Source organism: Abrus precatorius, unplaced genomic scaffold, assembly GCF_003935025.1.
Source record: "Abrus precatorius isolate BTA unplaced genomic scaffold, Abrus_2018 Scaffold4, whole genome shotgun sequence".
Taxonomy (NCBI): domain Eukaryota; kingdom Viridiplantae; phylum Streptophyta; class Magnoliopsida; order Fabales; family Fabaceae; genus Abrus; species Abrus precatorius.
Genome location: NW_020874384.1, coordinates 8341158 through 8459393, shown reverse-complemented (window position 1 = coordinate 8459393; position 118236 = coordinate 8341158). Strand labels below are relative to the sequence as shown.

General features: G+C 32.0%; 11 protein-coding genes and 2 pseudogenes across 14 annotated transcripts; 5 read left to right on the top strand and 8 right to left on the bottom strand.

Moving 5' to 3' along the window:
* Positions 1–15502: 15502 nt before the first annotated feature.
* LOC113865281 (serine/threonine-protein kinase-like protein At3g51990) lies at positions 15503–17546 on the bottom strand. The gene has a single exon (XM_027499728.1). It carries the CDS (start codon positions 17403–17405, stop codon positions 15918–15920), a length of 1488 nt encoding a protein of 495 aa, XP_027355529.1. The 5' UTR covers positions 17406–17546; the 3' UTR covers positions 15503–15917.
* A 5117-nt stretch (positions 17547–22663) lies between these two features.
* Positions 22664–23863, top strand: LOC113866075 (acyl-CoA--sterol O-acyltransferase 1). The gene has a single exon (XM_027500964.1). The coding sequence runs from the start codon at positions 22664–22666 to the stop codon at positions 23861–23863; it is 1200 nt and encodes a 399-aa protein (XP_027356765.1).
* A 1099-nt stretch (positions 23864–24962) lies between these two features.
* LOC113865917 (structure-specific endonuclease subunit slx1) lies at positions 24963–27681 on the bottom strand. Its single transcript, XM_027500725.1, has 3 exons — positions 27472–27681; positions 27040–27146; positions 24963–25322 (listed from the first exon to the last, which is right to left on the bottom strand). The coding sequence occupies exons 1-3, from the start codon at positions 27672–27674 to the stop codon at positions 25129–25131; spliced, it is 504 nt and encodes a 167-aa protein (XP_027356526.1). The 5' UTR covers positions 27675–27681; the 3' UTR covers positions 24963–25128.
* A 2015-nt stretch (positions 27682–29696) lies between these two features.
* On the bottom strand, positions 29697–33240 carry LOC113866074 (annotated as a pseudogene).
* A 9773-nt stretch (positions 33241–43013) lies between these two features.
* LOC113864432 (pheophytinase, chloroplastic) lies at positions 43014–46383 on the bottom strand. 3 transcript variants are annotated; one of them, XM_027498120.1, is made up of 6 exons: positions 46221–46383; positions 45118–45838; positions 44543–44769; positions 44053–44244; positions 43795–43951; positions 43014–43580 (listed from the first exon to the last, which is right to left on the bottom strand). In XM_027498120.1, exons 2-6 carry the CDS (start codon positions 45820–45822, stop codon positions 43332–43334), a joined length of 1530 nt encoding a protein of 509 aa, XP_027353921.1. In that variant the 5' UTR covers positions 45823–45838; positions 46221–46383; the 3' UTR covers positions 43014–43331. The 3 variants fall into 3 exon arrangements, with proteins under 3 accessions (XP_027353921.1, XP_027353922.1, XP_027353923.1); XM_027498121.1 differs by having other exon boundaries at positions 43084–43580; positions 45930–46275; XM_027498122.1 differs by lacking the exon at positions 43014–43580 and having other exon boundaries at positions 43789–43951; positions 46221–46362.
* Positions 46384–49580: 3197 nt separating this feature from the next.
* On the bottom strand, positions 49581–51679 carry LOC113865563 (metacaspase-5-like). Of its 2 annotated transcripts, XM_027500220.1 has the most exons (3): positions 51164–51679; positions 50342–50497; positions 49581–50218 (listed from the first exon to the last, which is right to left on the bottom strand). In XM_027500220.1, the coding sequence occupies exons 1-3, from the start codon at positions 51507–51509 to the stop codon at positions 49581–49583; spliced, it is 1140 nt and encodes a 379-aa protein (XP_027356021.1). In that variant the 5' UTR covers positions 51510–51679. The 2 variants fall into 2 exon arrangements, with proteins under 2 accessions (XP_027356021.1, XP_027356020.1); XM_027500219.1 differs by having other exon boundaries at positions 49581–50497.
* A 7390-nt stretch (positions 51680–59069) lies between these two features.
* On the top strand, positions 59070–61126 carry LOC113865419 (equilibrative nucleotide transporter 1-like). Its single transcript, XM_027499944.1, has 2 exons — positions 59070–59730; positions 60233–61126. Exons 1-2 carry the CDS (start codon positions 59220–59222, stop codon positions 60958–60960), a joined length of 1239 nt encoding a protein of 412 aa, XP_027355745.1. The 5' UTR covers positions 59070–59219; the 3' UTR covers positions 60961–61126.
* A 981-nt stretch (positions 61127–62107) lies between these two features.
* On the top strand, positions 62108–63332 carry LOC113866073 (putative disease resistance RPP13-like protein 1). Its single transcript, XM_027500963.1, has 3 exons — positions 62108–62555; positions 62680–62762; positions 63000–63332. Exons 1-3 carry the CDS (start codon positions 62108–62110, stop codon positions 63330–63332), a joined length of 864 nt encoding a protein of 287 aa, XP_027356764.1.
* Positions 63333–63439: 107 nt separating this feature from the next.
* On the top strand, positions 63440–64681 carry LOC113866072 (putative disease resistance RPP13-like protein 1). The gene has a single exon (XM_027500962.1). It carries the CDS (start codon positions 63440–63442, stop codon positions 64679–64681), a length of 1242 nt encoding a protein of 413 aa, XP_027356763.1.
* Positions 64682–65410: 729 nt separating this feature from the next.
* Positions 65411–66742, bottom strand: LOC113866071 (putative disease resistance protein At3g14460). The gene has a single exon (XM_027500961.1). The coding sequence runs from the start codon at positions 66740–66742 to the stop codon at positions 65411–65413; it is 1332 nt and encodes a 443-aa protein (XP_027356762.1).
* Positions 66743–90306: 23564 nt separating this feature from the next.
* Positions 90307–97024, top strand: LOC113866070 (annotated as a pseudogene).
* Positions 97025–99057: 2033 nt separating this feature from the next.
* Positions 99058–105444, bottom strand: LOC113866351 (putative disease resistance RPP13-like protein 1). The gene is made up of 9 exons (XM_027501230.1): positions 103492–105444; positions 103286–103400; positions 102690–102784; positions 101685–101841; positions 101273–101501; positions 100790–101155; positions 100591–100662; positions 100016–100113; positions 99058–99372 (listed from the first exon to the last, which is right to left on the bottom strand). Exon 1 carries the CDS (start codon positions 105399–105401, stop codon positions 104379–104381), a length of 1023 nt encoding a protein of 340 aa, XP_027357031.1. The 5' UTR covers positions 105402–105444; the 3' UTR covers positions 99058–99372; positions 100016–100113; positions 100591–100662; positions 100790–101155; positions 101273–101501; positions 101685–101841; positions 102690–102784; positions 103286–103400; positions 103492–104378.
* On the bottom strand, positions 105413–106709 carry LOC113866069 (putative disease resistance RPP13-like protein 1). The gene is made up of 2 exons (XM_027500959.1): positions 105554–106709; positions 105413–105441 (listed from the first exon to the last, which is right to left on the bottom strand). The coding sequence occupies exons 1-2, from the start codon at positions 106707–106709 to the stop codon at positions 105413–105415; spliced, it is 1185 nt and encodes a 394-aa protein (XP_027356760.1).
* Positions 106710–118236: the final 11527 nt, after the last annotated feature.

Here is a 118236-nt window from a genome sequence, read left to right as displayed (position 1 = left end):
ATAAGAGATGAAAATGCAATTCTTTCTATCAATTGGAATTTGACAACAAAGTTATCTTCTAACCAAAACTCAGGTTGATTAAAAAATTACACTGTTATGATATTTAAATTTTAATGATCTCATGTTTAAATTTGTATTAATTTCAATATTTTTTTAGGTTGTTTGGATTACAAGAAAAGAAAACCTCTTAACATCTTATTGAACGATGTTCAAATTATAAAGATCATAACTATCACTGCTTGATACAATTTATTCGAAAGAGTTATATTTTTAATTATTACAATTAATAAAGGTTTAACATTTCAAGATTGTTCTCTTATAAGTGATTCTACAATCAGTGACGCAAATCATTATTATTACATAATCAAACATCATGTTCTAATGATATTATTCTTTAATTGCTTTTATAATAGTAAAGAAGAATGATATTTAATATTTTAATAAACTCATTTATATGTTATTATACTAGATGAACAATGGTGTATGTCTAACGATAACATATTGGAAGGTAATCTTTCAACGCTACAAACAAATGTAATAGTTAATTTTATGATATGTAAAATTTGATGAATTATAATTTATGCATGGTCTAAATATAGGATCAAGTGGATTAGAAATTATAAATCCATCTTCATCAATACATACAAAGAAACACTCAATTGGAAATTAAAAAACAATTAATTTGGTAGCTAGAAGTAGTCCAAAAAGTTATTACTAGACACCTATAACCTTTAAAAAAGTTGAGATCACCTCAAAAAGTTATTGATAAACACACGTTTTCGAGTAAAATTAATGTAACCTTAGTTCCAACATGTCGATTAATTGGGAAAAGATGGAAAAACTTCAAAGACATAAATTCTGTCTAAGGAATTATCTCTCGACACATCTCTATGGAAAGTTAAAAATAGTCACTTTTTGTATCAACAAGGAGGTGACATATCGAGGAGTTTTTGAAGGTTCATAGTCTGAGATGGAAAAATATTCAAAAGTAGTAAAAAAAAATGAAGTCTTTAATAAATATTGCTATAAAATTGTCAAAAAATGGAGGTTGATAGGAAAGTTGTTTCAAGTTCAAAGAAAAGGCAGAGTTCAAAAGGTGAAGACACATGTCAAAATGCTGCAAAACTTGAAAGTAGCCACCATACCTAACCAATAGTTGTTAATAGCAGATCAGCAATTAACGACGATTATCACTAGTTGAAGACTGATGACACAGGAATTACAATCATAAGCGTTAGTAGTTGTACAAAAAGCACGATCATGAGTGATAGTGGTTATAGAAAAAACACATGCATGAGGCAGTTAAGAAGACGTGTCCACGAAAGAAGGAGAATGATTGAGTTGCATTTGTCTATAAATAGTATTAAACTTTACAGTCTTGGGGATGACTTTTTGCACTATACACTAATACCTAAATTTTTACTGTAAACATGGATGCAATGAGGTTCAATATGTGTAAAGGAAATCAAGTTTAGTAGGTTCATTATTTTCATTAAAAATTTGCCAATAAATTTTATATATTTTTAAAATATCTTTTGAAAGATTAAAATGTTAGTTTGTAGTGATCTTAGCTGTTGATTCTTCTGAATTATCAAGAGATATTTGTCAACCTATATTTGATCTCCATGTAGAGGCTGGAAAAAAAAAGTAGTAAATGAATATTATTTGTACTTCAATCAAATTTTAGCTATTGCAAGTAAAGTAATTTTTTCACAATATTATAATTGCAAATATTTTATATGTTGTAGATTCTACAAACACCTACTCTTCATGTAAAGCAGTGATATGGTATATGATGAACATTATGACAAATCTAAAACACCATTTGTCGCAACCGGGACAGCGATAACAAGGAGTCGCCATCAAAGTTTATTAAAGAAAATATTAGAAAAACTTTTAATTAAAAAAAAAAAATCTTCGAAACCAGATTTAGGCTCGGGAGTCGTTTACGTGTAAGGAATGTATTAGCACCTTACAACGTCCATTGGTTAAAACGGTTACCTTCTAATTAATTGTGCAAAATTTTACTTTAACTTTAAAAAACATTTATTTCACTCTAAAAGAAACTAATTAATATTTTTTTTACTATTTTTAAATTTGTTATTATTATTATTTTTAGATTTATTTCTAATTTTTACAAATTTTTTAAGAAATTTTAATTTCATTTTTTTAAAAATAAGGAAACACAATAAAAAATATTTGAATTAAAGGAATGAGTTATTTGTAAAAATATTATTCTTTTTTGTCATTTTTTGTATTAAAGAAATATTATAGTAAAACAAAAACTTATCTTAATACTTTATTTTTTATTTCCAATTTTTAAAATAAAATAAAAATTTCCTTTTTTAATTTTTATAAAAAAAATGTGCTAGACATTAATCTTAGTTTAAAATAATTTTAAAAATATTTTGAACCTAAAAAAACATTTAAAAAAAATTGGACTTGACAGGTCAGGTTCTCGCTCCTACGTATTCTCCGTGTGTAACGTAGGAATCAAAGCTACCACGTAGTTCTTTTTTAAAAATTGTATTTTGGATAAGTTTCAAAGATTTTTTGTCTTTTTTGTTTTTTTGAAAAACTTGATTTTTCTTTATTATTATTTTTTAAGTAAATCCACTCCTGCACGGGATTCAAGTTAGCACACCGCTACTCAATAAACCCTTACGATCCAAGCAACCTTGAAGGTGGATCCTCCACTATTAAAATTATTTGGCCGTTGTGTGGATTCAAAAGACTCCCTTTTTTTTAATAATAAAAAATTGATGTACCTTTTAATATGAGATTTTTACACGCAAAAAGAAACAAATGAGAGACATATAGAACAAATAAAAAAATATAAGAGCAAACAAAAATGATGAGGAAATAACTCTTATTCGATTTAGGAATTAAGTTTTTTTGTTTTAAGGTTAGAATATGCAAAGAAATTAGGATTTTTAGAATTTATGAAAAGAAAGAATTTTTAAGATTTAGAAAAATTAAATTTTTATAATTTCAAAATTGTTAGCGTTGAAAAAAAATGGTTTGTGTTAGACCTTGCAAAAAAATTGAATGATTTTAGGTTAGAAAAACAAATATTCTTTTTAGAGTTTGCAAAAAAAAAAAATTAGTTAGAAAAAAAATAGTTTATTTTTAGGGTTTGCAAAATGGTAATACTTAGATTTAGTGAAAAAATTAATTTTTATGGATTTAGATTTTTTATTTTTTAGGGTTTAACTGAGTGAGAAGTAATTTAGGATTAGAAATATTATTAGAATTTATAAAAAAATTTAAAAAATAAAATATTATTAAATTTTCTCTTTTTATTTATTTATTACACTTGCAAAAAAGGTTAAATCATGAAGAAGAAGAGAAGAACGTATAAAAAAAATAAACAAAGAAAGAGAATCCTTAATAAATATAGGAAGGATGAGAAATGAATAAAGAAGGAGAATTTTTATTAGATAAAAAGCGGAAAATTTTTTATTAGACAAAGGGAGGATGAAAAACAAACCAAAGAATAAAATGAAAAACACTTACTTGATGAAAGTTTTTTTTTTTCCTCTCATGGTTGGATCTTTCCTTCTTCGATTTGTTATCTGTAAACGATCTCGAGACGTGTTTTAGGATTTTTGACTCTGCTAGATAGTTTTCTCTGATCTCTTGTCATTCTTTTACTCTTTGTTTCCTAGGGTCTCTCTAGAATTCTCTCTCAAAGAGGTCTCATAAAAATAAAAGGTGTCCACCTCCAAAGTCCTCTCCTCTGAAGACCTAACCTTCCTATTTATAGGCATTTTCTAAAACCCTAGATCGTAATAAAGGCTCCCTTATTTTCTGATGACCAGTAATCAATTTTTTTTCTTTTTTATCCATTTTCCTAAAAATTTACTAACTACTTTTTTATCCATTTCAAAATTAAAAATTTGAATTTAAATTTTAAATTAGTTTTCTATCTATTTTCTTAACCTCTTAAAAAAAGAAATGATTGTATTTAATTTTTTGTTTTAAAATTTATTTGTGACAGGGACCCAAATAAAATTAGGTATTCACACCATTAAAGCCAATATTTTCATATTGTTGTATGAAAAGAAAAGTTCAATTACCAATGTTGTCAAAACCTCCCCTTTTGCTTTTTATATCATTCAATTATCAAAGTTTATATGTTCAAATGATATAAACTTTGAAAAGTTGGGCAGGGATAATAAGATTCCTTATTATTTACAAAATAAAAGTTGAAGAAAAATAATATATTTCATACAAAATATTTAAAATGAAGTTAAATAGGATGATTTTTACTAAAGGAAAGTAGTTTGGAAAAGTTGATGCAGGAAATTTATCACTTTATCAATATTTTACCTTTGTTTTATTGAAGTCAATACATCTTGAATTTTGATTGATAACAAAACTTAAATATATTATTTTAATAGGTATGTATATTGTAGAATTTCAAAAAAGAGGACTTTCACATGTGCATAACAAAAAGATATTACACAAAATATTCTCCTAAAAATTTCAGAATGCTACTTTTATTGATGAAGATGGTTATATTATTCCTTACAATCGAATTCTTTTAATGAATTGAGATGGATAATAGAAATATCGTTCCTTACAATCCAGTTCTTTTGGTGAAGTATCAAGCCCATATTAACATGGAGTATTTTAACAAGTCAAATTAAGTATCTATTCAAATGTGAACAAAGGTTCAGATAGAGTTACCTTGGAAGTATCAAAAAATTTGAAAAGGATAGAAATTCCTCTTTTGTTGATGAAATCAAACAATTTTATGATTATAGATATCTTTCTTCATGTGAAACTGTGTGGAGGATCTTAGGATTTGATATTCATGAAAGATAGCTTGTAGTTCAAAGATTAAATTTTCATTTACCAAATCATTAAACTAATTTTTGTAGAGATGATGAAAGAATAGATGGTGTTATTAACAAGAATAAAGACTAAGACACCATGTTCATAGCTTGGATGAAAGCAAATAAGGTGTACACAGAGGCTAAAGAGTTGACTTATGCATAATTTCCTAATAAGTTTGTTTTTAATAGGGAGAATTGTAAATGACAGCCAAGAAAGTAAAGTTTCTCAATTGGTAGAATTCATTATATCCCTCTAGGGACAGACTAGCTTTACTATTTAGGTTTGTTGTAAATAGAGCAACAACGTGGTTGTTATGATTATGAGTGCAAAAAAACTGTTAATGAAGTTATATTTAACAATTTTCAAGAAGCATGTAACTTATTAGGACTTCTATAAGATGACAAAGAATTTGTTAATAGAATAAAGGAAGCAAATGAGCTTTGTTCAGAATATTAACTATGAAAATTATTTGTGACGTTACTAATGTCCAAACCAGATTATGTGTGGGAGAAAATATGGATGATACTATCTTATGATATTCTTCATCAAGGAAGGAAGAAATATAGAAATACATGTATTACCTTTATTTAATTTTAGAGTACATGGTCATTGTTTGTATACATTTTGTTTTATTAAAGTTATTTATGCATAATGACTAAAATATTTAGTTTAAATGATGTGTGAATTTTTCTTATTTTGATTGATTTTACTTTAAATGATCAAGACTTGAAAAATCTTTATTTGGTTGAGGTTGAAAAACTTCTTCAAAGTAATGAAAGATCTCTGAAAGACTACACTTGTATGCCAATAGTAGAAGATTTAATTTTTAGTTTGGTTGAAAATAAGTTCATAGCAGATGAGCTTAATTACAATGCAACTAAACTAACTGAACAACATTAAAGACTTCTAGATTCTTTAACATTAGAGCAAAAAGTTGTTTACCATGAAATGATGAGCTCGATATTAAATCAATATGGTGGTTTTTTCTTCTTATATAGATATGGAAGAACAAGAAAAACATACATTTGGAATACTCTATAAGTAGCTCTTTGATCTAGATAACTTATTCTTCTCAATGTGGTTTCAAGTGGTATTGATTCTTTACTTCTTCTTGAAAGAAAGACAACTCATTTGAGATTCTCAATTCCATTACTAATTGATAATACCTCCATCGGTAACATCAAGTAAGGAAGTTTGAAAGTTGATCTATTAATCAACAAAAGTCTTATCATATGGGATGAAGCTCCCATACTTAATAAATTTTGTTCATTAAGAGATTTAATGAGAGTGAAAAATTTAAACAATATGAATGAACCTCTAAGTGGAAAAGTTATTGTATTGGAAGGAGGTTTCAAAAAAATACTTCCAATTATTCCAAAAGGTAATAGTAAATGTAACACCTAAAATTTAATTTTTAATTAAATAATAATTTCTTAAATTCGAATAACCGAATTTTCATAAGATATTTTGAAATAAGAGAAGGGTTACAAATTTATATAAAATAACTGCTATAGGACTAGTTCAATTACAACTTTCAAAATAAAATCTAAGTCCTATAGAAGTCCATCCACCCCTTTACTGAGTCCAGTGCTAATCGTCTTGATTACCTGAAAAATGAATGTAAGGGTGAGTACTCTATCCTACTCAATACACAACAATCATAGAATCTCACCTTGCCTATACTTCATGCAAAGTACACATAAACAGCATTTTATTTCAATTTGTTACTGATGAACTCATGGCACCAAACAATCATATATATATATATATATATATATATATATATATATATATATATATATATATATATATATATGAAATTAACAAACAATGGTCCCGTACACTCACTGCATGCCAGCCACGTTCACAGTGACACTGTGATAACAGATTTTACTATGGATGGTTACCGGTTACCCCTGTCTCACGGGTCCCATGTGGGCAGTCATGAGTCGCTCAGCAAAGGTAGTGGTCAGAGGTCTAGTCAGGAAGAGAGTATGTGGCCCGTGGTGCACCCGTTCCATAGTCGGTGTCACCACCACTCTCTCCTCCCCAAGATATTTCTACCGTCCTCATTTTCCACACCCCAGTGTATCCTTGAACCATTCACAGCGTATTATAACGGTGACAACATGCCACATTCACATACATTTCATTCACACACGCAATATTCATACTTACACATGACATACAGCCTATATTTAACTCATGTTACACGACATGCAGCCCACATTTTATCCACAACATACGGCACATATTAATTCACCAATCAATGGCATTCCATCACACACAATCACCCCCACAGGGCCTAACTATTCCAACATACATCACATTGCACATCAATTTCATCGGACACATAATTCCTATCCTCTATCTCGGTCATATAGCAATATTCAACAAAATAACAACAAATCACAACAATGAGATAGGGTAGAGTTCCCTTCTTACCTTAGATTGAAGACCCACACTAGGATTCGACCTAAGAAATGCTCCCCACACATATTTCGACCTAACCACGTGGAAGAACTCCATGAAAACCCAAGGAAACCACAAAAACAGAGAAAGGGGGTTGAAAAATGGAAACCCTATTTATTAAAACTCACCTCTAAACGTTCCCAACATAGATTAAACCTTCAAATCAAGCTTCCGAACGACTTTGGAGACAATTTAATCGGTGGAAAAGGGTTTTGCGTCGAGAGAATCGAAGGAATTTTGAGAAATGAATTCTCAAACCCTAAACCCCTTTTTAAAACCCCTTTGGTCGCGACACTCTCGCTATAGCGAGATATTCTCGCTGCAGCGACGCGCCCTCTTGCTACAGCTAAAAACTCAGAGAAAACTGCACTCTGGTTTTTGTAGAATCTCGCTACAGCGAGACTGCTCACAGAAATGCATCCCAAACTGTTGCTCTGTCTCTACAGCGAGAAGGTGACAAATGCATGTCTTTCACCCAGGGTCCTCTCGCTACAGCGAGACATCTCTCCCTGCAGCGAGAATGCCCTGCACTAGAACTTAGCCTATTTTCCTTCAGTCTAATTCCAGCCACAAATTCATATCATAATAGGGTCATATACATATATTTACATCACTATCAAGTAAATCAAAACATATATGAATATATATATATATATATATATAATTTATTAACATTACAAAATTGGAGCGTTACAGTAAAGATGTTCTTTTTGTTGAAGCACTATCCTAACATATCTCGTTGCTTCTACTGTACTTTCTGCAACTGTGAAATCTTCTTACTTATGGGCTAATTACAAAGTGCTCAAGTGGACCAAAAAAAAAAAGAGATTGTCGACATCATTAGACACTTCTATTATAATTGAAACTAAGTTTGTTTTGCATATTGGATTCTCCAAATAGGGGATGGAGAAATTGGAGTTAACAATGATGAAGTTCGTACACTTGAAATTCCAAAAGAGTTTCTCATTTAAGAAAAAAAATTATAGTTTTATGCATTTTGTGGACTTTGCATATCCAAGTTTAGTCGATAATTATGTTAATTCTAAATTCTTTGAATAGAGAGCAAAGAATACCTAAGTTTTGATTTAACTTGCTCATCTGATGAAAATGCCAAATCAGAAGATGACTAGTTTACTATTGAATTTTTTGAATGAAGCTAAGTGTTCATGAATTCTAAACCACAAATTAATTTTGAAGACATGTGTTTCAGTCGTGCTTTTGAGGAATATTGATCAAGAAAATGGATTATGCAATGAAACTAAACTAATTGTTAATTAATTGGGAAGAAATATAATTGTAAACATTGATGATAAAGTACTCATCTCAAGAATGAATTTAGTTTCTTTAGATTCTTGATTACTTTTTATGTTTTAAAGAAGACAATTTTCCTGTACTCTTTGTTTTGTAATGACTATTAATAAGAATAAAGGACAAACACTTTTTAATGTCAGTCTTGTCTTTACCAAGACCAATGTTCTTTTATGGTCAATTATATGTTGTTATTTTAAGTGTGAGAAAGAAAGATAAATTGAATATATTGATTTTAGATTAAGATAAGAATTCAACCCAATTTATATCAAATGCAGTATTCAAACAAAATTTTAACAAGATAAAACAAGATCTTTATATATTACTTAATATTATTTAGATTTTATTTACTAATTTTTTTATATATTTTGTTGTTATAATATGTGAAAATGATTGCTATTTTAAGATATTTTTTATAGAAGAATTAACGAGATTTTATTCATTAAACAGTCATATATTAAAATTATCTATGTGTTATTCAAATAATCTTTATTGAAATAGTAAGAAATAATGTCTATATTTATTTTATTAAATTATTTTTTCACATAAAAATTAAGAAAACAAAAAAATTTACCTTTATAATCAAAATAATTTTTATACTGACTAATGGCCAATTAAAAGAATAATATTTAATGAGAATTCATTTACTATAATTACATCTAATATCAAATTGATCTAATTTATATTATTATAAAATAATATTATATTTGAATAAGATCAAAATGTACTTTATTTGAATGCTAAGAAATAGTTGATATATTTATATTATTAAATTATTTTTTATTAGAGAGTAAGAAAATAACTACTTTTATATTATTAATAATAAATATAAATTTATATCATATAATCATCAATTTTATATAGTAAATTTGTTATATATTTATGTAAAAAAGTATCTACTATATAAATATATATATATATATATATATATTAAATAAAAATTATTGATAAAATATTTATTATCGTATTATATATCAAATTTATCTAATTTATAATATTAAAAAATTATAATTTATTTAAAAATAGTTGTTATATTTATATTATTAACATAAGTTTTTTTTATTTTGTGACAAAATAATGTTTATTTTAATATTATAATAATTTTATGATAAAGTAAAATTAATGTGATTTTCTTTCAATGTAATATAATTTAAAATAATTTATTAATTTAAAAATAGGTTGAATTTATTTTATATTTTTGTATAAATAATATTTTAAAATTTAATGTTATAAATTATTGAATGCAGCGCATAAGAACAATATATATATATATATATATATATATATATATATATATATATAATACATTAAATTCTTATGCTTAACCAAAATTATTTGTGTTAAGTAATTTGAGATTGAAGTCTCTTAACTTGTACAGTCTTTTATTGATTGATAACCCACCAACTTGGGACTTAATATCTTAATAATTTCCCTCAAGTCTAATAAACTTTAAGCTAATTGAGACATGTATTATATATATATTATTTTTTATTTTTTATTTTTTATTTTGTTAGCTGTTTGTTGAGTCTTTATCCAAGAAAAGAAGGAAAGTGTAAAAGACACATTTTTTTCCAAAATAGTTTAAGCAATTTTAAATTGAAGTCCTTGAATCATACAGTCTTTTATTTTTTCTAGGCTACCAACGTGAGACTTAACAATATTTTTTTTTCTACATTTTATTCTAATACAGGTTGGGCTCACTTTTTCTAAAATAAGCAACCATGATTTAAATAAGAAACAGTTCCTTGCAGTTGGACTCTACTTCATATCACTAATGTGGTGATTTTGTTATAATACATCGATTAATTGTGAAAACTAAATTAATTAAGCAACTCTAACAAGAATGTCTCTAAAAGGAAATTGAGAAATGAAAAGAAAATAAAAAAGTGTAAGATGGGTGAAAATTAAAATATGAAAAATGATATTAATTAGTAATAATTAAATTCTACTCTTACGCTCAAATTTTGACAAATTCTCCTCTCTTAAAGTTCGATTTCTACTACTACTCTAAAAAATACGGTAACATCTTTGTTCTTTTCTCCTTAATTGTTGTTTCTAATTTATCTCTGATTTTATTTTCTTGATGACCACTACCTCCCTAACATTCAGTGACGTCAAATATTTTGATTTTATATATATATTTTCGAATTATGCAAAGAAATAATGGGAGGACTTGATCATACAAAGCCATGCATTTGCGACAATCTTAAAAAATTATATGGACCTTTTTAAGAAAGCTAGGTTTCTGTTCATTTTAATTTTTGCTCTTTTTCTTCCATGAGATTTGTCCAACTAATCAGACATTATCGCAAATCTCTAGACTGCTACAACGATTTTCATTGGATGATCCAATAAAAGTGGTTCAATTCACCTAAAGATGTCATTTAGGTACAGACACAAAAGAACTGACTCTTGATGGAATTGTTGGAACCTTTTGACATTTTTCTTGGCCTTTGCACAACCAAGCTTCCATTCCATGATGACCCTTTTCCCTTCCGGGGAAAATATTGTGATTTATTAACTCTAAGAGTAAAGTTTTCAAAAAGGCATAAAGAAAAGGTATAAAACAAGCTCAATAATAGGCCCCTACTCTACCAAACATAAAATTCCCACATTATCTTGCCTAATTGCTGCATGTACATAATTTTAGAAATACATTTCATCAAATATAACAAGGGATCTTGAGTCAACTATATATAACACAATCACATGAAGCTATAGCTTGTAAGAAATTCAAAAGAGAGATATATGCTGCATGTAAGCTTGTGAGCTGTAAAGCCTTGATCTAAGGAAAGGAATATAGATTTTCTTACCTGCTGCAAGCAGTTAAACAGTAAAAGACACTCACATTCTTCTAGTTTCTTGGATTATGGAATAACACTTTAGACAGCCTCTTCCTATTTGTCTTCACAGTGGATACCATTGTCTGAACTAAAAACGATTTTGGCTGTAACATTGGCTCTGACCAACCAAAGATAACTTGGCGTCTGTGTAGTCATTTTCTTGGGCAACGGAAATTCAATTCTGAAATATAAAATTGTCCCTTTGGTTCTTCTGATCTTGACCACTCACACACAACAACTCAAGTATAAAAGTAAACCTCCGAATTCTGATGAGGGCAATTTTGCATCATCAAAATGGAATGCACTGTTGTATTCATTCAGATAATTTGATTACCCAAAATGATTTTTTTAACTTTAAAGGATTCTCAGCATCGATGTTAAGAAAATTTTACCAATGCAATTTTAATTTAATTGAATTTAGTTTAGCTCAATTTATTTATATATGCAAATATACAAATAATGTGAAGAAACGCTTGTTAAAATATAGATATATTTTTCTTAAAAGCATATGAAAAACATTTCACCAAAAGGTGGGTATAGTTAGTCCGATCCACTTGAATGCCATCATGAAAAGGAACACACAAGTAAAAGTATACTATAATAATAATAATAATAATAATAGCCCCATTCACTCATTATCTCATTAACCTAGAGAAAAAGAAAATACCTCCAATATTATCTCTTTGTGCTGGCATGACCAGTGACTGTTAGCCAAAAGGATAAGGATTCCAGGAGGCAAATGCATGTATATCTGGAGATTTGAGAGAAAGAGAAAAATAAATTTTCTCTCTCTTTTTTTATTTTTTTTATTTTTGTTTTAGAGTTGTTCAAGACCCAGGTTTTGTCTATCTGACAGTTAAATATTTAAAAATAGGTTTTAGTTTGTGTGACTTTGTACTTTTTAAAATTCTTTTATGAGTTCCTGTAATTAAAAATATTAATAAGTTTGTGCTGTTTTAATTTAATTGAACCTATGCATGGATCTAAAAATATATTTAATTTAAGGATTCTATTTATTTATTTATTAGAATAATATATAAGAATTTAATCTTTAAAATAAGGCGAACAATTTTTCGATAAACACTTTAAGAAGCACTTATTTAAAGATATAATTTTGATAATATAATAACTACTTCGTTGGCTATTTTTATGTTTTCCAAGTACTTATTTTCGCTTTTAAATATTTAACTCGTGAAAATAAGCTTAAAATATTTATATAAATTTCGAAAAGTACGTGTTCTAATGAACCTGTTTAGTCAGGACCAATTGCTTCATAGATTCTTAATTATCACAGTAGATAAGCCCATATAACATGATAAAATCCATTTTCTTTCCTTAATATATTTTAATAAAAGTATAATAGACATATAAATCTTTGGGGAAAAAATAAAACTAAAGCACGCTGCTTATTTTAAAAAGATAATAAAGATGCTATTGAATAAATCTTCATATCAATATTGGAAGTAATAGTTGGATATGGAGTGACTGTTAAGATTCATGATGAGAAATTGGGTTTGGCAATTGCAATGATTAATATAAACCAACAGAGAAGAACACTTAGAAAAACAAAATGGGAAATTTTGTATCTGGGTATGATTGTTAATTGGGTTACCAACTCATGCAACGTTGATTCATCTTATATATGTCACTTACATTTTAAGAACCCCAAAAGCCTACATGCCAAGAGAAGAATTTTATAATTAATGAAATATAATATTAAGAAACATTACTTAATTTGATTTGATTTCATTCCAACCACCAAGGGGCTCACATCAAACTTTGTTTTTAAAAGGATTTCAATAAACATAAATGTTAAAATAACCGAAAACCTCACTAGCTTTATCATTGAAAGAAAGTAAGATGCTTTTTTAAATACTAATTTTAAGTTTTAAAGTGAATAAGTAAAAGCACATTTTTTTTTTACTTTTTTTAGTGAATTATGTATTTTAAAATAAATAATTGGAAATGCACCATTATTTGTTCAATGAATTTATTAAAAAATACATAAACAAATAAGATATGGAAAAAACTTATATTTATAAAAAAAAATTCAAATTTCAATATTTACTTAGATAACCAGGAATAGGTGAGGTGGCCAAAATAACTAAGAGCAACATCAATTAATTATACCAATTGACATGCTCTCAAAGTTTTGAATGGACCTGATTTATTTATTTATTTATATTAGATTTTGATTAAAACAAGACTAGACCATAAAATTGAATCCCTAAAGATTCAGAAACTTATGTCATGAATCATAATATTGTAATTATCTCGTCAATTTCTACTGTAAATGACACATACATTGCATTAGAAAGAGAAAAGAAGACCCACTTTCAGCATAAAAAGAAAAAAAAGAAAGAAAAAATTTTCAATTATTTATTTTTGGTAATTTACACGAGTTTTTGACATGTCCATTTGAACCAGTTGAGATTATGTTATTTTGACAAATGAATAATAGCTTTAGTCTTCGTCAAATGTTGATGATGAAAGTTCAATTCCTACTGTTCCTAACCAGTCTTACCTAATTTCTTACACGACTATAAGTAAAATAATTTCTATTACAAAAATTGGCAACTAAATGTAAAACTTACAAAAAAGCAACCCACATCGTAACATTATTCTAAACAAGACTTTCAATCGTATGATTTCTTCCACGAAACTAGGCATAAATAATACGACAAATTGCTCATGCTCATAAATTAATGTTTCTTTTTTATATATTTTTATAATTTTTAATAAATTTTAATTGATAACTAAAAATGTGTTAAACAGTATCCCTTTTCACTTTCTATTTAATCAAAACAAATTCTACTGTGCTCTCAAAATTGAGGGAGTATTTAATGCTTTCTTATACATGAAACAATTGTGATAATTGATTTTAATAGTGAAGTTAGTAATTTAGTTGAAAAAATATATAAATATCTTTTAATATTTTTATATAATTTAGAAAAAATATTCGATGCTCCTCAAGTTTAGAAACACATTATCGAGCACTTTTAATCAATACTTAATACAATACAAACGTGAGACGTAACCAAATCACATTGTAATTGGAGACAATTCTCAAGTAAATATGAGATCAAAGAACTTGGTAATCACTTGCACAAAATTTTATTTACAGGAAATCTGAAATATTTTTTCTACCAGATTTCAAATAGTTAATTTCTGAGAAGAGAGTTGAAGTTGTGTGGCAAAAGCATAATTTTGTTGGTCTATGAAGAGTTGAACATGAAATGGGAACAGAGTAACAAACATACAAGTATTGTACTGCTTAGCATAGAAACCGGAAACTTCAACATTAAAAATATTCCCACTTTCTGATACCAAGCTGTCTCTGTTACCACCTAGGCAATTGCAATTTTGTAGTAATGCAAATTCTTCAACTAGTGATCACAACATGACGAATTGAAACTTTGCTATCGGCTTTGTGGGGCCCATTAGACACCCCCACTAATCCACTATTATGGAAATGGCACCCTTAATCTTGTCATTTTCTCTTTGTTTTATATAAAATTATCACCATATGCCAAACTAGCATATTAATCTACGCCACAATCTTCTGAAAGCAAATTTGACCCATAGTATGTGATTATTTGCTTCATTAAAATATAATGCTACTATAATGCTAATGGCTATTCAAAGTCTAAGCAATATTGGACAACTTAACAAGAAACCTCTTTCTCACTAACAGCTAAAAATGTTGGCGCATGTGTTTGGAAATACATTAAAAACTTGTAAATGTAAATATAATGCACAAGTTATAACTAGAATATAAAAATAAATGTGAATTTATACCTATTTAAACGTGAATCCAAACAAACTAGTTGGTAAGTTCTCAATTATCCTTCACTCAAACATTGATGAGATTTCGATTGCTAGAAGATTTTGGTCATACCATAGGTGGATGGAAAAGGAATCAAAGAATGATAAGATAGTAGAACATATAACAAGAAGCGTTAGTTCAAAATCTAACTTGAAATAAGCCGAGATTGACTCATCCAAAAACAAAAAGCTAGAAATAGAATTGCCAAAAAGGACCACAGCAGTGCTTGTATTCAAAAATTATTTGAGCTACATACAAGCGAGTTATTCAACTAACAAGCAATGGTAGAGTTTTTTACAATTTTTCTGCAACAGCTTAATGTATGTAAGATTACATTGTGTTCCCGGATCATACATTGGCTCTTGCATTTGTGTTTGAGGGGAAGAGACAGAGAGAGAGGGAGCAAACAAAACCTTTGGCAAAGTTTTTTGAACATCGTTAAGGGGACATCAGTAATGTGCCCTTCAATCCAAATACCTACTACTAAGTGAAGAGATCATTTCTGAAATCCACAAATAATGAACTAACAACAAATCTACACAAGTATAATTTGCAAGCAAGAAAAGCTTACAAGCCTAGGAAATAGGCAACATCACTCCAATCAAACGTTCCTGCAATCAACTAGATTAGATAACCTCAGCAACCAGAGAATTCAAGTTCAAATTCGAACCAGAAACCCCACCCTGCTTTGAAGTCTCACCTACAATCTGGCCCTCACTCAAGCCAAACACATCCTTCTCACTACCACAAGGCCTGTATAGATTTCTACCTCTGTTGAAATATCTTCCACTGCCAAACCTTGAGCTAGAAACCTGTTCAGCCGATTTAGAACTACGTTCCACACCATCAGCATCTCTTACAAATTCTGGCTCCTCAGTGGTAGCCATGAGGTCCATCAAGTTGCTACTGAACCCCAAATCAGAATACACCCTCCGAGAATATCTCATGGCAGACTTAGACAATCTTGCATCCAAAGCCTCAAAATTTCCTTCTTCCACACCTTCAAGCCTTGAACTGAATTGACCATTCCTTGCTTCAACGGGGCGCCCCACAGTCTCAACCATCATGCAAGGATTGTTAAAACCATTCCATGAATGAAGCGGCACCAACTTACACAACCCACAAAGCCAAGTAACAATCTCCTTCATAGAAGGCCTTCTCTCCCTACAAGACCTCACACACTTAGCCGCAATCACTGCCAACTGCTTCCTCACAACCGGATCCTTAGGAGGTGCGATTCTTGGATCATAAACAGCCAACAATTTCCCTTTCTTGATGAGAGGAATGGCCCAATCCACAATAGAAGGTGGTGAATATGTGATGTCAATAGCCTTCCTTCCACTTATAATCTCCAACAACAAAATCCCAAAGCTAAAAACATCAGTTTTAGTACTCAAATTATCAGGAGTGACATAACAAGGATCAAGATAACCCATAGTGCCAGCAGGCGGAGTAGACCTGAGTCTATAGTCATCCACATGACCCCTCAAAGCCAAACCAAAATCACCCAACCTTGCATTGTAGCTACGGTCAATGAGAACATTAGCAGATTTGATATCGCGGTGAATCACAGGTGGGGTTGAAGAATGAAGGGTATCAATTGCCTTAGCAGTTTGCAAAGCCAAACGAATTCTCCTACCCCAATTGGGAGGCCTTGGAGAAGAATGAAGAACATCATAAAGGGTACCATTGCTCATGAACTCCACCACCAAAAGCCTATCTTTTGAATCATTCGTGAAACCCACCAAATTCACCAACCTTGGACTCTGAATTTTTGACAGGATATCGATCTCGTTGTCAACCTCGTTAGTGATCTCTGGTGCAGAAGATGAGATGGGTCGGTGAAGAAGCGTGTGAGGCCTTGAAGGCCTCTTCACCGCCACGTGCCGTCCACCAACCACCGCTTTGTAGACATATCCATGGCTTCCCTTGCCCAGAAGCTTGCGGTCAGAGAAGCCATTGGTGGCAGCTTCAAGGTCACTGTAGTGAAACTCTTGGATCTTGATGGGTTTCTCCTTCTCTTTCTCTTTCTCTTTGCTTGGTTTGGAAGGAGACGAAGAATTGAAGGTTGAGATGGCTGATTCAGCTCTGCAAGAGAGGGAGAGATACCCCATCAATCAAATTTGTAGCTTTTGGATTATGCCAATGAATGAATCAGAGGGTGTTGAAGTTGGAGATGAACATTACAAGATAAAACTGAACATATCACAACAAAATCGGAGCAAAGATTTTGGGGAACAGAACAGATAAATAAATAAATGTCTTTGCCAGTGTTACAACTTATTACAATGTTTTCATTTTTATTATGTTGTTATGGGATTGCAAAATGTGTAACCTTTTCATCTTTTATCATTAAAATTAAAATTAAAAATAAATAAATGGCGTTTGGGGTGTGTGTAATGTATGTCTGTCTGTCTGGGGATCTTTCTCTCTCTGGAGAGTAGAGAGAGAGAGAGAGAGAGAGAGAGAGAGAGAGAGAGAGAGAGAGAGGGCCCACCGTTTGGAAGAATCTTATGGCCATTAGTCCATTCTTGAAAATTCAGTGAATGCAATTAAGATCATTTTGGTGTGTGTAATTTGAATTGCTTAATATGTGTTTGTTATGCTAATGAAATAAGAAGGTTCACGGATTGTGTTGCCTTCAATTAAATTCAGAAACCTACTTTATCTTACTTGTCATCTACTTTCCACCTTTTTACTTAGCTTTTTTCTCTCTTCTTTTCGAGGGGAAACTGGTAAATAAAACGTTACCCATACACACACATCATTGCTCACAATTTTACACAACCCGCGTATGTGTGCATTTTTTCCATAAATAGTTAATTGTTTTTAATTTATTTAGAAGATTGATTGGAAGAAATGAACCAAAAGTTTAAGTAAAAATTACCCAGAATCATAATTTAAGACTTAATACCATATTCATTTAATATTTTATCAATAATAAATGAATTAAATACTATTATTTTTCAATTCCTAATACTGTAATTTAGATAATAAACGAATTGTCAATAATAAATAATGCTGATTAAAAAATTACTCTCAACCATAACTCAAGACCTAAAATCATATTCAAACAATTTTATTATTTTGTCAAATATATTATATATACATAAAGACCAATTTACATTTTTCAAAATTGGGTTTTAAAACAGTCATCTTCATGAATCACGTCAATCTTAGTTTAAACATTATTAATTTTAATGCCAAATTTAGCAATTGAGACGTATACAAATTATTAGTATTTTCTCTGTGAAAATGAAGGTTATCATAGGTTGGTGGTTTCATTAATATATTTTTTTCTGGGTCAATTCAAAGTTTTTAATGTTAAAAGATACAAATATTTTTTTGTCCGTATTAAAGAAAATACAACTTGAAATTTAAGATTATAGGTCAGAAATATGATATGGGCCCTGAAGAGAAATTAAGCAAATGCGCCTATGTTGTGTAACATCAAACCAACCCAATTTGGTTAGTGGGCCATCGCACTTTCGCAGCCCAACTGGCAAAATGTGGACACTGCGCTTTACCATACCAAAAAGGTACCCCATAAATATTTATTTCTCAGATAAAGTTAATAACACGTTCTCTAATATATTATTTTTAATATAATTTTTATTATTAATTAAAATTTATTAAAAATTAAAAAATACAAAAAAAATATTAATTTAAAAATGAAACTCATATAATTCTTAATAAATTTTAACCAAAAATAAAAAGTGTATTAGAAAGAGTGTTACTAGTCTTATTCATTAACTTTCCTATGCTACACGGCACTACACATGGCTACTTCATCCTCTTCATGTTTCCCAATTATCATCTTTCAATCTCTTGCCAACAGATAACCAACACAAGTGTTCAAAGATATTTATTATCAATTTATCACTGCATAATATGGAAATGATTGTGTATGTGCTCCTCTGAATTAGCATTTTTTTTAGGTGGTTATAGCACTGCTGAAATATTTCCTTTTTGGTATTCTTTTAATTTGAGATTTTATAGTATTTTGGTGTTCTTCGTGGTTTGTTGACAAAGTGAATATCTAAAAATTCAATTCCTAATTATGTGTATTCTTGATATAGATAACTCAATGTTATATTATTTATACTTTTTTTAGCTGAAATGCTAGCAACCTATTTTTTTTAACATACTCGTTTAAATATATTTAAAACTATTTATTAAAACTTATTAAAAGATGTGTCTTACCAATTTTTTTATTTTTAAATTAATATTTATCTCTCATACTTTTAAAATTTAGTCAATAATTAAAGATATGTCAAAGAGTGTGCGGTTAGATTTTTTTATTTAATAAAAGTAATTGTCAGTTGTTTAATGTGTTATGAAACAGCAAAATGACCATTTTAATGTGTTTTTTTTATGTATCTAAGTGTTATTTAATTATTTAATTTTTTAAATGTTAATGTTTTATTTTAAAAAATGGGTATTATAATAAAAGTTCCAATCTTGGCAAGGTACTTTCTCGTTATTGCTTCATTAAATAAAAAAGCTTAAAAATAGTTATCGCCCAGAGTTGAAGTTACTATTTAAAGTTATGAAGATTGAATTACAGATCAAATGACTTGTTATCTCCTAATGATTGGATGGCAGAATGTTGCAGTGTTGGCAGATTTATTTTGTTTGAGTTGGTGAGATGTCAATGGGATTTTGGTCTTTCAAGACAGATATCTTTAATTGCTCAAAGAGATAACATGGAGGCAGATAATCGCCATCATGCAATTTTAGGTAGGTGTAATTAATCCCATATTATTGTAAGGTCAATTCGTTTTTTTAATTATGTAGTTTTATTGAAAAGATAAAAATTCAATTTTTATCATGCAAGATTAATTTATTAACCATAATTATAAAAATGTTTTTGTTTTCTCTTTATAGTCATACTCCATTAGTGTCATGTTGACTATTATTATATTTTTGTATAATTTAATTTCTCTCATGTTGATATTATCATGTTAAATTGAAAAAAAAAAGCACAAACCTTATTAGTTACAAGTTTCACTGGTTATAATTAATAAAAATTATGTATTTCTTTCTTAAAACATACACATTTATTTATTTAAAGTGAACATAACTACATTCAATCAAATGAAGTGGTTCAAATTCATTTTTGCGTAAATGTTAAAAGTTTGACAGGTCTATGACACTGTTGAACAAATCTGTATGCTACTTAATAATTTGGCTGATGAAAATTTGATTGTTTGATGTTGATTTGTATTGACCAATGGACCCATGGGTGATAAAAGACTTTCAACCATTTTAACATATCTGCTATTTAAGGCTTAATCTAAAACACTTGATTTTGTGTTTCAACAAGAACAGCATGTTCATATCAACGTGCAAGGCAGCACCTGATGGCCTCTCTTCTTTCTTTGTTAGTTTATTTTTGGGCTGTTGAAATCATGTTCTGGGTGTGAATGATTTGGGTCTTATTTTCCATGTGGATATTATTGGGTTAAGAGTCCAATATTTTACATTGAGACCTTAACATATTTTTTTGGTATCACCTAAAAGGGTGCAATCATTTCGTAAGAAAAAATAATGAAGTTCTGCTAATAAAAAAGATGCATTAAGCATCTAAATAAAGGTTTTTTCCCCCAAAAAAAATAAAATGTTGAATACAATTAGGAATAATAATTGAAGGGGAAACTTATAATTAATAACAATGAATTCATGTGTTTCAAAAGAAAGGAAACAAAAAAGAAGAAAGTATCTTTAAAATGCTATGGATTCTGTTTTCTTACATAGATTGTAAAATAGCTAAGTGTTATTCTGACAGGCATTAGCCTTAAAAGAAATCCTCCTACTAAATATCTGCTTAAGAGAAATATTTAGTACGAGGATTTTTGGAAAATTGGTGTCCCAGTTCGCTTCGCTTTAATTGTGATGCAGTTAATTTAAGAAGAATATTAGTAATATATTTTTTATTATTAACTTAAATTTAATTATTAAAATTAAAAAATATATAAAAAATACTCAATCTTATTTTTTTATAAAAAATAAAAGATTAAATCACGAAATCAAAGAAAATAATTAAATCAGTTATATTTTTTATAAATATAAATTTAATTTTAAAAATATCTATATTATTAAATATTATAGTTAGTAATTTATATATTTAATAAAAATAAAAAAAAAATATAAAAAATTTATTAATTAATATATTTTGAATCTGTTATTTATTTTTTATAATAAAAATAAATAAAATTTCATTTTATTTTTTACAAAAAATAAAAGTAAAAAAGTTTGACACTCATATAATTTTTAATAATAAAAAAATGTGTTATAAAGGAGTAAACTTGGGTCAAACACGTTCATGGTGAAAATCCAATGGTTTTTAGCCTTTTTCTATGGCTCAATTATTTGATGTCATTGAAGCGTAATAAATGAGACAATTAATTCCAGAAAGCTGGTTTTGGGCACCCCATGATGTCCTATTAACTCGTAGCATTTAATAGACATGTTTTTAAATATATTTTATTTGATAAATTTATTTTAAAAAAATTATTTATTTCATAAATTGATTATTACTTGTACATCATTTAAACTTGAAAAAAAAAAACTGATCAATAATAAAAATATATTAAAAACTGTTTGAGAGACAATCAAATTTCAAACTTTTATTTAAAATTACAAGAGTTCTCATTAGGAAAATACGAGTTGTTGGCACTAACAAAGGTTTTCTTCTTTTGACAGAACAGTAATAAAGATTAGAAAAGAACTTTCTTATATTCACTTAATAATTCTCCTAATAATTATTTTACTAATTCATAAAATAAGTATTAAATGAAAACATTTATTTATTATTATATTAAAAACATAAAATACTTTTAGCATTAAAGTATTGTAAAAAAAAAAAAGGATTTCAAATTTTTCATTAAAAAAATCTTAGCAGGTAAAAGTTATATCAGTTTCAAACTTTCAATCTCTGCCAGCTTAATCACGCATACCATGAGCAAGGACCTGAAAAGAAGTTATTAAAAAAAGTGTGCGTGGACGATACTTAAAATTTTTTTAGAATTATATCTAAAAAAAATACTAATAAAAAAGAATCACGTGAAGTTATAAAAAATATATATTATTATATATAATTTATTATTAAATAAAATTAAGATACCACATATTTTAATTAAAAAAAAAAATTCAAGCCATTGTATTGTTTCTTGACCAATACGGCTACACCCCTCTTTGGGCAGAGAGTGACTTTCCGTTTGTCGGAGTCCACAGACCTCGAGAAGTACTCTAAAAGTCAAGCCTGCCCATAGTTTGGGTTTTGGGGAAAGAGAATCCCATTCTCTCTAAAACCTTCACTCCTCTCTTCATCTTTACTTGATCATTGCACTCACTTCTTGGTTCAACAATTATGGAGGGTGAAATGTTCAATCTCATCAAGGTTTACCTCTTGGTTGGCATATCTTTATGCTACTGCTATTGGATCCGAAAATTTGTACCAGCGGGAATATCGAGACTTGTCTTTGTTCTTCCCATAATCTGCTTCTACTTCTTCATTCCTTTCAGCTTTTCCTCTGTCCACTTGAAAGGCACCACAGGATTCTTCTTCTCATGGCTTGCAAACTTCAAGCTCCTGCTTTTTGCTTTCGACCAAGGACCTTTGTCCTCTAAGCTATTTATCTCTCCTTCACGTTTTGTAGCTGTTGGGTGCCTTCCCATCAAGATCCAATCCAGATTGCATCCTTCAAACCCCAATCAACCTGATCAAAATGGCAAAAACCCACGTCAAGATCCATCACTTAAGTCCACAAGTTCCCGTTTTGACACCGACCCATCTTCAATAACGCCAAATACTAGTTGCCAAACCAAACAAAGAACATCTTCCGTCAACCTGAGAAAGGTTCATACCCCACTTTTTCAATATGCCGTAAAGGGTGTTCTTGTAGGAGTTTTGGTGAAAATCTACGACTACAGTGACTATATTCACCCAAAAGTGATTATGGGCATGTACTGTTTCCACATCTACTTTCTGTTGGAAATACTATTAGCCATTGTTGCAGGGGTGGCTCGAGCCACGCTGGGGTTGGAGCTGGAGCCACAGTTCAATGATCCACTACTCTCAACCTCACTGCAAGACTTCTGGGGTAGAAGGTGGAACCTCATGGTAACCAGCATCCTGCGACCAACGGTGTACGAGCCGACACTGAAAGCCGCAAGGGATGTGGTTGGTCCCACGGGGGCCGCAATAGCGGCAGTGTTGGGAACATTTGTGGTGTCGGGTTTGATGCATGAGCTGATACTGTATTACATGGGGGAGATGGAACCAACGTTCAAGATGACGTGGTTCTTTGTTCTCCATGGACTGTGCTTGGCGGTGGAGATTGCGTTGAAGAAGGCTCTCACCGCCACGTGGCGGTTGCCGAGGTTTGTGTCGGGGCCTTTGACCGCTGGATTCGTTTTGGCAACCTGCATTTGGCTGTTCCTGCCGGAGTTCATCCGGTGTGGAATTGATGTTAAGGCATTTGAGGAGTACGCTGCTTTAGGTGCTCTTCTCAAAAATCTCACTTCACCATTCTCTGCTTATTTCGTGGGAATAGTTAGGACCCTGTAATTCATCGCTCATGTCTTAGTCTTATCAATTATATGATGCCTGGTTTTTATTTTTATTTTTTAAAATTTTAACTATAAAATGATGTATGCTTCATTTCTTATTTAAAAATGAATCTATTAAAAAATAGGTTGCCAATAGTTTTTTTTTTTCCTTACTGATAGCATGTATTAGATTGCAAGGACAGAATACGTTTTTGTCTTTTTTTCCTTCTTCTTTGATAGCAAATGCACAATTTTGTCTCAGAAAAAGTAATGTGTTGATTGGCTTCTTTTTTTTTTTTTTTTTTTTTGGGGGGGGGGGGGGGATACAATTAAGTTTCTCATCCCGTCAATTTCATTTATAAAATTATTCTTCAAACGTAACGTTGACCACATTTGGAAATTGAGTATATGTTTAGATTTCTATGAAAATGATAGTATTTTAATAATAAAATTACATGTATAATCAATTATTAAAAAAAAGTTTTATGTTTGGCCATGATAAGTAAGAAACGATTTTAAAATAACTACTTTTGTTTAAATTGTTAAGGAAATCACTTTTTTATTATAAAATAAAAAAAATATAGAATTACTTTATGCAATTGATTTTATGTTTCAAACAATTAATTACTGAGGATAAAATGAGAAAATAAAAATAAGCTAAAAAATAATGCAATTAATTTTAATTATAAGTTTTAAAATTTTACCCACGGTATAAAAAAATCTTTGAAAAAAGTTTTATTATCACTGTGAATATTTTGCCTAACATACTATTTTTTTAAAATATGTTTTTGTCCTCATAGAAAGCTTTTATTTTCCCCTAAAAAATAATCCCAGTGCAAACATGCTCTAATTTTGTTATGAAATTAACAGATTTGTGGACTAAATTACTTTCGGGAGCCAATTGTATACAAATTATCATGAATCAAATGAAAACAAGTTGTTACTTTCAAAAATCAAATTATATAGTTACTCTCAAATGCAATGCCTACGAATTTTTTTTCTACCTTTGTACCAAAGCAATATGTGAATGAAAACCACTGCTCCGGCTTCAGCTAAAATATTATTTTTTTGCTGAATTAATAATGTTACGTTCCATGCTTCCTATACTCAAGGGCTGGTTTTTTGTATACCATTTCATTACTCGTGAGCTATACAGAGACCTTACTGCAATAAGCAATCAATGTCTATGGTACAATTGCTATTAAATACTATATATACCATATAGTCTAAGTTTTGTCAATTGAATTAATTACACTTACTTAATTGAAACACGTGGGAGTTGAATCACAATGGATCCAAATGCCAATTAATTTCTAAGTGAGTGCAGTCAAGTGAGCCTTTTACTCTATTCAAAGCTGCTTGTCTGTGTCGCAACAGTGGTAATGATGGATCTTCACTTTGCTTGGAGAGATTCTCATTTTGATTTTTGCGGGAAACTCTCCTTGAAAAAGCTTTCCATTTTGATTCAAATACACTAGCTAAAATGATGAAGCAAAATGAAACAAAATATACATCAACTTCAAAGTTATGAGATGTGAAACTGGCGGTTTAGCAAAAGATGGGACAATTATACATAGGAAGAATATCCTAGTCAATTCGGAAAAAGCTAGCTGGATTATAATATTCTGCAAGTATGGCTTGGGGGGTACTTCAAAATAATTTCTTCTTAGAGAGTGAGCGAGAGAGAGATTCGGGTGCTTCACTACAGTCCAAAATTCGTGCCAGTACCATGATTCAATTACAGGGAAAAGACTAGCATATTTGGTTTTATGTTAGGATGCATGTGGATCAACATTTACTTCAACATTACCAGTTATAGCTTTTATGTTGAATCCATGCTTACAGATTTTCAAACATGTCCCCACACACACATCCCAAATTACGAATCTCTCGATGATTAAAGGGGTTATCAAATAAGCCAAATCTATGGCAAAGATGGTAATAATGCTTGAAAAATGAGAAAAAAATCACATTATACTACTGTACAAATAAGAAAAATAAAACACAAAATTATCATCATATTTGTCAGCACTTTGCTACTTCAGATTAATACAGTTGGGAAAATAACGCCTTCAACTGTAAAAATTTATTATTTTATTACAGACAATACAACTTAAATTAGTTAGCTGATTCAGTTATTCTTTCCTTGGCTTCTTGTATACTTTCATGTATGTATATAGGATGCTTGGAAACTCTTGAATATCTCCTAGGGAGGGCAGTGTTTCAATTACTGTATGACTCTGGCTGAATTTGATGATGGATTTGAGGAAGTGAAAGTAGTGGCCGTGTCAGGTAAAGGAATTGGATAATGAAGTCTGGAAATGGATCAAGAGAGGAATCAGTGGGTGAGAGGGTAAGATATTTCATGACAATAACATCTCTTGATACAAAGAAGGTCCTCTTCTGCAGGTCATGCAGCTTGTAACTCTTTTAACCAATAGGTTAACCCACAAACAGCAGGGATACCCTGAGGACTGAATTTATTGTTTGAGGGGGTAGGATGAATGCGAAGATAGACAACCAAAACCCTTAAATGCTGAGTAAACCGGCTTCTTTTGATACAATAATTGATAGGGAGAGGTGGCAGTATGGGAGAAGGCACTTCATAATTGAGGTATGTTGCTGAAGTCAACCTCCCAATAAACTAACAGGAACTAGAGACTAAAACAACAAAAATCTGACCACATAAACAAGCCCTGGTGTTTTTCTCTTTTTATATATTGACAAAACTCATTACACTAAACTACTAGGTCATATTGAATAACATCATAGGTTACACCATTGTAAGAATAGGAACTCAAAAGAAATTATCAATTAGCTCCCTCCCATCTCTTTCGAGCAATCCTACTCTTATCGTACAGAGGGAGAAGCCAATTGAATTATATGTACATAGCAACTGAATAGCATTCAGGTCCTTTATATTTTCTCAACAATATAGTTAACGGTAGAGTTTACATGTGATACAAATTACAATTCTAACTACTTCAATTATTAGCAGGTAACTCGACAAATATAGCATCCAAATGAACAAACATCAAATGGGGAAATATTCTAAGGAAAAAAATTAAATAAGCTACAAGAACACAAGTAAATCAACAAGTTTCTTTCTACAATGTGTTGAGCTTATAACAACGGAAAATCAATCATGTAGTAGTGCCTTGATGTAATAAAAGAACACGAAAAGCAGACGTATACCTTCACTTCGGTCTGTAAAACCACAAATGATGCATGCACAAATCCATGGCCTTCCGGCACGTGATGCCTTTGCACCACCTTGAAGTTCACCATTATGCTGCTTCAAACTACACCAATTAAGATAAGTACAAATCAAACATCGATTTCTTTAACTTGAGAGTAAGTTGCAGACATAAGCATTGTATAATTAAAAAAGACATGGCAAATCTAACCCCATTACATTACCCCAACACTAATCACTGATTAATTCTAATTAATTACTTATAGACAGACAGATACAAAAGCACGATACGTTTCATTACTAACAGAAATGCAAAATATAAAAAGACAAAAAATTTCCTCACCCAATTGACAGAATGGCAAGGAGGTTATAAGTGAATCGAATATGGAAGTTGATAGAAACAACTCAGAACATCAAAAAGTTTAAGTTACCGGCGAGGGAAATTTGTTGTGATCCCAACGTAGGTTTTGATTGGATGGTTGGTGGAGAGGATGAGATAAACAAACCATGATTCTGATTTTGGTTTGCTGTTGAATTTTACTTCTGATTTTGTAGGAGACGACGATTTGGATAATTTAGGGTTTTGATTTGGGCGTTTGATGGAGCGAAATTGCCCAGACAGCGTTCTCATCATTTGCCGTGTACCGTTGCAGCAGTTATTCGCCGTTGGAACTTGGAAACAATTTAACAAAATTCATTTTAGTTTAAAAATAATAATGATTTATTAGGGTAAAAGTTACGCTGAAGTCTAGCGATGAGCTGCTAGAATTGAAAGTTGCAGAATCATTCGTTACCGTTAAAAATTTGTTTATATTAAAATAAATATATAATTTTATCTTTTAAATGAAATATAAGTTTAAAATTAGAATAAAAGAAAATGCATTTAATTTTTTTAAAGATAGTATAGTTTACATTTAATTCGTAGGAATTTGAAATTTTTACTAAAGAATATATGATAAAATACGTAAAATCATATATAGCCTGCTAAATTTTCAATCATTACTGTAATTTCAGGATTTTTTTTACAAAATTTTCTGCAAAATTTATAAAAAATTTGTAAAAAAACATATTTCATGCCAATTTTGCTGTAAATTTATTGTCACGAGAAAATTTTTTATAAATAATTATTTCTACAAAAAATAATATTTGTAGGTAATCTTTTACAAATTTTAGTAGGAATAAATTTATAGATTCTTTCGTGTAAAAAATAATTTGCAATAGAATCTCCTAAAAAATATACAAATAAATTTGCAGATAAATTTAAAGAAAAATTTGTAGAAAAAATCTGCATATAAAATTTTTCATAAAAAATTGAAAAAAAAAAATTCAAGAAATTTTGCAAGTATTCAAGAAAACTTGTAAATAATTTTTTTTGCAAATTTATCAACGAAAAATTTTCTAAGAAAATAAGAAAAAATTGTAAAAAAAATTATTAACTTTTTTTAGGTGTAAGGGGCGGGGTTCATTATAAAAATTTGCAATCTTGATCAAACAAATTCAAGAAAAAACTCTAAAACCATGCAAGTGCCTAGATATGAAGTAAATTGGTTTAGGCTTTCTAACAACGATAATTAATTAAGATGGATCATTTTTCTATTGGCTTGAGCATCGTTTGAAACATCAACTAGAGCAGGATGCAACCAACTAAGCCACTCTCTTATAGAAGAAATCATTGATGGAGTGTTGCAATCTACTTCATACCAGCCATTGTCACACTAAAAATACAATATATTCACCATCTTTGATGACATTAGATGGAAGGAGTTACAAATGCACAACATTGAGTTTATCCACTTACAATGAATGGAAGCAGATAGACAGCACAAAATGCACAACATTCTTGTAATTGTTACTCAACATCATATAGATTCACATTATAAAAATTTGCAATGCTTACTCTTGATCAAACAAACTCAAGAAAAAACTCTAAAACCATGCAAGTGCTTAGATATGAAGTAAATTGGTTTAGGCTTTCTAACAAAGGTAATTAATTAAGATTGATCATTTTTCTATTGGCTTAAGCATCATTTGGAACATCAATTAGAGCAGGATGGAGTGTTGCAATCTACTCCATACCAGCCATTGTCACACTAAAAATACAATATATTCACCATATTTGATGACATTAGATGGAAGGAGTTACAAATGCACAACATTGAGTTTATCCACTTACAATGAATGGAAGCAGATAGACAACATAGAATGCACAACATTCTTATAATTGTTATTCAACATCATATAGATTCACATTGTATGCTTCTTACTAAAATCACAAATTATCATAAATTAAAATAGCATCCATATAAAAGGTCTCCAAAGTTGTGAGCCTATGTCTACTTTTGTCTATATCCACACATAATATAACAAAACATAATTAAAAAAAAAACATAATCACATGTTATATTCAATGTAATCCTTAAAACTATTATGATCATTACAATCAAACATTATCATAATCACTACTGTTATCTTCACTACTATATTGGGGTGATGGCGGTGGATGAGAGCTAGATGCAGTAAATCTTAAATATTGCATTAAAGTTACTAATTGCTTTTTAGTATCACTTAACTCTTTCCTCATTTCTTTAGTTTTGCTCAATTCCTTTCTCATCTCTAGTTTCTCTTGCTCTTTCCTTTGTAGTGACTCATTTAGAGCTTAAACTTGACTTCTAATTGCATCAACATCCTCTAAATTTGTTAGTTGACTTGAAGATGCAACTAAAGTCTTGCTTAAAAATCCAAGACCAAAGATTTTTCCTTTCTTCTTTCCACCAACCAAGTCTACCCATATATCAATATCAAGTGGCATGCTTATCAATTTTTCACTACCATTGCCATTATCCCCTCCTAAAGATGAATGTTGAGAAGATAATGCAAGCTTCCTTTGTTCAAAATTTTCCTTCATTAAGTTGAAATAAAAATAAATAAGTTTAAGGTAACAACTAACTTTAGTGGTCAATAAATACATAATCAATGAGTGCAAACATTAAAGTAAAACATAAGTTAAAATAAGTTATAGTGAAATGAGACTTAGATAAGCAGATTTCGCATAAGGACCCACCCAACTATGATCCTTTCTTCTATGGGTGCGAAAATAAAAATCAATTAGTGATAGATCTATCCCCTTCTCTTTCTTCTATAATTGGTAAAAGAAAAAGTTTAGCAACTACTAATTTTATAAATAAAATTAATATAATAGTACAATAATCATACCATTATCTTCCAATGCACACGATGAGGGATTGATCCACCAATGTGAAAAGAAGCACCAGCCATGGACTCATGGTTTCTTTTATTTATCTCAGATCTTTCTTTAAAACTTGATGATTTTTGATGTGCCTTTAGTTGTGTCTAGATAGGTCCCCAATCCAACTTAGTTTATTACCTAAATCTTTTTGAATTTCTTGCATTATTTGATTCATTCTTTATGAGCTTCTTTTTTCCAAATTACGTCTTATCATATCTTTATATTGAGGTGGCCATGTAAACTTTGACTACAACAATTTAAAAAAAATGATATTTAAAATTGTCTGTATAAAACAATAATATGAACAAAAAGCCATTGAGGTGCACCATACCAAATGATTACAACATGCTTTAGTAATTGGTTGTGTGATAGCTCATATTTTGTTATCACATTTTTAGTCTTATTGCATCCTTTGCATGTCTTTTCATTCCCTTATTTCTTCCATTTAATATGTTTTTGCATTTATCTTGTTAATTAGGAATTTTCATAAATACTATACTTTTGTTCATATTTGCTATTCTGACCTTTGGTTACTAATTTGACCATAACTTTTTCTGTAGATATTCTTTTTGGCTGATTCTTTTTGCATTGAATTCCTTACTTCCGGGGCTTTAATTTGGATATTTCGATCGTGCTGTTTGGAGTCCGGAGCTATTTTCTACGAATTTTATAAGTTTAGACTTTTAGTTGACTATTGTATAGTTTTTATTTTGCTTTTATTTTGCAGTTCTTTTGTATTTAATTTCAGCCCAACTTTGGCCCACTCGGTTTTTGCTCTTTTAGGATTACTATTTATAGAGGTCAGGGGCTGATTGGGAAGGACTTTTTGATTCATTTTTTTGTTTTTCAGTTTGCAATACCTTTCCCGCTTCCAATTGAACCTCTCATTTTTTTTACCATTCTTCTTCTTTTCTTGCATTTTTCCATTCTGAATTCGTATGCCTTTGCAATTACAATTGAAAGACGTTTAAGATTCTACAAAGTCAAGATGATTTCTGCTATGTTCCCCCTTCAATTTCATTGCCAAAGTCCAGATCGCATTTGTTCAAGACGTTTTTTATGCTCCGAGTTTGTTTTCCGATCTCACATTTTTACGATTGTATAGAAGCATTGTTCGATTGAATTATGCATTGTTCTTAATCGTATAACAATCAATTGATTAATTGTTTGTTGTGCAGAAGAGATTTAAACAAATTCGGTTTTCATTCAATCTTAGTTTTGGATTTTTGTGCTCTGAATTTCGATTTTAACTTTCGGTTCCAATTCTGTGCAATGTCTTTGCTGCATTTTAATTCTCTGCAATTTCATTCTCTGTAATTTCATTTTTTGCATTTCAATTCTCTGCGATTTCATTCTCTGTAATTTTGTTTTCTGCATTTTAATTTTGCAATTCAGTTTCTGCATTTAAACCCCCAAATATACAACCTTTTATGCATAATTGAGATTAGAGCAATGTGCATTTGCATCCTTGTGAGATATGACCTAGGTTGCTCCTTGAACTGCATGTTTTTGTGAGGAATTTAGTAGTTTTTGATACCACTGCGACATGACTATCATTGTGCTAAAATAAAGATATGTGCTAAAATAAAACTAATCTCAGTTACGGATTTTCATTCAAAAACACAAACAATAAAGTAATTTAAAATAACTATAATTCATTTTTTTACACAAATATGTGTAACTAAATAACTGATTGTATATATGCAGAATGTCCAATACCAAGAGAAATGGTATTTGTCTAAACCTCAACTTTCAACTTCATCATTAGTAATGGGCCCAAGATTTAACATGCTTTAAGAGACAAACAAATTACACAAAAAGTGAACATATCTATGTTCTCACTCTTTTTCTTCGGGCAGGCGTTCAAGACCCTATCTAATCTTTTTACTATAATAGAGGTAGACAGAAAACGTATGTGATGGGTGAAATTTGCCATAATATTGGGGTAGAATAGAAGGCATCACAGAGGCAGAGAAAAATTACAGCATCACAAATTCACAATACAAGCGAAGATTTACAAGAAAATCCAATCAATACACGAAGTTCTCTACTAATCTTAGCACGCCTTCATGAATCATAAAACAATAAGCATAGTGCATACTGGTATTCATAATACTCTAAATACAAATTCTTTCAAAAGAAGTCAAAAAAAATTAACTAGCCTATCCACCAACAAGAGAAGTTGAATTACAGCTTTCCCACAAAAAGGAAATGCAGAAGTTGAAGAGAAAGATCAGGATCTATGCACGTAACACAAAAGCAAATTATTTAAAACTAATTATCTTTATTTTATCATCAATTCTGGCTCAAGGGTGAGCTGCCATCTTTAATTACCATATTTCCCTTTTGGTACATTCAAACTAGAGTGAATTTCATTGGGTACATGAACAACTTGGATATGGTGAGATACAAACATGTGAATACAAAGCTGCTAATTTACCTCCAATATTTTCTCGAGAGTTTCTAATAAAAGAAACTAATTTTTTCTATCTAATGCTTTTGTCATTCAGAAAACTACCTAACTAAAAAAGACACATTTGCATTTTACTAAGAAACGAACAAGAGAAAATCTTTCACTCAACAAATTAAGGATACTCACATTTCTTATTTTTCATCCTTTTCTCTGTTGTTCATAATCATTTAGAAAAATATAATTTATTATCTAAATGTGCTAGAATCATAATTACCCCGCAATATCTTAGTATCCTGATCATCTGATTGTGAATTCCAACCAAAACTACATCTTGGAAAATTCAAATACACAAAATACACATACATGCACAGGGAACAATATATGACCCAAACTCAATTAAAATCATGCACACTTCTATATCCATGCTTATTTTAGTAACAATAATAACCAAAATCATATCATTGTAGAAACTAAATTCAAATTTCATTCATTACAGAAATCATATGTTCCTTTATTTACCTTAAATATATCAAACCACATATCTCGTTGATTTTTAGAAAACCTCTTCCATGATGGTTGAGCTTCCTTAAACTTACTTCATATGATTGAAACAATAACTCCAGTAATCATCCTATGGTTGAGACAATCAAACCTATTACAACAATTAAAGAAACAATGAACATTTAAAATTTAAATAAAAAATTTAAATTCAAAAATTAAAAGTGGTATAAAATCACCCATCACCATATGGAAGTATCATAATCTTTCCATTATTGCCTCCACTAACATGACTAAATGAAATTTCATTAACTATTGAATACTCCTATATATGAGGGATTTGTGTAGGGATGGATTGAGGTTGAGTAGTTTGAGGTAAAGTTGATTGTGGTTGAGTTTGAGTATAGGGTGGAGGCGGAGGTGGTTCAAAATGTGTAGTTCGTGATTGACTAGTAAGAGCTTAGAGGGCATCTGATGAAATTATAGATGGTATACGAATTTGTGATGAATGAGAATTGTGAAATAAAGGTTGTACAATTTTTTTCGTTTTGACTTTTTAGTTGGCTGCATAGGTCTCTTAGAAGGTCTGGAATTTGATATCTATATATCAAGTATTATTGTAAATAAATAAGAAAATTAACAATATATTGCTCACATAAATGAGGTGAAAAAGTAATATAAATGGAATAACAAAATTTAATAGAGTTTATCAATACATGAAATGCAATTATAGTAATATCATTCAATTCAAATCAATTATTACAATCAAATACTACTCATCTCCTTCTTGATCCTTATATTGACCTTCACATTCAAAGTCCTCATCTTCATTGTCTGTTTCATGCTTCCCATCAGAATCAGTAGTATCATCTTCATCTCCATCATCAATGAAATCTCTTTCATGCATATTTGCTAAATCAACCTGTTCACATTCCACTCCATTATCTTGTAGATAATCAACTGGGTCATTTGTTACATTAGCTTGTAACTCTTGAGCTTGATAAGAAACTTTTAAACTCCCTTTATCATTGACAACTCCCTTTGGCTTTATCTTCATTACTACTAACCAATTAAACTTATTTTTTTATCGTTCAAGATAAGGTGAATAGTAAACTTGAGTTGCAGCTTTTGAAAAAATGAAAAGGTTAAATTTTTCATATTTTCTCCCCTTTCTTACTTCTACAATCCCATATTGTTTATGCATCCTTGTCCCATGGTTTGAAGGGTCAAACCAATCACAATAAAACAAAACTAACTTTTTTCTTTCTTGACTTGGTTATTCTAATTTTAAAATCTCTATTAGAACACCATAATAATATTTGACATTTCACCATGTCTAATTCCACTAACACATACTCCACTATTATAAGTTATTCTACTTTCACTCTAAGTAACAGTGTAAAATTTGTGACCATTAACAAAATAAATAGGCCATGACTTTAGTGGCCTGAAAGATTAAGAAGCATCATTTGAATAGTTTTATACAGTATAATGAAAAAGAGCATCCAACAGAAAAAAATCAAATCATAAACAAGTAAGGTTTTTTGAAATATAGAAGCATTGCAAAAAAAAACAAAGTAATGAGAAAGAAACCTAGTATTTGATGAAGCTGTGAGAAAATGGCTTGGAGAAATTTAAAAAAAATGGCTTGGAAATGTAAAAAAATGGAGAGATTTGAGAAGTTGAAACTATGAGCAGGAGGTTTATGTGAGCGAGAGAGGGTAAAACACGAAATGTGTGACCTCTTGTTCGCACTTGGATTTTTATTTTTTAGGTAAATTTTTTTTATTTTTATAAAATTTTTATAATTTAAAATTATATATAATATATTACTTTTTTTAATATTTAATAAAAAATATATTAATACTCTCTTATAATTTCAATAGTAATAAATATTAATTTTAATAAAATTCTATGAAAGTTAATATATAATTTTTTTACATAAATACTAAAATAATAAGTAAATTATGTAAAATATTAAAATTATTATTTAAATTAAAACTAATTAATAACTTTTGTCAATATAAAATATTTTTTATTTAAATTAATATAAAATTTTCTTAACCTGTTTTTGCTACTAATCTTAACCGTGCTTTTATTTTAACAAGTAACAGGTCAAGCTTAGACCCAATAATTATGCTATGGGCCTGGCCTGTTTAGAGTGAGGTCTGACCTAACCTGTTTTGATGCTTAATTTCAAGACATTTTCAACCTTTGAAGCACGACTATGAGTTCAAGAGAAATGTGAATGAACCCATAAGTTCCTTTAAGCTAATTTTCATCCCTATTTTTAATAAGAGTACAAAACAAGCTTTTTCTGGGTTCCACCAAGCACTCTCATCAACATTAAGGATGAATTTAAAATTGTAATTAGCTTCCCAACGAGCCTAGTGCTCTAGGAGGGCTTGAGATTGCTATACTTGTTCACATAAATGACTTTGGTTGGTAAAGTTCATAACATCAAGCATAATTTTATAAATTGAGATCTTTTTTCTAGCAATACAATCAATATTCCTGACTGAAATAGTATAATGTCTATATTTTCAGAATTTAAGTTCAAATACTGAAACAAGACTACTAATGAAGTTTGAATATCAAAAACAAAAATAATGTAGAGACAAAATTAATGAAACAGCGACGATGCACGAAGAATTAGCTTGAGCCCCTTAAAGCAATGATCATAGAGGAACAACTTGATATCAGAGAGAGTCAGGTTAAGAACATATATGAAGGGAGAAGAGAGTTCAGAGAAAGAAGGAAGAATTATCAAAGAGAAGATCATACCACACTTATGCCCCTATCATTTTGCCATATCATCTTAATAAGACATTCTCCCTCCTGAGTTGCGCTCCTTCTTGTTACCGCACTTTTCGGATCGGTCTCCATGTGTCCCTTCTTGCTAACTAATTTTGCCTCTTTTTCCATGTCATTATTCCTATGTGTATCCATACCAGTAGCTATATCAGCTTGATCTTGCTCACTTTTTACATTACCCTTTCTTGCAACAACAATCTTATCCTCAAGGTTAAAATTGGGATAAGATGAATGAATTTTCTCAAGATCTTCCCTGGTGGATTCATGCGGATCAATGGATTCCCAGTGAATCAAGAATTACGAAATCTCAACATTATTATGCAATAAGACTTGATAGGCTAAAGTTTACATAAGTTGAAGTATTAGGCCAAAATGAGCAGTAGTTAATGAAAATGACATGTATTGTTGCAAGGGATTACCTTGGAATTTTTTTAATAAAGAAAGATGAAACACCAGATGAATTCTTGCAGTCTGAGATAATTGTAATTTTAAGCAACAGATCCAATTCAAGTCACAACTTCAAAAGGACTAAAATATTTCATATTTAGTTTTTGATTTCTGTGTAGTGCAACCGAGTGTTGCCTATAAGGCTGGAGTTTCACCAATGCATTAGTCAACAACTTCTAACTAAAAGTCTTAGCATTTACGATCAACTTGTTGTTTCATGTAGTTATGGGCCTTGATCAAATTAATCTTGAGCTATTATAATACAACATCACATGATTTAAGAATCTCTTGCACTTATATCGGATCTTGTGAATGAACTTTATAACGAGTAATCACAGGAAGATCATGACCAAACAAAGCCTTGTAAGGGGACATCCCAATGCTGTGATGTAGGAAGAGTTGTACCAAAATTGAGCACATGGTAACATAGAGAACTAAGACTTAGGATTGTCAAACACATAGTACTATAAATACATCTTGAGCGTTTTGTTTAAGACCTAAGTCTACCCTATCTATTTAAGGATGGTATGTAGAACTCATGGTAATAGTAATTCCTTGAACTTTAAACAGATTCTGTAAGGAGCTGATGAAAAATTTGTTTTTGTGTGACAATAGATTTAAGGAATCCATGAAATTTAACTATATTATTAGTAAAAGCCTCAACTACACTCTTACTAGTGAAATAAGACTTTAAGCCCACAAAATGACAAAATTTAGTCAGTCTATCAACAACAACCATGATGTTAGTAAAACTATGAGAATAAGGCAAGTTTATGATGAAGTCCATAGCAATGTCATCCCAAACTAGTTGAGAAATAGGAAGTGGCTTCAATAAACCAGTTGGAACTTCCTGAGCAACTTTAGCCTTTTGATAGATGTTGCATTATTTAACAGTGTCTCTAATATCTTGTTGCCTATGCGACCAATAAAATTGAGAACAAATTCTTGCAATTGTTTTCATGCTGCTAGCATGGCCTCCTACCTTAGAAGAATGAAAGTTTTGCATAATCTGAGTAATAAGGTTAGGATCTTGAAGAACTATAATCATGCATTTCCTAAGTAAAAGACCATTGTGAATAGTAAAATTTGCATATCTCCCTAGATGATCAATGCATTCTTTAAAAATTTTCATCAGTTTTTCATTCTTTTGAGTCACTTGTAACAATATTCTGTAACCAAACACAAGTAGGTTCAGACCATGCAACCATCAAATTGTAAGAAAGTGCATATGCAGGGACATTTTCTTTCCTTGGCTTATACTAAATAGTGAAGTTATAACTAAGAAACTTTAGCAGCCATTTCTGTTGTTTGAGTTTACAGATTTTGCTCTAAAAGCTCCTTGAGACTATATTGATCGGTTTTAGTCATAAACTTGTGACAAAGAAGGTAATGTCTGAACTTAGCCAAAGTCTCCATTATAGCATAAAATTCTCTAATATAAGTTGGAGTGCTTTTGCATGCACAAGGATAGCTTTTTTGAGAAGCTATGGGATGTTTGCCTTGGCTCAAGATTGCTCGAATATCCGATCCAGAGACATTTGTTTCTAACACAAAAGGTTCCTAAAAGTTAGGAATATCTAACACAGGTGCAAATGTTAAAGCTTCTTTCAACTGATAGAATGCAACCATGGTTGAATCTGTTTAATTGAAGGAGTCAATTTTTAAGAGATCGGTCAATGATATTGCTATAGCTGCATAATTCTTGACAAAACGCCTATAATAACCAGTAAGACCCAAAAAATCCCGCAATTGCTTCAAATTAGCAGGTTGCGACCATTCCTTAACAACATCAAGTTTACTAAAATTCATACCTATCCTTGAACATGAGCAAGTATGGCCTAAGTAATCAATCTCCTTAACACCAAAACAACATTTATAAAATCTAGCATATAGCTGCTGCTGCTGTAGAGTTCGAAACACGACCTCTAAATAATACATGTAGTCTTTCCAAGAAGAACTATAAATTAAATGTCATCCAAAAATACTAACACAAATCTTCTTATTAGCATATCTTTAAAATATAATTCATAAGACTCTAAAAAGTGGCTAAAGCATTAGTCAATTCAAATGGCATAACAAGCTATTCGTAATATCCATGGTGGATTCAAAAGGTTGTCTTATGTCTATCCTCCGAATTTAACAAAATTTGACAATAACCTAATTGAAGATTCAACTTAGAGAAGTAATATGCACCAATCAATTCATCAATAATTTCATCCATTGTTGGAATTGAGAAGTTATCCTTAATGGTGATAACATTCAAGACCCTATAATCTGTACAAATCCTCCATAACCCATCTTTCTTCTTTACCAAAATTATTGGAGAAGAAAATTGACTTTACTGAGTTGTATAATCCTTTCTTCCAACATATCCTCAACCAACTTCTCAATCTCTTCTTTTTAACTATGAGGATAGTGATAAGGCTTAACTTCCACCGGGGAAGAGCCTTCCATTAAGGGAATTGAGTGATCATGAGTTCAAGAAGAGGGAAGGGCTATTGGAGTGCTAAAAACTAAGTTGTAAGTGTGAAGTAACAAAGCTAGTTCTAGTTCCATATCAGTACGAAGCTCTAGAAGAGGAAATTATGGAGAATTCGGATCCAACACTTGTATACTATAAACTTCTGTAATAGAATTAGTATGGACTAACCTTCGAATGTGATGTAAATGAGCTTGCACAGAAAGTTGAATCACTTCCCCTTGCAAGATTGCCATCTTGCCTTCATGCATAAATTTCAATTGTAAAGCTGCATAGTTAGCCAAATGAGGATCAATAGTCTTCAACCAGCATGCTCCTAAAATGAAATCTACGCAAGAAACATGTAAGAGGAAAACAGGTAAATTAAAAATATTGCCTTGAGTCTGGATGGATAAATTCTGAACTAGACCCTCAACAGTCATGTAATTATCATTCCCAACCATAACCTTAAACATAAGTGCTAGTTCAATGGAAAGTTTCAAAAATTTAGCTACACATAGTTGCAAGAAGTTATCGGAATTGTCCCCATCAATCAAAACTTTGATAGATAATCAATCAATATATGCTAAAAAAAAGGGGATGGGACACTGGTCCCTCCTTTTAATGCATTCAATGACAAATGATGATCTTCTATCACAGATGCATGAACCTACAACTTTGAAGTAGGGATTTCAGTTTGTTGTATCATTGTATCATCTAACTTATCTTCTTCAAATTGTAAGAACAAATATTGTCTATTTGGACACTTATGACTAAATGTAAATTTCTCATCACAAAAATAACATATCTCTTTCTCTCGCCTTATCTGCATTTTTGCTGGGTTAAATCGCTTGGCATTACTATTAATACACAATTGCGGACAAGGGGGAGTAGGTAACAATGTAGGTAAAGCTTGTTTAACTGCAGGCTTACCCTAAGCATGCATTTGGAATCGGTTAGAGGAAAACAATGGAAAATAACGTGTATTAGTAGCAGTGGAATGAGGTTTGGAATCAGGCAAATATCTAGTCTCTAACAATATAGTTAAAGCAACAACTCTTAACAACGAAGTTGGTGCCTGTGCAACTACATCTCTATGAATTTTCACATGTAAACCACTAAGAAAGCAATTCAACAGTGGTTCAAGAGGTAATTCAAATGATCTATTAGCTAAAGACATGAACTAAAGATAGTAGTCAGATACAAAATCTGGTTGCTGCAATTTAACCAAATTTGACATGGGACAATCAAATAGAGAAGGACCAAATTGAGACTTTAGAGCTCATGTTAAATAAATTCAACAAGTAATTGCAGATATGCATTGAAGCATCTAGAAACAAGGAATAATATATTGCTCAAAGTGAATTGCTGTAATATTCACTCTATGTGCATCTAGAGTGTGGTGGTAATTGAAGAACTTCTCAGCCTTAAAGATCCATTAAAGATCAAAGGATTGAACATTGAAATGATAAAAACCAATAGAGATATCTTTCACTAGTAATGTCGCATTCACCGAAGTAACAATCTAGAATGATTGATTTAAGGTCGAGCCCCCATAAGGCTGAGACTAGTTCTGCAATAAGAGATCAATAACAGCTTGTAACTGATCTATACGATTCTGCGTATAAACACAAACTTGCTCTTTATGATTATGCTAAGTTTGGTCACGCAAATCTAAAAGTTCCATCATTTGACGAAGCTTTTCACCATGACTATGCACTTCGGTCTGTAATTCCTTCAATCTAGTGTTCGTAGTTATGAAGAAGAATGAAAACACCAATGTAACAGTATAATGTTTATATATAATAATTTGAGTTTAAATATTGAAACAAGACTACTAATGAAGTCTGAATATCAATAGTGCAAAGATAGAATTAATGAAGTAATGACAATTGCAAGAAGAATTAGCTTGGGTCCTTGATCAATGATTAGAGAAGAAGAACCTGATATTAGAAAGAGTCAGGTTAAGAACAGATACGAAGGGGAGAAGAGAGTTTAGAGAAAGAGGGAAGAATTATCAGAGAAAAGATAATGAAGATCATTATGACGAAGACCAAACTCAAGAACATATGGAAGAAGTTAAGGGTTGGTTTGATAATGATGACTAGAATCATATCTTCCAAGTCGTTGGTGTGGAGACAAACTTCTCATTAAGACTTGGAAGATTTTGATTTTGTAATTATGTAAATTAAGTCCTAATGTATTTTGTATATGTTTTGTAAATATTGAACTTATAAATTTAAGTGATATCAAATGTATTACACATGTATAATTGTTCAAATTGTATTTTAATTTAACAATTTTTGTTACGATGAAAACTATTTAATTATATGTTAAAATTGAAATTATTAAAATTTTTATGAATTAAAAAATAGTGAAAATGAAAGTTTTGAAATTTTGTAAGATATTCTCTTATCACAAATAAACAGAAGATATGATTTATAATTTAATTCAAATTTATAAATCCTTAAATTATATAAAAATAATTAATTAAGAGTGTCACACTTTTTGTATCATAGAAGTTCCTCCTAAAAAAGAACTTTGTTATACTCATAATGTAGTTGCCTTTCGAGATGAGTGAGATAAGCTGAGTCACCTTCTCTAATCGCTTTTAAATCTCCTTAATTTTGGCTTCAATATCTCTCTTATTTTGGTTAATATTACCAAATGTCTCATTATTGAAAATGATAGAATCCCCTCTAACATTTTGAACTGATAAGATGAGATTTCCTCTACATTCCTTCTAGGCCTTAGAAACAAATTATAATCTTTGTGAACTATCTAGACAGCTTGAAAGTGAAAAGGTCGAGGCTCATGAACTTAGAGAAGGCCCCCACACCTTAACAAGTGAGGATTATGATTAGAGTGTAGAAGAGTAAGTGTTTTTACAAAAGCTTCTGAAAAGCTTCTTAACAAAGGTAGATTTAGACATTTTTATCTATTTTTTTTTTAAAGAATACGTTAACCATTATGATTTTTATACCAAGTGAATATGTAACCTAATGAAAGAATATTGGTTAAGTCACCCATTAAGTGTGGTATTGAATGTCATATGAATAAATTTCACTTTTTTACTTATAAGAAAATTGCACTGTGTTGAAATCTTCAATCAGCATCTATGGAGTAGAAAAATTAGCATGAACACTCCTTAAAATTATCTGTCTCTTTTCTTTTGGTAACTACAAAGCTAACACCGTCATTCTTTATTTATTATCCTTGTTTTAAGAATGATAAAATGAGGGTCAACATGAGTGATCACAAAGTTGAACTAATTATTTTTTAAATAAAAACTCATAAACCATCTGAGTATATTAGATCTTAATTACCGAGATAGGTAAATAACCACTTAAATTTGATAAATATTTATACAATAAAATTATGTAATAATTTAAACATTTTTTTACTCGTTATCTTTTTGTATAAATAAAATATATTATTATATTTCTCTTTTTTTTATCTCACTTATATTTGTAAGAAAAAAATATAAAATTTTATTATATAAAGAACATTTCCTTAAACATTATTATTATTTATTTAATTTTAAAAATAAAAGTAGGATAATACAAAAATAAAATAAAGAATAAAACATAAATATTAGTTAAAATTTACTAACATTATACTGTAAAACTTTGACATTAATAATTTTTAGTATTTTTTTTATAAAATACAAAATTGGCTAATTCAATTGTTAAATCATTTTACATTAATTTTATAATCATCATATATATTAAATTTCATATAACTTTATATATATATATATATATATATATATATCATATTCATTGATATTTACTTATATTTTATAATTATATTATCCATAAAATAATATGATAAAATATATAATATATTTTTTTATAAAATTGAACTATTTGACGAAACTCCTTAACCAAAGAGTTGAGTTATTTAATTTTGCATTATATAAAAAATTATTTCGTTACATTGTTTTCCAATTTGATATTAACTATCAATGAATTCTTCCCATTAAAAAGAAATTAAAAATACTCTACTAGTCCCTTCGTACTCTAACCTCTCTCATATTAGAATAACAATTACCCACTTCAACTTTGCTATAATACTTCTGCTACCACGCGTCCAAGAGGTTAAATTTGTGTGCATTCGTGATTTCAATCTTTCATTGTTCAACGGTAATGTAATCACATATTTTAAAAAATTTGCGGACTTCAACATATTTTAAAGGAATATTAGATCCAATACACCAGATGTTGGACTCTAAATTTTGATATGATCAAGGAAAGATAATTTGACATGCTGTACTAGTGTGTAATGGCAGAGGAGAAAGGAACCTGATTATACAATTAATGTACACGATTTCCATGATCAAACTGAATCAGAGAGGATAGTGTTTGTGTGTGTGTATATATATATATATATGAAGACAGTATAGTTCATCACGTCATGGAGATTTGGCTTCCAAATTGCTGAACTTGTAGCGAGTGTTGATGTAAGATCTTATACTGTCCCAAAGTGAGAATCTGGAGCCGAAAAATCTAACCACCACTGATTTTCTTGAGCCTTCTCTCATAAATTCCACCTCCTTTGCATTAGCTTGGTTCATACTGTCAAAGTCATCAAGCAGTGGCAATGAGATAGAACCCTGAGACTCTACATTTCTGATCCACCCACGTAGCAAGAAATTTATGACCTGCCAACAATGATATTACTTATGTTAATTATTTTTTGTTTTCAAGACAATCATGGAAAGAATTACACTTCAATCAATTCAAAGGAAGCTTTTTGACATATGTTGTATATAAAAACTGAAAGTATCCAATTCAGTGCTAGAAGCTGATTTAGCAAAGTGTGAAGAGGAAACAAAGAAGAGCACTTTCAAGGTATATTGGTGAGGAATTCTATACCTCAGGGACTTCATCATGAGGGCAGTGACCAGCAGGACTAATTTGATAATATGGAGCTTCAGGCACCTGCCTCTTAACCTGGAGTCCCCAAAGTGGCTTCACCCAGGGATCTTCTTTACCGTACATCAGGCATATTGGCACGTTGCTTTTTCGACATCTACATTGCAAAATAGCTGAAAATCCTTATCTTGGAACCATAAATATGGATAATATTAACACAAATTTAGTGCCGGTTAGAGATGCAGTAGTAATGTGTACCTAGATAATGCATCACTGAAAGATAATTCTGCCTGGGGAGCACACATGATTGAAGCAAATGCTGCTGCTGCAGCCGGATGCCTCGTGGTTTCAATTATGCGTGAAAATACACTATCCACATTTGTTGAATAATCTGCATAAACCTGATTAAGTACTTTAGCAATGCTAGCAGGATCACTAATTTTCTCCCACCTGAAGGGAAAAAAACCATTGTTTAATTCAAACACAGTTTAATACTGATAGTAGTTGCAAGAGGCATCTATCACAAATTTCCAACAGTACAATTCTAGTGAAAGAAGTTCGAAGTTTCCCATTCTCAAATAGAATAATATTTGGTCCATTAAATGGAGTTTATTATTTTAATATGAGTCACATATGAATGTGATAGTGGGTTACATTAATGAGATGAGCCGAAGCAGTTCACAATTAGAACATTGAAAACATGTGTGCCAAAAACGCATAAATGAGAGTAAAATGAAGAAATACTTACACCAACTCCGTAAGCCTCCTTATCTTAGCTGGTAGGGGAAATGTTCCTGCCCATGGAAAAAGTTTTGCTAGGCCTGGATTCTTTATAGGATTAGGAAGAAATCCCCAAAAAGGTGTTGCATTAAGCAGTGTGACACCTTTCACTAAATGAGGGTTAAGTGCCGCAAAATACAGTGCAACATATCCTCCTAGTGAGTTCCCCACCACATAGACTGGTTCACCAATGACCTGCAGAAACAAGTTTGTGTCGTCTTTACTTTCATAAAGGGTCACTATCCACAAACAAGGTAATTCCTGAGTAAAACAACACAAAAAAACCACCCTAGCCCCTCCTCAAAAAAGAAAAGAATAAAGAACCTACACCAAACCACACTAAGGCACAACTATAAATACTTCTCATAATATGAATCGTACACATTCAGTCCTAAAGTGGTAAAAGCAACATGAAATTGAAGAGAAACAAACAAATTGAGAAGGAGAAGCTTTTTGTGGTACATTTTTTCAACATGTAGCTTGACCAAATATTTAACTGAAATAAAAAAACTAGCTGGCTGCTATCAAACTCAAGTCACTTACCTCTTCTACAAAGTATCGAACTTGATCTTGCCATAAATCAATAGAGTATACAAGCTTAGTTGCCCATGGTTCCGTTTCATCTCCAAAGCCCCAAGAAGAATCATCTCCATTTGATACAACCCCTTCCCTATAGTGAGGTGCCGGGTCTTCAAAAGGCAAAGACAATCCTTGGCCCAGAAAATCCAGTGCCCATACTCTATTGTCACGGCCCAAATCTTTCAGCTGTTTCTCATAATGGAAAGAACCAACACCAAAACCAGGAAGAAAGAGAACATGTGGAGAATCCACATTCTCACACCCTCCCTTCTCATAGTGTACGTTAAATTTAGGTTTCCATTCCCAAAAACAACTACTTATTGGAGCACCAGATTCACCATTTGACCCACCTGGGATACCTGGAATCACAACGTTAGCAGCATGCTCCTCTATCCCTGAAATATTTGTTACATTTCCTTCACGGCCAATCACATACCCATCATAACTTTCACTATAGATCCTGCAATCAACTCTTTTGGAGCCTTCAAGAGCATTTAATGATCTAAAATCTCTTTGCTGCACCTTGTTCTCAAGGAAAGATTGACCAATGTTATAAAATCTCACAGACCCACGTTTTGATTGACGTGAATTCAAGCTTTTGTCAACCAATTTCCACTTCGAGTCCACTACTTGACAGCATGGTGCAGGACCATACGACAGAATTTCCATACCCAAAAACTGAATTCTGCACAAACCACCCGGCAAATGATTCAGTACACATTCTTTGCGATCATCATAAAGAAAGGAAGATAAAAGAAACAATTAAACTTGATTACTTGGAAGTCGAAATTGAATTGTTTCTTCTCCCAAACAAAGCAAGAAATGATTTTAACTGTTCTCACAAGCCTTTCAGAGATATAACCAATTTTGTGCAGCGTCGTAAAAGGAAAGTGCAAACAGACTAAACACAAAAGTAATCTTGATTTCATGCGGAACACATCAATTTATAGTTTTTTTTTTTTTTCCATACATATTTAATTGCAATGAAAAAGACTATCTCTTCCGCCATGATTAAAAAAGGTAAAGCTATAAAATAATTAATTGTATACGAAATTCTAAAACTGTACCCTTTAATTTAATAAAGGAGGTGGCATGAGAATCTGCTTCTTCCTGAAATTTCGTTCACTGCAGTGTTCTAAGGAGATTCAGATGATATTTACTGACATGTTCCCTTTACTTGCAAGGCAGTTCCTCCTTTATAAGCCAACAAAAAGAATCGTCTTTATTATTATTATTAAAAATATTTTCGTGGGTATTTCAGCGTGATATAGAGAGAAAAAAAAGAAAAAGAGAAAATTATCACACAGAGACGTGCAAGTTTCATGCAAGAGACAAATGATGTCTGACAAACACGTGTAGATCAGAAATGGGAACACTGACAACCACTAGTGTGTGTATATAAGTCGAGCTATCTCAAGAAATTTATACGAGACACGTGGTGGATTTATGTGAAATTTATCTTATTATGAAAGGAATCGTGCTTTTGGTACCAAAATAATCAATCACGATTCACAGTTCCTAGTTTATGTTAATGATCCTAAAATAAAATAAATTATTAACCAACTAAAATTTTCAATTTTGAGGTACGAAGATTTTAATTAATTAAATAATTTTTTGGGCAAATTTGGTATTTGTGTACTTATCTTTTAAATTTTATTTTGATTTATTTTAATTTTAAAAATAGTTTAATAATTTATTTTTTATTTAAAATGTTGACTTAACTATTTTGGTCTTTTTTTATTCAAAACTCTACACATTAGAGGTGGAGGTTATCACACAAAAGCAATGGTACAACTCAGGAAGGAAAACGTCGTTGTTTTTGCCGATGCAAGAGAAGTTGATGGTGGTCTCCCATAGAATTCTTGAGAGGGATGCAACGTTTGAAGTAGCAGAGGAGAAGGAAGAGTACAGTAACAATGGGAGAGGGCAAGGCAATGACGGCAGTGGAAGCAACTGCGTGGCAACGTGCATACTCAGAGGAAAGGAAGAGGAGAAAGAAGTAGAAAAAAAAAAGTTGATTTTGAAAATATTAAACAATGAAAAATACACCAAGAAGACGATCAATAGTATAATAACCAATTTTATCCCGTTCCATTATAAAATTCTAAAACAAAATTTAAAAAGTAAAATATCAAAATAAGTTTTTTTTAATTATTTCTTTTATCAAAAAATCAGAAAGAATAATATTTTTTTATAAAAAATTCATTTCTTTAATTTAAAATTAAATTTTTTTCCTAAAATTGTATTTTTATTTAAAAAATAATAAAAACTAAAGTTTTTTGTAAATTATAAAATTTATAAATAAAAATGTAAAAAAATAATAAATTAATAAATATTTCTAAAGTTTGTACAATTAATAATCGTTTTATTTAATTGACGTTGTATGATATTAATACTAAATGACTCTGAATTTAAATTTGATTTCAAAATTATTTTTAATTAAATTTTTTCAATATTTTTTTGATAAATTTTAGTGGCAACTTACTATCGTCAATTTTGTTAAAACTATTTGCAACTATTTTTCTATGCAATTGTTCGTTGCGACCTTATTGTGCTGAATTTTAAATAGAAAAAAACAAAAAAAATAATGAAATTAATGTTCTTGTAAAAAAGTTAAAATAAAATTGTATAATAAAATAAATTGAAGAACTAAACACGAATTTTACTTATTTTTTTAAAAGAAATTGCTTGTTGGTAAAAAAAAATATATCACATAATGCACGAAAAACTGTATAAGAATAATTTGGCATGAATTGGGTCAAAGTTGGGAGTTTTATTTTAACTTTAAATTTAATATTTGACCAATCATTTCTGTCCATTTCATTTCGTGCATAATTTGTTTAAATTTCTTCGATCTAAACAGCAGTTCTGTTTTGTAAATTGAAGAGCATTAACATAAATTAAAGTAGAGTTGTGGGTGGAGAGAAGATTTGGAATCACCTGTTTCTCAATTAAGTGCATCAAGTATATGATAAATAAGCTTTTAACAAGGTATGTGTGAACAACAATGGCTTGGAGGCGAAAAATGGAGATCATACTATACACCTAGTCACGCGATTCCTAAATCTTGGATTTAACATGAAAAATAACAGAGATAGAGGGATACGTAAATCATAGAATCCAAGCTGAATTGATGAAATGGAGGAGTGTTTGAGATTTAAAGGTGCTGCACAGTCTGGGAAAGAAAAATTTACCTGTCAAAAGTCCAGCTATGCTGAATGGTACTGAACGTTGAGTGGTAAAGTGTGAATAAGAGCATAAACTTAGTGTTTAACACACAAGAACCATTATGATTAGGAATAAATGTATTAAATAGAAATTAGTAGTAGTAGTACTTACTATGGAAAATGTGGTAATATCATGCCTTAGATGGTTTGGCCATATGAAAAGACTGATAGATCATATGAGTTCATTGAATGCAATATTGCCCAACAGTTTATGTGAAGGAAGACTAAAATGGATTTCTAGTGAAACCATTAAAATGGACCGATTGAAATGGCATCTTTGAAGGCATGCTTTATGACAAACACTGACATTATTTGAGCTACTAAACTTATGTAATTGTATTGTGGAACCAACCCTGTTAAATATAATTTTGAAGTAACTTTCGAAATTCTGGCAGCTGGTTTAGTAAGATTTAAGCTATTTCAAAGCATAAAATTCTAAAGCTGATCACCACCTACTTAGTTATCTAGTTTTAGAGGAAAATTTGGATTTGTTGGTGCATTTAAATTAATTGATATGCATCTGTCCTGAATTGTTGGATTTCAAAGCAAAACAGGACTTGCATTAGTGAATAATTATTTATGGAATGAACATTTTGCAGGATAATCCGTTCAAGCATCTGGTTGAAATGCATCAAAATCTCTATCATGAATTTGTTGACATCAGAGTAAATCAAAATAAATCTTAATCAAGTGAATAATTACTTATAGAATGAACATTTTGCGTAACATTGGATTGAAAGAATGCATCATGTTCATAAATTTCTTATTGATCTGATATTGCTTTTTATACCATTATTTTATAGTAAAATTGATGCAAAAGATATTTTCTTTAACAGGGTTGTGAAGTTAGCCTGCTTGGAAAGTTGTTCTTGTTCAGTACATATGAAACAATTAATAGATGGATTTTCTTTGTTTCTGGATCTTATTTATTTTTGTCAATTATGAAGAAAATAACCGAATTTTGTCTGACAAATTTACAGTTTTAGCATGGGTTCAAGAAATTGATGATTGAAACAGTAGATAGCTAGGTTGTATTACAAAACGCAGTCTGAATTTGAACTAGTTTTCATCAGATATCATAAAAGAATATTGAAATCATAATATTCTGATTGTCCAAAAGTAGTAGAGCACAAGCATACCATACACAACACAAATTACTGTCTTTCTCTGCACCAGATGAGAATATGAGAATACAATACATCAGCACACAAAATGGCCATGAACATGGTCATCACTGCAATAGAGGCCCGGTTGTTGAGTGAAACCTCCACTCTTCAGCTTCTTTCTTGCTTTCAAAACAAGCTCTTGATTTGTGATTGTACCATCCGTCTCCTGAACGATAGCTTGTATTGCATTGCTAAAAGCTCCATAAGCATTGGCAGAATTTCCTGAAGGACTTGCATCAGCAGAAGTTTGGTCAGTCTGACAACCGCTCAGCAGAATTCCACCATCTGGAAGACCGGACTTGGTTGATCCAGCATATGCCTCATATTTGCTTTCTACATTCGTCTCCATGGCAGGTTTTGTATACCCATGATCGTTTGCATCCAGCTTTTGCTTCAGAAACTCTTGGGCAAGACTACCCACCAACCCCAAGATTCCACCATGTTTTTCACTCCCACTATCCCCATGTTGGAGCTTATTCAAGATAACCTTCATGAATTTCTTTACTTTTGGGCTAGCATCTTCCCCAAAAATATCATAAAGCGAAAGTCTCAATTTCCCAACATCTATATCATCTTTCCCAGTTTTCTGCTTGAGTATATCGATGACGGTAGAAAGTGGCAATGACCTATTTTTTACATAGCCGTGTTGTTGTGAAGGTTCAATGTTTCTAGCTTCGGTTTCATCATCATTGTTGTGTCCACGACGGCGCAATGCTGAGGGGATATGAATTCCACGAGACTCGATGGCATCTTCCACAGTATGACGAAGGAAGCTTGACAATCCAAAGCCAGAGCCAGAACCAGAGCCAGAATGGTGCCCTTCTCCCTTTGTACTCTCTCCTATCTGCTCCTTAGCTCCGTCAATTAAACCACCACTGTGGCAAGAATCTGATACAATTGTGAGCTTACAGTCTCTAGGTACCCCGTCTACAAATTCCCTGAAATCATCATCTGTTACACGGACACGTACTTTATTACTTCCCACAAGAATTGTGCCAATGCAACGTTGCTAGATGTTTGCTATTATCGGTATCAAGATGTTTTACTAATAAAATGCATCTTTTAATTTCTTTTACTTCATTTTTGTTCCTATACCAAACTGATCAAGACACCACTTAGAACTACAGAGGCAATAAAAACATCAACAATTTATCAAATTCAAATGTTTTTAGTAATTGTTTCTCAGATTTTAAGTGTTCTTCACGTTCATCCTTTCCAGAGCTCTCCATCTCAAAAGATAAAAATTAAATGAACAATTCATTTAATTAAACAGAAAATGACGTATTTCTCGATAATGCAGAGGATATTTTAGAGGATAACGAAGGAAACAATCCCTATTGATTAAAAAAATGCTAAAATTTTAAAAACTTTTATAATTTATTTTACATATGCATAAATTGCCCTAATTGATGACTTTCTAAACTATCCGAAATTCCAAATTACTGCACTTTATCTTGTTCTACACTATACAATAACCAAATTCAATAAAAAGTAATTGAGGTTTTAAACTTTATAATACATTTTACACAAATATAAAATTATTTATAAAAAAACGATTAAAACTACACTAGATCTACTGAAAAAAAGGAGGAAAACAGAAAGAGCTGAGAAAGCAACCAGTGATGAGGTTCATATCGGAAGGAACAATGCATTCATCGTAGCCAGTGTCATCATCCTCTCCAGTTTCCGCAGGGAGGCGAGTACCGTGTCCACTGTAATGAACGAACAACACGTCCCCTGGTTTCGCCGATCGTATCAACCTGGTCAACGCTGACCGAATGTTCTTCCCCGTAGGCTCCGTGTGGGACTTGTCCGTGTCAATCAAAACGGTGATGTCGTTTTCCGAGAAGCCGTATCGATGGATCAGACACCTGTGCATCCTCCACACGTCGTTTATGCACCCTCTCAGCTCCGCCTTCGTTCCTGGGTAGTTGATTCCAATCAGCACTGCTTTTTTCGCCATTGAAATCTCACTCCCTTTCTCAACTACCAAAGAAAACCAGGTGCGACTTTGCCTTTCTTTCTTCCTCTAAATTCACGAAAGAGTGTTTGTTTGTGTTTTATATTAACATTTGCTCTATCTTTTTTGTTTTTACTTGCATCTGTTTCATTGTTTACACTGGTTGGTGATTGACTTGGTTGGCAACTGATTGGATGAACCTGCAAATGCATTCATGTCGTATTATAATATTTTATCGCCATTTTGCATACATTTTTTAACCTCAAAATAATAATGGGTATCAGTAATGCAGAACGTTCCAAACCACTAATATTAGTTTCCGTAAGTTGACAAAGCTTAACATCATAATGTATATAATAAATCAGTATTAAAAGTTCATAACTTAAAGTCTAATTAGACAATAATATCAATATTTATAGTATTCTACCTAACTTTTTTTTAATAATTTTATACATAAAGTGTCCAAAATAAAAACACAAATAAGTCATTGACAAAAATTATTGGCATGTGAACGTGGGTTAGTATGCAGATTCATATAATTAATAAAAGTATAAAAATATAGAAAAAATATTAAATTAACTAAAAGCACATTTATATATTATTTTAGAAAAAGATGGTCGATGCACTTACCTCCTAATTCATAAATTTCAACCCATTTAACCAATGGTTTATGAGAATTGAGCGAAAAATAAAATAAAATAAAATAAAACAAATTTATCCTAACTTACACAAATGGCGAGTTATACAATGTCAGCTCATGATTCATAAATGTAAAGCTCAGTTCGGTTTGTGTATAACATCAAGTATATATGAATCTAAAATAAATTTTAAAAGTAACAGAAAAAAAAAAGTTTAACACGACATAGTATATATATTCAATAAAATAAAATCATTACAAGATTAAAAAATTATTTTGAATAACAAAAAATTTAAGCATTTTATAACAAACTACACAAATAGTAATTATATGAATGTAATCAAAGTCGAAATATGTGATTTGTATGCATGATTTGTTAACATTGAAACTTGGACACACACGTTATTTTATATTTTTTCATAAAATGTGAGAAAAATTTTGATATCTCATTCTTGGATATCCACATTACTGAGTCGTGTATCGTTCTGTGCTGTTTGTTTAGATATTTTGGCTTCAAACACAAATGAATAATAACGTAGAGCAAAACAAACACAAGGCAAACATACTAATGAAAATAATAGTTTTTAAAACGGATAAATTTTGATTTTAATTCATAAAATATCTAATTTGACTAAATTTGATTTTTAAATTTGAAATTTTAATTTTTAAAATTAATAACCGTCAATTATGTTAATTTTTATTATTAAAAAATTTCAAAATTAAATGATAAAATGATAATTTGTTTCGATAAATTATATACAGTGATTTAAACTAAACATTCAACACGTTATTTTAAAATATATTAAAAATAAGCTATTTTCGTTTTTAATTTTTAAAATTTTAAAAATTAATTTAAATAATAATGCATATTTTAGATATTAAAATAAAAATTATTAGTTAGAAAAACGGTTAAATTCAAATTCTGGCAGTTATAAATAAAAATGAATTGTAAAAATAAAAAAAACACTTGATTGGACATTCGCATGTAAGGTCTTTTTCTTTTGGTCGTGGGCATTTGCACGTGAGTTGGATTGGTCACTCCTCTTGGGGCTGGGCCTGGCCCAGTACTTCATGACAAAAACCTACAAAAAAAAAAAGAGCAAGAAGATATTGAATTGGATTGCAGTGTTGTAGTAAAACTTCAACAATGATTCACTATCATCAATTTAGGAATGACAAATGGGAGGATATAAGTAGAGTATTATATTACTTATTTACATACCTATATTTTTAAAAAAATATTCACATCCAGTTTTATATTTGTGTGGGTATTTAATATTAATTCTCGTGCCTGTATTCTCTAGGTACCCACATATTTATATTCGTATCTATTACTTGCACTTATTTGAAAAAAATATTTATAAAAAAAATATGTTTATATAACTTTATATAAGTAGCATGATAATAAAAAATTCAATATGTAGTTACTGAAAAAAGTATAAATATAGATAGAAAATAAATATTCAAAGATTATAAGTGATAAATGTATCTTAATATAACAATTTTTAAATTAAATCTTTTAAAAATCATAAGCAAAATTAAATACTTATGTCAGCGATGACCCCTATCTTGTGTAAGATCCAATTGAATGACGATAATAGAGCAACAATGAGATAGATCTGCAAAATAGTGACCTTTTGTGTGGGATAACTTGATGACTTCTTATGGCAACATTGGCAACCAGCTTTAACGAGTAACAATTTATAGTTACTGCAATAGGTTTGAATGAAGCAGACATTGAGAATGAGAATAGAGTTAGGGTAAAAAAATTCAAGTATTAAATGACAACGAGAAGTGGACATATAATACAATTTTTTTTTTTAACTTTTGAATCTGAAATTGTAAGAAAAATAACTAATTTAATTAAAATAATATAACATAATATATATATATATATATATATATATAAATATATATTAATACTAGTATTTTTAGAGCTGTTAAAAAGCTTAATTAGCTCAGCCCTAACCCTAGCCCATGTGGGTTAGGGCCAAAAAGTCCACTGGATCATGTAACACCTTAAATTTAATTTTCAAATAATAAATTTTACAAAATGGGATAATAAAATTTTCATTTTTAAATAGACTTTTTCAACGCATAGTTTTAACAAAGTATTTCAAAATAATAAGGGTTTACAAATTTTAATCAAGTAACTGTCACAGAACTACTCTAAATACATCATATGTTCAAAATAAAATCTAAACCTTATAGCAGTATCATTCATTCCTTCACCAAGTCCGGTGCTAATCGTCTTAGTCACCTGAAAAATAATTATAAGGGTGAGTACTCTACACTATTCAACACACGCAAATATAGAGACTCACCTCACACACTTTACATAATTTATAACATATTTTACATAAGTGTAATCAATCACAAACAACACTTCCCACACATTCCATTTCAATTCACAATCGATGCACTCACTACACCAACATTTTACACATACGTGCGCTCACTGCACGTAACCACACTTATTGTGGCACTGTGATCATAGTTTCACACCATGGATTGTCACCGGTATCCCCGCCTCACAGATACAATGTGTGCAGTCATGAGTCACTCAACAAAGGTATTGGTCAGAGGTCTAGTTAGGAGGAGAGTGTATGGCCTGTGGTGCACTCAGGCTCACTGTTGGTGTCACCACCATCTTTTCTTTCCCAAGGTATTTCTACCATCTCCATCTTTCACATCTTAGTGTATCGCTGAACCATTCATAGCATATTCACAACCACACTTAACATGCCCTTTCACACACATTTCAGGCACATACAGTATTCATATTCGTACACAGCACACAAACCCACATTATTTCACACCACACAACATACAGGCCCACGTTCATTCACAACACATATGCTCATATTTCATCACACAAAGTTGAATCATATAGTTTTTATCATAATATCTTTACAACCATTCATTTCATCATATCCAATATTTCACAATATCAATAGTACTAAGTTTCACACGATCTTTTCGCCACAATTTTACTACAATCAATCAATTCTACCAAACACGCACATTCCAAACCATCCACATGACAATGCATAGCAAATTACATGGCATTCAACACAATGAGATAGGGTAGAGTCTCCCCTTACCTCGAATTGAAGACCCACACACGAAATCAATCAAGGAAGTGCTCCCCACACAAATTTCGTCTTAAATACATGGAAAAATTCCATGAGAACCAAGGGAAACCGAGAAAACAGAGAATGAGATGAGAAACCGAAACCCTAACCATTAAAACTTACCTCCAAGCATTCCTAACATAATTTCAACCTTCGACCTGGCTCTCGAATAGCTTTGGAGGCAATTTAATTGGTGAAATAAGGTTTTAGGTTGAGAGAATCAAAGAGATTTTGAAGAGAGGAATGAAAAATGAATCTCTCAAATCCTAATCCCTTCAAATACCCCTCTGGTCATAACACTCTCACTACAGCCAGACACTTTCACTGCAGCGACGCCCCTTGTTGCTACAGCAAAACTTTCAGAAGAAACTGCATCCTAGTTTCTGCAAAATCTCGCTACAACGAAACTGCATCCAGAAATGCACCCCTCACTGCCACTCTCTCGCTGCAGCGAGAAAGTGACAGTTTCACACCTTTCTCTTAGGGCCCTCTCACTATGGCGAGAACACCTTGCACCATATACTTAGCCTATTTCAAACAGTCCAGAAAAATCAATTTTAATGTACAATCAGCATCCACATCACATTTTACAAACATAAACATATTTAAACGTATATTCTCATCACCATTCAATATTCATCATTATCATATCAAACTCATCACGCACTCAAGTGCACATTCCAATATTCATTCACACACACACACACACACACATATATATATATATATATATATATATATATATAATAATTAATATTACAAAAATTTAGAGCGTTACATGTCAGGCTTAGGGTTAGGGTTAGGACTTTAAGGGCCAAAAAATTTCAATTGCAAGTTTCCAACTCAAAAAAAGTGATAAAGCAATTAATAAAAAATAAATAAAATTATTTTTATTTATATGAAAATTTATGTTAAGAAATAAAAAATTATTTTTTCAAAAAACATAATATTCAATATTATTAATATATTGTATTACATACTAATTTAATATTTACAACGAAAATTCATTTATATAAATTATGATTGTATTTTTTAAAATACATGTTAAAAATTGATAAAAATTAATATACATATTGTTTTTCAATTGTCATTGTACACATATGAATTAAAGCAAAAATGCATATAATAGAATTTTTTTTATTAAAAAGTAATATTTAATAATATTGATATATTAAATTTAATAAAAAATTGATGTATATAATATTTTTATGAGCTGGATGATTAAAGAAAGGGTGTGTGTTATAATATGATTAAAACTTTAAATTCCATTTTATTTGATGGTTAAGATATAACAGTAATTTGATTGATGAATGGTCGCATTGAAAGAAGAGCGATTTATTAGTATGTTGATATGGTAAGACATTTGTTGAGATGATATTCGCTCACACTCATCAACGTTGAATTGTAGTTGAGAGACTGAGTTCTCTCATTACTCAGACTCAACCTCAGCTATAATGGGTGCACCGAGAAACGTTAACAATACATATGTGTAACATCTACACGTTCTCACTCCACTCCACATGTGTTAGTTTCACAACTGTATGTTAGTAACTGCCTTGTCACCATGAAGAAGAAAACCTATCACTTTTAACCGCCCTCACTGGCTCCACAAATCATCCTTATTGCTTTTCCACTTTATATATATATTTCCCTCTCCTTCCAATTCTCACCCTTCTCTCGATTAGGGCTAACACATGGATAACTCTACTCTAACTCATATATTATGGACTAAATAATTTAAAGTCAAATTATTATTTTTAATTAATATAATATTTAGAACTGGATGGATTATTTTAAAGTTGGATAGGGCTGGCTCTAGGGCCTTAACCCTGTTTGACAAGTCTAATTTTTAACTCATGTACTATACGAAAGTATTTTGTTAAAAATATAAATTTTTAAAAAATTATTTAATGAATTAAATATTTATAATGTATATAAATTTTAAAAAAAAGAATTTGAATAAAAGATAAATGATCACAATAAATTTTTGAATAAAAAATATACGTGTATATAAAAAAAATTATACTTTTTTATTTGAAGAAAAAATTAACAAAATAGAATTAACAATATTTATTATATTTTATATCTTTTCAAAAACTTCTTTAAATGTAAATAAATGGTAAGAATAATATTATTTAAATTTAATAGATTATAGTTGTACTTGTAATGCACATATTGCATAAAAAAATATTATTTTAAATTGAAATATAAAAAATAAAATTTAAATATTTTAATAAATAATAAACCTACAGTAATAGTAAATGATAATAAAATTTACAAAATATTTACAATATGTTTATTATTTATCATTCACTTTATAATTTAAATATTAATATAATTTTATTAATGAAAATATTTGAGTGAAAAATATTTTATATGTGTCATATAAATATTTCTTTTAAAAAAAATTAATCTAATATGAACTATGTAATAATTAAATTGTATTAGTATAGTTAAACCATATAAAATAGTAAATTTTTTATTAAAAATATGAACCAAAATAATTTTTTTAGTTTATTTTATTATTGAATATATTTTTATATTAATCTTATATAACTTTACATAAGTAATATAATAATACAAAAATTCAATACATAATTATAAAATAAAGTTTAAGCATAAATCAAAACTTATATAAGTAGCACAATTAATATATATACACCCATACCTGCACCAATACCTATTAAAATTTGTGAATATTTACCTATACCTGTACATATACCTATATAATGGATAAATACCTTATCTACTTATTGTAGATAAATTTTAAAAATGCTTATCAAGTAATTTACTCATTGCAATCCTTAGACATAATGATTATCAAGTTTGTAGTTAAACTAATAAATCATTAGTTAAATTAGATAATAATAATAATAATAATAATAAATAATTTTTTTCTTATTATTATTGAAATTGTAGGAGTTGTTGAAATTTAATTTATAATTACAATTATATAAAATACTTAAATTGAAAATTTTGTTTTTAATGGTAGTCATACCTAGGATAAATGATAGTCATGGTTCACGATGGTTGTTTTTTAACTTCTTCGTTGTTTTCTTTTTAAACTATAAAATACCCAATTCATTATTAATGGGCGATCTACTAGTTTATTTCAAAATTTAACTAAAATTTTCTATTTTCAATGCGTTTTTCGATCAAATATACTATTTGAATTAGTTAATTTGTCAATTTTTCAATTCGCGGATTCAATCAGACGATTCAAATTGATTTAGAACACGTTTTTTTTTATGTGATTAATGCATGTCAGATTTAGATAAACAGGTAACATTAAATGCTCAAGAGAAATCATTTTAGGTATTTCGTGAAATTTTATATATACATATATATATATTATAATCGTAAAATATAAATTAAATAAAAAATATATATATTATAACTGTAAGATATAAATTAAATAAAAAATTGATTAAATTTTTTTTTAAATTTATATTAATATAAAAAATTTATATATATATATATATATATATATATATATTAAATACTAATACTATTTAGTTCTTCTCTCTAATTTTGATTACCTAAAGTTTTTATTTGTTTAAGAGGAATTTTTTTTTTGTTGGTTATTAAGTTATTAATTAATTATTTAATATAAGTTTGTCAAATAAAAACAATATCCTAATAATAATTTCACAATTACCATGTGATGGTATCGCTGACCGAATTCCAGATAGAGAAAGATATTTTCTTTCTTGGAATACAGTGTATTTGAAATGAATTTTCATTTTTAATTAATAAATAGAAGTGGGAGAGTCACATCCCAAATGTAGATAAACAAAATACAAATGCAATTACAATAAACATTGGATTTTCGTGTGGGTAACTAAGCACGTTACCATTAAGGAACAAGCATCGTGGATTCCTGGTCTTGGACAGTTGTGGATTGAGAACTCCGAACCTGAATCGGAACCGGAAGGGATAGGGATGGGTTTCACAGAATCGACCTCGCTCCTCCCTTCAGGTTCGGCCACACGAAGCAAGAATGTTCCAGAAGACAAATGGCAATTAACATACATAGTGTATTTCACCCTCGGCCTCGGTTACCTTCTCCCTTGGAACGTGTTCATCACCGCCGTTGACTATTTCTCCTACCTCTACCCCGATGCCAGCGTTGACCGCATCTTCGCCGTCGTTTACATGCTCATCGGTCTCGTCGGAATCTTCCTCATCATACTCTACAGCCACAAATCTGACGCATATGTTAGGATCAATGTTGGTCTCGCCTTGTTCGTCGTTTCTCTTCTTATCGTTCCCCTTCTCGATGCCTTCTACGTTCAGGGTCGGGTCGGGCTCTATGCCGGCTTCTACGTCACCGCTGGCGCAGTTGCCCTTTCCGGCGTAGCCGATGCGCTTGTCCAGGGCTCCATTGTTGGTTCTGTCGGCGAGTTGCCGGAGAGGTACATGCAAGCTGTCATCGCCGGCACTGCTGCTTCTGGTAGTTAGTTTGTTACTAGCAATGATTTCTTATCTTATTATAAGGTAATGAATTAATGAATAATAAAACGCACAAAATGGAGCTTGATTTTTAGATGAAACTTAATGAGCATATTTGGATTCATGTTTAAATGACTTTTATTTAAACCCTAAATGTTACTTAGTTATAGAGATGTAAGTTTGAATAAACATTACTAGTTATAGTTTCTGTGTTAAATCCTCGGTTACAGATTTTTTAATGTTTTTCCAAATGCTCGTTATGTTTGGCAGATGACCAATTAGGGCTTAGTCAATATCAACCAATTAGGCAGGGTTCATTTTGGTGTGATTTTGATATTTCATGGTTTTAGGTTTTTAGTACCCTATAATCTGAAGCACATTAATATACTGGATTTTAGGTACATATGCAAACTATTTTGTAAAAGATCATTCATGTATTTCTGTTTATTGAAGTGGGGGTAGGCTACATGGTTCTTTTTTCACTATGGATGTTTTGACTTCAGGGGTGCTTTGTTCGGTTCTGAGGATATTTACAAAAGCTGTTTACCCACAAGATGCCTCAGGCCTGCAAAAGAGTGCAAATCTTTACTTTGCTGTATCAATTGTAATTGTGTTCATATGCATGGTTTTCTACAACTTGGTGCACAGACTTCCTGTTATGAAGTACTATAATGAACTTAAGGTTCAGGCGGTTGCCGCGAATGAAGATAATGGTCCCTTGACGGGAGCTGTCTGGAGGTCAACTGTATGGAATATTGTCGGAAGAGTCAAGTGGTATGGGTTTGGCGTTGTGCTCATTTATTTTGTTACTCTGGCTATATTTCCTGGTTATGTTACTGAGGATGTGCACTCTCAAATTCTTACGGATTGGTACCCAATTATCCTAATTGCTAGTTATAATGTGTTTGATCTTGTTGGCAAGTGTCTCACTGGCGTATACCTCCTAGAGAATGCTAAAATTGCAATAGGTGGCTGCATAGCAAGATTGTTGTTTTTCCCTCTCTTCTTAGGGTGCTTGCACGGTCCCAAATTCTTCCGAACTGAGATTCCCGTGACAATACTGACTTGCCTGTTAGGGCTTACTAATGGCTACTTAACCAGTGTATTGATGATTATGATTCCGAAAACTGTAAAGTTGCAGCACGCAGAAACGGCAGGGATTGTGAGTGTATTATTCTTAGTTTTTGGTCTGGCTGCTGGGTCTATTATAGCTTGGTTTTGGGTCATCTGACCAAGCAATTTGTATTAGTTGGACCCAATACCCACGTCTTATGCTTCACTATATTAGAATTCAAAACTGTGATGGATTTTCTTAATTTGTTTACTGAATATGTGAAAGTTTGTAAGCTTATCTGTTAATAAATAATAATGTTCATCAAATAATGAGCTATTGTCGTTGAACTGTCAAGGAATAATATTCTGTTCGTCCTTTACCAAGGGATCACCGTTATAGGCAGCTGTTGGGTACCTTATTCTCTGTTCCTCCCGTGCTTTGATAAAAGATTTATTGAGAAAGTAAAGCCCGGGTAGGCATCTGTCTGGAAATTTAAGTTTATGATCCTTAGTTCTCAAGAAATATAAATACATTCCATAAATTAATTTAGCTACTTCAGATGCCACTGTCACTCACTACAAAAGGAACCTTGTAAGTTGTAATTGTAGTCGCTTTGAAGACTACCCAGACAAATTCCTGGAAATCAAATAATAAATTCGCGGGACCCAATGATATAGAGAATGAGGGAAATGTTTGCCTTTGAGGAAAAGTTTATGGCTGCTATGCTCTGAAGTGTCTCACTTTATATTTCATCTGTCCGCTACTGGTTTTTCTAGCATTTGGGATTTTGCATGAATGTAAATATAAATAATAACTTCGTTCGGGTGGAATATGATGAGATAATAAAAGGAGGACGTGCCCATAAGCTAATTACTAACTGGGCGTCCCTCGTTTCCCCAGCAGGTTCCGGTAATTTGATCTCTCCCCCCTCAATAAAAAATTATAACGTGTTTTTAGAGCAATAATTAATGCATGGTCAAAGAATGTACTTAACATTGATTTTAAGAACTCAGAAACCAAGTTCCAGGGCTCTACAACAGTTTGGCCTTTCTTTCGTTGAAATTTCAAACTTCCAACTCATGGTAAACAAATCAGGTGGGTCCACAACACCATTACCTGCTTCCTTAGTTGTAGCTGAGTGAGAAGTCAGCTGCCTCGAAGCCTAAGTCAATTTCTCTCTAGTCTAAAAACCAAAGCCTTATCGTTTTCCTTTAGAGATTATGTCTCAAGACTATCAACAAAGCAGGGCATTCTAAACACCAGACAACTATCACTACATTTCTTCCACTTCTCACGTTTTGAAAAGATCACAAATCACAGGATCATGGTTGATATGCTTGGTTCGTTTGTCTCTGCCTTCCTGCAAGTGCTGTTGGATAGGGTAGCTCATCGTGAACTTTTAGAATTCTTCCGGGGCAACCATCTTGATGAGGCACTTCTAGAGAAGTTGAAGAAGCTTTTGCTGTTTGTCGCTACAGTGCTTAGTGATGCTGAGGAAAAAGAGTTTATTAATCCATTGGTGAAGGAATGGATTGATAGGCTTAAAAATGCTGCCTATGATGCTGATGATGTATTGGATGAGATTGCCACGAAAGCCATGCAAGATAAGATCAATTCCGGGTTTCACCCCACCTTAGATCAGGTAAGAGGTTATGCTTCTCCTCTCAATCCATTTGCTGAACAAGTTAAAGCAAAAGTTGAAAGGATAGTTGAGAGGTTGAAATCTATAATAGAGTATAAAGATGTTCTTGGTCTTAAGGAAAGTGGTTTAGGTAAATCACTGACACTCTCGTTAGCATCAGCTACAACTTCTTTGGTAGAGAAACAGAGTGTATGGTAGAAATGCTGATAGGGAGAAGATTATTAATTTTCTGTTATCTGACAATTCCAATGAAGAAAGGGTGCCTGTGGTTGCTATTGTTGGGATGGGAGGGGTAGGTAAGACGACTCTTGCTCAGATTTTGTACAATGATGCGCAGGTGAGGAATCATTTTCAATCAAGAGCATGGACCTCTGTCTCGGAGACATCGGATGTGTATGAAATGACCAAAACAGTTTTTCACTCTCACTTTGTGGTATTCTAATATCAGACTTGAATGTACTCCAAATCAATCTCGAAGATAGACTGACAAGACGAAGGTTTCTACTTGTTTTGGATGGATTTTGGAATGAGAATTTTCTTGATTGGGACATCTTCCAAAAGCTCTTTCTGTCAGGAAACTGTGGAAGTAGAATTAGTCACCACACGTAGTCAAAGTGTGGCATCGGCAGTTTGTGCTGATTTAACTTATTCCCTCTCGCTTCTATCTTATGAAGATACCTGGAAGTTATTCTCAAGTCATGCATTCAAATCAGGAAACCTGGATCAGCATCCGGTGTTGGCACAAATTGGCCAAAAAATAGTAAATAAGTGCAATGGTCTCCCTCTGGCTGCAAAAACACTAGGGAGTCTCCTGCGTGGTAAAGAGGATGCAGAGGAGTGGAAAGTACATCTAATAGTAGGATATGGGAGTTACCAAGCAATAAGAGTAGCATCCTTCCTTCCTTAAGATTGAGTTACAGTCACTTACCTTCTCATTAAAAGTGATGCTTTGCTTATTGTTGCATATTTCCTAAAGGTTATGAGATAAAAAAGTGGAAATTAATCTGTTTGTGGATGGCTGAAGGTATTCTGCCACAGATAAAAACAAAGAAGCGAATGGAAGATGTAGGAAATGAATGCTTTCAAGAGTTACTATCAAGGTCATTCTTTAATCGGTCGACCTACAACAATGTATCATGTTTTATGATGCATGACCTTATCAATGATCTTGCCCAGTGTGTTGCACGCGAATTCTGTTACAGGCTAGATGATGATAATCCAAGCAAAATCACTACGAGTGTTTGCCACTTATCATATGTGCAAGGCATAAATGATGAACCTGAGAAATTTGAAATCCTCTCTGAATTCCAGCAACTGAGAACCTTCCTACCATTCAGATTCTTAGACTTTGGTTACTCCTCTTCATTTACTAGCATGGTTTCCTTTCTGTTACCTAAACTGAAATGCCTGCATGTGCTGTCTTTGTCCCATTATCCTATTACCAAGTTGCCAGATTCAGTTGGAAACTTAATGCATCTGCGGTACTTGGATCTTGCTTACACTGCAATTGAGTGTCTACCTGATTCTGCAGCACTTTGTATAACTTGGAGACACTTGTTGTCAGGTTGTCGCCATCTCTCCATGTTACCAACTAACATGTTCAACCTTGTCAACTTGCGCCATCTTGATATTAGTGGAAGCAGTTTGACAGAGATGCCAGCCAAATTTGGTAGGCTAAAATCTCTCCAAGTGCTGACTAGTTTTGTTGTTGGTAGTGATGGGGGAGTGAAAGTTAGTGAGTTGGGAGAGCTTTTGGAACTTCATGGAGCACTTTTGGTTGTGAACCTGCAGAATGTAGTAGCAAGAGAAGCATTCAAGGCAAGGTTGAGGAGTAAAAAATATCTTCACGAGCTAGAATTCAAGTGGACTACTACAACTCATAATGTACAAAGTGAAACTGATATACTCGATATGCTAGAGCCACATCAAAATGTGAAGAGACTCAAAATTCAAAATTTTGGTGGTAATAAGTTACCAAATTGGTTAGGGAGCTCTTCATTCTCAAGTATGGTGTTTCTACATCTTGCTGACTGCCCAAGTTGTGTTTCACTGCCATCACTTGGAGAACTGCCTTCCCTCAAAGAACTCTATATAGCAAAGCTGATAAGCCTACAGAAGTTGGGTCCTCGATTCTATGGGAATGTAGTAGAGCCATTCAGATTCTTGAAAATCATGAAGTTTGAGGACATGCCCAACTGGGAACAGTCACGGTGTACAAAGAAAATACTTGTCATCATGGTACATAAAGAAAAATAGACCAGTTAGGTTACCCATATTTTTAATATTAGAATTCAATTCCTTTAATAATTTATAGTGCGTATTTTGTGAATGTAAAATTTCAAGCAAGGTCTTCGATCCTTTCCCTATTTATGGCACATGTCCTATGCCTTTGTTCTACACTTCTATGTTATTTGCTAACGGCTAGGTGTGTGCATGGACAAGTAACTTATATGATAACAATAATCTATTGATTGCTCATTTGAATTTATAACAACATTAACGTTTCAGCTATACTAGTTTGAGTTTCAGTATATGTGTGTGTGACGAATTCAAGTAATCAGTCCTAGGTCTGGTAATTACTTTAAAATGATGAAATATACTTCTTTCTCCAGACAGAATAAAGATTAAACTGGTGGTAACAATGTCTTTCCATCATTTGCAACCTTGTCTCATGTTACTCAGGTAATAAAATCACATTGAAATTGATAAGTAATCTAACAAAAAGAAACATGACCAAACAAACAAAAAGGTGATCAATCATTTCCAAATTTTGAGAGCAAACTTCAGAACTGCAACTCTAAGAAATTTCTATGAAACAAAATAAATTGTTGCTCATCCTTTTCAGAATGAATTCCAAGTCTAACTATTAAATTCACCCAAAGTTGACATACATAGCAATTACTATTGTTGCAGCAGGAACATGGTATAATATATTAAAATAAGATGTATCACCAAAAAAAGAAAAATATCAGCATAGCATCTGTCCTATGTATCAATATCTGATGTCTCACAAGTTGAGACTTCTTCGCCATCGATTGTTACTTCAGGGATGCACCAATATTTGTCTTTCTTTGTTGAGAGTTTAGCCTTCAGTACAGGGCATTCATTGATGTGAAGAGAATTTAGGGAAGAAGGCAGACCCTTGAAAGTTTGGAGCTTGCTACATCTATCAATTTCAAGATTTTTCAGATTAGTTAGGTGTTGAAGCCCCTTGTAGTCCAGAATTTTTATATCTACCAAAGAACTTAAGCACAGACGTTCAAGACTACTGGGCAATAACCCTTCATCAGGAAATGACTCTAGACCAATGCATCCACCTATAATCTCAAGGTCAACTAGAGCATGAAGACTGTGTAATCTCCATTCTTTTGTGGGTGTAAGTTTATCGCATGAAACAATGGAAAGTGAATCAACACTGGAAAGCAAACTACTGTGGGCAGGGAAAAACTCAAGGTTTGGACATTTCTGTAACCTTAACTGCACACGATGAGTGAGAAAATTCATGAAGTTTGGCAATTTATGGAGACTTTGGCAATTGATAAACCAAAGTGAAGACAATTTTGGAGTTAACAGCACAGTGGAAAATGACATTAGATTGGGACACTCATGAATATGCAAAGATTCAAGTGCAGAGAGGAACACTGGAAACCTAGAAACAGAGATAGATACTAGACTGGGACAATTGTATAGATAGAGACACTTAAGCCTAGGAAACAAGTCTGCAGACAAACAGGTAAGAGAATTACAGCTCCTATCTATTGTCAACTTCTGCAGCAACGCAAAATTATGAACAGGAAATTCCACGTTTGGACAACCATGAATATGAAGAGTACTTAAAAAGTTTGAGCACCGCTCACTACATGGATATTTGAAATTATGACAATTAATTATAGTGAACTCTTGAAGAGCTGAGAATGCGTCAGGTAAATATTCTACTAGCTCAGATCCTACAAGTGTAAGACTGTACAGCTGACTTGACCATGGCAGGAGCAATGCAAGATCAGAATACTTTGACACTGTAAATTCATATTCTGGTTCTAGCAGACTAGTAAAATCTTCACTGGCTTTGGACGAAGTAAACAAAGGAGTTGGTGCAATCCCAAGCAACGATGAGATGCTCAGAATTCTCACTCTATTTGATAAGATTTCTGGCTGACCATTCATGGTTGGACTCAGCAAAGAGGGTGAGTAAATTTGAAACGGTTCAACTGGTGCTATTTGGCCAGTCCATCTAGTTCTGCACATAAACTGTCGGAAAAGTTGGATTAATCCGACCGGTTTCGAAGAATCCCTCCGCCCTGTTTCAACACTCGCCATCTCCTTTTGGTTCTAGAAATAGAAAGAAAAAGCAAAATGTTTATATGAACTATAAATTTTTAATTTTTATAAATGAAAAACAAAAGAGTGCCGAGGAGTTCTTAAGAGAAAAAAAAAAAGTAATATGTAATAAAATATTTTTATTAACTTCCTTTTTTAAAATAAAATTTTTAAAAAGTTTAATTTAATCATTACCAGCCTGCTGCCTATTACTAACCTCGTTAATCCTTAGAGAATGAAAAAACAAAAATAAAAGATGAGATTTATATATTATTCTAAGCATTTGATTTATTAAAGCACCTTCGCGCGTATAATCATGATTATAATTATATTTAAACTATTCTTCAACAGTCCACTCAACAGTTAATCTAATACACCCAGAGACACACTCACATGTATAAAAAAAATATAGGAAATTAAAAGATGAAGCTAATAAACAGAACAAGAATTACAGAAGCCAAAAATTCAATACCAACATCATATTACATATATTATTTTAAGCATTTGATCTATTAAAGCACCTTCGTGTCAGAGATGAGATTCAGGAGAGCATATAATCATAATTATAATTGTATTTAATCTTGAATGAGAGGGAGAGGGAGAAACCTTATGGTCCACAAAAAGGAGAAGATGTGAATGACACTCGAAAATGTGTGTGTGAACGGTAGTTACAGTGCCTTCCAAGATTCATACGCACACAAGAGCTTTGATTGCAGCAATATTCACAAAACCGATATGCTTGGGTTCTTCACTCTCCACCTCCCTCTGCATAAACCACCTAAGATCTCGACAAATTTAATTACAATGAAAAAACAAAAGAAGAAGAAAAGATTACTGCAAACCTCGCAACATTACTCCGAAATCATGGTCGTGTTGCAACGTTCCTTCTTCAGCTTGGCTTCCTTTCCCGTTGCAAAGTTCGACTCAAGTTGCAGAGATCTACTAGGAATTTAGATTTTGGAGAGTCAGAGACCATGAATTTATGAACTTCGTATCATTACAGAGAATTGGGTATGAGTTTGGATGAGATTTAGGAGTGTTTCCAATGTTAGTGTCAGGGCCAACAGGTATTCTCACGCCTATTCACATGACTTAAATAATTTAATTTAAATACATATAATGTAAGAATATACAAAGTAATAAATTACAATAATAGTGAAAATTTTATTTTTAATATAAAAATTATATTAACGATATATTATTATTTAAAAAAATTATAAATAAATAAAGAATTTAATTTAAATACATACAAAATAATATTATAAAAATATTTCATTAAAATAATATTTTATTTTTTAAAGTTACAAGAAGTATCACATTTAATTTCATAAAAAATTAAAATGTTTGCATGTTAATTTTTTAAATAAATTATAATCAAATAAGAATTTAATTTAAATTCATATAATATAAAAATTATATTCTCATAAAATTATAAATTATAATATTAATATATTTTTTTAATATTAAAATTATATTTATAATAAATTATTTTTTTGTTAAACATTCACATTTTATTAAAGATAAATTTAGAGCAATGGAGGTATTCTAATCAATTACAACTCTAAAGAAAATTAATAATAAATGTTAAAGGATTATTAATCTAATTTACATGTACAATCAAACTTCTAATTATATTATAATGAAACAGTTAAAGAAATATGCATATACTAAATTTCATTTACATATGAACATTGTAATAATTTACAAATTGTTAATTAAAAAGATGTAAGACTAAGAATAAATATTTTTCATAACCAAAATAAACTAAGTCCTAAAAGCAGTCTCTATCCACACCTATACACTAATTATTTCTCGGTAGATATAAAAATTAAGGATGTGATGAATATATCTATTTATAAGAAACTAGAAAGGAACATCATAATTTACATTTATCTTTACAGTCCATATATTATCATCCTCACAATCCATATTAAAGTTAAAATACACACAAAGTTGATATTTCTTAAATTCATAGTTCGGTCTACAACTAACAACATAATCTACTATTCTAATTTGTCTTTGTGGTATCGTCATCTTTGTTCTCTGAAATGTTTAGTAAAGATGAGCATCTATCTTATCATCAAACATAACAAAATTATATTATTGACATTACAACATGCTTGTAATTATAGAATAAAAGGAAACATAACAATATTTAATCATAGAAGCAATATATTAGCAATTCTTATAAAACCATTACATAGTTTATCACACTCTCTTTTCAAATATAAACTCAATGCATTGTGATCACAGACATCCGATGCCTCCAACACTTCTTAGGGTCTTACTTAACTAGGTAGATAGTCACTAATTAACTCATGCACACGGATACAATGTATATAATAACGGGTCCCTTAGCAAAGGTATAGTTAGGAGTCTAGTTAGGAAACGAGTGTGAGGCCATGTGGCGTATTCGCTCTCAGAAAGAGTGTGTACACATACGGGAATGTCACTCACCACCTTATATTTCTTCCAAATTTTTCATTGTCTCCAAACTCTATACTGTTAGTGTATCTTTGTAACTATTCACACAAAGATCCATTCAGATATTTATACTCATCCCGTAATCTTTTTCGAAAACACGTATAATATCAATATAGTACTAACACCTAAGATTATCCAAACATGCTTCAATAATCTTTCACTACAATCTAATATCATTCAATCATGTAATTACATAAAATAAAACATACAAAAGTACTCTCATGAGTATGAAATATTCACTATAGTTAAAATGACAAAATAAAGGCCTCCTTACCTCAAAGTGAAGTTTTGAAAAAAAAGTCTTTCGAAGTTTTGGTGAAAGAATCAAGCTCTTCCTAGGAATCACAAAAGAGAGCATTTTGAAAAAAAAAAAAAAGAAATAGAGAAAAATAACAAAAATGGGAGAACTAAGCTCTATGAACTTACTTGGAGTTGATCGATTGAACTTCCAAGCCCAAATTTGAAGGAAGATTGAAGTTTAAGGGACGTTTTTTGAGAACTGAAGGTGAGAGATAAGAGAAAACAGAGGAGATGTGGAAACTTGGATTGTAATCCAAGTTTTCTAGGTTGAAAACCCTTAAATATCCCTTAACTCGCGACATTATCGCTATAACAAGAGATTTTTGTTACAGTGAGAGATTTGAGCGAGCCCTTCTCTTACTGCAGCAAAAAAAAAAAAAAAGACAACATTTTCCCTTTGTTGTTTGTTATTCTAGCCATAGCGAGAGCTCCTCGCTATAGCGAGAGAATTCTGACTACAACGAGAATACTTTTGGGTCATCCTTATCCACTTCTCGTTATAGCGAGAGAGCGTCAGAGAGCCTGATTTTAAATGTAACACCTTAATTTAATTTTTTCAAATAATTAATTTTCGCAAAATTTTGGGAATAATAAAAACTTTCATTTAAACGGTTCCCAATACATGGTTCAATAAAGTATTTCAAATGAAGGAGGGTTACAAGTTTGCATCAAATAAATCCTACAGGACCAAATTAAATACATTAAATTTCAAAAATCAGTTTCCTAAGTCCTATAGCAGTTTCATCCCTCCATTCACTGAGTTCGGTGTTGATCGTCTTGGTCACCTGAAAAATAAACGTAATGGTGAGTACTTTACACTATCACACACAAATACAGAGACTCACATTGCCTACTCCAATCATTATATAATACAATTTGGATCATTATCGCAATCACACACACATCAAGTACATATCAATCATTACACGTGTACACTCACTGTACACAGAAGTAAATCACATCAATTTACTCATGCGTGCGCTCATTGCACCACCAAACAATCCATACACACGTGCGCTCACTGCATGTTAGTCATGCTCACTGTAACGTTGTGATCACAGATTCCTGATGCCCTTAACCTCAGGGACTTACTCATTTTCACACTATGGATGGTCGCCGGATAACTCCCGCCTCACGGATACAACGTGTGCAGTCACGAGCCCCTTGGCAAAGGTGTTAGTCAGAGGCCAAGTCAGGAGGAGGGTGTGTGGCCTGTGGTGCACCCACGCTCACTGTTGGGTTCACTACCACCCTCTCTTCTCCAAGGTATTTCTACCGCCCCTATCTTCTACATCTCCAGTGTATCGTTGAACCATTCATAGGTTTCCACATATTCAAACACAATCACATTCAATATCAACATGCCATTTTCACACGCATTTATTCACATTTCAATCATGGTATTCATATTCGTTTTCATCAATGGCACATCCACACATTCCAACCACAAGATAATCAATCATTTTACCACACATTGCACCCAATGTCAATCACATTGCATTCTACACCAAGTTCACATTACAAACAATCATAATCAAATCATGCCATCGTACACATCATCCAATCGCTACCAAATCATATTCCATACGAGATTTCTATCACAATGCAATGACAACCAAGTCATTCTCATTAAATATACATCTTCCTACATTCTATCTTAACCACATTACATTACTTATCAATATAAACCGATTTAAAAACACAAAGAGATAGGGTAGAGTCCCCCTGTAACACCTTAAATTTAAATTCAATTAAATAGTAATTTCCCAAATCGGATAATCAGATTTTCATAAAGATTTTGAAATAAGTGAAGGGTTACAAATTAATATCACATAACTACTACAAGATTAGTTCAATTACACAAATTTCAAAATAAAATCTAAATCCTACAGTAGTTCATCCATCCCTTCACTGAGTCCGGTGCTGATCGTCTTGATTACCTGGAAAATGAATGTAAGGGTGAGTACTCTACACTACCAAAACATACAATTAAGCATAGAGTCTCACCTCCAGTACATTTCCAATACATTAAACAAATACAGGCACAGGCAACATTATCACATCTACAAGCACAAATCATGAACCCATGCATACGCACACCAACCACCCTCACATTGACACTGTGATCACAGATTCTCACCATGAATGGTCGCCGGTTACTCCCGCCTCACGGATACCACGTGGGCAGTCACGGGTCGCTCAACAAAGGTAATGGTCAAAGGTCTAGTAAGAAAGAAAGTGTGTGGCCTGTAGTGCACCCGTTCCACAGTCGGTGTCACCACCACTCCCTCTTCCCCAAGGTATTTTTACCGTCCTCATCTCCCACACCCCCAGTATATCGCTGAACCATTCACAACACATTACAACGGCGTTGCACGCCCCAGTCACACACATTTCAATATACGGCATATAGCCCACATTTAATAGTTACGACACTAGGTCCACATTTCATTTTCACAGCACACACAGTACATAGCTCACAATTCATTCAAGACACACGGCCCTTAGCCTATTTCCATTCATATTACACGGCCCTCGGGTCCATCTTTTCACACAATGTTCATTCAATTATACGGCACGAGTATCCATACCCATTCACAACATCCAGTACATAATTCACATAATTTCCTTGCATCCAATGGCAACCAACACAAGCACATCACTCAATTTCACACAATGTGCCAGAGGTCGAACACCTCCGGACTCAACCCAATTCGTACAATTCATCAATACACATAACCTCATCTCCTATTTCTATCACATTACTATATTCGTTCAAATAAACTCATTCCTAACAAAGATAACTAAAGTAAAGTACTCTCCTTACCTAAAAAATGAAGACCCGACACAAAACGTCGATGGAATCGCTTCCCCATACGGATTTCGTCCCTAAAGCACATAGAAATTCCAAGGGAACTTAAAGAAAACCTCAGAAAATGAAAGTATGGGACGAAAACCAAAACCCTAGCCATAGAACTTACCTCCAAGAGCTCCAAACACTTCCCCAATCCTCAATCTAGCTTCCAAACGGTCTTGGATGGCTTTTAATCGGTAGGAATGGGTTTGGGTAGAGAGAATCGTGAAGGAGAGAGAGGGAAATCGTGAAAAATAACCCTCTTCTCGAACCCTAACCCTTCAAATACCCCTCTGCTCGCGACACTCTCGCTACAGCGAGATATTCTTGCTGCAGCGACATGCCTCCTCGCTACAGCGAAAAAATCAGAGAAAACTGCACTCTGATTTCTACAGAATCTCGCTACAACGAGACCCTCTTGCTACAGCGAGACATTCTTGCTATAGCAAGACTGCACCCAGAAATGCACCCCAGATTGTCGCTCTCTCACTACAGCGAGAAGGCGACAGTTCTGGTCCTTCCTCCTAGGGCCCTCTCACTACAGCGAGACTCCTCTCGCTGCAGCGAGAACTGCCCAATGTATCGCCCTGCACTCAGCCTAACCAGTCCAATTCAAACATACATCCACCCATATATATATATATATATATATATATATATATATATATATATATATACACACATACATATTCATAGCACATCTCTAAAATACACACATGAAAATACCTTTATTTTTATATAATTATCAATAATTAATATTACAAAACTCGGGGCATTACACCCCCCTTACCTCAAATCGAAGACCCTACGCAATCCAATGATAGAAAACGTCCCCCACACGCATTTTTGTCATAAACACATGGAAAACTCCATGAGAAATTGAGAAATCAAGAAGAGGGACGAAAAATCAAAAGCCTAGCTCTTAGAACTTACCTCCAAACGCCCCAAACTCAATCACAACCTTCAATCCTGCTCACAATCAGCTTTGGAGGCAGTTTAATTGGTGAAATAGGGTTAGGAGTCGAGAGAATCAGAGAGAGTTTGAAAAGAGGGGTGAGAAATGAGCTTCTCAAACCCTAAACATCTCAAATACCCCTTTTAATTGTGACACTCTCGCTAGAGTGAGATATTCTCACTGCAGCGACACTCCTTTTCGCTACAGCAAAAATCTAAGAAGAAACTGCACTCTGGTTTTAGCAGAATCTAGTTACAATGAGACTGCACTCATAATTGCACTCCTCTCTGTTGCCTTCTCGCTACAACGAGATTGCACTTATAATTGCACCCCTCTCTGTTGCCTTCTCGCTACAGCAAGAACGCAACAATTTCAAGTTCTTCGGGTAGGGCCTTCTCGTTACAGCGTGAATCTTCTCGCTACACTGAGAACACCCATATAGTTTACACTTAGCCTATATATTTAATCAATCCAACCACATCTAGTCTCTCAATACACAATCAACATCCACAATTATACATACATATATACATATTCATCTGCACATATTCACATATATACACATGCACATTTACACCATCATACTCATCAAATACCCATTCACATGGAAATTTACTATTTATGTTAATAACTCAAAAATACTATTATTATTACAAATTTTGGGGCATTACACTAGATGCTCTTTCTCACTACAGTGAGATATACTGCATCTTATACCATTTAAACTCTCCAAAATTCAAACAATTTCATACGTATAACCAACATATAATGCCATAATAATAATAATAATAATAATAATAATAATAATAAAAAGAAATAAAGATGTTACAACTCTCTCACCCTTTAAAGAATTTCATCTTTGAAATTTGCTAGTTTAGGAAAAGATGAGAGTATGCTTCCCTCATTTTATCCTCAAGCTCCTAAGTGACATCTCCTTCATGACTTGCATCTCATATCACCATTACCAATGAGATGTTTTTACCCTTAGTTGTTTGATTCGGTGATCAACAACCTTCAACAGAAACACATAATAAGAAGGGTTCTCTCAAACTTGGACTGGATCAAGGTTGATTATATGAGAGAGATTAGGAATGTATTTTTTGACCTGAGATGCATGGAAGACTAGGTGCAAGTTTGAAAGATTTGGAAGTAATGCAATTTGATAGGCTACAGAGTCAATTCTACTCAGGATTTCAAATGGTCAAATGAATTTAGGAGATAACTTTCTAGATTTCAAACTCTAACGACTCTAATTGTGACATCCTTAAATTCTTATTCCATATAGATATTAATTTATAATGAAGAAAGGAAATGTAGTGAATTTCTTTCGTATTTATAGCTTAAAAATTGAAGAAAAAGTAGAACTTATATTTCTTTTATTCAGTCCATGAAAATTCAAAGTTATTCAAATATTATAAGAAATAGTCTTTTTAAAATTTTTAATTTATAAATAGAGTAAAAAATAAAATTTACATATTTGAAAATTTACTTTATTCGTATTACATGCATATAAGTTAAAAAAATGAACAATATTACCTTTCAGCAGAGTGAATTTCTATCTAAAATTGAATGGAAATTTCAAATTAATAATAGTTAACTAACAAAATTACAATTACACTTCATTATTTACAACAAAACTTATCAAAATATTATAAATTCAGAATTAACAAAAAAATGGTTATATATTATTGTCAACTTTGACTGAAAACTAAATTAGAATTATTACAATTTTTAAAATTAATCAAAGTCCTAATAGAGTAGTCTTCCCTGTAATTCCACCAAGGATATGATCCTAGAACAGATCAACCTTTATTTATTCTTTAATTTCATTTCCTAAACTATAATTTGTAAGAATGAGTATCCTCTACCCTACTAAATCCTTTATTTTATAAATGAATCAAGTAATACATAAAACATTATTTAATATAGAATACATTTCAAAATAGTACTAGCTCATATACTAAATTAATAAACCTACAGCAGATCAAGCATCATAATAATCACATCAATACACAACATTTCACATGTAACCAAATTCAGTCATTCCATCCTTGACTTTGTACCACTTTATTCACTTCATAGATTAGCATGTCATAATAAGTATGTTACAACCATATTAATTAATGAATTACGATACATGCATTATAATTACATCTGTCGATGTATTACAATACATGTATTATAATCACATTAATCAATCTATTATGACCCGCCTAATATAAACATACATCTCACAATTCACAATCATTGGCTCCAAGATCCTTTGAGGTCTTTAGTAAGTATAGATAATTCCTAGTTATCCCTTGCACACAGGTACAATGTATACAATAAAAGGCCCCTTAGCAAAAGTATAATCAGAAGTCTAGTCAGAAAATGAGTGTGAGGCCATGTGATGCATTCACAATTAATAAATTGTGTACACATAAGTGAATGTCATTCACCATCCTACGTTTTCCCCAGATTTTTCATAAATCGTCTTCATATTCTATACTCTCAGTGTATCTCTGTAACTATCCATACACATTTTTAGTTAGTTTTTCATGACACATATTTCCGTAGTATTCCTCAAATATTCATATCCATTTCTTTTCATCACTTTTCTCATTATAGTACATTTTTCACTATTTTTCTTACTCTTCATAATAAAAATTCACCATGCTATGCTATTTATGTACAAGTAAATCATCAATCAATCATTTACCTAAATTCTCTTTCATAATTTCTCTTCACATATAATCAATTTCACCCTAATTCTTTTTTATTACCCTTTACTATAATAGATTTCATCATTCAAAAATAGTCAAGCATTCTTCATCAATCAATTTCACATCAAACAAATCAATATAATGTGTTGGAAGTCAGATACCTTCAGACTCAACCCAATCGTACATTTCAGAAATGCATTGCTGGAGATCACACTCTCTCGGTCTTTATGAAAATCGTCTATCCTAAGGTTTATCCTTTTTTCCCGGCACACACATATATAGAATAACACCTTTTATGAAAATCTTCTTAAAAACTCATCCTTAAAACATATCATAGGTTCTCCATATTCAAAAATCTATTTTTATATTGTATTTGTTAAGAAAATACTAGGGATTTGTCATCCTAAGCAAGATAATTTGAATTTTAAGCTAAAAACGTATACATAGGAGTTAGGGTTTTGGGATCAACTCCCCTTACCTGAAAATGAGTCTCTGAGACTATGTTCTTCACGAGATCTAAAGGAAAATGTAACGTTTCAATTGGAGGTATCATCCAAAGACTAAGTTCTTCCTATATATTATGAAGAAAAGTACTTTTAAGGAAGGAGAAAATAGAGAAATAGAAGTGAGATTGAAAGATTAAGCTCCAAAGAACTTACTTGGGATCAAGAGGAAAGATGTTAAAGCTCAGATTTGGAAGAGATTCAAGGTTTATGGAAGTTTTCTCTGAGGAAGAGAAGTAAGAGAATGGAAAAAGAGAGAAGAAAAGAAATGGGGTTTTAGAAGCCCAAAATCACTTAAATACTCACTTTCCTCGCGAATTCTTGCTTGAGCGAGAAAACTAGACAAAAATCACTACTTTTCTATTGATGTTTTCGCTTAAGTGAGAGTGTTTTTGCTTGAGCGAAAACAGGTCCGAGAGCTACCCTTTTCTGTCACGGATTTTTGCTTGAGTGAAAATATAGTTGAGAAAATCTGATCCATTCTCGCTTGAGTAAAAAAATTTTACTTGAGTTAAAAGCAATATTCTCCTTAGTTACAAGGAATATTCTCTCTTGTAATGCTGAACCCATTCCTATGGAGTGCTAATATTTGTTTATTAATCCTTAGTAAGTTCATATAGGTTCTAGAAATCATGGTTTAATTGACAATACAAATTTCTTTATATGAATTCACTTTCCATAATCTCTTGAAAACCAGATTAAGAATTAAATTAAGGTTGTTGCTTAATCAATCTAAATTTTGTTTTTAACAAGGGTTCAAAACTCATTTTGCTTAATTCTGGGTTGGGTTCTAAGTTTTCTTAATTCTAAGGACCAGGGATTAGAGCTCATGTAACTTGCTTAATCTTGCATGAGAAATTAGGGTTGATTGACACTTGTTCTAATTAACCTAATTCTAGGAAGGGTGTTGTGTTAATTTTTAGGAGGATTTATGATGGGACCAATATGGGTGAACTAGGGGTTAAAATATTTTGTTAATTGATTTTTGCAACTTAGTTTCTTGCTTGAATGCCTTTGAATTTGAAAACAACAAAAACTCCCCCTGTTTATTTATAGACTTAGTGCTCATGCCATGTTTATCAAACATACCACATCACTAAGAGCACCAGCTTTACAAACTAATTCTCACACATCCACCAACTAATACCAAATGATACGCTTGCACCATACACTCCTTCAGTGTTTTTTTTTTGTTAGCATCTTTTGGTCACCTCCCATTGTGTATATTTTATTTTTCTTTTCCGTTAGCATTCCTTTTTGAGTTTTTTGTTATTTTCCACTTTTCCTCCTTCTATCACTCATAGTGTATATATGTGAAGGGTTGTACCTTTGGTTCATTAATTCAAAAAGGCAAAATTAAGTAGCCATTACCTCATATCTTTTATCTTCTTCAATGGTTCATAAACTTTTATGGTATCAAAGCTCTTGATCTCAAGAGCTCTGGTTTTCCTTTTCCATGGCACGAGGAATTTGCCTTGAAGTATTTCTTTTGAGTTGCATCAAGAGTGAATGCAAGAAACTAAGTTTGGGGTGGTGAGTATCATATATGTCAATATTACATGTCAAGAAAAACATAAAAAAAAAATGCTTGCATTTGAAGGAAAGAATGATTACCAAAGTCCAATAAATCACAAAAATCAGTGAATGGAAGTGAAAAAAAAAGAAAAAGAAAAATATAGCTAGGGCCTTGAGTTGAAAAGAATTTCACATAAGGAAAAATAATAAAAAACATGGTGAAAAAAATGCTTGAACCTCTTAAATTGCATCATTTAATGCATTTCACTTTAAGTTGTTGTACTCACTCACTCAAAAGAACTCCCTTTTCTTGAAAACTCACTTGAGCTTTTGACCCTCCTTAATTAAAATTGAACCTAACCTAACCTAATTGTGACTAACAAAGTCTCTTGATAAGTGATTCATTGTATCTAGACAAAGGAGATTGAGAACATGGGCAAACATATGGTAGGATAAGGCAAAATACATGAATTGAGGACAAACACTTATCTTGAAACATTGATGAGTGAAGAGTGAAACACTATCCTGTGAGCTAGATAAGTTCTTTGCATTATGTGGATTGCATGGCACCTTGTTGGATTTTTGTTTTAGTTTAGTGAGATTTTGCATGAAAATAATATTAAATTATTATGGTTATATTGTTATTAATTATGACGTAAAATAAATGTGTATAATAATAATAATAATTATTATATAGATTTTGTAATTGGGCTCTTAGTGTGAATAGTACGTGATGGGTTAGACTATTCTATGTGCCCAGTGAGAGGTTCCTGCTCTCATCTGATTAGGCTTATATAACTGTTGCCCCATTAGACAGTTACCAGTGTGGGATAATAGCAATCAGATAAGAAAGTAGTACACGCTCACTCAAAACAAGGATTGCTTATGACTCATGGGTTTTTATCAGGATTGCTTATGACTTGTTAGTTCTCATCAGGTACGCGTTTAACGCAATTATTCAATTATATATAGTTGGAATTGTATTGAGTTGTTATGATGTGTATTGTATATAATTGTGTTATCTTTAATAATTATATTTAAAATTCCTGCAAATAATTGACAAGAGTGTGATTTTTTTGTTGAATGAATCCATGATTTTGAAAATATTGAAAGTGCCAATTAGAGTCCAAGATTGGAATGAAATTTTTTGAGAATTTTTTTTTTTTGGATAAATTCAACCCTTTACATGCAATTCTCTTGAGTTTTGATTTGCTTAAGGACAAGCAAAAGTTTAAGTTTGGGGTTATGATGAATCCATATTTTATTGAATTTTTACTTGCCTTTTTAGTGTTCTTTGATAGAAAAAGTAGACTTAGAAAATGTAAATAAGATGAAAATCCCATTTAGGTCAATTATTATAGCTTTCTTAATTCTTGTCTTATTTACACTAATTTCTATAAATATATTTTGTAATTTTGATCATTTGAATAATTGTGCAGGAAATTCCAAGCAAATTCTATGGATTTTTGGCTTTGGGAAATATGAAGTGAGAGTAATCACTCTCAGGCACCATAGTAATCACTCCAGAAAGCCAATTCCAAAGGACATGCCAGAGTAACCACTTTCAGAAGCAATAATGATCACTCCAAAGCCAAAGAAAGCACCCATACATGCGCGTGTTTACTCTCGTAAATGATAGTAAACACTCCAGAGAGCCCCAGAGTTGAGGACCCTGTGCGTGTTTACTATCGTGAACGATAGTAATTATTATACTTGAGAGTGTTTACTGTCGTGAATGAGAGTAACTACTCTAAAGGTGTCAATTTTAGTATAAATAGATTTTTACCATTCAGGGTTGGAAACTTTTGCAGAACCTTTTCCTTCATATTTTTTAGGGTTTTAGGATATTTTTGGAGAGCCTAGGTCGACCTTGGATGACAGCCAAGGGTCCAACCTAGGGTTTGAATTCCATTTCTTCTTCACTTTTCCTTAATTTTTCATCTTGATGTTATTGATTTCTCTTTACTTTCATTTTGTAATTGTGAGACCCATCCTAATAGAGGACTAAACCTTTTGTAATCCCTAATAAGTTCACTTAGACTCTTGAATTCCTAGGTTTTGAATGTTAATATAATTCCTTTTTTTCCATAAATTTCTTCTTCCCAAACTCTTGAATTGAATTAATGGTTGAATAAGAGGGACATTGCATAATTAACCCTAATTCATTTTAATGAGATTCTAAACTTGAATTACTTAATTCTGGGTTTATTTTTAAGATTGTATAATCTTGGGATGAGATATTGGAGTCCATTGAATTTCTTAATTCGTATGGAAACATAAGGTTGATTTTCGCTTGTTAAATTAACCTAATTCTAGGAGAAGAGGAAAAGTATTAAATCTTGAAAGGAATAGGGATAGAGTCTACATAATTTATTGAACTTTATAATTTTGTTTCTTGTTCTTTACATTGAATTTGGAATCATACAAAACCCCTTTTTTTTTACTTGCTTTCTGAATACATTGCACACTACATGTCTGATATTTGGTTACTCATCCAATGATTCATGGGAGATGATCTAGATTAGCACCTTAGTATTACATTAATTTCTATTTATATTTTGATGAGAATTCGCGACAAATTTTTGTATCATCAAGGTGCAATAACCTTGTCCTATCCTGGATTTTTAACTCGGTAGAGCCAACAATTGCTCTGAGCATTGTTTACTTGGAGAGGATAGGTTTGCTCAAGGTAATAGAACCTATGTTTTTGAGTTACAAAAGAATTAAACTCACTAAAGCAAGGTATTAATTCTGTCACTAGCTATTTCAATAAGATGACTTCATTATGGAATGAGATTGAAAATGTTAGGCCTCTTCCACATTGTATCTGTACTGTAAAATGTGTGTGTGATGCTAGCAAAAATGGTAAACTATATAGAGATGAGGATTGCATTTTGAAATTTCTAAGTGGATTGAGAGATGAGTTTGATGTAGTAAAGTCACAGATTCTTATGATGGAGCCATTTCCAGATCTGAGCAAAGTTTTTTCCCTAGTGATTCAACAAGAAAATAAGGTGAGCAATTTATGTAATGATAGTGATGTGCAGGTTTTGTAAATGTTGTAGAATGGAAGAGGCCATATGGAAGAGGTAGAGGTAATTCTCCAAACTTTTCTAATGGAAGATCCAATCTGAAAAAGTGTAGTTACTGTGGAAAGGCAGGACATACTATTGAGGTGTGCTATAAGAAGCATGGTTATCCAACCAATTTCAACGCAAAAGGTAGTGGAAGCATAAATACTATAGCAGAGGACTCCTCAAACTCCATTGTGAATGATGAAATAGACTCAAAAAACTGATACTAAGACTGCATCTCAGGCCTCATCTCAAGTTTCATTGTCTGATGAGCAGTTTAAGGCTATCATGGCTCTTTTCCAATCATCCAATATTACTAGCTCTTCAAGAAACAATCAAGTAGCAACTGTAACTACAAAGCAACAAAGTCAACCAGGTAATCATATAGCATGCAACATCTATACACTAATTGACACCTGGATACTTGATTCAGGTGTAACTGACCATATATGTTCAACTGAAAAATTCTTCAACTGTTTGAAACCAATAAACCATAATCCGATCACAGTGAACCTTCCAAATGGCTAAATATCCACTGCAACACATAAAGGAACCATCACCTTAGCAGAAAATTTTATTCTAACTGATGTCTCTTTCTGCCTGGCTTCAAACTGAATCTTATTTTTGTTTCTAAATTGAGTTCACAACTTAACTTTGTTTTTTTTTTTCCTCCATGACTCATGTTTTATACAGGACCTAAACACCTTGAAGATGATTAGTTCAACTAGGAATAAGAATGGGTTGTATTGTCTTCCTCATGCTCTCTCACAGTCAATTGGCTCTCAGTCATCTTCTGTAAATGCAACCTTAACCAAATCTCTTTCCTTTCTAGAAACTGCCTTATGGCACTTTAGATTAAGACATGCCTCGAATTCTAGAATGACTGTGTTGTGTACTTTGTACCTTTTTTTACAGACATATAATAAGCATATGATTTATGATACCTGTCATTTTACAAAGCAAAAGAGATTACCTTATTGCGATGGCATGAGCAGGGCTAATAAGCCTTTTGATCTAATTTATGCGGATGTATGAGGACCATATGGTGTTCATACAATCCACAAACATCAATTCTTTCTTACAATTGTGGATGATCATAGCAGATACACTTGTGTGATCTTGATGAAACATAAATCAGAAACAGAAAATCATATAAGGAATTTTACTAAAATGATTGAAACCCAATTTGAAAGAAAAATTAAGACCATTAATTAGATAATGACACTGAGTTTTTGATGAAATCATTCTATCGTAAATTTGGAATCATACATCAAACAAGTTGTGTTGAGACACCTCAACAAAATGCTAGAGTTGAGAGAAGACATCAAATTCTTCTCAATATAGCTAGAGCTCTTCTTTTTCAAGGAAGTTTACCTAAACATTTTTAGGGCCTATCTGTTGCACATGTTGTGCACTTATTGGACATGATATGGCATGAACGGCAGGATACCATCCCCTATCACTAATTTTAAATCACCTTATGAAAATCTATTTCAGCAAAAATTAGATTTAAGCCTTTTAAAAGTTTTTGGGTATTTATGCTATTCATCCACAATAAACTCACATAGAGGTAAATTTGATCCAAGAGCAAAGAAGTGTGTCTTTGTAGGCTATAAGCCAAGTACAAAGCAATTCTTATTATATGAATTAAGTACGAAGACATTACATGTTTCTAGAAATGTTATTTTTGAAGAATTCACTTTCCCTTATGAGAATAACATGCCACATACAATTTCTGATTAGGATTCCAGCCTGAACCAACCTGACCCTACAACAAACATACCTATGCCACACACTGAACAAAGTTCCCTACTAACGAGTCCACCACCTGTCATTCCACATTCTCACCCTACTACCTCAAATTCTCCCCAAAGATTGAGAAGATCACACAGATTAAAATAGAAACATGCATACTTACAGGACTTTTAATGCAACTCAGTCTTATCATCTCAGCTGACCAATCAAGGTAGTCCTTATCCAATCTCATCCTTTTACTTCCTCTCTAATTTATCACCAAATTATGCTGCATTCTGTATGAATATCACTGACTTAAAGGATTCTAAGTCTTTTCTTGAAGTTAGTAAACAGGACTGTTGAAGGAAAGCATGATACTTGGACTCTTGTTGATTTCCCACCAGGGGTGACTCCCATTAGCAAAAAAATGGGTATACAAGATCAAGAGGAAGTCTGATGGAACCATTGATAGATTTAAGGCAAGATTAGTTACCAAAGATTACAATCAAATTGAGGGGCTTGACACCTTCTCACCAGTGGCAAAACTCACAACAATTAGAGTTATCTTAGCCCTTGCCTTTGCACACAGCTGGCACTTACACCAATTAGAGATATCAATAATGTCTTTTTGCATGGTGAATTGAAGGAGGATGTATACATGACTTTTCCACAAGGTATGACCACTCCTCATCTAAATAAAGTTTATAAGCTAACCAAGTCACTTTATGAATTAAAGCAAGCTAGTAGACAGTGATTTGAAAGACTCTCTTCCTTCCTCTTAACTTTGGGATTCCATCAAGCTACTGCAGATCATGCCTTATTCTTAAGGTTTTTTTATTTTGGCTTCACTGGTCTACTAGTTTATGTTGATGACATTCTGCTCTTTGGTACCTCCTTAGATGAATTTGGATCTATCAAGCGACAATTGCATAAGGTATTTGGGGTTAAAGACCTTGGGATTCTGAAATAATTTTTAGGCCTAGAAATTGCACACTCTTTACAAGGAATTTCTGTTTGTCAAAGGAAATATTGCCTTAATCTCTTGGAAAACACCTCTTTGACTAACTGCAAACCACCCTCCACCTCCTTGAATCTAGGAAATAAACTTGCAGTACTATAGAAGACTAGTTGGAAGACTACTCTATTTAACAACGACAAGGTTTGATATCACTTTTGCTACTCAACAGATCAGCCAATACCTTAATTGTCCCACTCAAACACACCACCAAGCTGCCATTAGAATTCTTCGATACCTACAAAATGCACTAGGCCTAGGTCTATTTTTTCCTAGAAATAATATCCTGCAACTTCGTGGTTTTGTTGATGCTGATTAGGGAGGATGCCCAGGTCTCTTTGGTACCTCCCTACAGTTGCCCATGCCTTTGCAGAAGCCGAGTACAGGGCCCTTGCCACTACAACTTGTGAATTAGAATGGCTCCACTACCTACTCCAAGACCTTCAAATATCTCCATCCAAGTCCCGTGTTTTGTTCTGTGATAATCAAAAATTTGAGAATAACCAAGAATCTTCAGAGCACATAGTATTGAACCACTGTTGACTAGCTTGCTTCAACCTGTAGAGAGATTTCTTTAATAAATAGACCTGGCTAGGATTTGAAGTTAAGAGACCTTGCTGTAAAGTCATGTAGATTTGTTCTTCTAGATTTGCATGTAAGAAAGCGTTATCTACATCTAATTGGTGTAAAAATCAATTTTTGGAGGAGGCCAATGCCAACACAACTCTCAGAGTGGTCATCTTTGCTATAAGGAAAAGGTATCCATAAAGTCAATACCTTTTATTTGAGTGTAACCCTTCACAACCAGCCTTGCTTTGTATCATTCTACTGTCCCGCCCTCTTATCCACCAGGTTTTAGTTTTTAGCTCTTAACTCCTCTATGGTTGCCAAATTCTCCAATTCATTGTCCTTCATCCTAAGGGCATCCAAAGCATTCTTGTCATCAACCTTCTCATCCTTAAACACACTAGTTCTATTTCTGAGCTCAACTAAAACATTGCTATCATCTACCCATTTCTTGTTCAACTCCTTCAGCTCAAAATTCTCACGTTCTAATGGAAAATTTTTATTCCTTAACTCATCAATAATGTTTTTATCAACTAAGCAATTTCTCTTAACATCCTTCAACAACTTCATACAATCAAAAGTGCATAACTTTGACAAAATTTCAAAAATGCTCATCTCTTTGTAGTTTCTTCTATGGGTGAATCCTAGTGGAAACCCACTCCTTCAGCTCAAAATTCTCACGTTCTAATATAAAGTTCTTATTCCTCTGCTCATCAATAATGTTTTCATCAACTAAGCTATTTCTCTTAACATCCTTCAACAACTTCTCATAATCTAAAAGAAATAAAAAATGAACACATGTGTTAGTAAAACACTTTTTTAGCAAGTCAGATATTCTAGATAGCATTTCATTGTTGCACAAGGTATAGTTGAAGAATTAACAATTACAATTTTCATTGGTGTTTGTGGGAAACAAAAATGGGAAATAAAAAGGGCAACGAAAAAGGCAATAAAAATAGGCACAAGATTGAGCAATTTGAATGGCGAACATTCGTGGGCAATGAGAATAGGGAATGAAAATAAGTACCGAGATTGATCAATTTGAATGGCGAACCATAGTAGGTAACGTGAATGGAGAATAAAAACAGGTAACTTAAATGAACAATGAGATTGGGCAATTTCTACATTACCATATGCCTGCACTTCTCGTCCACCAGTTTTCGTTTTTCAGCTCTTAACTCTTCTATGATTATCCAATTCTCCAATTCATTGTCCTTCATCCTAAGCGCATCAAAAGCATTCTTGTCATCAACCTTCTCATCCTCAAACACACTAATTGTATTCCTAAGCTCAACCAAAACATTACTATCATCTACCAATTTCTTGTTCAACTCCTTCAGCCCAAAATTCTCTCACGTTCTACTGCAAAATTTTTATTCCCCAGTTCATCAAAATTATTTTTATTAATTAAGTCATTTCTCTTAAAATCCTTCAACAACTTCTTATAATCAAAAGCGCGTAACTTTGACAAAACTTTAGAAATTCTCATCTCTTTGTAGTTTCTTCTATAGGCAAATCATGGTGGGGACCTAGGTTCAATTTTGTGTTGAAAAGCCATGAGAAACCTAGAAAGATGAAAATTTTGGGGGAAAAGGGACGAAAAAGAAAATGGGTTTCGTAAAGTTACGTGCTTTTGATTGATGGCAATATGGGTATGAGGAAGAAAATAAGGGTTGTTGTGAAGCTAAATATGGAGTCTTCACTTTCTTGTTTCCACCACTAGAGGCATAGTCATATACACTCATCAAAAGCTTTGTATCATCCTCCAACTTCATAACATGCACATTCAATTCCCCAAATTTCCTCTAAAAAGAAATAAATATTGCCAATGAGAGTGGACAGAAAAATGGTGAAGGAGATGATATAGAAGTATAACTAGAAGATGAACCAAAAGATGTAACAACAACAAAATATGCAGTGCAATGGATATTAAATTGCAAAATTAACAACTAGAATATATTTATTTCCTTGCAAAGTAACAAGTTCGCTAGTGTGATTTCCAAGAATACTAGTGTGTTTGAGAATGAGAAGGTTGATGGTGAAGAATTAGAGATTGTAATTCTCATTAGTGTTTGTGGGCAACAAAAATGGGAAATAAAAATGGGTAACAAAAAGGCTAACAAAAATAGGCACAAAATTGAGCAATTTGAATGGGGAATGAAAATAGGCATTGAGATTAAGCAATTTGAAAGGGGAACCTTAGTGGGAAACGTGAATAGGGAATGAAAACGGGTAACATAAATGAACAACAAGATTGGGTAATTTCTACAGTGCCACACGCTTGCACTTCTCATCCACCAGTTTTTGGTTTTCAGCTCTTAACTCCTCTATGGTTGCCAAATTCTCCAATTCATTGTCCTTCATCCTAAGCACATCCAAGCATTTTTGTCATCAACCTTCTCATCCTCAAACACACTAATTCTATTCTTGAGCTCAACCAAAACATTACTATCATCTACCAATTTCTTGTTCAACTCCTTTAGCTCAAAATTCTCTCACGTTCTAATGCAAAGTTTTTATTCCCTAGTTCATCAAAAATGTTTTTATTAATTAAGCCATTTCTCTTAAAATCCTTCAACAACTTCTTATAATCAAAAGCACGTAACTTTGACGAAACTTTAGAAATTCTCATCTATTTGTAATTTCTTTTATAGGCGAATTATGGTGGGGTCCCAGGTTAAATTTTGTGTTGAAAAGCCATGAGAAACCCAGAAAGATGAGTGTCACATGCCTGCACTTCTCATACACCAATTTTTTATTTTTAGCTCTTAACTCCTCTATGGTTGCCAAATTCTCCAATTCATTGTCCTTTATCCAAAGCGCATCCAACGCATTCTTGTCATCAACCTTCTCATCCTCAAATACACTAATTCTATTCCTAAGCTCAACCAAAACATTACTATCATCTACCTATTTCTTGTTTAACTCTTTCAGCTCAAAATTCTCACGTTCTAATGCAAATTTCTCATTCCTCAGCTCATTAATAATATTTTTATCAACTAAGTCATTTCTCTTAACATCCTTCAATAACTTTTCATAATCAAAAGCGCATAATTTTGACAAAATCTCAGAAATGCTTATCTCTTTGTACTTTCTTATATGGGTGAATCCTGGTAGGGACCCAGGTTAAATTTTGTGTTGAAAAGCCATGAGAAACCCAAAAAGATGGGTGTCACATGCCTGCACTTCTTATACACCAATTTTCGATTTTTAGCTCTTAACTTCTCTATGGTTGCCAAATTCTCCACTTCATTGTCCTTTATCCTAAGCGCATTCAACGCATTCTTGTCATCAATTTTCTCATCCTCAAACACACCAATTCTATTCCTGAGCTCAACCAAAACATTGCTATCATCTACCTATTTCTTGTTTAACTCTTTCAGCTCAAAATTCTCACGTTCTAATGCAAATTTCTTATTCCTCAGCTATTAATAATATTTTTATCAACTAAGTCATTTCTCTTAACATCCTTCAATAACTTTTCATAATCAAAAGTACATAACTTTGACGAAACCTAAAAAATGCTTATCTCTTTATAGTTTATTCTATGGGTGAATCCTGATGGGGACCCAGGTTAAATTTTGTGTTGAAAAGCCATGAGAAACCCAGAAAGATGGGTATCACATGCCTGCACTTCTCATACACCAATTTTCAGTTTTCAGCTCTTAACTCCTCTAGGGTTGCCAAATTCTCCAATTCATTGTCCTTTATCCTAAGCACATCTAACGCATTCTTTTCATTAACCTTCTCATCCTCAAACACACTAATTCTATTCCTGAGCTCAACCAAAACATTGCTATCATCTACCTATTTCTTGTTCAACTCTTTAAGCTCAAAATTCTCACGTTCTAATGCGAAGTTTTTATTCCTTAGCTCATCAATAATCTTTTTATCAATTAAGCCATTTCTCTTATCATCCTTCAACAACTTCTCATAATCAAAAGCGAATAACTTTGACAAAACCTCAAAAATGCTCATCTCTTTGTAGTTTCTTATATGGGTGAATGCTGGTAGGGACTCACTCTTTCAACTCAAAATTCTCACATTCTAATGCAGAACTCTTATTCCTTAGCTCATCAGTAATATTTTTATCAAGTAAATCATTTTTCTTAACATCCTTTAACAACTTCTCATAATCAAAACCTCAAAAATGCTCATCTCTTTGTAGTTTCTTCTATGGGTGAATCTTGGTGGGGACCCAAGTTCAATTTTGTGTTGAAAAGATATGAGAAACCTAAAAAAATAAAAAATTTAGGGGAAAAGGGATGAAGGAGAAAATGAGTTTTGTCAAAGTTACACGCTTTTGATTGATGGCAATGTGCGTATGAGGAAGAAAAGAAGGGTTGTTCTGAAGCTGAATATGAGCCTTCACTTCAGTGTTTCCACCACCAAAGGCATAGTCATCTATACTCATCAAAAATTTTGTATCATCTTCCAACTTCACAACATACACATTCAATTCTTCAAACTTCCTCTCCAAAGAAATAAATATTGGCAATAAAAGTGGGCAAAAAAATGGTGAAGGAGATGATATGGAAGTATAACTAGAATATGAACCAACAGATGTAACAACAAGAAAATATGAATTGCAATGGAGTTTAAATTGCAAAATCAACAACTTGAATATATTTATTTCCTTGCAAAGTAACAGGTTCCCTAACATGATTTTCAACAATGCTAGTGTGTTTGAAGATGAGAAAGTTGATGACAAAAATGCTTAGGATGAAGAACAATTCCTCAGCTCGTCAATAATATTTTTATCAACTAAGTCATTTCTCTTAACATCATTTAACAACTTCTCCTAATCAAAAAGAAATAAAAAATGAACACATGAGTTAGTAAAACGCTTCTTTAGCAAGTCAGATCTTTTAGATAACATTTAATTGTCAGACAAGGTATGGTTAAAGAATTAGAGATTGCAATTCTCATTGGTGTTTATAGAAAACAAAAATAGGGAATAAAAAGGGCAACAAAAAGGGGAATGAAAATAGGAACAAGATTGAGCAATAAATATTGGTAATAAGAGTGGGCAGAAAAATGGTGAAGGAGATGAAGGAGAAGTTGTCTTTAGAGAAGAAGGTAGAAAAATATAATAAAGAGAACCCTAAAAATTTTAAGAAAAATAGATCAGAGTGAACCCTAAAAATTTTACTCTTCGAAAGATCAGACTTCTACTCTCTTTCTCCATTACACATCAAAAGTGCACACCCACACCAAGATATTACCATTAGGGCTTAACCTTTGCGAATAAAGAAATACTTCACAGCAAGCATCACGTGGTCGACTGCTGCTCCATAGCGGTGGCACATTACCGAGGAAGAAAGGAAGAAAATATGTGATTTAGGGTTTGGGCTCATGGATTTCCTCTTTGGACTAGGTCGAGTTAGTGGCCCAACTCAATTTTTCCTGCAAAAATGCCATTTTTCTACATTTTCCTTCACCTTTTTCCTACCCACTCTCATTGCCAATATTTATTTCTTGCCCATTCTCATTATTCATTTTAATGTTATGTACAATTGTCATTCCCATTCTCATTGCCCATGTAAAGAAAAAAACATAGGGCCTTCCACTCACAGTTACCAAAAAAGATGTATTTTTTGACAAAAATGGTGAAGTAGATGAAGGAGAAGTTGGCTTTAGTAAAGAAGGAAGGAAAATAGAGCAGAGAACCCTAAAAATTTTACCCTTCAAAAAAGGAAAAGTTGGCTGCCTATTCTCACTGCCCATCTCTTGCCTATTCTCACTGCCCATCTTAATGTCTATCTTCATTGCCCAATTATCATTCCTTATTTTCATTGTCCAACTAAACTAGCGATATAAGGCTGTGAACACTTGGCGAGTTCCTCTAGTCAACATCAATGCAGGAGGAGCCCAAATCGGTAAGTCATGTGGTCGGTGAGATAGGAATCCTTGGTTGTTGTCATATGTGAGAAAGAAAAATATGTCTTTGGAGGGAGGAAGCTATTGCCATTGTCGTTACTATCGGGGTGGTGAGAGTTACAAAGAAAAAATAATTGAAGGAAGTGAGGGGTTTGAAAAATATTAATATAAAAACAAATCTCTACAAAGAAGAAAAGAAATAAAAAAATTAACACATGGGTTAGTAAACTCATTTTTATTGCCCAACTAAACTAGTGGTATATGGCTGTGAGCACTTTGGCGAGTTCTTCTGGTCAACATCAATGCTGAAGGAGCCCAAATCGATAAGTCATGTGGTCGGTGAGATAGGAATCCTTGGTTGTTTCCATTTGTGAGAAGGAAAAATACGTCTTTAAAGGGAGGAAGTTGTTGCCGTTGCCATTACTGTCGGGGTGGTGGGGGGTTACAAAGAAGAAATAATTGAAGGAAGTGAGGGGGTTTGAAAAATATTAATAACAACAAATCTCGACCAGGTGACATAAGTCACCTTATACTCTTTGCGACATCTCATTGCCTTAAAAATCTTCTCAGTGTCCTTTACCCATCTCTAAGCTCCCTCAGGGTCAAATTTCTCTTCAAACTTCGGAGGCTTGTGCTTAGTAAACGATGATAGACCACAGTACTCAGCTGACTCAGTGTCCTGGTTATATACCAAGGTCTCCAGGACTTGTGCCATACATGCCAAGATTTCATTTGTAGCTCCAATAGGTCTACTTCAACTAGCCATAATTCTAATTTAAAAAGAAATCAACCAAGCATATCAGTAGCTATTATTCATATTTACACATACATTTATACAGTCAATTTAAGCAATTCAAACAATTCACATCAAATAGGCTATAGTAGCAAACAATCACTTTATATTGTTGTAAAACAAGAATATACGAGCACATAGCACAAATGAATTAGTCTCATACCTTTAGGTTGATTTGGATGAACTGCTCTAATACCAATTTGTAACACCTTAAGTTTTGACTTCTCAAATTTGTGTAATTTTGGAGGACATAAAATAAATTTCAATTAAAACAAATAATATAAAATTTAAAAGAAATTAAAACTTTTTTGTGGATGAATTTGTTTACAAAATTAACAAATAAGTAAAATATATAAAATAAACCTTGACTTAGTAATTACATTATACTGAAACAGTTAAAAAAATATGTAGATACTAAATTCCATTTACATATGAACATTATAATAATTTATAAATTGTTAATCAAAACTAAACTTAGATACACTACCATAAGTTCTTATATATTATTTTTGTATTACAACGGTTGTGCAATATAGATTTACATTTAATATAGAGTTATATAATATTAACTCATAAATGTAAACCTATATATTAAATTCTGTTTATGTATAACATTAAGTATCTATGAATCTAAAATAAATTTAAAAAGAAACAGAATTTTTTTTTTAACATTATATAGTATATCTAAATTCAATAAAACAAAACCATTACAAGATTAAAAGATTATTTTGAAAAACAAAAAATGTAAGCATTTTATGATAAATTAGACAAATAGTTATTACATTAATTTAATCAAACTCGAAATATGTGATTGGCATACATGATTCTTAACATCTAAAACTTGGACACTTACATTATTTTATAAATTTTCATAAAATTTGAGAAAATTGTTTATTTCAAGAATTTAATTAAATAAATAAATTATAAAAATAAAGTTAATAAGTACTTTTTATTTTAACAAGTAATATATATAATTATAAAAATAGTATATATTATCAATGTGCAAATTTTATGAAATTTAATATATAATTATAAAAATAATATAAAATAATTTGAAAGTTGAATTTTTTTTAATATCATATTTTATAAACAATTATTAAATAGTTTATAAGATCAATATAAGTAACAAAAAGTTTTTCTTTTAAGTATATTAACCATGAAAAATTTAATTTATTTCATAAATATATTAATATTTTTAACCAAAAATCTTTAAAATTGAACAGACTATATATTCAGTATATTAAAATCTTTTTTCTTTTAGTTTCTTATTCCTTCCTCAATACTAGAAAATAGTCTCGTCTTAAAAAATATTGTTTTTTTTAAATGATATTTAAACCATAACATAGTTACTAATATGTTGAATGATAAAATAATTCTTTTAAATAAGATATTTTTTAAAACATTTTTTTATATTATTTTAATATCTCTTAGAAGTGTGTCTTATTTACCATCTCGTGCAACTCTTAGCAGTGTGGACAAGGCAAAGAATTGATATCTTATTCTTGGATATCCACATTACTGACTCGTGTATCGTTTTGTGCTGTTTGTTTAAATATTTTGGCTTCAAATTTTTATGTGATGGAGAAAGGCACGAAACATGTTATAGCATGTATGTTTCAGCTACAACAGATGAAATTTGTACTAAGAAAAATTTCATGTCCTCTATTTTCATACAAACATTGAAAAAAAATAAAAGACTTTTAAAGTATGTTTGATTACTGTTTTAAAAATAATTTTTATTTTAAAAATAAAATTAAATACAAATTTATACTAAAATTTATTTTTAAAAATAAAAAATTATATTTAAAACAGTAATAAAATATATTCTTATTTTTAAATTTTTTATTTTATTAAAGATATGAGTTTTGTTATAAAACTAATAATTTGAGTTTAAAAATTTATAATTTTTCATTATAAAAAGTGTGTGAATAAAATAACAATTCTTTTTAAAAAAAAGGCATTTTATTAACAAAGAGAAGAAATCACAAAAGAAATAAAAAGATTAAACCATAAATACATTAAATAATTTCTTAAAAATAATTTCATAAACAAATAAGTAATAATGTAAAACAAAATAAACACAAGTAATCTTCAATTATGTTAATCTTTGTTATTAAAAATGTTAAATTAAATAATAAAATGAGAATGTGTCTCCATAAATTATATATAGCAATCTAAACTAGATACTCAATGCCGCCGTTGGTTTACAATATATTAAAATTATTTTCAGTTTTAATTTTTAAAATTTTTGAATAATTAAATTTCTATATTTGTCTCCTTTCATGATATTTTATTTTTTAATTATTTGAATTTTAAAAATTAATTTAAATAATACTACATATTTTAGATATTAAAATAAAAATTTACTAGTTAAAAAAACAGTTAAATTCAAATTCTGGCAGTTATAAATAAAAATGAATTTTAAAAACAAAAACACTGGACATTCGCAGGTAAGGTCTCTTTCTTTTGGTCGTGGGCATTCGCACGCGAGTTGCATTGGTCCCTCCTCTTGGGGTTGGGCCTGAGCCCACAGTACTTCAGGACAAAAACTTACAAAAAACAAGAAGGGAATATTGAATCTGGATTGCAGTGTTATAGTAAAACTTCAACAATAACTCATTGTCATAATGAGTCATTAGGTTAGCAGTTAAACTAATAAATAAATTATTAGTTAAATTAGATAATAATAATTTAATAATAATAAATCATTTTTCTCTTATTTTTTTGAAATTATAGGAGTTGTTGAAGTTTAACTTATGATTACAATTAATTATATCAAATACTTAAAGTAAAAATTTTGTTGTTAATGATGGTCATACCTACCATAAATGTGTGAACTAAATAATTTTTATTTATTTATTTATTTGTTGACTTGAGATGCAACATTCAGCTTTCTGTCTTTCGTAAAATTTCAATTTTTTATAGTTTTTTTTATTAATTTTTAAAATTTTAGTTTGTGACAATACTATTTTTTACCTGTTATTTTAAAATGATCTTCACATATAATATCAAACGCAGATAGTGAACAACAACCTTCATATACACGATGGTTGTTTTTTTAACTTCTTCATTGTTTTCTTCTTAAACTATATTAATGGGCAATCCACTAGTTTATTTAACAATGTAACCAAAATTTTCTATTTTCAATGCATTTTTCGATCAAATATACTACTTGGATTAGTTAATTTGTCAATTTTTCAATTTGCGGGTTCAATCGGACGATTCAAATTGATTTAGAATATCAATTTTTTTACGTGATTACTGCATGTCAGATTTAAATAAATAGGTAACATTAAATGCTCAAGAAAAATCCTTTCATTCAATAAATCCTTTTAGGTAACAAATATTTCACTTTCCGCTGTTGGTTAGTTTTGCATTGTTACGTATTAGAATAATACCAACAAAAAAAAAAAAAAGTTCTTAACCAAAGATATTAAAAAAAGAAAATTATTTTTTACAAAAACAAATGTCTACTAAAATTATTATTTACAAACCTAAGATAAATATGACAATTAAACATTTAGGGTATGTTTTATTTTTCTTTTAAAAAGATTTTTTTATTTTTTATTTTTTATTTTAAATAATTTATACTATATTTAGAAAAAAAATTAAAAAAAATTAAAAAGAGAAATTAAACATACTCTTAATATGCATTAATTTTAAATTACAACATACTTAATTTGTTTAAAAGAAATTTTTCTTTAAAAAGTTATTATGTTATTAATTAATTACTTAATATAAGTTTATAAAGAATAAATTAGTCAAATCAAAACATTATCCTAATAATAATTTCACATTTAGAATGTGAGAGTATCACTGACCGAATTTAGTCAACATTAGAAATGGATGCCAAATAACCAGATAGAAAAAGATATTTTCTTTCTTAAAATACAGTTTATTTTTTTATTGTGAAATTAATTTTCATTCTCATTAATAAATAGAAGTGGGAGAGCCCACATCCTAAATTTAGATAAACAAAAAAATAAAAAATAAAAAATACAAAAGCAATCACTATAGACATTGGTTTTTCCTGTGGGTAACTAAGCACGTTACCATTAAGGAACAAGCATCGTGGATTCCTGGTCTTGGACAGTTGTGGATTGAGAACTCCGAACCTGAATCGGAACCGGAAGGGATTGGGATGGGTTTCACAGAATCGACCTCGCTCCTCCCTTCAGGTTCGGCCACACGAAGCAAGAATGTTCCAGAAGACAAATGGCAATTAACATACATAGTGTATTTCACCCTCGGCCTCGGTTACCTTCTCCCTTGGAACGTGTTCATCACCGCCGTTGACTATTTCTCCTACCTCTACCCCGATGCCAGCGTTGACCGCATCTTCGCCGTCTTTTGCATGCTCATCGGTCTCGTCGGAATCTTCCTCATCATCCTCTACAGCCACAACTCTGACGCACATGTTAGGATCATCGATGGTCTCGCTTTGTTCTTCGTTTCTCTTCTCATCGTTCCCCTTCTCGATACCTTCTGCGTTCAGGGCCGGGTCGGGCTCTATGCCGGCTTCTACGTCACCGCTGGCGCGGTTGCCCTTTCCGGCGTAGCCTATGCGCTTGTCCAGGCTCCATTGTTGGTTATGTCGGCGAGTTGCCGGAGAGGTACATGCAAGCTGTCATCGCCGGCACTGCTGCTTCTTGTAGTTAGTTGGTTACTAGCAATGATTTCTTTTCTTATTACAAGGTAATGAATTAATGAATAATAAAACGCACAAAATGGAGCTTGAGTTTTAGATGAAACTTAATGAGCATATTTGGATTCATGTTTAAATGACTTTTATTTAAACCCTAAATTTTACTTAGTTATAGGGATGTATGTTTGAATAAACATTACTAGTTATAGTTTGTGTGTTAAATCCGCGGTTACAGATTTTTAATGTTTTTCCAAATGCTCGTTATGTTTGGCAGATGACCAATTTAGGGCTTAGTCAATGTCAACCAATTAGGCAGGGTTCATTTTGGTGTGATTTTGATAGTTCATGGTTTTAGGTTTTTAGTACCCTATAATCTGAAGCACATTAATATGCTGGATTTTAGGTACGTATGCCACTATTTTGTCAAAGATCATAGATGTATTTCTGTTTATTGAAGTTGGGTAGGGTACATGGTTCTTCTTTTTTCACTATGGATGGATGTTTTGACTTCAGGGGTGCTTTGTGCGGTTCTGAGGATATTTACAAAAGCTGTTTACCCACAAGATGCCTTAGGCCTGCAAAAGAGTGCAAATCTTTACTTTGCTGTATCAATTGTAATTGTGTTCATATGCATGGTTTTCTGCAACTTGGTGCACAGACTTCCTGTTATGAAGTACTATAATGAACTTAAGGTTCAGGCGGTTGCTGCCAATGAAGATAATGATCCCTTGACGGGAGCTGTCTGGAGGTCAACTGTCTGGAATATTGTCGGAAGAGTCAAGTGGTATGGGTGCTCATTTATGTTGTGACTCTGGCTATATTTCCTGGTTATGTTACTGAGGATGTGCACTCTCAAATTCTTAAGGATTGGTACCCAATTATCCTAATTGCTAGTTATAATGTGTTTGATCTTGTTGGCTAGTGTCTCACTGGCGTATACCTCAGAGAATGCAAAAATTGTAATAGGTGGTTGCATAGCAAGATTGTTGTTCCCTCTCTTCTTAGGGTGCTTGCATGGTCCCAAATTCTTCCGAACTGAGATTCTCGTGACAATACTGACTTGCCTGTTAGGGCTTACTAATGGCTACTTAACCAGTGTATTGATGATTTTGATTCCTAAAACTGTAAATTTGCAGCATGCAGAGACGGCAGGGATTGTGAGTGTATTATTCTTAGTTTTTGGTCTGGCTGCTGGGTCTATTATAGCTTGGTTTTGGGTCATCTGACCAAGCAATTTGCATTAGTCAGGGGACCCGATACTCACATGTCTTATGGCTTCACTATATCAGAATTCAAAACTGTGATGGATTTTCTTAATTTGTTTACTGAATATGTGAAAGTTTGTAAGCTTATCTGTTAATAAATAATAATGTTCATCAAATAATGAGCTATTGTCGTTGAACTGTCAAGGAGTAATATTCTGTTCTTACTTTACCAAGGGATCACCCTTTTAGGCAGCTGTTGGGTACCTTTATCTCGGTTCATCCCGTGCTTTGATAAAAGACGTGTTGAGAAAGTAAAGCCCGGGTAGGCATGATCTGTCTGGAAATTTAAGTTTTTGATCCTTAGTTCTCAAGAAATATAAATACATTCCATAAAGTAATTTAGCTACTTCAGATGCCACTGTCACTTACTACAAAAGGAACCTTGTAATTGTAGTGGTTTTGAAGACTACCCAGACAAATTCCTGGAATAAATTCGTGGGACCCAATGATAGAGAATGAGTGAAATGTTTGCCTTTGAGTAATGCCTGTTAGATAGGTTTTCCTTGGAATACCTATAAATTGTTATTGTAAAATAAGTTTATGGCTGCTGTGCTCTGAAGAGTCTCACTTTAATATTTCATCTGTCCCCTCCTGGTTTTTCTAGCATTTGGATTTTGCATGAACGTAAATATAAATAATAACTTCGTTCTTGTGGAATATGATGAGATAATAAAAGGACTACGTGCCCCTAAGCTAATTACTGACGGGGCGTCCCTCATTTCCCCAGCAGGTTCTGGTAATTTGATCTCTCTCCCCTCTCAGTAAAAAATTATAACGTGTTTTCAGATCAATAATTAACATTGATTTTAAGAACTCAGAATTCCAAGCTCCAGGGCTCTACAACATTTTGGCCTTTCTTTCGTTGAAATTTCAAACTTCAACTCATGGTAAACAAATCAGGTGGGTCCACAACACCATTACCTGCTTCCTTGGTTGTAACTGAGTGAGAAGTCAGCTGCCTCGAAGCCAAAGCAATTTCTCTCTAGTCTAAACACCAAAGCCTTATCGTTTTCCTTTAGTGTCTCAACAAAGCAGGGAATTATAAACACTAGACAACTATCATTACATTTCTTCCACTTTTTCACGTTCTGAAAAGATCACAAATCACAGCATCATGGTTGATATGCTAGGTTCGTTTGTCTCTGCCTTCCTACAAGTGCGGTTGGCTAGGGTAGCTCATCGTGAGCTTTTAGAATTCTTCTGGGGCAACCATCTTGATGAGGCACTTCTAGGGAAGTTGAAGATGCTTTTGCTGTCTGTCGCTACCGTGCTTAAGTGATGCTGAGGAAAAATAGTTTATTAATCCATCGGTGAAAGAATGGACTTAAAAATGCTGCCTATGATGCTGATGATGTATTGGATGAGATTGCCACGAAAGCCATGCAAGATAAGATCAATTCTGGGTTTCACACCACCTTAGATAAGGTAAGAGGTTATGCTTCTTCTCTCAATCCATTTGCTGAATGAGTTAAAGCAAAAGTTGAAAAGATAGTTGAGAGGTTGAAATCTATAATAGAGCATAAAGATGTTCTTGGTCTTAAGGAAAGCAGTGTAGGTAAATCACTGACACTCCCGTTAGCATCAGCTACAACTTTGGTGGATGAACATCGAGTGTTTGGTAGAAACGCTGATAGAGAGAAGAATATTAATTTTCTGCTATCTGGCAATTCCAATGAAGAAAGGGTGTCTGTGGTTGCTATGTTGGGATGGGAGGGGTAGGTAAGACGACTCTTGCTCAGATTTTGTGCAATGATGCGCAGTTGAGGAATCATTTTCAATCAAGAGCATGGACCTCTGTTTCAGAGACATCAGATGTGTATGAAATGACCACAAAGTTTTTGAGGCAAAAGTTTTATTACGACCGCAACTATCATAAGGCCCCTTATCCTTTTGGATGCATATTTATTTCACAAAATGCATGCTACTACATAGCAACCTAATTAACTAGCAACACATAAATTTCTGGTAATAGGATTCAATAATTGAAATAGAACCCGTTTGAGAAACAAGATAAAAATATGGAAAAGTAAAAAATAACAATTAGATTTGATAAATCAGAATCAAACAAAAAAATATTATCCTCTCAGCATGTGTCTCAATAAATACAATAATCAATCACATATTACCAAATGTGGGGTTGATGATGTTTGTATGGAGAAAAAGTCAACGTAAGAACCACATATGGCAAGTAGAGCGCTTCCATTGATGTATGATAAAATTCATTTATCATCATGTCATCTTTCTTTAATGCAGCTGTGTGCAGTGCAGTTTGTAATAGACAACATACTTCATTTCCAGTTGCGATGTCGAAGGATAAAGACGCCATCAATCTGTCATGCACCTTCAAATGTCACATTAGGTCAGCATATCATTTTCAGCTTTTTTAGAGCAAATAATATTATCTAACTAATTTACATTTAAAATATATTAGAGATGTGATTAAAAAATCAGTTATGCTCCACACATTCCTAAATGTTTGATTCTATCATTTTTTCCTCAATAGGTGCCACCAAGGTAAAGGATAATATTCTCATAGATTGTTAGATTCAAACTTACTATGTCATTTTCTTTTTTAGATTCAAACTTACTGTGTCGTTTTCTTTTCTTCTCACAAAAGAAATTCATATAAGGAAAACATAGAAATACATAGGTTTAAGTTTTCCTATTTCAATAGAAGAGAAGAGGATAGTTCAATACAGCATTGTAAAGAAAACTGAATATTAGACAACATAGCATCGCATATGGCTATGCAGTAATTTATATTGTCGAGATACAATTTAAGTCAACAATTCTGAGAAAGACTCAATAAAAATATATTATTTTCTTTTAAAAGCTTTAAGAAATCTTTGTAAAACCACTGAGATACGCATAAATTTGCATCTTTCTTCAAGTAAGGACCAGAAATAACTTCTTGTTACTGAATAATAGGAAAATTAAGAAATATGCATCCAAGACAAAATATGAAATTAAATGAAATGACATACCTATCAACAAAACTAACTTCAGGGACTCTGTGAGGCACTTTCTTAGTTTCCCGCTTTTTTCTGGATTTTGTCCTTCCAGGAATGACCAAACCACATTTCTGTGAAATTGAAAACAATCTTAGGATGGCTGTATGCTCAACCAAAAATAGAAAACTTTATGATTAAATATGAAAGGCGCTCAACATAGTATAATTACAAGAGTGAGTTAAAAATGTATTGATAAAATATTCTTAACATAGTCCTGAAATCATGACTGTGACCTTAATGCATGTGACATAAAGAATGCCATACATATGGAAATAACTATATTTCCCATAATGTAATATAAGCTATATAATGTTAGCATTTAGTGACCCCTGTCCCACCTTATTGTTTCATTAATAAACTTTGAATTGCAAACACAACAACCAAGTAAATGAAAGGGAGAGAAATGAGAGACAAATAAAGAATTGCACGCCAAAAGCAACATGGAAGATAAAGAAGAAAAAGTAAAGTAGAAGCAAACAATAGTCAAAAAATACTGGACATTAGGGTTTTCTGGTCCAAACATCAAGATAAGAAGAGAGAAATAGAACCTGAAGCAGACCTTGCACATGTTGCATATGAACTTTCTTCAAAAGGTAAGACAAGTCTCACCACTAAGCTACCTGAAAGATGGGGAGAAAAAACATTTATCATGTTTCTCAATAAAAATAAGAAACGCTCTTAATGCAATCAAAATTAGAATAAAATAACTAAGCTTTCTAGTACAAATTATCCAAACGAAATACCAACCTAATTTGTCCAAAAGGCCATACACAGCTTGATTATATGGTGTATCCAACCATACAAGTACTATGATCATTAAATTCTGAATCAGCTGCATTTAGAGGGAGACATCTGTTTGAGATATAAAACGTTTCTGGATCTCCACCGTAAAGCTGAAATTTATAGAAGAGTTGATCCATGATAGCTTCTTCGTTTCAGTCCATCAATTCTATGACTTTAATTTAATCATTTTCTTGATTTTCTATGACTTTACTTTCTGTGATTGCTGTTGGTCATTGAATTGCTTTGATTCATCTGAACGGCCTTCAATTCATCAAGAATGTAGTTGTTTAAATGAGCAAAGTAGAATACAATACTTGGTCTGACGATCCACTGTTCTAATGTTTATGAACAAATGTCATTAAGAAAAACAAAACAAAACAAAATCAAGTAATCAACAGCAATTTGCAGAGACAACAGTAATTAGCAGAATATAAATCAGGAATCAACCTGTCTTTAGCATGTTGCAAGAATAATAGAAAAAACAATCTGTCTGCTTAACGACAAGGAAGGTAAAGATCAAAATCACTGGCCTCTTACAATTACAGTTTGCTTGACAATATACATCGTCAAGCACTGTAAAAAAGTAGCTACTGTCTCCACCATCAGCAGTAATTCAAGCAAGACCAAATTCTATTAAAGAATATACAAAGGCTCAGCCAGCTCCAAAATGCAAAACCTGGCATAACAATTGAGCTTCGTTGATAAAATTCTAGAAATACTGTGGAGTGATGTTTTCAGGAGTTGTTCTACTATGTTTGGTTCCATATGTTTTGAAGCGAGATAAGATTATGGAAAATACTATTGATTATTCATAACAAAAAAAAAAGTATGCAGATGACAAAAGGCTACATTAGATTACCATTGATCAAGAAAGCTTTCACAAGTGGACTAAAATAGCCTATTTCTTGCCACCAGAAGACATAAAGGCAAGCTACAACTGTAATAATTAGTCCAAGTGGGAGCCTCATCCACACTACTTTCGTTAGCTTCAAACATCTTTCTCTGAATTGCCATCACTATGTAAAATAAAATAAAAATTATATTACAAATAGAGCTCACTCAAGAGTATAGGAAAAAATAGAATTACAAAAATAAAATTAATAAAAGATATAAACCCTTAATTCACATTATTTAAATTACAATACTTTTGGAATAAATAATACTATGAACTATCAAAGAACTGGGAGACTCAATTCAACATTTTACTAGCCCTTTCAACCAAACTGAAAAAATAGTTTATATGCACTATATCTGGACAGTAAAATAGTTTATCCAAAGCATCTTAAAACAATAAGCACTCACCTATGATGCCATAGCTTTAAACCTAACACAAAATTCATATTCTTTTGAAGCATGTTGGAGATAAACATTGATCATACAAGCACAGTCAAAGGGAGTTAAAAGAACTAACAAACCCCTTTATCACCAAGCATGGAAGAACCCAATCACTAAGGAGGATTTGAGCAAGGAAACTATATTAAACTAAACTAAACTAACTCAATGGTCGGAACTCTGAGAATTAAGATGGAAACAAGACAGAAAGAATCAAGAGAGCAGAGCAGAACTGTATTATTGAAACAGAGAACAGAAAAAATAGAGCAGAATTCTCCCCAAAGGTTTCCCCTTCAGAAAGGATCTCTCCTTTCACTCACTCACAAAATTGTCAACTACACCAAATGCCCTTTCCCCAATATGATTTCCCCTTTTGTCCAACCAAATCTAACAAGTCTAGCTAATGGACCTGTCCTTGATCAGTGTCCTTATTCAGTACTGACTTCATATCATAACAGCTGACAAGAAATGCAGATAAAAGATTCTTAAACACATTCATTACATAATAGAATTAGCAAAACATAAGGATTACCATTTCATGTCCATTCGCAAGCATGCTCGTTGAAAGCCCTACCAGCTAAGAAATAAAAAACATGCGACAAACAGATGAAGCTGCACTGCATACGGCTGCATTAAAGAAAGATGACATGATGGTAAATCAATTTTATCATAAAGCTTGTGATGCAACTTAGAATGCAAAAAACCACAAACATATACCAAAAATGGAAGGCAAATAAAGAAATGTAGAAATAAGGCAGGAGACAAAAATGTAAAAGAAAAACATATCTTTTAAGTTTGAATTTACAGTTATGCACACACACGAGGTAGAAACGGCAATAACAATTCATCAGAGTTTGAAAAAAAAACTGTTAACGTATAGTCATCTTCTGTAAAATGCCTTACAATCCATGTATTGAATATACAAGTGGGGTTCCTTTTGACAAGAACTGAGTAGCTGGATTCAAAGGAAAGGGGAGATATCAAATCAAATAACTCAAATTGCAATATACAAAGCTTCCACAGTGATAACTCAATAAATAAACTTCAAGTCCATGTCCAACATATTTTAAATGTAAATTAGTAAGATAATTTTATTTGCTCTAAAAAAGCTGAAAATGATATGCTGACCTAAAAGATATTTGAAGGTGCATGACAGATTGGTGGTCTTTATCCTTCGACATAGCAACTGGAAATGAAGTATGGTTGGGTCTTTTATGTTATCTATTACAAACTGCAAACTGCACTGCACACAGCTGCATTAAAGAAAGATGACACGATGGTAAATGAATTTTATCATAAAGCGTACGATGCAACTTAGAATGACAAAAAACCACCTGAAAGTAGGAGTTCTGTGATGTTGCTTAATCCACAATGGTTGAATGGGGTATGCGAGAGAGAAGCTTCCGATTTGTGCCCCTCTCAAGCAGAGGCTTTAGCAGTGAACATCCCTTAACAATAAGAGTAAGAAGGGAGTCCGCCAGTCCCTGCAGAGGTACAGATTCAAGCTGATCACAATCCTTGATCTTCAGATACTCAAGAGAAGTAAGGTGTTGAATATGGTCCAGCAATGAAAGCTTCATAAGTCTACTGATGGAGAGTGACTGGAGTTTGGGAGCAGGAAGACATTCAGAGAGGCAGACCAGGTTTGGGCAATCCTTAAGTTTCAAAGTCTGTAGACACTCTGATGAAATTGAGGAGGACTTGAGGCTGCCACAATCTTGGATATGGAGTTCTTGGAGAGAAGTGAAGAAGCTGAATGGAAAAGAGACAAGAGAATCACAGCTACTCTTTAAATGTAATTTCTCAAGGGAAGCAAATTTGTTCTCAGAGTCCCCAATCTGGATTAGTTGCAACTTCTTGCAGTCTGCTAACTCTAGTTCTCTCAACATTGGAACCCTTGGCAGCGAATTCTCTAGGTTTGGACATCCAGAAATCAACAGGTTTTCCAAGGAAATTAGGCAGCTTGGTAGCTTTCCAGTAAGCCAGGGACATCTTTTCACGTGAAGTTGTACAAGTGAAGGAAATTCTCTACCCTCAACTACAACCGGCAGCCATTCCTTCCACTGCAGCATATCCTCAAACTTAAGGATTTCCAGTGACCTGAAAGGTTCAATCAGGTTCCCATAGAATTCTGGACCAATCATTTGCAAACTATTGAATTTTGTTAAGCGCAGCTCCATGAGAGAAGGCAACTGTCCCAAAGATGGGAGGGACGTGCAATTCAGTCAATGAGATTTAAAAACACCAAGTTAGATAACAGAGAGTTTCCCAACCAGATAGGAAGGGAACCACCAAAGTTCTTGATAATGAGCTTTTTCAAATATTCATGTGGTTGCAGTAGATGGAGCACGTCTGTCTCATTCTGTATGTCATGATTCACCGTTGTCCATTTGAATTGCAATTTCACTAGATATTTTTTACTCTTCAAATTTGTCAGTGAAGCATCTGCAGCATCTATCACATTTTGCAGATTTGTAAGAGTAAGTGAACCATGAAGCTCTGAAAGCTCACCCAACTCACTAACCTGAGATCCACTGTCTCTGCCTATAAAAAAATCCGTCAATACCTGGAGAGCTTTCAATTCATTGAAATTCAAAGGCATCTCTGATAACTTAGTTCCATTGATGTCCAGACAGCGCAAATTGACAAGCTTGCACAAGTTAGACGGTAAGTCCTTGAGACGAGAACAATGAGAGAGTAGAAGTGTCTCTAGGTTATACAGCGAGCCAACATCATATGGAAGCTGGGTGATTGAAGTGTAAGAAAGATCCAAATACCGAAGATACTTAGGTTTTCCAATTGAATCTGTCATTCTATCCATGTGATAACAAGACAGAGAAAGTGCTCGCAGACGTTTCAGCTTGGGCAACAGTTCTGAAACATTGAACAACTCCTCTGTAGTAGAAGACAAGTGAATGACCGAGGACTTGCAAAATAGAAAAGTTCTCAGTTGCACAAGTTCTGTAGAGTCATCCAATCTCCCAGCAATTACATTTTTGTTTCCTGGGAAGGACACATAACGAGTTTTTGCAGATACTTTCTGTTGGAGGTCGTCCTCTAGGGTACAAGTAAATTCTCCTGCAACATATTGGGCTAGGTCGTGGAGCAGATCAGGCATTACAAAACAATCTTTTTTCTTTTCTACCTGTAGAAAAGACCTCGAAAGTAACTCGTTAATGTACTTGTTTCCAACATCTTCCATTCGCCAAGCACTTTTTGGCTGTGCAATGAGACCTTCAGCCATCCACAAACCTATCAAACACTTTCTGTGAATTTTATATCCCCTGGGGAATACAGAACAGTAGGCAAAACATCGCTTCATATGAGAAGGCAGATTGTTATAACCCAACATTATACTTGGAACCAAATTGATGCTTGGTAGGTCCCACAGCTTACTTGTCAATACACGATCCCATTCTTCAGTAGCTGGCAAGGAATGTAAGAGACTACCTAACATCTTTGCTGCCACGGGTAGACCACAGCACTTTCTAACTATTCTTTGTCCTATCTTTTGTAAAGTTGAACATGCACTGAGATTTCTATTTTTAAATGCATGATCTACAAATAACTTCCAACAATCTTCGTATTCTAGATAAGAGAGAGAATGAGTCAGAGAAGCACCGAGGATAGATGCAGTTGAGAATGTGCGTGATGTCACAATGATTTTACTACCACTGCTTGCAATAAAAGGCTTCTTGATAATATCCCAGTCAAAAAATCCATCTAAATCATCCAAGATCATTAGAAACCTTATTCCCTCTGTTATCTCTTTTAGTTTAACCTGGAGTAGGTTAAAGTCTGTTGTAGAGCACGGGTTCACAGTGACAGCTTCATAAATTTTGCTGGTTATCCCATAATAATCCAATCCATATGAAACGTGGACCCACACTCTTAGAGGAAAATGTGCCTTCACCTCCTCTTGATTGTATACAAGCTGAGCAAGAGTGGTCTTGCCAATTCCTGCTACCCCAACAATTGCAACAACAGAAGCACCTTGTTCATCACTTGCATTTGCTGATAGTAAAAAGTCAGTAATAATTTTTACATCGTTGTCTCTTCCGTGTATATGAGATGCATTGACCAGAGAAGATGTAGGCTTGGAATATGGAAGTAACTCCTTTCTAACACTCTCTTCTTCTAGACCAAGAAAATCCTTTTGTTGTGCTACTAATTCAAGTGCCTCTATTATCTTCTCAATCTTAGCATTTACTCCTGTGCTGAATGGATTCAGAGAAGAAACAAAACCCAGCATCTTGTCCAATTGAGATTCATCCTGTAAAGTCTGAAAAGTAATTTTATCTACCAAGTCTTCTGCATCATAGACTACCTCTCTCAGTTTGTCCACCCATTTTTTTACAAATGGATCAACTGCCTCTTTCTCTTCAGCATAAGCAAGAACTGAGTTCACAGACATCAACCACGTTTTCATCTTCTCCAAAAGGGACAGGTCCAGATCATTCTTTCTAAAAAAATCCACCACTTCACGCACAGCCATTCTCTCAAGGAGAACCGCAAAGATGGCAGATAGCACTGGCCCAACAACATCAACCATTATGCAAGATTGGGTCAAACTTCTGTCCCTGATGTATTAGGTGCCTGTGTTAAGGTAGAAAGGTTTAAGAAAGCAATCAGAAAAATAAAATGGAAGAAAGTAGGTACTATACCTCTCTGTTCTCGGCTGGATGATAAATGCTTACTCTCTTACCGGAAAGGCAACCCAACGAAAAGAGTCTTAGTCCACCACAGCTTCGTCCCAAAGCTTCAATGGAGATGCGGAGCTGAAAAAGTGGGAGTTACAGTAAGTTCTTCTCAAGCCAAACCTTCCGAATGGAGGCGCTGGGTTTCTCTGGACTACTCTTCCTCCATTACCCTTGACATGAGAGGTATATCATTACCTTTTATCTCATTTCCATTTTGTTTATGCAGCTGGAATAACAAGTCGAACAACTTCCTCTATTGAACGAGTATGGCTTCTTGGACTAAAGCCCTAACATCGAGAAAGAGAAAGTTCCGATGAAAGTTTTCCAAGCATTATATTGCTAACGACATTTGAAGAAAAAGATGCTCGATATTCATGAACAAACTAAAAAGTGAAGGATGGAGGGAGAATGCAGGAGGAAGACGAAGAGGAACAGTGGCAACATAAAATAAAGTTTTACTTCTAATATTAATTTTTAAATTTATTTTTATATTAAAATTATTTTTTATATATATTATTCATAATTTTTTTTAAAAAATACTATTACAAAAATATTTTTTTAAAAATTTTAATTTAATTTTTAATGTTAAACATAATATCATTTTTATTTTTAGAGATGTAATAAAAAATACTTCATAATTTATAGTAATTCTTTTTTCATGAAATTGATTTTAACAAATAAAATATTTTTTATTTTTTATTAAATTTTTTTTCATATTTTATTTTTTTATAATAAAGTTTTACTTTTAATATTAGTTTTTAAATTTATTTTTGTATTTTCCATAATTTTTAAAAAAATAATATTACAAAAATATGTTTTTAAAAATTTTAATTTAATTTTTAATGTTAAATATAATATCATATTTATTTTTAGAGATGTAATAAATACTTCATAATTTATAGTAATTCTTTTTTCATGAAATTGATTTTAAAAAATAAAATATTTTTCTTTTTTATTAAAATTTTTTTCATATTCTTTTTTGATGCATTTTTTCTTTTCTTTTTCTAATTCTCTTTCTTTTTAGCTTCAAAAACATTATTATTATTTTTTAATATTATTTTATTTTATTTTTCACTTTTCTTATTAATATGTACATTTTTGTTCTTTATTCATCAACCTATTTTTAGTTATGCTTATCCATGCTCATACTTTTAAAAATTTTCACTTCTTCTTTAATAGTTTTCAAATTAAACAATACACAAATATTGGTAAACAAATAAATACATATATAAATTATTTTATATTCTCTAAAAGTTTTTTTTTTAAATTTTTACATAATGCGGTCACTTTTGTTAGTTTTTAGATTTTTCTTGATATTAAAATTATTTTTTTTATAATATACTAACAATAAATAAACAAAATAATACTATAAAAATGTCATTAGATAAATAATTTAATTTATTTTTTAAATTCAAACGTAATATCATATTTATTATTAAAAATATTAAAATATTAGCATAATAATCATTTTTAAAAATATAATCAAACTAAAAATTTAATTTAAATACATATAGTGTAAAAAAATTTTACATTGTCATAAAATAATACATTATAATATTAGCAAACGATTTATTTTTAATATGAAAATTATATTTACAATTAATTGATATTTTTTGATGAAATATATATATATATATATATATATATATAATTTTATTTTCTTTCTTATTATCATTATTTATGTTGATATTTTATATGAAATATATATATATATATATATATATATTATTTTATTATCTTTTTTCCTATCATTATTAATTATTATATAATAATTAAATTTTAACTCATGTATTATGAATTAAAATTTATAAAAATAAGTAAATAAATTTTTAATTTATTTTAATAGATTAATTTATTTTAATTATTATTTTTTATTAGAATAGTTTTTATTATTAAAGTTCACTAAAGATATAATGTTAATTAATTTTGATGTTATACTTTCTTCGTATCTATTTTATTTTTGTTTTTATTTTTTACATTTCAACTAAATATCAAAGAATTTTTTATTACTAATTTTTAATATTTAATATTTATTATTTATTCTTTTTCTTTGAGGTATACTAATTTTTTTAATATTCTATCTTGTGCTAATTGTTATTATTTAATTTTGTAAAATAAATTCATTTCAACGTATTGCAATGGTTAGTTTTTTTAATATATTTGGTAATTGTCATACAAAATTAGTTTTTTGGTCTTGTTTTGTTTTAAGTGTTTGTAAAATAAAATAAAATAAAATACTATTTTAATGTAAAATTAAATAAAAATATTCTATAATTTTAATTAATGTAAAGTTATAACTTCTTTTTCTTTATTTCTTAATATCTTGATTCTTCCTGTCGATCCGCTAAGCCTACTCTTTTTAGTATTAATGTCTTGCTATAAGTGAGTGTATGTATGTGAGAAAGAAGAAAGAATTATATATAAAAAAAATTGTTATAGTCTTTTCCGTGTAAGGAATGTTGTTTTATATATTAAATAATCCTACCATTTCATACAGAAGAAAGTAAACTTTAAATTGTTATCATTATTTAATATTGTAAAAAAAAATTATTTTCAATGTGTTGGCATGTAAGCCAAAAAAATGAGAAATTGTTATTCTTAATATTATATACAAAACTAGATTTTAAGTCCAGTTTTATTAAGTGCTGGTAAAATAAAATAAAATAATATTTTAATGTAAAATTAAATAAATATAGTTCAAAATTTTAAGGTAAAAAAAATACATATATATTTTTATGTTAAAGGATAAAAACTCAAATATAAAATTTAAAATATCTTTCATATGTAAAATAATGGGTAAATCAATAAATTCTTCTTACTATCATTAGGAATTAGTATATTTAAAATTATTACTAATTAAATAGAAACAAGTTTGGTAAAATTTATCAAAGAAATAATTTGTCAAATAATAAAAAAGAAAAATACTAAATAAAATATATCAAAATAAATTTTATAATTATAAATAAAATACTAAAATTTCAACTATATTTTAAATTTATTTTTATAAGAATAATAAAATCATTTAAACATGCAATTTAGATATGTCTTTTGCAAGTGACTTTGGTATAAAAAAGAAAAGAAAATATTAAATATTGAAGAAAAAAAATTGTCATTCTTTGTGTCAGGAGATGTAATTGCTGCTACCACAACACAAAAGTGATAGGCATTTAAGTTTAAAGAAAAATTTATCTCTTTTAATAAAAAAAGTTTCAATAAGTATAAATTATTACTTTTAATAAAGATGCTCTTTTAATTAAGATACATAATAATTAACATCTCTAAAAAAAAACTGCACGTATAAAATTTAGATCAGATAATGCTTGATTTGCAAATAAAATAGAGTGAAATATTATGCAACCAAATCATACATTATTATTTTTATTATTATATTTGGTGAATATAATGAAAAATTAAATTTTAAGTATTGTTTTGTTTTAAGTGTTTATAAAACATAAAAAAATGCCATTTATATATAAAATTAAAAAAAAGTTGAAGATACTTCGTCATATTATTTTATTTCAATGTATAATATATTTTTAAAATATAATAATTATTAAATTTTGAATAACATATTTATAAATATCTAAATTATGTAAATGTTGATATATATGATCATAAAAATAATATAGAATAATTTAATAATTGGATTGGTCAATCTTACATTTTATAAAAAAATTAAGTAATCTAAGTATTAAAGTTTTACATATATTATCAACAAATTATGTACATATAATTTGATTAGTTTATAATTAATTATGCTAGTAAATGTAAAAAGTATTTGTTTTACACGTGAGCCACGAAATCAATTCCAAAGATATAAGTTTTGACGATTCATACTAATCGATTTGATTTATTCTTTAAAAAATTAAAATCTTAGCATATTAATATGTAAAATATTATAATTAAATTAAGAATTTAATTTAAATACATACAATGTAAAGAATTTTTACACTCTTATAAAATCATAGATTATAATATTAGTAAAAAAATTATTTTTAATATAAAAATTATATTTATAATCAGTTGATATTGTTTGCAAGAAATAGTATTATTATTTTATTATCTTTCCTACTATTGTTATTTATTATTATATGTTGATTAAATTTTTAACACATGATTATTTTTCAAAAAATTACAATCAAATTAAGAATTAATTTAAATAATACGAAATGATACTATAAAAATGTCATTAAAAGAAAATTTTAATTTAATTTTTTTAAATTACACATGATATCCCATTTATTTTTAAAAAAAATTAAAATGTTAGTGTAACACCCTAAATAACCTAAGATAATTCTCAACTATCTACATTAAGAGATACCAAGAAGAAACAAAATAGAAAATCAAATACAAATTGTAAAATTGGTTAAAATGACCAAAATAACCCAGGATCTTAAGGTGGCCCATTTTGAGCAAGACAATGATTAGAGAAAAATCTAAAATTTTAATGGCAAAACTATGACTCAGAGTGGGTTAAATGTTCAAGAAGCAAGTCCAAAAGCTAAATAGAAAATTCAAAAACAAATTTTTTAAAAATGGCTCTAAATTGACGTGGAATGGCTAAGATTTTGGGCAGAATTTTCCAAGATTCTAATCCTTTCAATTGAAAATGTTTTCCACGGTTTCTTGTACTTCAGAGTGAAGTCAAATGCACCTAATTAAGTGAGAAAGATGCTGAACAAGAAAGAAACATTAAGAAAAGGGTTTGAGTCAACCAAAACTCTAAGAAAAAAAAGACTCGAGTCAATAGCTTACCTTTTGCCAAATTAGATTAACTAAATTACAACTAAATATCTCCAAATTTAACCAATGATTGATGCTAATGAAACATCGAGACATCTATTTCTTGTGGAAGACTTTCCTTTTGTTTTACATCGAGACATCTATTTGAGATATAAAACATTTCTCGATCCATGACAGCATCTTCATTTCAGTCCATCAAACTCTATTGTCAAGCATCTAGGTTGTAAGAACATTAAAATTCAATGCACTTTGCACAAATAATTTCTTCAAACTTGTGAAATATTGTGGCAAACTTCCTAAAATTAATGAAATAAATTGGTTGCAACCAGCCACCCTATAGCATACCGTCCATTATACAAGAGTCGAGCACCTGAAAGTTCATTTGTATCTTTTCCTCGTGCATTATATGGCAACAATTTGACAATAAACAAAGAGCAACCATTCTAGGGTTTCAACAATTACAATATAAAAAATATATTTTCACGCATATAATTTATATAATCAACAAAGATTCAACTTTTGAACTTTCAAATAGCCCTAACATTAGAAATTTTAGAAATGAAGAATATGTTTATTTCCACATTGATTTATATTTTTATTTTAGTCATTTTCTCGATTTCTATGATTTTTACTTTCTGTGATTGCTGTTGGTCATTGAATTGCTTTGATTCATCTGAACGGCCTTCAATTCAGCAAGAATGTACTTGGTCTGATGATCGACTGTTTAATATTCATGAACAACTGTTAGTAGAAAAAAAAAATGGCAATTTGCTGAGACAACGGTAACTAGAAAAATAGAAAGAATTCAAAATTATTGGTCCTCTTACAATTCCAGTTTGCTTGACAATCAGGAATACATTGTCAAGCACTGTACAAAAGTAGCTACTGTCTCAACCATCAGCCGTAATTCAAGCAAGATCAAATTCTGTGAAAGAGTATACAAAGGCTCAGCCAGCTCCAAAATGCATGCAAAACCTGGCATAACAATTGAGCTTCTTTGATAAAATTTTAAAAATAATGTTCAGTGATGTTTTCAAGAGTTGCTCAAAGATGTTTGGTTCCATATGTTTGAAGTGAGATAACATTATGGAAAATACCATTGATTATTCATGTTGATATGGATGTAAATATAGTAATTAGGCATGATTGTTGATATGTAAATATAGTAATTAGGCATGATGTGTAATTATAGTAATTAGGCCAGTAAAATAGCGTAATTACAGTAGGATATCAGGATTACCTTTATTAAGGTAATAATATGTAATTAATATAGATTCCCTTGTACATGTATAAATTCAGACCCTTAGGTCATATGCAATACACAGAAAACACATTAAGGTTTCAGCCTTGATATGGTATCAGATTTAGGTTTCGATCCAACACCTCTTCCTCGGTTTCTACAGTACTTGTGCTACAGTACCGCGCTACAGTCACAGAGCCCTTTTCTGGCCTAGATCTTTGCTGCCGTTGACTTTTCCAGCCATCTAAGGCTGCAAACAGGACGGTCTTTTCGTCGACGACCACCATTGACTTTTCTCCGTTGCCACCCGCCGCCGCACGCTCCCTCACGTGCTGCCATCGTCCTGCGCATCAATTTCACGTGTCGCAATATTTTTGCCTACGCATCTCATTTTTTTTGGCAACCTCCCTAGTACGTTATTATAGCCTTTTTCCTCTCTTCTCCTTCCTCCCACAATGTCCACCTCTAACAGTGTTGCTGTGACCTTCACCACTGTGCCTTTGATACCTTGTGAGAAACTCCTCGGGGCTCCCAATTATTCCTCTTGGGCAGCGGCTGTTGAACTTTGGTTCCAAGGACAAGGCCGCTCTGACCATCTCACAACACAGGCTAAAGACATTGCTGCAGACAAACGAGACCATTGGAAGCAAGTTGATGCCTCCCTTTGCAGTGTTCTCTGGTTCTCCATTGATACCAAACTGCAATAATAGTACCGTCCATTTAAAACCTGCTATGAGGTTTGGGATAAGGCCAAACGAGTTTATCCTCATCAAGTTCACCGTCTCTATACGGTCATTGCCAACCTTATCTTTATCAAGAAACAGGACATGGATATGCAAACTTACTTAGGTAACCTTGCCAACTTAATGACTGAATTTAATGCTCTTATGCCATTTACTAGTGATGCGAAAAAACATGCCCAACAACGAAGCGAATTCTTCATAGTGCTTACTCTTCACGACCTTCCTCCAGAACTTGACTCTGTTCGCAATCAGGTTCTTTCTAGCCCTACAGTGCCATCATTTGATTCTATCTCTGAGCAGCTACTACACATCCACTCCTCAATCATTTGCGGCAACCCCACTTCCCACATCTCTTCTGGATTCCACTACACTTTTGCTGAACTCCTTTCCTCCTGGCGGTTGTGGGAGGGAACGTGGTAACACCTATTCTCGTTCGCGTCCTTGCTGTGCCTACTGCAAACGTTTTGGCCATCTTGAGGCTCAGTGTCGCACCAAGGCTAGAGCCCAAAATCCTAGTGTGAACCTTGCTCACATGCCATCTCCAGCCCCTACCATACCCTCTCATATTCATGTGCCTACATTGGAATACCAGGACTATCTCCGATACAGAGCTGCCATACAATCAGATCCACCTACCAACCCCCAACCCGCTCCACTAGTTGCCTCTGTAGCACGAACAGGTACTCCTGTTACCTGTATTTCTCAGTCTCCATCCCTTGGTCCTTGGGTTCTTAATTCTGGCGCCTCTGATCACATGTCTGGTAATGTTTCCCTTTTCTCACACCTCACTCATCTCGATTCTCTTCCTCCTGTCACTTTAGCTAATGGTTCTCAAATTAACGTCTCTGGCATTGGTAATACTACCCCTATCCCAAGTCTCTCCTTAGAGTCAGTTTTATTTGTTTCAAATTGCTCTTTCAATCTCATTTCCATCAGTAAACTTACTCGTTCGTCCAATTATTCAGTTCTTTTCACTAATAACTCTGTTCTTGTACAGGATCGGACTACTGGACAGACGATTGGAGTAGGATATGAATCTCGAGGATTGTATTATCTTACTGCACCGGCTCTGATTGATTGTTCAACTATCGAATCTCCTGCTCTTTTTCATCAACAATTGGGTCATCTGAACCTTCAAAAACTGCAGATCATGGTTCCACACTAACCTAAAGCATCCACCATAGACTGCGAGTCTTGTCAGTTAGGCAAACATATTCGATCTTCCTTTTCGAGTCGTGTCAATAACAGAGCTGTGTCTCCTTTTGATTTAGTCCATTCAGATATTTGGGGTCCGAGTCGTATTACTTCTTCTTTAGGATATCAATATTTTGTCACTTTTATAGACAATTTTTCTCGTTGCACTTGGTTATTTCTACTTAAAAATCGTTCTGATGTTTTCTCTGTTTTTCGTTCTTTTGCTTCTGAAATACAAACTCAATTTAACAGTAAAATTAAAATCTTACAAACTGACAATGCTCGCGAATACTTGTCTACTGCTTTTCAATCTTTCTTGTCTGACCAGGGTATTCTGCATTAGTCTTCCTGTGCCCATACACCACAACAAAATGGTGTTGTTGAACGAAAAAATCGTCACTTAGTTGAAACAGCCCGCACTTTCCTCATCCACTACAAAATACCACTCCGTTTCTGGGGAGATGCTGTCCTTACTGCTTGTTTTTTAATCAACCACATGCCATCTTCTGTCCTCAACAATCAGGTACCACATTCCATTTTGTTTCCTACACAACCTCTTTACTCTCTTCCTCCTCGGGTTTTTGGGTGTACCTGCTTTGTCCATGACCTTTCTCCAGAACGTGACAAACTCATTGCCAAATCACTAAAATGTTTCTTCTTGGGATACTCTCATCTTCAGAAAGGTTATCGATGCTATTCTCCCGACCTTCGCCGTTACCTAGTCTCTACCGATGTCAATTTCTTCGAAAGTTGTCCTTTCTTCTCCGCCTCCTCTGACACTACGTCTCCCTTAGACATCGTTTCGTCAGGTACTACTTCTTTTCCTTCACCTATTCTTGGCCCTATACTCTCTCCTCCTCCACTTCTCACCTACCATAGAAGGCCTCACCCAATTCCTGAACAACTGTAATTGGAGCACATTCCTCCTGATTCATCTACTACTCCAACCGCCTCTCTACCTCTGACTCCTGCACAGGAACTCCCTATTGCTTTGCGCAAAGGTGTCAGGTCTTCTCGTAATCCTAATCCTATTTATGCTTGTCATGTGAATTATAATTGTATATCTCCTTCCTATTCTGCTTTTGTGTCCTCTTTGGATTCCGTGTCTATCCCACAGACTACAGCTGAGGCATTGTCTGATCCCGGCTGGCAAAATGCAATGAGAGATGAGATAGCTGCCTTACACTCCACTGGCACATGGGACATTGTTCCTCTCCCCCCAAGCAACCGTTGGCTGTCGTTGGATTTATGCTGTTAAGGTTGACCTTGATGGAACTATTGACCACTTAAAGGCCAGATTAGTAGCTAAAGGCTACACCCAGATCTTTGGACTCGACTATGGCGATACCTTTTCACCAGTAGCGAAGATTTCCTCTGTCCGTCTCTTCCTTACTCTTGCTGCCATACATCAATGGCCCCTACATCAGCTCGACATAAAAAATGCCTTTCTCCACGGTAAATTACAAGAAGAAGTTTATATGGACCAGCCCCCTGGATTTACTACCCCTGGCCCTCTCCCTTGGTTTGTCAGTCTCCGACGCTCCTTATATGGTTTAAAGCAATCCCCACGTGCTTGGTTTAGCTGCTTTAGTACTGTCTTACAATAGTTTGACATGACTCGATGTGAGGCTGATCATTCTGTTTTCTTTCTCCACTCTTCTGCACATACCTGTATCTATTTGGTGGTATGCGTGGATGATATTGTCATCACTGGTAGTGATCGCATGGGCATCTAGCGCCTCAAACATCACTTGTCCCTACATTTTTAGACCAAGGATCTTGGTCCTCTCAAATATTTTCTTGGCATTGAAGTTGCCCAATCCAGCCATGGGATTTCTCTCAATCAGCGCAAATACGCCCTTGATATTCTTACTAAAACTGGCATGCTTGACTGTCGTTCGACTGATTTCCCTATGGAGCCCAATATTAAGCTCCTTCCAGGTCAGGGGAGCCTTTGAAAGACCCGGAAAGGTATCGACGCTTGGTTGGTAAACTCAACTATCTCACCATCACAAGACCAGACATCACCTTTGCCATAAGTGTAGTTAGTCAGTTATTAAACGCTCCTTATACCAGCCATTGGGATGCTGTTGTTCGCATTCTCAGGTACATCAAACATGCACTAGGCAAAGGGCTACTTTATCAGAATAAGGAAAACTCTGCTATTGTTGGCTACTCTAATGCTGATTGGGCTGGATCACCATCAGATAGACGGTCTACTTCGGGATACTGTATTTTTATTAGGAGAAACTTAATCTCATGGAAAAGCAAGAAGCAGCACATTGTTGCTAGATCCAGCGCAGAAGCAGAATATCGTGCTATGGCTGTGACCACGTGTGAACTTACCTGGCTAAAACAATTGCTCTTACAAATTAAAGTAGAAGAGGTTGATAAGATTGAGTTAATTTGTGACAATCAGGCAGCACTACACATAGCAACTAATCCGATTTTTCATGAACGAACCAAGCACATAGAAATTGATTGCCATTTTATTAAAGAAAAGATTCTCGCAGGAGAAATCGAGACAAGCTTTGTTGGCTCTAATGATCAATTGGCAGACTTGTTTACAAAATCCTTAAGGGGGCCTCAAGTGGAATATATTTGTAACAAGCTTGGTGGATATGATTTGTATGCCCCAGCTTGAGGGAGAGTGTTGATATGTAAATATAGTAATTAGGCATGATGTGTAATTATAGTAATTAGGCCAGTAAAATAGCATAATTACAGCAAGATATCAGGATTACCTTTATTAAGGTAATAATATATAATTAATATAGATTCCCTTGTACATGTATAAATTCAGACCCTTGGATCATATGGAATACACAAAAAACACATTAAAGTTTCAACCTTGATAATTCATAACAAATATATATATATATATATATATATATATATATATATATATGTGACAAAAGGCTACATTAGATTACTATTGAACAAGAAAGCTTTCCCAAGTGGACTAAACTAGCTTATTTCTTTCCCAAGTGGACTAAACTAGCTTATTTCTTGCCATCTGAAGGCAAGCTACAATTGTAATAAATATTCCAAGTGGGACACTCATCCACGCTACTTTCATTAGCTTCAGAACATCTTTCTCTGAATTGTCTTCACTATGTAAAATTAAAAAAAATTAAAATAAAAATAAAATATATATATATATATATATATATAGAATATATATATATATATATATATATATATATATATATATATAGAATAGTGTTTTCAACGGTCTTGATAATATAATTAGAACTGTTTTTTTTAAGTTGGTCTTCAGGTACATATAATGCGTCTTGAGAGATTTCTGGAATAGTCCAGTCATCCATACTCTGATTGATCTCTTCGAATCTAACTTCTTCATCGAAGAGATTTTGTTTAGGTTTGATTTCAGGAGAATATTTCTCCCGATCATGGAAAAGTATATTTTTTGTTGGAGAGGAGGAGGATGAACTAGAA

What these genes read in the sequence shown, in the direction of transcription:
- LOC113865281 (XM_027499728.1), bottom strand. Translation starts at nt 17,405, where the DNA reads ATGGGGTATCTCTCCCTCTCTTGCAGAGCTGAATCAGCCATCTCAACC.
- LOC113866075 (XM_027500964.1), top strand. Translation starts at nt 22,664, where the DNA reads ATGGAGGGTGAAATGTTCAATCTCATCAAGGTTTACCTCTTGGTTGGC.
- LOC113865917 (XM_027500725.1), bottom strand. Translation starts at nt 27,674, where the DNA reads ATGATGAGAACGCTGTCTGGGCAATTTCGCTCCATCAAACGCCCAAAT. An exon ending in ACAACAAATTTCCCTCGCCG is followed by an intron (nt 27,147 to 27,471) that starts GTAACTTAAACT and finishes TAATTGGTGTAG; the next exon opens with TTTGAAGCAGCATAATGGTG. An exon ending in TTTTACAGACCGAAGTGAAG is followed by an intron (nt 25,323 to 27,039) that starts GTATACGTCTGC and finishes TCATCATTTTAG; the next exon opens with CTAGTGTATTTGAATCAAAA.
- LOC113864432 (XM_027498120.1), bottom strand. Translation starts at nt 45,822, where the DNA reads ATGGAAATTCTGTCGTATGGTCCTGCACCATGCTGTCAAGTAGTGGAC. An exon ending in TTCGATACTTTGTAGAAGAG is followed by an intron (nt 44,770 to 45,117) that starts GTAAGTGACTTG and finishes TTGTTTCTGCAG; the next exon opens with GTCATTGGTGAACCAGTCTA. An exon ending in CTCATGATGAAGTCCCTGAG is followed by an intron (nt 43,581 to 43,794) that starts GTATAGAATTCC and finishes CATTGTTGGCAG; the next exon opens with GTCATAAATTTCTTGCTACG.
- LOC113865563 (XM_027500219.1), bottom strand. Translation starts at nt 51,509, where the DNA reads ATGGCGAAAAAAGCAGTGCTGATTGGAATCAACTACCCAGGAACGAAG. An exon ending in CGATATGAACCTCATCACTG is followed by an intron (nt 50,498 to 51,163) that starts GTTGCTTTCTCA and finishes TCCGTGTAACAG; the next exon opens with ATGATGATTTCAGGGAATTT.
- LOC113865419 (XM_027499944.1), top strand. Translation starts at nt 59,220, where the DNA reads ATGGGTTTCACAGAATCGACCTCGCTCCTCCCTTCAGGTTCGGCCACA. An exon ending in CGCCGGCACTGCTGCTTCTG is followed by an intron (nt 59,731 to 60,232) that starts GTAGTTAGTTTG and finishes TTTTGACTTCAG; the next exon opens with GGGTGCTTTGTTCGGTTCTG.
- LOC113866073 (XM_027500963.1), top strand. Translation starts at nt 62,108, where the DNA reads ATGGTTGATATGCTTGGTTCGTTTGTCTCTGCCTTCCTGCAAGTGCTG. An exon ending in TCTTAAGGAAAGTGGTTTAG is followed by an intron (nt 62,556 to 62,679) that starts GTAAATCACTGA and finishes ATTCCAATGAAG; the next exon opens with AAAGGGTGCCTGTGGTTGCT. An exon ending in TTTTGTACAATGATGCGCAG is followed by an intron (nt 62,763 to 62,999) that starts GTGAGGAATCAT and finishes TCTTTCTGTCAG; the next exon opens with GAAACTGTGGAAGTAGAATT.
- LOC113866072 (XM_027500962.1), top strand. Translation starts at nt 63,440, where the DNA reads ATGGCTGAAGGTATTCTGCCACAGATAAAAACAAAGAAGCGAATGGAA.
- LOC113866071 (XM_027500961.1), bottom strand. Translation starts at nt 66,742, where the DNA reads ATGGCGAGTGTTGAAACAGGGCGGAGGGATTCTTCGAAACCGGTCGGA.
- LOC113866351 (XM_027501230.1), bottom strand. Translation starts at nt 105,401, where the DNA reads ATGGCTGAAGGTCTCATTGCACAGCCAAAAAGTGCTTGGCGAATGGAA.
- LOC113866069 (XM_027500959.1), bottom strand. Translation starts at nt 106,709, where the DNA reads ATGGTTGATGTTGTTGGGCCAGTGCTATCTGCCATCTTTGCGGTTCTC. An exon ending in ATGGGATCGTGTATTGACAA is followed by an intron (nt 105,442 to 105,553) that starts GTAAGCTGTGGG and finishes TGTATTCCCCAG; the next exon opens with GGGATATAAAATTCACAGAA.